The 141,894-nt window shown below is 45.0% G+C and overlaps 4 protein-coding genes and 2 non-coding genes across 19 annotated transcripts; 3 read left to right on the forward strand and 3 right to left on the reverse strand.

Moving 5' to 3' along the window:
• Positions 1-11,191: 11,191 nt before the first annotated feature.
• LOC106800682 (L-amino-acid oxidase-like) lies at positions 11,192-18,366 on the forward strand. 2 transcript variants are annotated; one of them, XM_014781771.2, is made up of 6 exons: positions 11,192-11,419; positions 11,644-11,756; positions 12,984-13,185; positions 13,625-13,693; positions 15,645-15,778; positions 17,012-18,366. In XM_014781771.2, the coding sequence occupies exons 1-6, from the start codon at positions 11,192-11,194 to the stop codon at positions 17,841-17,843; spliced, it is 1,578 nt and encodes a 525-aa protein (XP_014637257.1). In that variant the 3' UTR covers positions 17,844-18,366. The 2 variants fall into 2 exon arrangements, 1 of the variants encoding a protein (XP_014637257.1); XR_015555062.1 differs by lacking the exons at positions 11,192-11,419; positions 11,644-11,756; positions 12,984-13,185; positions 15,645-15,778 and having other exon boundaries at positions 13,334-13,693; positions 17,012-17,113.
• A 5,008-nt stretch (positions 18,367-23,374) lies between these two features.
• TRNAE-CUC (transfer RNA glutamic acid (anticodon CUC)) lies at positions 23,375-23,446 on the reverse strand. The gene has a single exon. It is a non-coding gene; the product is annotated as a tRNA-Glu (tRNA).
• A 270-nt stretch (positions 23,447-23,716) lies between these two features.
• TRNAL-CAA (transfer RNA leucine (anticodon CAA)) lies at positions 23,717-23,822 on the reverse strand. The gene is made up of 2 exons: positions 23,785-23,822; positions 23,717-23,762 (listed from the first exon to the last, which is right to left on the reverse strand). It is a non-coding gene; the product is annotated as a tRNA-Leu (tRNA).
• Positions 23,823-39,811: 15,989 nt separating this feature from the next.
• Positions 39,812-48,386, forward strand: ZNF692 (zinc finger protein 692). Of its 7 annotated transcripts, none has more exons than XM_087443396.1 (13): positions 39,812-39,906; positions 40,582-40,772; positions 41,057-41,088; positions 41,443-41,706; positions 41,856-41,888; positions 42,254-42,302; positions 42,395-42,520; positions 42,874-43,095; positions 43,183-43,260; positions 43,361-43,439; positions 44,882-44,996; positions 47,650-47,749; positions 47,893-48,386. In XM_087443396.1, the coding sequence occupies exons 2-13, from the start codon at positions 40,597-40,599 to the stop codon at positions 48,194-48,196; spliced, it is 1,578 nt and encodes a 525-aa protein (XP_087299522.1). In that variant the 5' UTR covers positions 39,812-39,906; positions 40,582-40,596; the 3' UTR covers positions 48,197-48,386. The 7 variants fall into 7 exon arrangements, with proteins under 7 accessions (XP_087299522.1, XP_014637170.1, XP_087299523.1 ...); XM_014781684.2 differs by having other exon boundaries at positions 39,821-39,906; positions 40,585-40,772; XM_087443397.1 differs by lacking the exon at positions 42,254-42,302 and having other exon boundaries at positions 39,821-39,906; positions 40,585-40,772; positions 42,433-42,520.
• A 515-nt stretch (positions 48,387-48,901) lies between these two features.
• On the reverse strand, positions 48,902-57,715 carry ZNF672 (zinc finger protein 672). Of its 4 annotated transcripts, none has more exons than XM_087443401.1 (4): positions 57,660-57,715; positions 53,602-53,746; positions 52,822-52,925; positions 48,902-51,354 (listed from the first exon to the last, which is right to left on the reverse strand). In XM_087443401.1, exon 4 carries the CDS (start codon positions 51,228-51,230, stop codon positions 49,842-49,844), a length of 1,389 nt encoding a protein of 462 aa, XP_087299527.1. In that variant the 5' UTR covers positions 51,231-51,354; positions 52,822-52,925; positions 53,602-53,746; positions 57,660-57,715; the 3' UTR covers positions 48,902-49,841. The 4 variants fall into 4 exon arrangements, with proteins under 4 accessions (XP_087299527.1, XP_087299526.1, XP_087299528.1 ...); XM_087443400.1 differs by lacking the exon at positions 57,660-57,715 and adding an exon at positions 57,446-57,643; XM_087443402.1 differs by lacking the exon at positions 57,660-57,715 and adding an exon at positions 57,032-57,412.
• A 10,912-nt stretch (positions 57,716-68,627) lies between these two features.
• SH3BP5L (SH3 binding domain protein 5 like) lies at positions 68,628-88,550 on the forward strand. 4 transcript variants are annotated; one of them, XM_087443404.1, is made up of 7 exons: positions 68,628-68,737; positions 69,211-69,820; positions 75,903-75,965; positions 76,132-76,260; positions 84,081-84,305; positions 85,871-86,044; positions 86,615-88,550. In XM_087443404.1, exons 2-7 carry the CDS (start codon positions 69,638-69,640, stop codon positions 87,083-87,085), a joined length of 1,245 nt encoding a protein of 414 aa, XP_087299530.1. In that variant the 5' UTR covers positions 68,628-68,737; positions 69,211-69,637; the 3' UTR covers positions 87,086-88,550. The 4 variants fall into 4 exon arrangements, with proteins under 4 accessions (XP_087299530.1, XP_087299532.1, XP_087299533.1 ...); XM_014781690.2 differs by having other exon boundaries at positions 68,629-68,737; positions 84,144-84,305; XM_087443406.1 differs by lacking the exon at positions 75,903-75,965.
• The last annotated feature ends 53,344 nt before the right edge of the window (positions 88,551-141,894 follow it).

A 141,894-nucleotide genomic window follows, 5' to 3' on the forward strand; every position in this document is an offset into this window, starting at 1 on the left:
TGCTACAACATGGATGAAACCTAAAGACATTATGCCAAGTAAAATAAGCAAGTCACAAAAAGACAAATACTGTATGATTTCCCTTACATGAGAAACCCAGAATAGTCAAATTCATAGAGACAGAAAGTCGAATGGTGGTTGCCAGGGGCTGGGGGAAGGAGGAGTAAGGAGTTAGCGTTTAATGAGTACAGAGTGTCAGATTGGGAAGATAACAAAGTTCTGGAGATGAAGGGTGGCAATGGTTGCACAACAAGGTGAAAGTACTTAATGCTACTGAACTATACACTTACAAATGATTAAAATGGTAAATTTTAAGTTATGAGTCGGAGGCCACACAAGGGGTTTTCACCAACACTTGCTCATCTCTCCCACCACTGGGTGAAGTGGGCAGTGTTGCTGTGAAAACTGATGCTCAAGCAGCTCAAGAGGCTTGACCAAGATCACAACACTGGTCAGAAGTCAAGCCAAAAACGACCTGTGGATTCAGGAATTTCAACCCCCCTTGAGGCCTGTGCTCTTCACCTCAGTCATGCAACACCTCACAGGTTCATCCTTCCAGCGGCTGCAGAAGGAGGAGAAAGGCAGGCTTTGAGCTCAGGAGTTGCCAGTTTGAACTGATACAAACTGAGAAGGACTCAGGGTAGGGATGTCTGGAAATCTGGAGAAGGTGAATAGGACTCCTGGCAACAGACGACCCAGGGTCAGGTTCCAACTCCTGCTCCTGAGTCTCCTGACTTCCCATTAGTGTCACCCGGAGAATGGAAGGTGCTTCTTGCCAGTCAGGGCACCTTTGGCTCTCAGGGAAATGAGAGACTAATCGGCCTTTCCCAGCCTACTCCACACTGCTGCCTTTCTGTGCACAGAGCACCTGGTAAGACAGAGGCATGGCCTGGCTTCTGAGTGCCTCAGGGTCAGGAGTGCCACTCTACATGGGAGAGATGGTATTTTAGGATCAATGGAGCCAAGATAAACCTCACCGAGCAAGTAGAAAACTTGTGCCAAATATATAAGCTGGTCTGTAGGCAATAACAGTTTGTTGTGGTTTTTAATAGAAGCTCAAAGTATGTGGGGACACGAATCTTCTCACATCAGGGCAAAGAGGGGTCCAGAAATGACAGGCTGGACGTGTGATGCGACTGCAACACACAGCAAGCCCAGAGAGAGCCAGGCTCAGGGCCAAGAAGGACAAGGAGCAGGTGCCCTGGACACGTCTGCCAACACCCCACATGCCATGGGGAGGATGACACTGGCCCCAGATGTGCAGGTGGGGTGAAAGAGTGGAAGGGACAGACCTCCAGGAGGAAGAAAGCAGCCTAGAGACACTTGGGCAAGGGTGGAGCAGGGTCTGGGCCACAGATACCACCCAACTGACAGACCGTCCACTATGCCCCCTCGTCCCCCTGGGAGGTACCTAAAAGCTACTGGTCAAGCCAGAACTTTCCATCTATGTGCAGCTCTTGGGAGAAAGAAGCCCAGGTTTCAAGGTAGAGAGATGAGTCATGCACGAAGCTGGCTCAGGTCACCCTGGCCCACCCTTGGCGGGATTTGCTGAGAGACAAACACAGGAGCTAGGTGGAGGGAGGTGGTGTGAGATAGAAACCGAGGGCCAGCCCCATCCACCCAGCCCCAGGGGGCCTGGTCCTGCTAGGCCACTGACTGGCATACTCTTGCACAAGCACCTATTGCATCAGGAAGAGGACTACTCCCTGGACATCTGATGAGGGAAGGAGAACAATCCTTAGCATTTGGTTTTGGCTAATAGCCCTGAAATTCCATCCTCTTCTTCCCGCACTCCAGCAGGGCCTGTCAGCCAAGACCTGGAAAGCAAAGGGAGGTGAGGCTAGGAAGCCCAAAGGCATGGGGACAAGAGCACAATGGACACGTCCTTGTCCGGGACTTTGAACTCCACCCACCCTCCCAGATGCTGAAGCCCTGGCCTTGTGTATATGCCCTACCCCTAGGCAGGCTGTCAGGTATATGGTCCCTCATCACAGCATAGCCTTTTAGGATGAACTTGGCAGACCCTGTAAGTGACCCCTCCTCTAACCAGCCTGCCATCCCCGAAGGGGGTTTATTTGCCTCCCCCTGGCCCAAGGACACTTCCCTGGCCACATCTTCCCTGAGGCTAGCCTCGTGGTGAGCAACCAGCCAGGGTGCCAGTGAGAGGGAACGGTATGAGGGCTGGGGGGATGTGGGGCAGACTCCCCCATCTGTGTGTCCAAAGGAGGGACCCCCCCTCCCTGCCTCCTGTCATTTCATCCTCTCATAAGGGTGAGATGGTCCTGGGGTGGCCCCAAGGGCAGCCTGTCTCCCCTTTTCCTAGGAGCTGATGCAGACAGAGAAGGACATGTCTGGGGAGGGGGCTCTGCGTGACCTGTGGGCCAGTCAGTCCCTGTGGGGATCTGAGATGGGTGGGTCTGGAGCTGTACAAAGTCAGGGTGTGTGCTGCATGTCTCCTACTCCTCCTGGGTCCCTATTCTCTCCCCCTCTCCCTACCTTGCATGCCCTCGCCCTCATGGGACCCCATGCAGTTTTTGAGGTTCTGCATTATGCTTGCTGGGGAGAGTGGGCAGAGGCAGAGGCAGTGGTGGTGTTCCTGGTGCCCCTGCCCTGTCCTCCACCCAGTGGGAGGTGGGAAGAGGCAGCAAGACGAACATAGCACACCTGCTGTGTTAGTTTGACTCTATTTGAAACTTGTGCCAAGAGGACAGTGCCAGGGCATGGCTCAGTGATCATCTGCTTCTGTGTGGGGTGCAGAGAGCATGAGTGGGCTGGGCTCTGGGCAGCTTTTACACCCCGAGGCATGGGTGTGGAGGAAGTGCAAAAAGAGGAGGGCTAGGGTACAGGTGAGGGCCAGTGATGGCCTCATAGGGCTGTAGGCAGGGCACCTAATCAGGGTGTCGCCCTCACTGGCTCAGTGTCTTGCACTTTCTATGTCCTAGATCCTCCCTTTCCTGCTCTCATCCCCTCCCAGCCTCCATCAGTTCCACCCTCAGTGAGCAGACTCAATTCCAGGGGGACTAGGAGACAACTCATCACCAACCCAAGCTTGCAGACTCTCTTTCCCCAGCTCTGCCACCTCCCAGCAGAGACCTACCCTGAGGAGAGACCCCCCCCACCCAGCACAGATTCCTCCAGCACAGACCAGCCAAGGACAGGCTCCCCCAGGATAGGCCCCCCTCAGGACAGGCCCCCCCAAGACAGACTCATCAGTAAAGGCTCCCCAGGACAGGCCACCTCAGGACAGGGCCCCCCAGGACAGGCCCCCCCAGGACAGACTCCCCAGGACAAGCTCCCCTAGCACAAGCTGGAGGTCTTTTTTTTTTTTAATAATTTTTTATTTATTTATTTTTCCCCAAAGCCCCAGTAGATACTTGTATGTCGTAGTTGCACAGCCTTCTAGTTGCTGTATGTGGGACACGGCCTCAGCATGGCCGGAGAAGCGGTGCGTCGGTGCGCGCCCGGAATCCGAACCCGGGCCGCCAGCAGTGGAGCGCGTGCACTTAACCACTAAGCCATGGGGCCGGCCCAATTTTTTTTTTTTTTTTTTGGAGGTCTTGCCAGACCTTCCCTTGGCCAATGTCTCCACATCCAGACAGCCTGAGTATTCCCCTCTCTCCTGGCTCTGAGTAGATTGGGCTACAGGTCTAGGCTGCTTGATCTGGCAGGGCCCCCAGCAGAGCTTGCCACCCATCAAGGCACAAGTGCCTGGAAGAGTGGCAGCCCCAGCCCACATAGTCAGGTCCTGGCACTCGGAACACGGGTCCCAAGACACACCTGGCAGGCCCAGTCCCCACGTTCCTGAAAGGGTGTCCAGTTCACAGGCTAGAGGTTCCTGGGGCAGTCCTGCTCTGGCAGCCCACCACCCACCATTGAGAGCTGATCTGCTCGCTGGGCCTCAGGTGCGTGCGTGTGTGTGGTGTTTGTGTGTACATTTGTGTAGCCAGTATAGCACCAGGGCTTGAGCCAGATGTTGGTCAAGTTTCTTCCAGTCTGTGGCCCTGCGGTAGTTCCCCCCAGGAGGCACTGCACAATGAGTCCTCAGAAGCCAGGCAGAGCGGGACTCACCCTCAACTCAGACATATGCATGCGAGGTAGTCAGGCCTTCTTAGCAAGTGTCGACTTCCTTGAGCCTTGGTTTCATCAAGAAATAGCGTAATAAGAAGACCTGCCAGTAGGCACGTGGCTGAGGAGTGAGTGAAGTAACATCAGAGCTGGACTAGCAGAAGTGATGTCAAACCCACACCCTGAGCCCTGGCAACACAGGGGCATGCCCCAAAAAAGGACAAGGGCTCCCCAACAATTCTGTATGGGATATTTTTTAAGCACAAACAAAAATCAGAACTTTGTTGAACTTTCTTCTATTGGAGTTTGGCAACGCTTTACTGAGAATTTTGCTTATCAGTGCTTAGGCTTCGAAGGCTGTATTTGAAGCCATGCAGACAGAAGCCACGCAGGTAGGGTGTAGGACAGGGAGGTTCTCAGCAGATGTCAGCCCCAATCCCTTTCAGCCTCACACCTGACTTTTCCTCTGAGCTTCAGCCCCTGTCCAGCTCTCCCCATGCCCTGTGCCCACTTCTCTTTCTCCAGAGTGCTTTTCATCACTTGACATACTGTATAGTTATCTTGTTGATTTGCTCTCTCCCCCACTATTATCTCCCTCTCTCCTTTTTTTTTTAACCAGGAAAAAAGCAATTTTAATTTTAGCACGTGGGTAGTTTTTTATGATTTAGAATTTATTTTTAAATTTTTACTAAGATATAATTTATATATAGTACAGTGCAGATATCTTAATTGATATAGTTTTAATTCAGTATTTATACACTCGAGTGACCACCACCTAGATGAAGATATAAAACATTTCCATCATCCCAGAATGTTGTCCTGTGCTCCTTTCCAGGCAATACCCTCAAGAGGTAATCCCTACTGTCACTTTAACCCCATTGGTTAGTTCTGCCTGTTCTTAAACATCATGTAAATGAAATGATACAGTACGTATCCTTTGGTTTCTTTTGCTCAACTTATGTCAGTGAGATTCATCCATGTTGTGGTATCCTATCAGTGGTTAGTTTTGTATTGTTTGTTTAACCGCTTTTTATCTTCTGCTGGGTAGTATTGTATGAACATACACTTCATATATATTGTTTGTTCATGTGGGTTCAAGTTTAGGGCCGTTATGAACCTCCTTGTCTATGTCTTTGGTGGACATATGTACTCAACTGTGGGTCTAAATCACTATATCAAGGAGTGGACTTTCCAGATCATAGCGTATATATACGTGTAGCATAAGTAGATTGTGACAATTTTCCAAAGTGATTGTACTAAGCTACACACCCGCCAACACTGAATGAGAGTTCCAATTGCTCCACGTGCTGGCCAGCACTTCCTACTGTCAGTCTTTTGATGTTAGCCATTCTCTAATGGCTAAGCATTGTGAAAAGGACTCTCATGGGGGTTTTAATCTGCATTTCCCTGATGACTAATGGTGATGCCCACCATTTGCAGAACTTCTCATGGAAATTCTGTGTATTTTGTTCCCTAAGGGACTCCAAGCACCTGGACTCCAAGTACCTGGTCCATATAGGGCGTTCAGTAAAGATGTGCTGAATGAATGAATGATAAAGGAATAAACAAATGAATAAGTTCCATCAGAATAAGACATGGCTGGGCTTACTCTCACCCCTTGATTGGGGGTCCATAGCTGGTGTATTAAATTTAAGAATATCCAGATTGTGACCTGCTGAATGAAGATGCACAAGCCACCAACACAGGCTTGGCAGGTAGCTCCCTCAACATCTGAGCTCCCACTTTGGGGAAGGGAAAACCCCAGGGTCATTTTGATTGAAGGCACAGTTTCAATACACTCCCACAAAGGAAATAGAGTCACAAGATTTACTACTCAAATCCTAGAAGCTGGGTGGGTGCAATGAGCCAGGGAAAGGGAAGTCTTCTGTCCCAGGTATGAGCCAGCAGCAGATAGAGAACAGGGTAGAAAGCACCTATTAATTATAATGTGGTTGGGGCAGAGGTCACTAACTTTTCACTGGCTCAACTGTAAGTGGTTATTTTAAAAGGTGCCCTGGGAAAAGCAAAGCAGGAACTTGCGCAGGAATCCAAAACTCAGATCCTTATATAAATGTCCAGACTCAGGGTATGAGCAGGGTTGTCATACTGTAAAATGCCTAAGCAGCAACTCAGAAAAACAAAAGTTATTTTTCTCATCACATCCCTAGCTGGCACTATGCCTATTTCCAAAGACCTCCAGCACTTTGAAGTTCTGTCTCCTCTGGTTACTGTGTATGTGGCTGGTGGTGGAGTTGGGGCACTTTGGCAGGTGATTAGAAAGATCTGAAACAGGATGCCGGCATCCCTCCTGAACAGCTTGGCTAGCACATTGCTGAATGCTGCCAAGCTTGAGGAAGCCCCTGATGGCTCTGGGTTGCAGAAAGTGAGGCTGTTGTGCCAGGAGCGGATGTGGACACATTTACACACTTACTCTCGCTCATCAACCTCTAGTTCCTCTCCAGGCCAGCCTGCACCTAGCCTCCATGCTCCCCCACCATGCCCCTAGAAACTCCAAACCCTTACCACCCAGCAAAGGGCGGGACAGAGGAGGGTGACATTTCCCAGAATCAGAGGGCTGTAGGGAGTAAAGCAGGCTTAAGTCCTGGAAGCAGGAGGTGTGCATGGAGAAGAAAAATGTTCTTGGAAGCTGGATGAGGAAGTGTGGGGCTCACATCCAGAATTAAACCCGGGGTGGAGAAATCTGTCCTGAACATCCTAAAGCACAGGAGAAGGGAGTGAGATGGGGATTCCCATGGGAGGAGCCAAGTCTCAGAAGAGGTGAAAGGAAGAGCAAGAACATTGCCTGAATTCAGAAAAGCAGGTGTGTCATCGTCCCCTGGCCTCACTGCTGGCTGAGATGGATGCACAGCCCCACATCTCATTCCTGCATTCATTGACAGAGTATTCTTTGAGCACCACTGCATGCCTGGCACTCCATTAGGCATCCTATTTAAGAAGCAAGTGCCCTGATATCATTCAGTTCACAGCCCCGCAGAGTATATGAAAGCATAATCATGCAAAAATAGAGATTTAGTAGAGAGGAGGGCAACGTACCCCAGGATCCAGGGGAGTTTAAATCAAGGGGCTGCCATATCCTGACTTTCATTTAGAACCATCACTCTGGTGGTAGCCAAGGGAGAGAAGGGGCTGACAGGGAAAGGCCAGAGGCAGTGACCTTTGTGGGGAGAGTGGAGAGAGCACCTAGGCCAGGTGAGGGAGGGAGTCTTAGTGCAGAAGGGGTGAGGGCTGGTGTGAGAGTGTAACTGAGCAAAAAGGGGCCCGTTCTGCCCACCTCAATCCAGTGCCAATAAATTGCAAATGAGTCAGTGGTTGAGAAAGGAAAATTTATACAATTAGCTAGCAGAATCAGAAGATGGTGGACTAGTGTCCTGAAGAACCATCTTAAAGTCATATAGACTCTTGAGGCAGTTATACAAGGGAAATGGGCATGGAAGGAGGGGGTTAGGGATATCGATCATCTGGTGTGACGAACTTCAAGGCATCTCATTATCTCTTTCTTCTGTCATTTGGGGCGGGTACCAACACAGAGTTTTTCTTTCTGGAGGTCAGCATGTTCCTGGGGAACTCAGAGAACAAAGTTATCCTTATCACAGCTGGGAGATACATGTGAGCAAGAGTCATAGAACTAGCAGATCACATATTTTGCAAAACTGAGAGGTGCTTTAACTATCTAGGCTACGTGCAGGCTAGAGTGCATTCTCAGAGACTAGTGAGTCAGGACCACAGTTACAATATTGCTTCCTTTCCCTGAGATGGCTTCCCTCATGCTAACCTAAGATCTAGCTGTTACAAGAGACCCTGGGGAGGCAGAGCTGAGGGGGCTAGAAACCCTGGATGCGGAGATTCAGGGAAGGAGGACTCAAATCTACTTCTGGGTTTCTAGCCAAGGAAACTAGCGAGGCAAGGATCCACTGGACCCAGGTAGGGGGAGGCAAGAAGGAGCAGGTCTGGAAGCAAGTGGAGAACGGGAGAGCACTGGATTCCACCTGCTAACCCACCACCACCAGCCTCCCCTCTCCAGGGCCTCCTCCCCACCAGACCTTCAGAGTTGGATATAATCAAAGGGGGAGCTGGGAAGTTCAGAGGTAGGAGAGAATACATCTCCTGACTCTGCCCACATCTCTCAGACAGACCTCAGATGCCAGCAGGACCAGCCTGTTAAAACAAGCTCTCTCCTTGAGGACCCAAGAACCATGTCTGTGAGTGGCCAGTGGCCATGACTCCAGGCTGGGACTCTCCCATACCCTACCCCTGGGCCTAGGGTGACCCTGCTTTCCAAACCAATAATGGAGACATATCATCTGACACGTGTGTTTTGGAGGGGAGAAAGGGACAGAATTTCTTGAAGATGAAGATTTAGGATGTGTGGTTTCCATATCCACTCCTCACTTATTTATTCATTTATTCATTCATCCAGCAAATAGTCACTAAGTGTCACTAATGGAGCCGCAGCTGTGCCAGGCGTGGGCAAAACCAGGGTGGACAAGGCAGACCCGGTCCTTGACTTGAGGGGCAGGCATCTGGGCTGCTCAGCAGTGCCACCTTCCACACACACGCACACCCAAGACAGGATGCAGTGATTCTTTAAGGCAGTGGTTCATTAGCTCAGGAATGTAAAGGGTGGTTGGAGGGGCAGAGGGCTGTGGGTCTGGTGTGGACTCTGCTCTGCAAGTAATGAATACCTGTGCATTACCAGGGCCAACTTAGGCTCCCTGGGTCTGATTTCTTCTCTGTGAAATCAAAGGCCATATTGGGTTGTTTTGACAGACCTTGGACTCAAAGGTGCTTTGTTCTTCTTTCCCCTTAGCTAAGGAAGAGCCCTCCACACTGATGAGCTAACTTTCCAGGGCTGGGCAGCAGATGGGAGGGTATGAGTAACTGGATGCAAATCTGTTCCACCCAAAGCACTTGTGTTTCCTGGAAGGCTCAGCCATGCATCTTCTGGTTTCTTTAAGGGTTGAGCAATATGCTGGAAATGCTCACAATTTCAAACACCATTTGCTAGCAATACACCTCTGTGGTTAAAATACAAACATCACAAAGGGGCGAGGAGAAAAAGGGACAAGGCTTATGACTTTAGGATGGGTCAGATACCACTTTCTTGCTTTGAGGAAGGAGAGAAGGGATAAGCCCCACTCCTGTTCCCTGAAAAAAGAAGAGGTAGATGAATTCAGAGGGTGGAGAAAGGCTGTATTCTGAAGTGTGTGTGCATGTGGTAAAAGGAATTAGAGAGCCAGATACAGGAGTTCTCAGAGGGAGGCTGGAGAAGCACGGGAAGCCCCCAGGAGAGCTGCCAGGGACAGGGCAAATGTAGACTACAGGACAGAGAGAAACAGTCTGGGCTGGGCACTGCCCCCAAGACTGGAATCTGTGATGAAATGCAGATACCAGAGGGGGGTATCACAGGAGGGCCCGAAGTGTCTGTCCATTCGTCCTTCCTTTCCTCTGTCCATCCATCTACTTATTTATTTGTCCACCCATCTTTTCATCCATCTACCTGTCCACCTGTCCATCCCTCCACCCCTACCTTCCACAAATGTTTTGAGTGACCACTATGAGCCAAGATCTGTGTAGAAGGGATTGATTTCTGGTCCAAAATGGAAAAGACAAGAGATTGAGCAACACTCTTACATCTTACTCTGTGTGGGAATTGAAGGGATTGCAGCAAACTGCTGACGGTGATGAGTGGAATGGGGTGGGAGAGTGAGGCAGGAGAGGTACAAATGATTTGTCCCTCTGTGTTTTCTTTTTCTGAATGCCACCATACTATCTCAGTCATAAACGAAGGGGAAAAGGTGGCCTGAATTAAACATAAATCCTGAGATTGGAATCAAGAGTACATCCACACACTGCCTGTGGGGATACACATAAAAAGTGAATACACATTTTTTAAAGGTGTGGGGGAAGTGAGTCTGACCTGAGAGCGCTGGACCAGAACCAGCCCCTCTCTTCTCCTCTGCTATGGGGAAAGATGCAGAGGGAAACACGGTGACAGACTGTATTAGTCTGCTCAGGCTGCCAAAACAAAATACCACAGACTGGGTGGCTTAACAAACACAAATTCATTTCTCACAGTTCTGGAGGCTGGAAGTCCAAGATCTAGCTGTCAGCAGAGTTGGTTCCTCCTGAGGCCTCTCTCCTTGCTTGTACATGGCTGCCTTCTCGCTGTGTCCTCACGTGGCCTTTCCTCTGTGCCCACATCCCTGGTGTCTCTCTGTGAGTCCAAATTTTCTCTTCTTATAAGGACACCAGTCAGATTGCATAGGGCCCACCCTAACAGCCTCATTTTAACTTAATCACCTCTTTAAAGGCCCTATCTCCAAACATAGTCACATTCTGAGGTAGTGGGGTTAGGATTTCAACACATGAATTTTGGGGAGATACAATTCAGCCCATAACACAATTAACAGCTTCAACAATAACAACAATAAGAAAATGACAATCACATAATGCATACTTTTCATCGGCTCCTAGAAGGAACCTATGACACTTCCCTCCCAGGGGCTGAGCCAGAATGGGTGCCAAGCTGCCCTGTGCTAGGCAGGTGTAGAAATGCAGGCTCACAGTCTGGCAAACTCTTTAACCTTGATGAACCTTGGTTATCTCTGGGAAATGACCTCAGAATGTCTCTCTGGAGCTTAGGAAGCTGCTGGCCTGCCATGCACATCTCAGAGACTGTTGGGACTATTAAACAATACCTTTATACTCTTTATCCTCACCCTATCCTTCCAGGGCCACGGTGAATCAGGTCCTCTCACTGCAACAAACATTCTATCAACCCCAAGGGGGGAATGGGGCACTCAATGTGGTGGGCAGGTCCACTCCACTCATCCCCCATTTGGCTGAGGGCAGTCCAGCTGGCCCAGCCTGCATCATTCCTTGAGTGGGAGCTGCGAGGGAGCAGCACTGACAAGTGGGGAGAAAGAGGGAAGCTTGACAGGCCCTGTGACTAACGCATCCTCTGACTGGGAAGGAAGTCGGGAGCTCGGGCGTGCTGGGATGTTGCATCACAGGTCTAGCAATATAAACACTCCTCAAAGCAAGTGTTAAGACCAGCAGGACTTCTTGATCCCTAGCCATTTGCCTGACTGCCATCTCCACAGCCATGTGCCCAGGCTGGCTGGCCCTCGCCTTCCTGTCCATGCTCGGCCCGAGTACCCAGGCCTTCAACAGCCAGCTTGTCAAGTGCTTTGAGGACCCCCAGTATGAAGAGCTGGTGCGGCTGGCCCAAGACGGGCTGGGGCAGACGGCAGAAAGGAAACAGGTAGTGGTGATTGGGGCAGGTGTGGCCGGGCTCACCGCTGCCAAGACCCTGCAGGATGCTGGCCACCAGGTACATGATAGGGGACTTGGGAGAGAGAGAAGTGGGCAGCCTCAGAGAGCTGGGGCAGGTGGCTGGGTCTAGGGCTCTAGGCAGGAGTAGAAATACAGGGAGAGATGGGTGATCTGATCCAATAACAGAGGGATACGTGGGGAAGAGGCAGGAGGGCCGTGAGAGCTGTGCCAGGAAAGGATGTGGCTGCCTTCATTGAGGCCAGGAAAGGGCTGTCTTTCTAGGTGACTGTCTTAGAGGCCTCAGGGCGTGTGGGTGGCAGAATAGAGACCTACAGACTACCCGGAGCACAGTGGTATGCAGAGCTGGGCGCCATGAGGATCCCTGCCAACCACAGGTAAGCTTAGGAGAAGTAGGGGGTGGGTGAGGAAGGCCAGGGTGTGGACAGCTGTCTCATTTGTACCCTTGGGATTTTAATTTATGGAGGTGATGAGTAGCCACAGAGAAGCTAATGCCAGTGAAAAAAGAATTTATTACTTACATTTCCAGAGAGAAGGGAACACTCCATGTTGAACAGGGCCCCTGGGATGCACTGGGATGGTCAGGAGGCAGAAGACAGGAGCGAGGGGAAGTCATAGAACACGGCCTTTATTGGGGTTTCCAAGGAAAAGGCAAGGCAGGGCAGAGTGAACAGCTTAGGTCTGGCTAGTTTGACTAACTATGGTGGGCTTCGGCCCATATGAGTGGTCTCTAGTTGCCTGGTGCCCGGCCCTCGATGATTTAGGGCAGGAGAAACATTGGTTTGGTATGGATGGGGTCATGGCCTTGGATCAGCCAGTCTGCATAGGAAAGGAGAGTTCTAGGCAAGCTGACCAGCAGGAGAGAGGTAAACACTTTGGTGATGGTTCGGCCCTGTAATTAATGGACGCCCAATAGGCAGAATCTAAGAACATACAGTTAGAACACACTGTTGGAACAGCAGTCAGCACCAGGGCCAAGAGGGACAGCCACGAGTGGGAGTCCTTTCCCGGAAGCCAGGGGTGCTGGATCTGCCCCAACTCATTCCAGTGGCTCCAGACCTATCCCAGAACCTCTCTGAGCTTCAATGTTTTAATCTACCCTAGCTCTGGGCATAACGGCTCCTGCCCTGCCTGCCTAAAAGGCCACGTGGAGGAGCCCAAAAGACAATTGAGATGGAAGAGCACCTTGAGAAATCAAAAGTTACCTGCTAGCTTTGCTAAGGATGGGAATAATCAGGGTCCTTCGAGGAAGGTGTGGTGTCTGGTGAGAGCCAGGGGATGGGGGATCGGGGATCAGGAACTAGCACCAGGCATCCTCATGGAGTGCCATCCTGAAGGGGGACTCTGCCCATGGAGCGAGCAGGGGTGCAGAGAACGCTGCCTGGAGGCTGGGGACGGATGAACATGGCCTCCAGGGAGGATGAACCCAGAAGACACTCCATGGCCCTGCCACCATTAGCACAGTGAGGGAGAGGCCTGGTGTCCTGTCTTTGGATAGAGGCCGGGGTGGCCCCTCTGAATCCGTGGGGAGCAGGGAATGAACCCCGGGAGCAGGGAGGGCTAGCAGCTTCCTTGTCCCTGCTGAGCCTTGCCTTACTCCACAGGCTCTCTCGTGAGCTCATCAGGAAGCTTGGGCTGAAGCTCAATCAGTTCTACGTCTCCAACAACCAGACCTGGGTGATGGTCAACGGGGTGCGGCGGCGCACGGGGGAGGTGGAGGCCGACCCCCGCCTGCTGGGCTATCGAGTCAGGGCTGACGAGGAGAGGAAGACGGCAGAACAGCTCTTCCACGAGTCACTGCGGAAGGTGAGCGGGGCGGAGCATATACATGCCCCGCCCTCGGACCGCGCCCAGCCTCACTCAGCAGCTCATTGGGTCCAGGTTCTCCGGCCACGCCCACGCCGTTGACAGTGGCCTCGGAGGCCTACAGAAACGTGCCCAACACCGGACAAGGGGGTGGACTTCCCACCTCCCGTACTTCCAGGCTGACCGCGGAGCCCTGGCCCCTACGTTTACACATCCAGTAGTCTGTCTAATAGGGGAGGTGAAGTTTCCGCCATCGGGACGCTCAGACTAGCTGCAGCACGCAGTCCTGGAATCCAGGACGCCTATAAAGCAAGGCTGGGAACCACACACAAGTGGAAGCAAGCGAGCCGCAGCATGGGGGCTGGACTGTGCTCAGGCGAAGGCCCGCGTGGGGCGGAGTTTGGTTCTCACCGAGCGCCCCTCCTTCCTCCGTGCCCAGGTGGTGGAGGAGCTGAAAACCAGTAGCTGCAGCCAGGTGCTGGAGAAGTACGACTCCTTCTCTACCAAGGTCAGTCCCGAGTCCCCCTTCTAGAGGCCCACACCCCACCCTGTCACGGCTCCGCGGAAGCCACGGCAGGACTACTTGCCCACTTCCCAGCTTGTAGCAGGAGAAGCCAAGTTAACCCTTGACCCACCGTCCCCAGCCGGCAGCCAGAGGGCGCTTGAGCAAGATCTTGTGGCTCAGGGCTGCCGGAGAGGAAAAAGGAGTCCTTCCTCGCCCCTCTACGGCGGCCTCTTACAATTTCTTACTCCGTCAAGCGCACACTCAGGGCCTTGACTGGCTGTTCCCTCTGCCTGGAACGCTCTTCCTGCATATGTCCACATAGCTTGCCTCTCACCTTCTTCAGGTCATAGCTCAAACGTCCTTTTTGAATTGCGGTCCCCCCCTTTCCAGCCTGGCACCCTCCTAACTTCCTTTCCCTTGCAGTATTTTCCACCACAACACTTATCACACTGTAATTTTACTTGTTTAATTTGTTTATGGTCTGTTTCACCTGCTAGAATGTAAGCTCCTGGGGGGCAAGAGAGGGTGGGGGTGGATGGAGCAGAAAAAGGGAAGGAAGGGAGGAAGGAAGGAGGGAGGGAGGACAGATGCAGGGCTTGATAATAAGGCAAACTAGAGAAGGTTGCCAGTGCCTCCCCCAATGCCCTACACAACCCACTCACAGAGGCAGAGAGCCCACCAACCTCTCTTGGTCCTGGTTGTCCACACTGTAGGTCTTATTTGTTTTTTCTTTGTGAGGAAGATCAGCCCTGAGCTAACATCCATGCCAATCCTCCTCTTTTTGCTGAGGAAGACTGGCCCTGAGCTAACATCTATTGCCAATCCTCCTTTTTTTCCCCCCTTTTTCTCCCTAAGGCCCCAGTAGGTAGTTGTATGTCATAGTTGCACATCCTTCTAGTTGCTGTATGTGGGACGCCACCTCAGCATGGCTGGACAAGCGGTGCGTCAGTGCGCGCCCGGGATCCGAACCCGGGCCACCAGTAACAGAGCTTGCGCACTTAACTGCTAAGCCACGGGCTGGCCCCCCACGCTGTAGGTCTTATAGTCCAATGTGTCTCCAAGAACTTTTTGGTGATGTTTTTCCTGGGATGGTGGGGCCCTGTAGTCTTGTCTCTGGTTTAAACTAGCACGTTTGATAGAGGCGTTTTGCCCAGGTTAACACTAGGCTGGCTGTGCTCTGCCATCCTGGCAGCTTGTAACAGGCTTGCTCCCCAAGTGCCCAGCCTCTAGGGCTGCCTGCACTGGTGACAAGTGGACCAACTCAGCCCTGGACACCCCTTAGACCTATGCAGATGGACAGTTGGCACCCTAACTGATGAATACCCCCTAGCCAGCTCTGTTGTGTCCACTCTGGCCTTGCCTGAGAGAAGGAAGCAGCAGTGAAGCATGGGGCACATTCTTGGCCAATGGGCACACCAGAAGCAGAACCTCAGGGTCATTTGCTGGTGGGCTGGTCTGGACTGCCACATGGTGGTTAGGGCAGAGTGAGAAAAAAATACTCAGTACCCAGATTTCTTCCCACTCATCATAAGGGCCTAGACCTTACAGGGCAGGTCAGCAAAGCCAGACTGGGATCAACACACTTGCAGGTAGACGTGAAGACTGGGCCTCGTTTCCCCATCTGTAAAACGGGAGTGATAAGCTACTTCTTAGCATTATATATGAGGACTATACAAGTGAAAGGCTCATAAGAAGGTGTGTACATGGGAAATGGCACTAAGTGTTAGCTGTTTTCCCGTTATTACGACCAGCGAGAGCAATTTGAGCACTGTCATAGCCCAGTGTGCCAGTCAGACCCTTGGCAGCCCCCAGGGGCCTGGCTGATTGTGCACCTACCATTCCACCATGTCCAATTCTGTTCCTCGCTGTCCCTGGGCAGGAATCAAGGGCTCTCACGTCTGTTCCCAGACATTCTGACCCCCCTACCTTCTCTCTCTGCACTCGGTCGGTGCAGGAATACCTGATCAAGGTGGGGAACCTGAGCCGTGGGGCTGTACAGATGATCGGGGACCTGCTGAACACAGATGCTGGCTACTACCAGGCCTTCATGGAGACCCTGCGTGGCATCATCCTCTTCCAGGAGCCCTGGTGGGAAGTGGGGCAGGGAGGTGGGAAAATGGGCATAGGTTAGCCAGTTACTAACCAGGTCAGCGATAGACAGAAAGACAGATTAGATAAATCAGGTGGAAAATTCCAAAAGAAATGGGGAAGAGGGTTTTCCAGACTCCAGTGAGCCTCAGAATCACCAGGGGGCTTATAAACACAGGTGACTGGGCCCCACTCTGAGTCCCTGATTTAGTAGATCTGGGCTGGAGCCTCAGAATGCTTGTTTCTGACATGTTCCCAAGGCCACTGCTGTTTTCTGTCTGGGAGCCCCACTTTGAGACCCTCTACTAAGAAGCAGTCACATCAGGAGGGTACAGGCCTGCTTTGCTGTGGGCCTCACCTCTCCTGTTACATAGACAGGTGCCCTTACAGTGGGCACTTGCTGTCTTTCAGCCCAGGAAGATATATCAGGGGTGTTAACTCCAGACCTCAGCCACCAAACCCCTGGCTGCTGTTCAAGTGGTCTGGGGGCTACAAAGATAAAGTCAACTAGGATTTACTCTCCCTTGGGGTTCTATTACCCGACTCCAAAAAAAGCAGGCTGCAGACATTTACAAGAGGGCAACAGACGCTGCGAGCCCTCAGTGGCTGAGGGGAGTGGCTTAATTATTTGAGCATCCAGGCTTCTTCTTTTCCCTGTAGGATCTTCTCCCTTCCTTCCAGAATTTTTATTCAGGGTAAATCCATTTAAATTCAAGGGAAAGACTGTCTTAAAGGGAAAATGGAAGGAATAGGGGGACCTTAAGGAAGGCCAAATGGAGGATCTTAATGCGTTGAGGGTCACTCTGTGTTGGGCTCTCTCCAAGGGCATTCTGGAAGGGGTTGAGAGGGTCTGTAAGAACCCTGGGTTCTTGTTGGCCCCATAGCCAAGAGTCCTGCATGGAGATGACCGCCCAAGGGGGCAGGAGGGGAGTGTCTGAGAGCCAGCATGATTCAGCTTCAAGACTGGAGTTCTGGCAAGGGGCTATACTCGCCCAGGAAGGATACGTTTTCTGATTTGTCATCCCAAAGTGGCGCCATTCTCTAGTTCCCTGGTGCTACGGGCCACCCTGCCTGGCATGGCTTCCTTCTGCCAATAACTTATCTCCCTCGCACACAGGGCCAGAGCAGGTCTGTTAGACGGCTCAGCCTCTGTCCAGTCTAAATGGCCCAACTTCTGTATGGCCTTGTCCATCAACCTACTTCCCTTTCCCTCCTTTGCCTGCTCCCTCTCAGGATCCATGAAATCACTGGGGGCTTTGACCAGCTCCCCCAGGCCCTGCATGCTGCCCTCTTGCCAGGGACAGTCTGGCTCCACTCACCAGTGGAAGAGGTAGAGACAAACGGAGACCGAGTCCACATCACCTACCGGACGCCAAACCCACTGCGGCCCAGGGCACGTCTGACCGGTGATTATGTGATCGTGGCCACCACGGCTAAGGCTGCTCGGCTCCTCCATTTTCAGCCACCTCTGTCCCAGGGCAAGGAGGATGCACTGCGATCAGTCCACTACAACAGCGCCACCAAAGTAATTCTGGCCTGCACGCAGCGTTTCTGGGAACATGAAGGCATCTTTGGCGGCAAGTCCAGCACCGACCGGCCTTCCCGCTTCGTCTACTATCCCAGCCACATCTTCCCCAATGGCACAGGGGTCATCCTGGCCTCCTATACCCTTGACGACGACTCCTCTTTCTTCAATGCCCTGGACCACGCCCAGGCAGTTGATGTCGTCCTGGACGACCTGGCCGCAGTCCATGACCGCCCCAAGGAGGAGCTGCGGACGCTGTGCCCCTACTCTGTGGTAAAGCGCTGGAGCCAGGACCCCTATGCCATGGGTGGCTTCGCCTTCTTCACTCCCTACCAATATGTGGACTATGCCCGGGAACTCTGTAAACCGGAAGGGCGGGTCCACTTCGCTGGGGAGCACACCAGCCTGCCCCATGGCTGGATTGACACTGCCATCAAATCAGGGCTCAGGGTGGCACGGAGCATCCAAGAGTCTGCAGACTTGGCTTTGACAAAGGGCCCCAGATACTCAAAGGAGCCCCACTCCAAAATTGAGCTATAGCCAACTTCATGGCACCCGGAAATTGGAGTGATTCGAGTCACCAAGAAAAGACTCAAAATCCACTATCTCACTTTATCTCCACCTTTTCCCAAAGAAGCCAGACCAAGAGGTGCCACATAAGGCCAAAGAATGTAGTCCCTCTAATATTTGGCCACCCATGACCTTGGATTTATTAGCATTGTCTCAATGACAACATGTGATGTAGTGATTAAAACAATAAAGCATTCATTGAGTATAAGGCTATCACTAAGCGTTGTATCTACATTCTGGGTAGCATCTGAATAATTATAGAATTGAGTGCTGAGGGCTAGGGAGGGCTTTGACTTCCAAGGATCTTATCTGGGGTCCTTGGCTCCTCTATTATTCCTGTGATTTGAGTCTAGCCCTAGCTCCCCTCCCCATCTCCACTCCTCCATCTCCCATGACTGTGAATTTTAAGAGAAGTTGGGAACTTAGGTTCTTAGATGGAGGCAGCTGTGTGGCCAGCAACATGCTCAATGCTTTTCCATGTTATTAAAGCAACCCCCAGTGTACATATTCTAATATTACTTCATTTTACAGATAAGAAAAACTGATTCTCCAAGAGGTTAAATAACTTGCCTGAGGTCACAAATGAGGTCCAGAGGAGTCAACACCTGTCATCTAACCCCAAATCCTCTTGCTTCTTCTATGCTCAGTGGCTCTGTCTTATTCTTTTTTGTGTTCCTGAAATAATTAGTGATTCACTTTGGAGACATTCAGCAATGAATATGTTGAACGTTTGAATAAATAGAAGTTCTCAGAATGCACAAGGTCAAGGCTACATGATCTGCCCCCCATCCCTTTCCTGTGCCCCTGGATCATCTTTGCCTGGCAGCCCTGAGGGGTGAGGAGATAGATAGATGGAGTCAATACTGAAGAGAACTTTCAGACAAACAGATGCATGAGATCTAAAGAGGCCCATCATTTGGCAGTGACTTGGCCTGAATTTTGTCCCTAAGGGACCTCTTGGGCATATGAGTAATCACCCAGAGAGCCACAGGATGGGGCCAGGTGGCTATGAGGTGAAAGGACAATTTATCACCAAAGGCAACAAGATGCCTTCAGAAAGACCTTCAGAACCAGCTGAGATAGTGCCATTCCCTTTAGAGTCTGAGGCTAGGACAGAACAATAGGCTGTCCAGGAACTTCACTTGGCCAGGGTCTGGGGATTGTACCATACTTGCAAGCTAACAAGTTAACCTGCCACAGTTTCATGGATGCTGGCAGAAGACATGAGACTTATGGGTCAGAGACAAAGGACTTTATTACTCATGGCACAGCAAGCAGCATGAGCACCCCAAGTCCCAAGAGGGCAAGGCAGAGGGGCCCAGGTGGACAGTGTGCGTGCAGTGGGTTTGCACTGCAGCTGACAAACACTGAGCTCAGAATTTACCAATTGTATAGCAAGTAGTAAGCAAGCCTGCTCTTTGTTTGGAGGGGAACACACTACCTCATCCCTCAATGTTGTTCGCTAAAACACAACTCTGAGGAATTTCCCAAATGAAGAGCAGTCAGGTCCTTGCATACTGGGCATACCCACCAGTAATGTGCAGGGACGCTCAGGCCTCAGGGCAGTTGCCTCATCTAACACTGACCCACAAAGACTCCAACTATCTCTCTGCAGAGTGTGGTTATCTGTATCCTTCCTCACTTGCAGTCGGGCCCCACAGAGGCCGTTGGCACCCTCAGTCTCAGTGAGTCTCCATTCTGTCTGACTGCGCACGTGAAGTTCACATGGACTGAAAAACCACTCTGATAGCAGGTCTGAAATCTGGTGAATCAGACCCAAGTCCTGCCCTCAGTGAACCTGGAGACAAGCTTAGGGACTGTCTTAGTCTGTCCAGGCTGCCATTAAAAAAATACCATAAACCGCGTGGCTTATAAACTACAGAAATTTATTTCTCACATTCCTGGAGGCTGGGAAGTCCAAGATCAAGGTGCCAGGAGATTTGGCAGATTTGGGCCCACTTCTTGGTTCATAAACTGCCGACCTCTTGCTGTGTCCTCAAATGGCAGCAGGGACAAGGGAGCTTTCTAGGGTCTCTTTTATAAAGCACTAATCTCATTTACAAGGGCTCCACCTTCATGACCTAATCACCTCCCAAAGGCCCCACCCCAAATACCATCATACTGGAGATTAGGTGTCAACATATGAATTTGGGGGGGGACACAAACATTCAATCTATAGCAAGGGCTATTGATACCGAGCAATGGGCTCACTCTGCTTGCAGCAATCTGAGCCAATTAATCACAGCTAGTTAGAGATGGAGAAACGAAGTTTAATTAGATTAGCTGGCAAATTGGAAGACAGGTGACTAATGTCTCAAAGACCCATCTTCAAAGATTACACAGAATCTTGAGGCAATTATATAGGGAAAATGGGTGGTAAGGACAGGGTCCAGGGATGTTGATCTCCAGGCATGATGGGCTTCAGGCATTACATTGTTCCATTCTTCTGTCAGCTGTGATGGATACCTTGTAGGTGTGTTCCCGCCTGTGGTCAGCCTGTTTCTGGAGAGAAACTCATAGAACAAAGTTTTTAATTTATCAGACTATTGGGGAGTACATGTGTAAGCAAAGGCCATAAATCAAGAGAGCATGTGAATTTTTTGGAGTACATGCAGAGCAGCGAGTAGTCACACGGAGGAGGGGCTGGGGCCATTTAGTATAACAAGATAGCCTTCACTTACACTATGACATATGTCCAAATAAGTGTAACAATTGATAGATGATGGTATGTGTCAGGAGGAAAACAGGAAAAACCTTAGGATGCCAGAGGTGGGCTTCTTCCTGGAGGTTAATGTCACTTACTATGTAGGGAGCAAGTAATTTTTAAAAAAATAATTATAGATTCACAGGAAGTTGCAAAGAGAGTATAGACAGGTCCCAGTATATCTTTCACCCAATTTCCACCAATGGTTACATCTCGCGTAATCATAATATAATAACAAAAGCAGAAATTTGACATTGGTACAATGTGTGTATGTAGTTCTATGTCATTTTATCACATGTGTAGATTCTCACAACCCCTACCACAGTCAAGATACAGAACTATTCCATCAACACAAAGACAGACCTCTTGCTACCCCTCTGTAGTCTATATAGTCACCCCCACCCTGCTCCCTACCACCCAACATCTCCAGCCCCTGACAACCACTAATCTGTTTCCATCACTATAATTTTGTCATTTCTAGAATGTTATATAAATGGAATCATATAGTATGTGACCTTTCAAGATTGACTTTTTCACTCTGAATAATTACCTGAGGTCTATCCAAATTGTTGCCTGTATCAATAGTTCATTTATTTTTATTGCTGAGTAGCATTCTGTGGTATGGTGGTACCACATTTTGTTTAACCATTCTCCTGTGAAGGGCATTTCAGTTGTTTCCTGTTTTGGGCTGTTACAAATAAAGATGCTATGAAAGCTTGTGTATAGTTTTTGTGTGAACATAACTTTCCATTTCTGTGGGATAAATGACTAAGAATGTAATTGTTGGGTAGTATGGTAAGTGCATATATAGTTTTGTAAAGAATTGCCAGATTCTTTCCAGCGTGGCTGTACCATTTTACTTCCCCACCAACAATGTATAAATGATCCAGTTTCTCTGCATCCTCACCAGCATTGTGGTATCATTTTTTATTTTAGCCATTCTAATAAGTGTGTGATGATATCTCATTGTGGTTTTAATTTGTACTTCACAATGTTGAACATCAACGTCTTTTTATGTCTTTGGCTCATTTTCTAATTGGATTGTTTGCTTTTTTTACCATTGAGTTTTGAGAGTTCTCTATATAACCTAGATATGAGTCCTTTGTCAGATATGTGGTTTGCGAATATTTTTTTTGGTCTGAAGCTTGTCTTTTCATCCTCTTAACAGGGTCTTTTGCAGAATAAGTTTTTAACATTGATGAGGTCTGATTTAATGATGCTTTCTTTTTTGGATTGTGCTTTTGTTGTTATTTCTAAGAACTCTTCACTAAGCTCTAGGTCCTGAAGGTTTTCTCCTGTTTTCTTCTAAAAGTTTTATAGTTTATGTGTTACATTTAAATCTATGATTCATTTTGAGTTGAGTTTTGTCTAAGATGTGAGCAGTTTTTCAAATAAAGTGTATTATTCTTCAGCTAATAAATTCTATATACCCATGGTAGAAAAATCAGCATATGCATGAAATTACAACAAAGAAAATTAAAAATTTTCATAATCATACCACTTATAGAAAATTGCAGTTACATTTAGATGTCTGTCCTTCCAGCGTGTTTTTTCCCCCTTTGTTCTTACGTATGTTTAGATTCCTTCCAATTCCTTTTGAAGACGAGGGAAGATTTCAAACTAAAACTTAAAGATTAGATAGAATTTTATTTGCTTTCTTCTTTATCCTTTGGTTGACGGGTTATAGGGATGAGAAAAGTAAGGCTTAGAGAAGGTAAACAACTTGCCTTTAACTAGAAGGGCACAGTCAGGACTTGAACTCAGCTCAACGTGACCGCTGACCTAGCCTTCGCTCACTGCGCTATTCTCCACACTAGGCTGGATTACAAAAAAGCCAACTGCTAGGGCACAGTAAAGCAGTGGCAAAATTCTTTGTCCAAGGCTTGGGGCCATCTGGAAAGCCAGCTTATAATACGGAGGTAGAGTTTATCCTAAGGCAGTCCTGGCCTGGAGGTCTAGAAAATGTGTCCAGGGAGAAATGAATACTTTGAAAAATAACAAATTAGGCATAAAGGCTCAGAATATTTTACAAATGTTAGGAAGATAGAACTTAAATGTGTAATTTAAGTATTTTATTATTAAAATATGTTTATTTTTCACAGGGCAATGAAAATTCCTAGAACAAAATTTTTTAAAAGCACCTATAAAAAATATTTGGGGAGCAGCTGGGGGAAATTTGAGTGTAGACTGGCATATGATGACATATTAATGTTGATTTTCTTCGGTGTGACATGCAGTAGTGTAATGATGTCTGCAACTGTCAAATGGGTGGGAGGCTGGGGAAGCTCTACGGAAAGAGAGAAAAAAATGTGGCGAAATAGTAACCAATGTGGTATCTAGGCAGAGAGAACACCGGTGTTCGTTGTGTCATTATTTTAATTTATTTTCAAAATAAAAAGGTAGATATTGGGGTGCGGGAGAATTACTTGACTTCTTTACATAGCGACAATTGCCTGAGCCATTGTGAGGAGCTAAGACCCTCCTGAGCCATCCCTTTAGGTGGCACGTGCCGTTCTAATGGCCTTTCGGACGCTTGGGGAGACTTTTTAAACCCAGGCATTAGAAGACCAGGCACTTATGGCATCCCCAGGGTTATCTTTTGGATCCTTTAGTGCTGCCTGTATCGTTCTTCCCTTCCTAATTAAGATATTGTAGGTACTACGCCTGACACACAACTGGCACTCATTAACTGCAATAACGCTCACCTCCTATAATTACTTTGCCGAAAGAGAATGTTATCAAATACATGACTATTTGAAATGAGAGAGGAAAAAGAAAAAGGAGAAAGCGAAACTGTTTCCCTGACCGGGAATCGAACCCGGGCCGCGGCGGTGAGAGCGCCGAATCCTAACCACTAGACCACCAGGGAGCTGGTAGCTGTTTGGGTTGTAACAAGCTATATTAAACGGGTTAGCCGTGACGCACAAATGTCCGCAAATGTGATTGGGTGAACTCCGGGTAAAGTACTTCCCTCTCTATTCAGGCAGCTGCTTGACCTTTGCAAATCCAGAAAAATGGGCAGTGAAAGACAGCCACAACAGGTAGAGTCTAAGTATGGCCGCCTTCTCGGAAAAGAGAAGAAAATGCCAGCGGTCACCGAGAAAGTTCTGAGTTCCCTTAGAGGAAAACAAAACAACCATGTCAGGAGTGGGATTCGAACCCACGCCTCCATTCGGAGACCAGAACGCCCGTAGGCAAGGTGAGCACCTTGAGTCTGGCGCCTTAGACCACTCGGCCATCCTGACACCCGAAAGCTATGCTGCCCTTGTAAAGCCTGCTTCCTGTGCCGGCTGGCTGCGCTGCCCTGCCGCACCACCAAGGCAGGCTGGCGTCCCAGCCGCCTGGCCAGGGCCGTTGCGCGCCTGGCTCTCGCTACGGAGCTCTAGAGGACGCCGGATCTACAATGCACCCGAGGCTGTTCATCCTCCCTCTCCCAGCCGGGAATCGAACCGGACTTCCAGAGGCAAGCGCAATCCCTCTAGAAAACCAGAGGAGTAAGTGACCACTGCGCAGGCGCCCGACCCTGTAAAGACAGAAAACTGTAGTAGCAAAAGCAAAGGAAAGCGCCAGGCAGCTACCGACTCCGGCGATCCGCCTCTGCCAGACCCGTGGCTCCCGCCGCATATACCCGCCCCTCTCTGGGGAAACTCCAGCTACTAAGTTAATTTAGTTAATACATGGAATTAACAATACACGGAAAGCACATGGAAATACACTTGCCACAGAGTTAAGTGGCAAGTGATTGCTGTTGTTGCTGGTGTTGTTTTCATTATTATTAGGGCTTCCTGCCTATTTGTCCCTGGCATGCCCATCCTTCAAGGTCCACGCCTCTTCCTCTGACAAGTCACACAGCCGTGGTTAGAGATGATGGGGACCAGTGTAAAATAAAAAAATTATTCCTTCATGACAGTTGTTAAAGCACTGTAAGGAAGACTTTATTCAAGGGGGGCTATCAGGATAGCTGTAGGGACCACTGCAATGGGATCTTGCAGTGAGGGGGAGAGAGATTTGACTCAACTCCGGATACAAGAAAAAGTGGAAATTTATAGCTAAGGAGCGGCGCGGCGGTCAGTGGATGGAAAATTAGTAAGAGAAAACATCATCGAGGCTAAGGGGGGAATTCCATCTAAACCGACCTGACAGGATTCTTGCTGAAGGCAGAATGAACCATCGCCTGGGTGGGGGGGTGGTGATGGAGCGTGAGGAACCCCGTTAGATATCCAGGGTGATCAGATATCAAGGATGGGAGATTCTGTCTAAACTTATTTAGCAGGATCTTTGCTAAAATTGGACAAGGCTGAGACAAACACGGAATTCCAAAAGTCAGGCCTAATGGAAAAAGAATTCAGGGGAGCAGTTAGCAAGAATGGAAAGACAGCAAGTGTGCTTTAAAAAATGCGAAGGCCCAACTCCTCTGCTCCAGACCACATACCACTCATTCATTCATTCTTTATTGAGGACCCACCGAAGATATAGCAGTGAACAAGCACAGAAACCCTTGCCCTGGCAAGCTGACTGCTAGTGAGGGAGACAATCAGCACAAATATACTGGCTGTGAGGATGAAACAAAAGCAGGGCAATGAAATGGTGGAGTTCTATTTTTAGGCTGGGGTGGTCAAGTAAGGCCTCATTGAGGTGAATTTTGCTAAAATTATTTTCAAAAAATAAAACACATGACTCTCACACAAACATATGATGCACATATATCAAGATTTTATTAAATTCATTAATGAAGGGCCCTGTACAATGTTATAACCAATTCAAAGGGGATTTTGAAGAGATTTTTTAAATAATCAGTCAGCCAAAGGAATGTTGAAAAGAGATTGCTAACAGATGGATAGTGGGTTAATATCCCAAGGGTAATAAACTGTGATGTTTAAGATTATGGTTCCTACTTTGAGGTTATTTTTTTCTACCCGAGAGAAATCAGGTGCATCTCTTGACAAATTTTATTTGTATTGCTATAAACAGGAATTTTTGGCCTTGCTCTCAGACAGAAACCATTTGCATTACTATCAGTTTTCTACAAGTTAACCTTTACCACTATAGAACTGTAAAATAGTCAAGTCAATAGAAGTCAGTCAAAGGTGCACACACGGAATCAGATAATCCCCAAAAGGTCTGCTAGACAATGCTAAGCACTCCACTCTAAGGACACATACTGTCCAAGAGAACCAGAACGAGACAGTAGTTAAAAGCAGTAAAAACAGATTTTATCCAGGAACTATTACAATAGGGGATAAGAGACCTCATATAGAACTGGGCTCAATTCCAAATACGGCAAAGACAAGTGAGGATTTATAGCCAAGGAGCAGAGTGGGGGTCAATGGATGGAAAATGACCAAGAGGAGACTTCAAGGGTAGAGAGATTTCTTGCTACACTGACCTAACAGGATTTCTACTGAAGGCAAGCCAGGGTCATCAGATATCACCTGGAGGACGGTGGAGGATGAGGAATTTGATTAGATATGGGGGGTGATCAGATATCAAGGGTCGGGAGATTCTTGCTAAACTGACCTGGTAGGATTCTTATTAAAATTAGACTCTGCAAGGATGGACATGGAAGTCCAAGGTTGAAAAGAGGGCCCTAGTTGAAAAGAGGGCTCAGATGAGCCTGACTAAGATTTGATCAAACAGAGAGTCTTTGTCACTAGTAATCTCTTTTCTGTTTCCAGGTTTTGGATAATCATTTCTTAGCACTGGAGCCCTGACTGAAGGGAGGACATGAGCATTGGCAGAAGGGGAGGTGTGTTTTCTATAACCTTCACAATAATATCCTAATTCCTCTGGGGGCCCTACTTGGCCTTCAGGACCTTCTGATAAGCCTTCCTTCACCTCCAGTCTCCCATGTGCCTCAATGAGCTAGCTGCCTTTTGCTCAACATGCTTGGTTTGCCTTTATTCCCTCTAGCTTGCCCAGAAAATGCCCTGGCTTTACCTGAGACCCTGGAGGACAAGGACTGGGGATACGGCAGAGAAGAAAACAAAATATCTGTGCTCAAGAAGCTCACATTCCAGCATAGAAAGATCTGGAATAAACAAAATAATTATATGTTGGGAGTGATAAGGACTATGAAGAAAAATAAAGCAGAGAAAGGAGGGTAGAGGGAGATGCAGGTGGTTCAGAAGGCCTCTCTGGATGTGCCTTTTGAGCAAAAATTTGGAGAGAGTCAAGGGGCAACCACATAAAATATCTGAGGGGAGACGGAAGAGCAGATGCAAAGGCCAGCAAGGAATGCAAAACAGACAATATGACTGGAACTGAGTGAGAGGGCCTAGTGTCAGCCTGTAGATTGACATTGAGTGAAGAGAAGAGTTTTGAGCTGAGGTGTGGTAAGATATGGCCTGCTTTCCAAGGATCTTCTACCTGCCATATGGAGAGTAGACTGTAGAGCGCAAGAGTAAAGCAGGGAGAGCAATTGAGAGGCTACTGCAAGCCCCTTTGGACTGGACTGGGTGGCAGCAAGCCAGGTGGTGAGAGAGATTCGAATTCTGGACATATTCTGAAGGTGGAGCCAACAGGATTTGTTGATGTGAAGAAGTAAAGAAATAGCATGTAACTCCTGGATTTGGGGCCTGAACATTTGGCCAATAGGGAAGGCTGGCAGGAGGCAGATTGTGGAGGAGGGCGATTATGGTTTTTGATCTTCAAGTTTAAGATGCCTGTTAGAAGAGTCAAGTAAACAGATACAAGCATCTGGAGTACAGGGGAGAGGTCCAGTGGGAGATGTAAAGTAGAAGGTTCTTGGCCAATAGATTGTATTTAAAGCCATGAAACAGGATGAGCTCACTGGGAAGTGGGGATAGAGGCCAAGGACTGAGCCCTGGGACATTCCAATAAGTTAAGAAAGAAGAGGAAGCAGCATAGAAGGCTGAGAAAGAATGGCCGGTAGGGAAGAGAGGAAAAGTAGAGAGTCTGGTATTGTGAAAGGCATGTGGAGAAAGTGTAGAGGAGAAGGGAGGGATCAAACATCCAATGCTGCAGAAGGGAGTAAGATGAGGACCCAGTGGAGCAGGGTTCTGGTGAGGATGGAGGGCAGATTGGAGGTGGTAACAGCACATATTGACCTCCTTTGAGAAGCATTCTGCTATAAAGGGGATCAGCAAAATGGAATGCTAGCTACAGGAGACCACATGATCAAAAAAGGATTTGGGTTTGTTTGAAAACAGGTATTATGTGGTGTGCCATACTGATGGGAATGATCCGGTGTTGCTGGGCTTCTCAATGTTCTTTGAACCCCTCTGGCCATGTGATGAAGCCCACAGAAAATTTCTTGTGTTTTTTGTTTGTTTGTTTTAAAAACGTTAAGGTGAAATTGACATAAGATAAAATTAACCATTCAAAGCAGCATTTAGCACATTCACAATGTTGTATAACCACTATCTCTATTTAATTTCCAAAATAGTTTCATTATCCCAAAAGGACACCTCATACCTGTTGAGCAGTTAATCTCTGTCTTAGTCAGCTTGGGCTGCCATAACAAAATACCACAGACTGGGTGGCTTAATTAACAAAAGTTTATTTTCTCACAATTCTGAGGGCCCTACCTTCATGACCGCATATAAACCTAATTAGCTCCTGAAGGCCTCAACTTAAAATACCATCACAGCAACTATGACATACAACTATCTACTGGGGCTTTGGGGGAAAAAAATAAATAAATAAAAAACTGTTTAAAATACCATCACATTGGGGGTTAGGGCTTCAACATGTAAATTTGGAAGATCACAATTCAGTCTATTGCATTCCCCATTTTCCCCTTCCTCTAACCCCTGGCAACCACCAATCTGCTATCCATGTTTATGAATGTATCTATTCTGGATATTTCATATAAATGGAGTCATACAATATGTGACCTTTTGTGTGTGGCTCCTTTTACTTAGCACACACAGTAAGTGTGCATCCATATTGTAGCATGTTTTAGTATTTCATTCCTTTTTATGGCTGAATAATATTCCATTGTATGGATATACCACAATTTGTCCATTGATGGACATTTGGGCAACTTTAGCTATTGTGAATAATTCTTCTATGAACATGTGTGTACATATGCTTAAGTACCTGTTGTCAACTTAAAAAAATAAATTCACCAGTTATTTTACTCTCAAGACAAGTTTATTTGGGACTAGCCAAAAGAATTGCAACTCAGGATGTGCATACTACCGCGAAGCACAAGCAAATCCAGAGAACAAAGGAGGGGAGCTTGCTTTCATAGATCAAAAGGACGAGTAGGAAGGGGATGTTCTAAGTGAAAGCCCATTGTGGGGAAATAACAGTTCAGGGCAGAAATGGCTTTTCACAGGTTGAGCTGTGGTGTTTCTCATTGGATGAGCTGTTGCTGGGTGGGGAGAGAAATCTTCCTTCAGTAGTAAAGTAGTGGTACTTTCTGTCTGGGAAGCAAGCCTAGGTCTTTTCCTGTTTGGAATAATTGAAGATGTATGATATGGCTTGAGAGCTCCCCCTACAGGCCTTCCCAACTCCAATTTAGCTGAGGTTTCTCTTACTCATTTCTCACTGTTTTCAATTCTTTGGGGTATATACCTAAGAATAAAATTGCTAGGTCACTGGTAATTCTATGTTTAACTTTTTGAGAAACCTGCAATCTGTTTTCCACAGCAGCTGAACTACTTTACATTTCTACCAGCAATGTATGAGCCTTCCAATTTCTCCTATTTTCCTTTTTTTTTAATTATAGCCACCCAGTGGGTATGCAGTGGTGCGTCACTGTGGTTTTGATTTGTATTTCCCTAAAAACTAACATCTTTTCTTGTGCTTCTTGGCCATTTGTATATCTTCTTTGGAGAAATGTCTATTCCTTTGTTCATTTTTTAAATTGGGTTGATTTTCTTCTTGTTATTGAGTTGTAAGAGTTCTTTATATAGTGTGGATACTAGACCTTTAATAGCTAGAAGCCTTGCAAATATTTTCTCCCATTCTGTAGGTTGTCTTTTCACTTTCTTCATAAGATCCTTGATGCATAAAAGTTTTTAATTTTGATTAATTATAATTTATCTATTTTTATTTTGTTGCTCATGCTTTTGGTATCATATCTAAGAATCCATTGCCAAATCCAAGGTCATGAAGATTTACCCCTCTTTTTCACTAATAGTTTTATGATTTTAGCTCTTATATTTAGGTCATTGATCCATTTGGGGTTAATTTCTGTATGTGGTATGAGATAGATGTCAAATTCCATTCTTTGCATATGGATATCCAATTGTTCTAACACCATTTGTTGAAGAGACTATTCTTTCCCCATTGTTCAAAATCAATTGACCATAGATATTGGGCTTATTTCTGGACTCTCAGTTCTATTCCAGTGGTCTATATGTCTATCTTTATGCCAGTACCACACTGTTTTGATGACTTTTGTTGTAGCTTGGTAGTAAGTTTTGAAATCAGGAAGTGTGAGTCCTCCAACTTTGTTCTTTTTGTTCAAGATTATTTTGGCTATTTGAGGGCCTTTGCAATTCCAGATGCATTTGAAGATTGGCTTTTCCATTTCCACAAAAGAAAAAAAAAGACCATTGGGATTTTGTTAAAGATTGCATGAATCTGTACATCACTTTGGTTAGTATTGACTCAACAATATTAAGTGTTCTACTCCATGAACATGGGATATTTTTCCATTTATTTAGGTGTTTATTTCAGGAGTGTTTTATAGTTTTCAATGTATAAGTCTTTCATGTTCTTGGTTAAATTTATGTGTAGGTATTTTATTCCGTGGGGCTATTGTAAATGGAATTGTTTTATGTTGTAAATGGAATTGCTGGTGTATAGAAATACAACAGAATTTTGTATTTTGATCTTGTACCCTGCAACTTTGCTAAACTTGTTTATTAGCTCTAGTAGTTTTTTTTGTGGATTCTTTGGTAATTCTTTTATATATAGTATGATCATGTCATCTGCAACTAAAGAAAGTTTTACTTCTTCCTTTCCAATTTGGGTGGCTTCTATTTTCCTAATTGCCTAATTGCTTTGGATAGATTCTTACCACAATATTGAATAACAGTGGTGAAAGTAGACATCTTTGTCTTGTTTGTGATCTTAGAGGGAAAGCTTTCAGTCTTTCCCCTTTAACTATAATGTTAGCTGTGGGTTTTTCATACATGCCCTTTATCATGTTGAGGAAGTTCCCTCATAATGTTTTTAAATGCATAAGACAAAATAAATAGGATTACAAAGGAAACTAATTATGTCGAAATTCTGTTATCAAAATGCTAAAATTAATTTGTGATATAGTAATATGTATGCTTATTTATCAATACATTAAATAACAAGATATAGTAGCATTTTTAATTAGTGATAAGTATAAATGACATTCTGAAATATCTGCAACAACTGTAATGTGATATAAAAATATCTATGATTTTTATTCATGACAATATGTCCTGCTAATACTACTGTGGTTTACTGTCTCCATTGTTAATGGAAGGAGATACTCAATTTCAGCTAGAGGTTAGTGAAGATAATGACATAAATTGTTTCCCATCCAAATTCATGGGCCCCTGAATTCTATGCACTGGAATCCCAGGCTAAGAACCCCTGAAGTGAAGAGAAAATTAGCGATAGAAAAGATGGAGATGGCTGGGGTGGAGGTGTGGGGCACGGGGAAGCCATTGTGTCTAGGAAAGAGTTGGCCTCAGATTGCCACCTGAGTGTGATAGGGACAGTAGCAAAGGCTTCTTGCCAAGTGATTAAGACTCAGGGACAGGGGGCCAGAACATAAGAGTGTGTGCCAGGGGAGTGACTACAATGGTAGAACCTGGTCTGGAAGCTGGGCAAGGAGAGAAGGGAGGACAGAGGTGGAGTGGGTCAGTGACAGGGTGACAGGCTGGAGTCCCAGTGGGGTCAGGAGTAGACCAGAAGGAGTAAACTAGAAAGATAGATGGTGTTAGAAAGCAAGATGCTTGAAATATCTAGAAGAATCTGAAAGAGGTGCTGAAATGTTGCCAGGTAGCAAAAAGATACAGCTTTTAGGACTGCCTGGGCAGGACCAGGGAAAGCTTTAAAGAAGATGACATTTGACTGATATAATGTTTTATGTTCTAGATTCATTCATTGTAAATTTTTCAATTTTAAAAAGTGTTCAAATTCAGTAAAATTTTTCATGCATAAACTAAAATTTGTACTTACCAAATATATTACACTTCACAGTTCACACTTTGTTTCACTGTTTTAGCTTCCAAGCAAGCGGCTATGTAGAATGACAGAATTGTTGAACTCAAGTTGATTCTCCATATTTATAACCACTGTGCTATGGTTTATTTCTAATCCACTGTTTAAACACAGGTATATGTGGTACCTTAGGCCATGGAGAGGTTGTCTGTGCCCAAAGTGAGCTTAAGTGGTTCCAAACCAACTGTTAGGAACTTACTTTGGAAGTGAGCCTGTGTAGCTGAATGGGCCTGTGTCCAGAGCTGACTCAGTAATGGAAATTCTCCAAATTAACATCTATGTAGAATACAATGTTTACTAAAGGATAAATAATAAGGATGTGCTAAGTGAAGCATTAGGATCTCGAGATAGACAAATTAACTCAACCTACAATTGTAAGTCTACAATGGTTTAGAACTTACACCACCAGAAGATTTTACCTAGAAGTATTTTATCACTGACATTGTTTATGATTGACAGAGTATGGTGGTAATAAAAATCACACTGACTTATTTGGTTTTACTTTTTTAATTTAAATTCCTTACAGGCAATGCCCCTGGCTCTGCCCCTGGCTCTGGGTCTAGGTCTGCTGGGCTGCCTTCTTGCTCTGTTTCACCTCCTGGAAGTAGTTGCACATGTCGCTCATGTACGAGATAACAATGCCTGTGGACTTGTGTTAAGGGGTCTTCTTACTTTGTTGTAGGGAGTTGGGTTAAGGCGAGAGGATGAGCAGGGCAAGAAGTCTGGGCAAGCTGAGGAGGAGGTGGTGCCAGGCTAGCACAGGGTAGGAGTTGTAGGGTGGAGGATGGAACAATAATGAAGAGGAGGAGCTTGGACAGGATCATCTGATTTAGATTTAGAGGGAATCCTTTCTTCTTGCTCTTGGACCTTTTGCCCCACGTCCTCTTAGTGCCTCCAGTCTTTCCCTCAAGCTTTAAGTTGTTTCTCTGTTTTCCTTTGACCTTTCTCCTTCCCCTCCCCCATCCTGCCCTCTTCCAAGAAGAGAATCCTCCAAGATAAACTTTGAACTTTGATAGGTCAGCAAGGCCCAGGTTCCCAACTCGTGGTGGTCTTGGGGAGTCTGAAGAACTCACACAGAATCACCACTGCCATCTCCTAGGCTCCACTATATGGTGGTGGTGGTTGGGGGAAGGGATCTCAGGAGGTCTAGATGCTCTGGTTATAGAAAGAGGCTCTTATAGTAGCTTCTAAAAAGCCTCCCACAGTGCTCTGTCACCCCTCTTCCTCTCTCCGTGTTGGATTGCAGTGGTGCACATGGCAGGGGAGATGGTGTTTCCTCCAAGCCATTCCCCACAGCCACCTCCATTTCATTGTTCATTCTGTTATCTTAAAGCCTTCCAAGGAAAAACAGCCTTATTTAGATGTCAGCGGAGATGTGAACCACCTCACTTCTCTCCAACAATTTTCTTGTATGCCCCTTGAACACCATCCACTTCTTGCTTGCTACCAAGCAACTTTCAGGTCGCATCTCCTTTTCCCAGTGTCCACCCAGATCTCAGTTCTGTTTTCTAGTCTGAAATTACTGCCTTCAGAATATCAAGACTTGAGTTAATAAATTTGAAATACTGGGTGGTGGTGTAGTCATCTCAACAGATGTAGTAGCCAGATTTAGGTGCCTGGTGGAGAAGGCTGAGGGGCAGGGATTTATGTGTTGGGCATCATGCTGGGTGTCTTCATAGCTCAGGGAGAGGGTTGGCATAACCAGAGGCAAACCTTACAACAAAAGTTCTTCCCAACGCATGTCCTCAACCCACAACTTTTCTCACTTTATTTTACTGCTAGAGCTGTTAGCAGTCTACCTCCTTTTCACCTTTCCCAGGCCTTCTAAATAGGGCAACGGGAGGGACACTGATGGGGACCATTTTTACACACAGCTATAGCAAGCTTTGGAGATTCTTAGAGATGCTTTGTGATCAAGTCCTGTCCATTTAGCTTTTAAGGTAGAGCATGTTTCATTAGGGTTTTGGCTTAGGAGAAAAGGGATGCTGTGGTTAGCCTCTTCATGAGTTTAGGAGAAAGCCTAAAGGGTGTCAAGGATGATGCAGCATGAAGCCCAACACTCTAATCCAGTAGACTACACTCTCTGCTCAGCGCTCCAGATGGAAAGTTTAGCCACAAGCTGTTGTGGTGCTCCTGCAGAGAGTAAACTGAAGACTGACAATGAGGGAATTACAACCATGTTTCCCAGTTCTCACTGGTGGAAGGGGCTTCAGTTCTCACCAGTTGAATGGGCAGTCTGAGGATGGCAAGATTCACCAGGTCCTGGTAGGTGGAAGCAAGGAGAGATGGTTCATTTTGAGAACCACCCAAATATGATGGTGAGCAGACCAGGAGGGGAATGCAACAAGAACAGAATTAGGAGAAAGGATTTCAAAGTGATGGTATCTTACACATTCTTCTGTATTAGAAGTCTGATGCTAGCAGATGGCAGAAGAGGATTGGTTGGATCCATTTTGGGCCCAGATGTAAAACTTTCTAGGTACAGAGAAAGATGAAATGAGGAAAGAAAAAGGGGAGAAGACAAAAGGAAAGAAAAAGAGGGGAATATGCAATAAAGGCCAGAAAGGAGGAAAAAGGGTAGTTAGAAGTAAAACAAGAGAAGAAACGTCAGTAAATGGAGAGAATAAAACAGGAATGAGAGAAAACAGAGATGAGAGGAAAAGGATAAACACAGGAAGCAGAGCCGAATGAGAGGAAAGCAGCGGGGAATTCCAGAATTGAGTTCTAGCTCACCAGGACGTGGCAGGAGAAAAATACAGGGCGCATGTATGGTGGTGGGAGGGCTCTTTACCTTTTAGCCCTCATCTCAGGCTCCTCTTCCCCTAGTAAGCCTGGCTTAGGTGACTAGCATTTTGTCAGCACCCTTTACTTGCCCTTCTGGCCTCACTTCTTATCTCATTTGAATGCACACGGGCCCAGCAGTGCAAACGCCTGGTACAGGGGATGAAGACGACTAAAAGGAGAAATATTGAACTGGGGAAGCAGTCGGGGGCGGGGAGGAAGGGCAGGAGACAGAGCACTTCATCTATCGGAGGAACCCCATCTTGGGGGCTCTCCTTACCCAGCACACCCACCCAGTGAAGACTTCCACCCAACAAAGCAGTATACAAGCCAGGTTCTACTCAGAGCGAATCAGATTTTCCTTTATTTCTGACTTCGCCAGGGGGTGAGGCAGCAGGAGTTCCCGGGTGCCTGGATTCCAACCTCCCACGTCTGCTTGGACCTTTTCCTGCACCCATGACTTCCCTGACTTGCAAATGTTTTCTCCTTCCCTGGGCATTACTCTGGAAACACCTTCATTTCTTCTGCAACACACCCAAGGCCCAGGTGCACGCATCTCTGCTACATCCTGAATGATAACCGAGCTATATCTGTAAATCTCCGATTTTCCGCAATTATTCGGCAGGGCTGCCTGTCTCGGGGTGGGGGGTTTGGGGGGTGGGGGTGGGGCGCACACGCAAGGCCCACCCCTCCGAACTAGAGCGTCTAGCGCGCCAGACACCCGCCGGCCACGTGCCGGGAAGGGAGACGCGCGGACACAAAGCGCAGCTCGAGGGCAGGAGCGACCGGAGCGCGGCGCGGGTCTCGGCAGGACCCACGGCCCGGCGCTCACCGCGCTCATCAGCGCCCTCCCACCTGAGCCAGGTCGCCTCGCGTACGATCTGGTCAAAGAGGTCCCGCTCCACCACGTGTAGCACGACCACGGCGTCGCTGGGCAGCTGTTGCTTCAGCACCTGGAACACAATGTCGCCCCGCAACCAGCGTCGCGCGCTCCGCCGCGCCCCCCGCCGCAGCGGCGGCAAGCAACCCTACTGCTGCAACATTCCCGTTGGCGAGTGTCCCGGCTGCCGGTTTCCTTCTCCTTCACGTCCGCTGCCCCTCAGAGACGAGCGGAGGAGCCCAAACGCAGCGCGCATAGTTCCCTAACCACCGGCAGAGCACAGCCCAGGGTCTCTTATATACTGTCCCGCCCCGCCATACTGGCCGTCACAGAGGGCACTGGTAGGCCACGCTTGGGTGTGACTGGCTGCAGCGCGCGGCACCGCCCACAGATTGTCAGGGGGCGAGGACTAACGGAATTAGATTGCTCCCGGCGATGCCGACTGGCTGGAGAGAAGAGACGCCAGACGACGACTGGATGAGGGCGGAGACACAGGGCCTCGTACGGGGCCTGAGCAACGCTGAGGGTGTCTGTCGGTTTCCTGAAAATTAGGGCTTAAATTGCCTGCGGAGTGCTACTTCTCCACTCCAAATGAGTCTTCTCAGGATTTCAGAGCAGCGGGTTGATTCCAACGCTGTAGCAATTTGTCTCTTCCCTTCCTGGACCAGCGGAGTGGAAAGTGTTTTTTCTGTTTGGAGAGAAGATATTGAGAACTCAGACGGTACAGCAACAGTAATATTAGACTTGGCTTTTCCCAAGGCAAGACATAAGAAGGGGGCTACGGTACCATCTAGAGTCCAGGAAAAATAAATGTCATGAGGACAAATATAATGTCCTCCACATGGACCCCTAAATCTAGTTACACGAGTTCATCATGGGGAGATTTAGGAACTTCACATGTGAAAAAGAATTGGCAGTTTCAGCAGGCTGAAAATTCTGTGTAACTCAAAGAGATAAAGCTAAGAAAAAGTCAAATTTAGCCTTTGTAAGAGGATGATAAAATGGAACTCTTTAATCTCATATTGGGCTGAGGTAGCTCTAAAGGCAGAGAACAAATATTGAGAATTCCCCTTCCCCTCCATGCCAAAGAACTTAATGCTGCTCTTCAGGATTTACAAAGAAGGTGACTATTTTAAGAGACTTGACTCATCCTTTACTTCAATGATGTAAAAAATTGAAGAGTGGGGCTGGCCTGGTGGCATAGTGGTTAAGTTCACACACTCAGCTTCAGTGGCCTGGGGTTCCCGGGTTCGGATCTTGGGTGCGCACATACACACCACTCATCAAGCAATGCTGTGGCAGTGTCCCATATACAAAATGGAGAAAAATGGGCACAGATGTTAGCTCAGAGCTAATCTTCCTCAGCAAAAAGACGAGGATTGGCAATGGATGTTAGCTCAGAGCCAGTCTTCTCACACACACAAAAAAAAAATTGAAGAGAGGCTGAGAGGAAAAAAGAGGATTTCTTTGGAGAATATTATTGGAGGGTTAAGTATCAAACCCAGAGAACTTCTTGGTTCTCAAAGTGAATAAAGGACATTTATTATCTAAGAGTAACCAAGATTATGGAACTGCTTGTGATTTCATCCACAGGACAGAGGAGCTAGGATTTTGCAGATGTCTATTAAAGGAACATGAGGGGAAAGAATAAATTGTTTTCCTATTTGTCCCCTATGGAGTCCTGCTCTTTTGATGTAAGTGTTACACCTTCATTAATGAGTAAATTATCTGGAACAAGGTGGGAAATCTTCCTTCCTACCTCATACTAGGCAGACAAGTATGTTGAGTCATTGGTACCTCAAGTCAAGAAGACAGCATGAACAGGGCATACTGGGCTTATCCTAAGGGTGGCTCATGATTGGACACCATGTCATTTAGGCTGTTTAAGGTACAGACGAGAAGCCTGCGATAGTCAACAATCATATACCAACAACAAACATACAAGTAAGTAAGTCCCTAAAATGATTTCAGAGAATGGTGAGTGCTATGAAGGAGACAGAATAGGGCACAGTGGGGCAGAGCATGACAAAAAGGATCTTTCTGAGTGGGTGATCTTGGAGCTGAGATTTACATAAGAAGAAACAACCACACAAAAAGCTGGGGGGTGAGCACTCCAGAGAGAAGGAATTCTCTCCAGCAAACTTGGCACACTTGAGAAATAGCAAGAAGGTGGGCATAGCTAAGACAGAGTGGACAAAGTAAGGAAAGGTAGGGAAGGAGGCCAGAGAAGCAGCCAAGGGCCAGATCACAAAGGGCCTTGAGGCCACGGTAAGGGTTTTGGGTTGCACTAGAGACCAGTGAAAGGTTTTAAGGAGATTTGCTCTTTGAGGTTACTTTCCCTGCTTTGTGAGGGTAAGAGTGCAAGCAGTAGGCAGACCAATTAGGAGGAGCTGGCCATTGACCAGAAGAAAGCTGATGGTGGTCTGGTAGGCTGAAAAAGGATATCTATGTCATTATCTCTGGAGACTGTGAATATTACCTTATCTGGCAAACACTTTGCAGATGTGATTGTTTTAAGATATTGAGATGGGGACATTATTTGGATTATCCAAGTGGGTCCTAAATGCCATCATGTGTCCTTATAAGAGAGAAGCTGAGGGAGATTTGATACAGACAAAAGAGGAGCAAGCAATATGACCAGGGAGACAGAGATTAGAGCCATGTGGCCACAAGTCAGGGAATGCTGGCCACCACTAGAAGCTACAAGAAGCAAGGAAAGGGTTCTCCCCTAGATCCCTTATAGGCAGTATGGCCCTGCCAACACCTTGATACTAAGACTTCTGGCCTCCAGAACTGTGAGAGAATAAATTTCTGCTGTTTTCAGCCACCAAGTTTGTGGTGATGTGTTACAGCAACCACAGAAAAATAATACAGGTGGCTTGGAGTAGGGTTTTAACAGTGGAGAGGACCAGAAGTGATTGGATTCAAGATGTATTTTTGGAGATACCATCAACAGGTCTAGTTGATGTATATAGTGTTGGTATTTCAGAAGGAGAAGAGTCAAGGTTGATTCCAGGTTTTTGTCCTGGGTAGATGATGGCAACATTTACTAATATAGGAGAGGGGGCAGGGATTATTAAGTGTTATAAGTTGGCCATGGTCATATTCGAGAAAAACATCAACTAGCATGTGTCACTGCTTTCTATGTGCCAGGCACTATTCTAAGTTCTTAAGTCAGTTATCCCTGGAGAGTCAAGTGGGCAGTTAGATATATGAGTCTGGAGCTGAAATGAGGCTAGGCTGGAAATATAAACCTGGGAGTCATCAGTGTACGTAAAGCCATGGGGCCAATTAGATCACTCAAGAAGAAAGAAGAGAGAAGACTTGGTCCAGAAGAGAGAAGGCTTGGTATAGAGCCCAAGCCAGGGGACACTCTGTGTTTTGGTGGGACAGTGGAGGGGGGCCCAACAAAAGACAGAAGGAGCCAACAAGGAAGGAGGAAATCCAGGAGAATGTGAAGACAGGAAAGCCAACCTGGGGGCAGGGAAGTGTGGAGCAAAAGATCTAGATTGTCAGATGTTGCTCTAAGGGTGGAAAGGCGGAGAACTAACCATAGCATTTAGCACCGTGGCCACTGCAAGTGGCCTTGAGAAGCATCATTCCAGTGGCTTAGCAGAGAGGAAAGCTCCACTGAAGTCAACAGAAGAGAGAATGGAAAGTGAGGAAGAGTCCATAGTGAACCTAGGCAACTTTTTGGAGGGTTTTTTTTTTTTAGTTAATTTTTTTTTTAAAAAAGATGGCCCTGAGCTAACATCTGTTGCCAATCTTCCTCCTTTTTTCTACCCAAAGCCCCAGTAGACAGCTGTATGTCATAGTTGTACATCCTTCTAGTTACTCTGTGTGGGACGCTGCCTCAGCGTGGCTTGATGAGCAGTGTGTAGGTCCGTGCCCAGGATCCCAAACGGCGGACCCTGGTGCCGCCAAAGCCAAGCGTGCAAACCTAACTGCTGTGCCCCGGGCCGGCCCCTTCAGAGGACTGTTGATGCAAACAAAAGGAATGGGCTATAGTTGGCGGGGACCTTCTTGGGGTCTTGAGAAGGCTCTAAGTGGCTTTTAAGGTGGCTTACTCTGCAGCACGTGTTTGCCTGTTGGTGGCATCTGAGAGAGGAAAATTGAAGGTAAAGGAGAAAGTAGGAACAATTCCGGAGGCGACATTCTTGGGCAGGCTGGAAGGGCTGGGGTCCGCGCTGATGAGTTAGGTTTGGCCCTATCTATTCCATTTCCACAAGAATTTGGTCATCAAGCGCAGACACTCACCACAAAAACTACGGGTCCGCAACGGCAACGCAGCTCAGCGACGCGCGGAGACAATTCGTGCGGGAACCACGGCTCCCGGCAGGCGTTGCGCAGAGCGACCAGTGCGCAGGCGTGCGTCGCCCCAGCCTCCTACTCTCCCCCCAACCCGGCCCCGGCCCTAGTTCCGGGCTGGAGCCGCCGACGCGGAGGGGACGGGTTCCTCTTAAAAGAGAAACGGCGGCGGCGCGCGCGAGGTGGGCCCCTGTCCTCCTGCCGTTCTCCGGGCCCGCGCACGAGGCGGGGGAAGGCGCAGGCGCAGTCGGGTTGAGGGCGGGTGGGGGCACGCAGGTAAGGCTGCGGTGGGGGTGGGCCGCGGCGGGCTCTGTTGGCGACCTGGAAGCTGCCTTTGGGATTGGCACGTACCACGTATTGTGAGCGTTAAGTGGGGCGGCCCGAGACGGCGGGGGGGCCCTCCCGACCCCCGACACCTGGCCTCACCCACATCGAGCGCCCCAATGCACGCAACCTCTCCTTCCCCCATCAACCAGTAAAGGCTCATGCCGTTTTCAAGATTAAACTGTTACCTAGCCCCAGCCCAGCCCCAGCTGAAATTTCCCCGTGAAAGTCTCACACCCCTTCCCCATAGGTCCTGTTTCAACACTCCAGTGAGCGCGGGGTCAGGCCGTTTTTCTGACTTTGACCCTGTCCCCCTAACTCCCACCCCACGACACCCACCCCAAAGCGTTGGTTAGTTCACGCGCCCTGTAATATAAGCAGGGATGGTTTGGACCCAGTGGCAGCAAATGCTATTGAAATGGTTTAGTCCTGCCTCAATTCACTGATGAGGAAACTGAGGCCCGAGCGGCGGGTGAAGCCCAGGCCGCGGGCCCTGGATCAGGCTGGCCCACACGCGTGTCTCCTGCACCCAGCAGGCCCTGGTGCCCATGGCTGCCTCCCCGGCGGACGCATCTCGCACGCGGCGGGAGAAGCGGCGGCAGCTGGACGCGCGGCGCAGCAAGTGCCGCATCCGCCTGGGCGGCCACATGGAGCAGTGGTGCCTCCTCAAAGAGCAGCTGGGCTTCTCCCTGCATTCCCAGCTCGCCAAGTTCCTGCTGGACCGGTTAGAAGCCAGGGCCAAGGCTCTAGGGGAGGGCACCCACGCAGAAACACCTAGCCCCATTCCCAGGGCCAAGTGCTGGCCCGCTGCTCCTTCCCACGGGCAGATTTCTCACTGCAGCAGGATGGCCTGTATGATTTATGGCTTCCCAGCGTCCTGCGCCCCTCCTCTTGCTCCCCGGGAAATAGGGGACCCTTAGGGCTGGCCCTTAAGTGTGTGAATGGCCAGAGCTGAGGGCAGTTGGCCGACTGGGCCCCCACCTGACCTGCCTCTTGTCCCCTTGGCAGGTACACTTCTTCAGTCTGTGTGCTCTGTGCAGGTAGGTAGGGAATGGCTGGAGGTGGGGGCTTAGGAGCCAGAGAGGGAAGAGGGGCAACAACAAGGAGTGATGTGACCCGGGAACACTTCCCTAAGGGGATTCGATTAGAGGGAACTGAGTGAGTTTGAGAAGAGGTGGGGGAGTTGGGGAGCCCAAGGTAGTTTAATGGGGGCAGCCTGTGGGAAGGGAGCAATGTCTCAGGACCTTGGGGGTTCTGGGCTATGAAGAGTGGTAAACTGGACTAGGAACCTGGTTGCCCAGTGGGTTTGCGGACAGGGCTGTCTGGGTATGGCTTTCCAGGGTGAGAGTAGGGGGCCTCGCAGCTTGCCCTGACTGTCATCTTCACCCCTCCAGGTCCCGAGCCTTTGCCCCCAAAGGGTTTGCAGTATCTGGTGCTCCTGTCTCATGCCCACAGCCGAGAGTGCAGCCTGGTGCCTGGACTGCGCGGGCCTGGGGGCCGAGATGGGGGGCTTGTGTGGGAGTGCTCAGCAGGCCACACCTTCTCCTGGGGCCCCTCTTCAGGCCCCACACATCCAGAGGAGCCCAAGCCGGTCCTCCTTCCAAGTACTGCCCCAAGAAGCTGGTGCCCCGAGGCCAGGGGCAGGCAGGAGCCTGCAGGTAGGCTGGGAGAAAGAAGAGTTGTGGAGAAAAGGGAGGGAAAAGCATTCGCATGTCTGTAGTTCAGAACCCCATTCTCTAAAAATGCTACTTTCTCAATGGAAAAACTCTATACTGATAAGGAAATATATCCTCAAATATATTTTTAGGTATGAAAAGCAAAATACAGAATAAGATGTATGGTAAGTTATCCTTGTTGGAAAAATAAGGGGAGAAAGAATATATATTTGTGTGTACTTATGAATGTATAAAATATCTCTGGAAGGGCATTGTAGGAAACCAGGTTGCCTGTGGGAAGAGCTAGGTGACTGGGGAACAGTATTGGAAAGGAGATTTTTTCACAGTGTACCTTTTTATACTTTTATTTTTTTGAACCATGTGACTGTATCATCTCTAAAATAAAATACCCCTCCCACTCTAGTAGCCTCTGTCCTCTCCTCTTCCTTCTTCCTAAGACTGCTCCTACCACTTCAGACCTTAGAACTCCACCTGTCCTCATCTCTCCAGCCCAGAATTCCTTCCCCTTTGACCCTACCTGTGCCAACAGGTCTGGAATCTGAACATGATGAGAGGACTCAGGAGGCCAGGTTGCCCCGGTGAGGCTGGGGGTGGGAGGGACAGGATAGACCTGGGTGGATAGTGTGGGTGAGCATGTAGGACCTCAAGCTTGCCTTCCTTGGACCTGCAGGGGGGTGGGACCCCCACCAGAGACCTTCCTGCCCCCAGGAGAAGAAGAGGGAAAGGAGGAAGATGAAGATGAAGAGGAGATGCTCAGCGATGCCAGCCCATGGACCTACAGCTCCTCCCCAGATGAGCAAGTTGGGGCTGAAGGAGGATGCTGAGCGGAGCAGGAGGAGGGAGGGGGCAGATGGCCAGGGAACCCAGAGCTTTGCAGACTCTAGGGAAGAGCTTGTTGGTGGGGAGGACAGGATGGACTTTGAAGAAGGTAGAAAGACCTGGAGGCTTTGAATTTGGGTGGAAAAGGGTGAAGTTAGGCTCTGGGGCAGAATGAAGGCTGAAAGCAGGTGTGAACAGAGATCCTGGGGTAAGAGTAGGAGTTGAGTTGTTCCGAATTTGGGATCTTTGTGATTTAGGGGCTGGGGTTGGGCTGGGGCTGGCTGAAGGCCCAGGAAGATAATGCCCTCATTCTCTTCATTCTCCTTTCAGCAGTGAGCCAGATGCCCCCAGACCACCCCCTTCCCTTGTCACCCATGAACTTAAGGAGGGGGAAACATCCCCGGCCCCTGCAGCTCCCCCAGTTCCTTTTGTTGCACCATCCTCGTCAGCATCCTCATTGGGTTATGGAGCTCCTCTGCCTGCAGAAGTCGGGGTACAGCTGGAGCTCAGCAGGACCCCTCAAGCGGCCCAGCAGACTCAGCCCCTGGCCAGGTAACCTGATGGCTGAGACAGAGGGCAGGGGCGTCCTGGGACATGGCTCTCCCTCGAGGCCCTCTGCTCCCTCTTTGCTGCCCATAGCCCTGGGAGTCAGGCCCAGTCTGCTCTGGCCTCCACCTGGGATGAGGACACTGTACAGATCGGCCCCAAGAGAATTAGGTAGGACTGGGGTAGGGGCATCAGGGGAGGGGGGTGAGAGGAGGGAGGTGGAGGAGAGCCTGCTGTTGTCCTCATGCTCTTCCCTATTCTCTTCCCCCAGGAAAGCTGCCAAAAGAGAGCTGCTGCCATGTGACTTCCCTGGCTGTGGAAGGATCTTCTCCAATCGGCAGTATTTGAATGTGAGGGGCACAGGTTGGGTTCTGTGTGGCCGCTGGGGTTGGGGAGAAGGCTGAAGGAGAAGCTGAGGCGAAGGAGCCTGGGGTGTGGGGAGATTCGAAGCCAGGAAGAGAGGGATTGGGGTACAAGCAGAGCTTGCCTACAGTTAATAATCAGCCAGATGACTGGTAGATAAGGCAAAAAACCAGGCCTCAGGTGCACAGCCGCTGCCCACTATTGCTTGTTGCACGGGCCCTCTGTGGACCACACATAGATGATGGTGGCATTCTTTAGGCTCTTGGGGTGCTATTGACTGTTCTAAGCAGTTGATGTGTGTCAAGTCTTTTGATCTTTGCTGCATCCTTATGGAGTAGGTGCTGATACTGTTCCTGCTTTGCAGATGAGGAAACCAAGGCACACAGAAAGGTTAAGCGTTGCCCAAGGCTCCTCGGCTAGTGTGTGATAGTGCTGGGGTTCCGGAGTCCACACTCTGCCCACCTTGCCCTGCTGGCTTGAGTGGGTGGTCCTGGCGCCAGGAGAACTGGGAGATGATCATGTCCCAGCCTCACTGCAGGAGAGGTTTGAGGCACAGAGAGGGAAGGGCCTCAGCTCCACACTCAGCTGGAGCCCTCACAGGGCAGGTGCAGAGGCTGAGAGAAGGCCCAGACCAGAGGGATGGAGAGGCATGGGTGGACGGGAGTTGGGAGAAAAAAGGCAGGGGGAAAGTCCCCAGGTGGCCTGGAAGCTCTGGACTGAGGAGAACATTCAGCAGTGCTGGTCAAACGTACCTGAGCCTGTTGATGGAGGAGACTGAAGTAGCCCCCAGCAGCAGTTTAACTACCAGAAAATGGGATTATGGAGCAGGGGAAAGCCAATGCAATTTAGTGAGCCAGGATGTGAAATTAGGTCAGATTAAAAGAGAAATATTTCCCAGAAATAGCTGGAGAGTTGAGGTTGAGAATGTTTGTGTTTCCTTTAAACACTGCCTTTAAAAGTGTTCCAGGTTGAGAGTGTTTGTGTTTCCAAAGCAAATTTAGGAGAAAATCATATAATATATACCTGTGGTGAGCTGTTAATAAAAAGTAGGCAATCTGGGTGATATATTGTTGTACATTAATATTGACATCAAAGAGGATAATCATACCCACCAAAATGTATTCCCGTCCCTGGCAGATAGTGAATCCATGGTTAGGGAACCAGGACTGTCACCAGAGTGGAACTTTGTACAGGGAACTGGGCATTGGAAGGTGAAGGTATGGCAAGGAGGTGAAATAATAGAAGTCGAGGGCAGAGTTTGGGGTCAGGATGGCATGGGATCAGGGTGAGGACTAGTCAGGATGACGTGAGCTGGCAGTGACAGGGAGAACTGCTGGGGGATGGGGAGGAGGCAGAGGAGGCAGAGGAGCTTGCCTGCTGGGTCAGCTCTGACGGTCTCCTTGAGGAGACCACCTGCTTCCTTCCGTAGCACCACAAGAAGTACCAGCACATCCACCAAAAGTCCTTCTCCTGCCCAGAGCCAGCTTGTGGGAAGTCCTTCAACTTTAAGAAACACCTGAAGGAGCACGTGAAGCTGCACAGTGGTGAGCGGTGGAAATGCCTCCTCACCTCTTCCCTGTGGGTCCCTTCACTTTCCCCTGTGAGTCCCTTCACCTCCCTCCCTGTGGGTCCCTTCACTTTACCCTGTCGGCCCCATCACTTCCTATCTGTAGGTCCTGTCACACCCATCTGTGGGATGACTGACTCTCACTCAGTCACTCATTCTGCATTCTCTTTTTCTTGAGCACCTGCCTGCTTGAGACTGTGCTAGGTGCTGGGATACAGCAGTGAACAAAGCTGGCAGTCCTAACCTCTTAAGATGTCCGTTCTAGTGATACAAGGCTATGAAGAGATGTGAAAGGAAGAGAGGAGAGTGTGAGAGAGGAGTTGCTCTTGTAGAAAGGGAAGGTGCTTTGAGCAAAGACTTAAGTGAAGGGAGGAATGGAGACCTGTCCACCTTTATGGGCGGCGCGTGGGAAGTCCCTGAACTGGCATCTGCATGGCACGTTCCAGGAATGGAGAGGCGACAAGGAGGTTAGAAAGGAAGGAAGAGAGATCAGATAGGTGGTAGAGACCTCCATGACCACCATCAGGATGGCCTGGCTCCTGCCTGAATGAGATGGGCTCCATCTCAGGGTCTTGAGCAGTGGAGGGACACAACTGACTTTAAAAGGAGCACTGTGGCTACTGTGTAGAGAATAGGGAGGCTGCAGGAATGTGCAGTGCACAGTGATGGTAGCCTGGATGCACTGGTGCAGTCAAGTTAGTGGGAAGTGGCTGGAGGCTGACCTGAGTGTGACGGTGGAGCCAGAAAGGCTGTTGTGGGAAGGACAGATTGGCCTCTGGTGGGATGGGCAGCGGGGAGTCAGGGGTGACTTAGGAGATTCCAGCCGGAGCAACTGGGCAGAAGGTGATGCAATTTCCTGAAAACAAGGGAGAGCAGGCTTTGGGAAAGGGACATTTTATTTGGGACATGCTTATTACCCATCCCAGAAGATGTGAATCTGGAGTTCGGGAAGATGGTGGGGGAAAAAATGTGTTCATAGGTGGTATGTGGAGCCATTAAGAGAGTGTACCTACACAGAGGGAGTGAGCATAGGTAGAGAAGAAGTCTGAGCAGAGCAGGTGAGAAGGCAGCTGCAGAGGGGCTGGTGAGGCAGGTGAAGAGAGGTATCTGAGGAGCCAAGTGGAGACAGTGCTCCAGGGAAGAGGCAGGGGTGAGTTGTGCCAGTGTTGCAGGGCCAGGTAAGATGAGGACGAGGACAGGCCACTGGACTGGCAGTGGGAAGCCATCCTTGACCAAGTGACAAGATGGCATGTGACAAGGGAGGTGACAGAATGGAGTGGGTTTGAGGCAGAGAGGAGCTGACGAAGTGGAGACAGTGAGTATGGGCAACTCTTTGGAGTTTTGCTGTGAAGACAAGCAGAAAAATGCAGTCTTAACTGAAGGGCTATGAGATCAGGGCACAGAGATGGGAATGATCCCACAGGGAGGAAAGGCTTGCTGATGCAGGGGCCATGGTGGGCAACCTCAATTCAGTGAGGAGGGGTGTGTCTCGGGCAGTTGGAGGGTGGCCACAGGGGAGCAGGGAGTATTCATGTATAAGGTCACAGAAGCAAGTTGCCTGGTGGATCACGTGGGGGAGGATCTGGGCATTCTCTTCTGGCTTCTCTTTTCTTGATGACTTAAACGAGATCACTGCTGAATGAGGCTCGTGGAGAGAGAAGGTGGTGTGGAAAATGGCCTTCTGGACTCTAGAGGGTGGGAGAGTAAACTGACCAGGGAAATGCAGAGGCATAGGGGGACCCTTGAGACTTGTGGTTGTAGATGAAAGGAGAGGCTGGGGGGGGTTGTGTGTTGTGTTGCCCCCCCTCAGCACACATGCTCAGGCCTGAAGCAGGCCAAGGATTGTGTTTATCCTAAGTTGGGTTTTAACCAAGCAGGTACAGCAGAGGGAGAGGGGGACAGGTTAATTGGTAGTGTGAATGAAGAAGGGCTACAAAGACCCCCTATGGGAAGGTGGCAGGCTGCTGGACTGGCAGCCTGGAGTCATGGGATTATTGTAGCAGGAAAAGGTAGGAGGCCATGGCTGGAGTTGGGTTGCTTGAAATTGTGATTTCAAGGTGGTGCAGTGATAGGGTGTGACCTGGGAGTGGTGGCTGAGAATGGTGGGGCACCAGGTCAGTGAAGGTCAGGGAACAGAGAAGTCGAGTGCTGGACACGTATAAAACAAAACGAGAGCAGGAGTGGTGGCCAAGGAGAGGGCTTGGAGCCAGATTGTGTGGAGCACAGGGGAGTGAAGGGGATGAAGGCTGCAGGTGGGTGTTTGTGGTCTGATGGCAGGACATACAGTGCATTGGTGGGACAGAGGTCTAAAGGACACCATGAGAAGCAAGGATATCTCCTTCACTGCAGGCCCTGAGGCTAGAAGGTGTAGGAGAAAAACCACAGCAGGCCTGTGAGAGCTGCTGCAGATGGGCAATGGGCAGGTGCTGGCAGGGAGGGCAGGGTCAGGGAAAAAGAGAGGAGAGGAGAGGAGATTGGCTGCTGACAGCCACAGGACACTTGGGGGCCGGAAAGGGTGGGATATGCAGGCTGAACAGGGACAGTACTCCTGTGGGGGATGGTGGGTAGTGTGGGCCGAGGACAGGCCACAGCCTGGGGATGGATGCTGGGGTGTCCCCGTGCACCCGCAGATACTCGGGACTACATCTGTGAGTTCTGCGCCCGATCTTTCCGCACCAGCAGCAACCTCATCATCCACCGGCGCATCCACACTGGAGAGAAACCCCTGCAGTGAGTGTGGAGGAGGGAATCTGTGGGGGAGGGAGGGTTGGCAGGGGGGCTGGCAGGACAGGGACAGCTGGGATCAGGAGGAACCCCTGGGGAAGTCAAGATGGGCTGAGGCCCCTTCCTTCCTTTTGCTGTCCCTGGCTCAGGTGTGAGATCTGCGGGTTCACCTGCCGCCAGAAGGCCTCCCTGAACTGGCACCGGCGCAAGCATGCAGAGACAGCAGCTACTCTGCGCTTCCCCTGTGAGTTCTGTGGCAAGTGCTTTGAGAAGCCAGACAGTGTCGCAGCTCACTGCAGCAAAAGCCACCCGGCCCTGCACCCCGCCCCACAAGAGTCACCTGGCCTACTGGAGCCCTGTCCTAGCATCTCTGCCCCTGCACCCCTGGGGTCTGGTGATGGGTCCAGGCTCTCTCCGGTTCCTCAGGCTCCAACCCTGCTCCCTCAGCAGTGAGCATTCTCTAGGCTTTGGGAGCCAGACCTCAGGGACTGAAAAGGAGCAAGGAGAGAAAGAGCCAGATGCCTGGTCCCTAGAAACTAGTGTTATGGAGAGTGCAGGGTGGGAGCAAGACTGGGCTCTAGGGCAGCCAGGCTACTTTAGTCTAGGATTCCTAAAGGACAGAATAAACCCAGTATTTTACACAGACACGTGTGGGCAGAGTGAGTGTTTTGGCGCCTGATTTCTTTGGAAGCAGGCTCTGCTAGAATGTGTCTGAGTGCACCATAGGTGTGGGCCCTGTTCCTCTCTCTGTAGGCCCCCATCTACCCCCACCCTGAGGACCCAGCTTTCTTTACCAATTTGTGTTGGCACTTTGCAACCCTTTCCTGTGGAGTATCACACCCACCCTTGCAGTCAAGCAGGGCAGGCTGTGACAGTATGGAAAATGCTGGGTCATTCTAGAGATATGGGCTGGAGCAGGAAAAGAGGTATGTGATTCTGGGCCACATCTGTACTCTCCATTAACCAAGAGAACCAAATGTATAGGCCCCTGAATAGTCGTGCCTTCCAGTGCAAAATCGAGGGAGCTATACATGCAAGATGGCTGAGCTACCTTGGGAAGCGATGAGACCTTGGAACTTTGAAAGGGCCTGGGTCTTGGATCACTCCTGAAGTCTGCAAAGACAGCAGCCTCAGGTTTGACAAAGGGGGCTCTTGGCATCCAGAACCCAAACAAACAACTCTTTATTTCACCAGCCATAAGCAAAAAATCTCTAGCCAATTCCAGGGAATTTTCCACCCTGCACTGTCGCCTCTGTGGAGCTCAGTTTCCCCATGGCTCCAAGCTTGATTCAGAAATAACATTCTGATGCTCAAATTGGCAGTGCCTGGTTTTGTGGACCCATGTAGTCTTGGCCCAAGTCCCAGAGCTAATGTCCCCCATCTGGCTGGAGAACACTGTCCTGAGAGGCACCTTGATCTGGACACCATCAGGTCTGGCCCATGGGAAAGTGGGCGGCCATGCTGAGTGCTCCCGCCCACGTTCACGTAGGCAGGCCATCTCTGCCAAGCAGTAGGCTAGGTCCTTCTGGTGTGTAAACGTCCTTCACTGAAGTGAGCTCTCCCACCATCTCAGAAGCCCAGGAGGAAAGCAGCAGAGAGACTAACAGTTAAGTAGAACCAAGAGGCAAGAAGACCACAGGGCAGGTGGGATGTGAATGTGGCCACATCTGTGATCATTACCTGAAAAGGCACAGCAGCAAAAGTCCCCAGGAAGGAGAGGTAGAGGAGACTCAAGACTGGAAAAAGGAGAGGGGACAGGAGAAGACAACACACAGATGGGAAACGAGGATACACCTGAGAGCACAACAGCAGTGGTGGAACACACCAATACCTGGGCTCTCTTCTATGCTGTGGGGTCTTGGAGGTTTTCCGGCCCCCGCACCTACACCCCAGAGGGGGAGAAGGACTGAGGCCAGGAAAAGAGCTGACAAGGGAAGTAGATATAGGGGCATGGCAGGAGGCCAGGTGAAGGGCTACCAACAGAGATAGGGAAAGGTGACAGGCTGTGCTACCTTTCCACAGACCTCCATCTGGGAGCTGCCCCACCTTCCCTGTGGCAGTATATTGGTGCTTGCCTAGCCCACTCCAGAGAAGCCTCTCAGCAAGTCTCCCTCAACTGGGACACAAAAAGTTCCGGCTTTTCCTGTCCTGCCTGCCCAGCAAAGATGAGGGCAGCTCCTGCGGGGACCTGGGTGGCAGCGGCGGCGCGAGCACGTGTGTGGGCCCGCTGGTGCTGCGACAGCGAGCGGCTGTGGCTGAAGCATTTGCCACACTCAGCACATTCTGCTGGCCGGTCGCCCAGGTGTGTCTTGCGGTGCAGCGCCAGCTTGGAGGCCACGCTGAAGGCCTTGCCACACTCGGGGCACTTGTGGGGCTTGTGGCCAGCGTGGTTGCGCCGGTGCACATTGAGGTTGGACACACACGTGAAGAGCTTCCCACACAATTCGCAGCGGTAGGGCTTCTCGCCCGTGTGCGTGCGCCGGTGCTTGGTGAGGTCTGAGCGGTCGCTGAAGCGGCGACCGCACTCGGGACACGGGAAAGGCCTCTCGCCAGTGTGGATGCGCTGGTGCACCACCAGGTCGGAGCGCTGCCCAAAGCCCTTGCCACAGGTGGTGCATGCGTGCGGCCGCTGGCCCTGGTGGCTGCGCCTGTGGCGCAGCAGTGTGGAGCTCTCGCTGAAGCAGCGCCCGCAGTCGCCGCAAGCGTAGGGCTTCTCGCCCGTGTGTGTGCGCTGATGGCGCACCAGCGTGGCGCTCTCCAAGAAGCCCTTGCCGCACTCCGGGCATTTGAAAGGCTTCTCGCCTGAGTGCGTCTGCAGGTGTCGTGTTAGTGTGGCGCTCTTGCAGAAGATCTTGCCGCACACACCGCACTGGTGTGTGTCTGGAGCACGTGGCTGCTGGGATGTGGAGCTGCCAGGGCTCTGGGCTGCATGGACGCGCTCATGGCACCGCAGGGCGGTGCTGCTGCGGAACGCCCGTGGGCACTGTGCGCAGCGGTGGAGCCGGTCGGCGGGCGGGACAGGTGTCCCCCACGGGTGCGCCCTCGCCTGGTGGTAGGACAGTGCACTCTGGCGGAAGGTGCGGGAGCACAGCGGGCAGCGGCTGGGCCGCTCAGGTGGGTGCCAGCGGCGCCGGTGCAGCAGCAGAGCTGGGAGGTGTGGGAAGCGGCGGCCGCAGGCGCGGCAGGGGCAGGAGCGGCTGTGCTGTCTGTGCGCACTCTGGTGCTGGTCGAGGCGGCTGCTGTGGCGGAAGCTCCGGCCGCACTCGCTACAGATGTAGAGCGTCTGGCCGGCATGGGTGCGTCGGTGTGCTCGGAGGTCGGCAGCCCGTGCGCAGCGCTCGCCGCAGTCTAGGCAACGGAAGCAGCTGTCTCCGCCGTGGGCGCGCTGGTGCCGCAGCAGCACCGTACTATAGCGGAAGCTCTTGCCGCACTCACTGCACGCGTAAGGCCTGCCCGCGGCCGCCGCCGCCTCTGATGCAGCGAACATGGTGAGGGCCCAGCCGGGGCGCCCTGGGGGAGCAGACTAGGGGCGAGGCCAGCAGGGAAGCGTGCCGCTCACGCTCCGTCGTCTACCTCCTTGAGCTGCGGGTTATTTTCAGTTTTCTTAAATCCTGGAAAAAACAATAGCATAGGGAAGAGGAAAAGGCGTGGAAAACTGTTCTGTGGATTCCACGGGTCCTTCTCTCACAGGCAGGTACTACGGCTGTTCAGGGGTGGGCTGTAGCCAAGTTCGCCCTGCACCGTGAGCTCCGTAGGGAGAAGGTCACTGTGAGCCCCAGCAGCAGCTGCAACAGCTACACCTTGCGGAATAGACGGGCGAGTACTGACTTTCCATTTCCTGTAACTTCCTCAGCTAGGCCATCTCCTGGATTTGGTTGTCCAAGAGGATGCAAAGCCCACGGGAGTCTTAGAAATATGGGGAAGGGGGTTCTTGTGCCACCAAGAAGGGCAGGAGGGACTCAGAGGGAAGCTTGCCTCCAGCACACTGCTCAGGAGTGGAGGAGGCCCAGCCTTTTTTCTGGCCTTAGACCGGGATCTTGGCCTGGAGATGCACTAGGAAACGACCAAGAAGGGATGGGCAATGAGAAGTCCCCTGGACCTAGACTATACCAACACTTTTTCTGACACCCGGGTTTTCTAAATCACCAAAGTGAACCCAGCCAGGCCTGGGCTGGAAGGACAAGGACCGCAATGAGATGAAGCATAAACTCATCCAGCAGCGGCAGCCTGGTCAAAAGGCACAGAAAGGGCTGAGGCCTGGGGCAAAGGAAGGTATCTGAGAAACCCCAAAGTATTGCTCCAGAAATATCCAAAGTATTCGGATAGTACCTGATAAACAACCACTCCATACCAGTACACAGCCCTGAAGTTCCCTCCCCTAGCCTTGAGAAAGCAACTCAAGATCCAGGAAAGGGCTGAAAAGGGAGCATGGATAATTCACAAAGAATATTATCAAAAGTTAATGGTATTATCCAAGAAGTCCTTTTCACATTTTCAGGGAAGGCTGGTGAGAAGGAAGGGGAATCCTTTCTAATTCTCAGAGCATCCAAGTTGTTTGGAAACATTCTGCAGACTTTCTTCACTGCCCTAGCTCCAGGGGTCTGAGAACCTGGAGTAGCAGAGAAGCCCTATTATGGGGACAGAGTCTGCTCTGCTATCCCCTTTATCTCAAATGGTATCCCTGAGTCCTTCTGACAAGTTGGTCTAGGCAGTGTCTGGGAGCAGGGTCAGCCTTTGTGCACAGAACCTCCTGTGCCCTCTAGTTAGAGCACAAATGGGGCTGTCCTCCTCACCTGGCTGGCCTCATCACTGACTGCTTCCCTCAAAGCCCATGGATCTGTCCCCAGCTCAATTCAGTGGGATACTGGAGATTAGCTATAGTTGCTATCAGTTATAGGCCGTGTTACCCAAAAGATCAGGGAGAGGAAGCAAACAAAATGGTCAGCAGTCATTTTCTTATTAGCAGATGAAAACTCATCATAAATATTGAGAGCTCTGGTTGAAACATTCCATAGATGGAGTCCTCATCTTTTGGATGCAAATGGGGTCAACTGAAAAAAGCCTTGAAAGCCACCAACCTGCAGGGGTGGGCTCTGGAATTTCTGCTCCCCTCTGCATTGGGCAGGAGTAGACCGTGTAGGGTCTTCTCTTCTGGTGTCTCTGGAGCAGGATGTGCTGTGCCCTGCAAGGGAGAAGTAAGAGGGATGACGTGAATTTAAACTGAGCAGAAGGGACAGAAGCAGGGAGAGAAAGAAGGAAATATTTCCTCAACGAGGGCATTTTTAATGGACATTTTCAAATATAAAAAACTAACAAGAAGAGTATCATGAATCACTTTGCTATCTGTTTCATCTATGACACTTCTCCCACCCCACACACTATTTTTTTTTTTTTTTTTGGTCAGGAGTATTTTAAATCCCAGACATCTTATTCAAAGAAGATGAGTTTTAAGCAAAATCTGTAAGCAGGGGTAGGAGCCCCTCTGCAGATCTGAGAGCAGACTTTAGAGGTAGTCTCTCAGTTCTTCCAGAGGGAACTTTCAGCCCAGACACTTGGGCTGCTGATTCTAGCTGGTTATCAATTCAAAGGCATGTTTGCCCTCATGTGAATAAAACCTTCCCTCAAGACTCAGTGGTTGATCCCAAATGCCAAAGAGATGCTCATACATCAAATGCTCATGCTTCGGTGACTGTTCCATCTTACCTGGGGGTCTCTGGGGACCGTGGCACCTCTCAGGCCCAGTTTCTGGGAACCCACCCTCTGCCAGGCCACTGCCTCCCAGGGCACATGCCCAAGGAAGGTAAGACAAACACACAAGCACAAACATGCACACATAAATGGCATATACACAAAGATACCATTTCCCCCCATTACAGATGTGGAGTAAGAGAGACCCTGGTCTAGGATGCAGGTTTGGTGCTTGAGTGCCAGGGTGCACCCTTCAAGTCTCTCTTCTGCTGGAGCTTGCTCTGGAAGCAAAGGGGTCTATGCCTGCAAGGAAATCTGAAAGAAAAAATAAAATATTACTGTGCCAAATAAAGAATGATTTCCAGACTGTCCTAACTACCACTTTCCTGATTGACAGTTTTGAAGTAGTATACTACCAAGTTTCTTTTACTTTGGGAAAAAAAAAGTACAAGGAAGGCTTGGAAAGAGGGAAGGGGTAATTATGTGTGAACTGGCGAAAAGTCCTAATTGATACTTTAAAGTATTTTAGTACCTTTCAAGTGTTTAATACAAATATTTACAAATACTGTACATATAACTAATAAAAAACAGGTACTGAGAAGGTAAGCTAATGGAAAAAATCAACAATCACAATAGATTAAAGATAAACTTATGAGTTTTGTATATTACTTTATTTTTCTTAATAGATATCACAGGCATTTCACACCATATCTAACTGATCACCTGTTACAAATCAAGAGTGTTGGAATTAATCAGGATTTAGTACATTTACTAACAATCTACTGTGAGAGCAGTTTAGTTCTTTTTTTTTCCTGAATTTTTTCCTTCAGTCAGTATAAAAATTTTCTTCCCTCGTTATCTATTCTGCTGGAACAGTATTTCTGGGGTGCCATGAAGAGGCAAGTATCATCTCACAATTCCTCCATCTTGAAGCCAGAGTTGGGTAAAACTGGTTTGGGCTGCAGGAATGGGGCTAAAGGCTGTCCCAGCTGTGCTGTCCTCTATAGTAGCCACATGTGGCAACTGGACATTTGAAATGTGGCTGTTCCAAATTGAGATGGCCTGTAAGGGTCAAACACACTCTAATTTCAAAGACTTAGTATGAAAAAAGAATGCAAAATCTCATTAATAATGTTTAATGTTGATTATATGTTGAAACTATAATACTTTGGATATATTGGGTTAAATGGAATATATTATTAAAATTAATTTCACCTGTTTTTAAGAAAAGTGAAGATTACAAATGTGGGCTCACATTTTATTTCTATTGGATAGTGCTCACCCAAATGCCTTTCTAAATCCTGCACAATATACAAAGAGAGGCTGGAGCCCCTCACAGTTCCTGGAGGGGTTTGCCTGGGAAGAGGTCACTGACTGCCCTGGCCCTTAGAGCCTCAGGAACCAGAGAAGAGGACCATTCCTCTCATCTCCCAAAACCCCAGGCCCTCACCATCCCCTCCAGAGGGGTCCACCTGCTCTTCTGGAAAGTGGACATCTGTACTGCATGTAGGAGACCTGGTTGGGAGTTGAGGTTGTGACTCATGCAATGCCTCTCCCTGCTACTCTTCCAGTTATTACTAGCATCAACATATAACCACTCTCATGTGTTTGTCCCCCTTCCCAGTAATCCTCTGAGGTGGGTACTACTAGTTACCCCCATGTGACCCGAGGTTCTCGCATGAGCTTGTCCAGCACCACCCAGCACAAGTGCTGCAGACAGGTCTGGGGACAGGAGGGGTGCAGCAGGCCAGATGGCCTGTCTCTAGTTCTCTCAAGCAGCCCCCAACCCTTCCCGGACCTAGCCCACCAGCAGCAGCTCAGCAGGAAGCCCCACCGTGCAAGGACCAGGGCTAGGTCTATGGGTGCCGCGTTGATCCCTTGAGGCCTTGGCAGAGGAAAGGAAAATGCCCACCTTAGAAGTGGGTCGGGGAGTGGTAGCTGCATTCAGGAGAGGTGATTCTTCTGCTGGCCTCTCTCTGTATCCTTAACTGCCACCCCTGCCCCAGCCCTAAAGACACTGTTGTCTACAGGGCTCAGAGACACCCCTGGAAGATGCTGAAATCTACATCCAGATAGAAGCAAATTGTCCACTTCTCAATCTGTGGGGGTGGGGGAAGAACTGGCTGGATAGAAACAAGTTCACCGGGCCCTCTGGAGCCTGCTTTGGGACCTTTCCATTTGTAGTTCCTTTCACCTGGAAAGCCCTTTCCCACTTCACTCAGAGCTCCGCTCAAATAACCCCACCTCAGAGGAGCCCCGCTAAGCACCCTCACACCCCTCCCCCATCCCCTTACTTGGCTTTATTCTGAATAATCAGTGAAGGCAACAGAAAACAGTGATTCCCACACACTCTGGAAAGGTTTCAGCCCCTTTTCTAGCTAAGGATGGGGTGTGAAATCCAGAGCACCAGAATGGCCACTCCTCACTTCCTTCTCCCACATAACAGAAACAAGGCCCAGTACTTCAAAAGAAGCAGCCCCTTCCAGCTTCAGATCCAGTCTGATATGTTTAAGGAGCTGGTGGAAATAGGAACGACAGCTCCCTCCCACCCCAAGTGCCAAAGCCTGATCATGATCCAAATACATTCTTTTGGAAGTTTTGCCTTCACAAAGATATTCCTATAAAATCTGGGAAGTGTGGAGAAGGTATGTATGGGAGAGAACATACACAGCAGGATAGTTTATTCTGTGTCTCTGACAGTTGGGCAAGACTGCAGCCCAGAGGGGCCAGAGCATCCCAGAACTGGGATGAGGGAAGGGACTATATGGTGTTTTGCACCCTCCCTGGGCCTAGCAAGAGGTTGGGCACAGAAGGCATTCAACGCTTTTTTAAAATGATGCATTAATCTGGATTAATCTCCAACGTTAGTAGGTTCCTGGAAAAGAGAGCCTCTCTCTCTAGTCATCTTATCCTCCATAGCCCTACCCACTGCATATACTGCAAATACTCTGCTTTGGTTTACTGAGTCAGAATTGCAACCTATGTAGGGGAACCAGAGAGGCAGTGTCCAAATCCTGGTTCTTCCATTACTAGCTAGCTGTGTGACCTTGTACAGGGGACTTCGGGTGTTTGACACTCCTGCCTTGGAAAACTCAGTAAAAGAAACTACTATAGTATTTCATATGAAAAGAGGGAAGGTCAAAATATGTGTAAATCTGAGAACTGCAGTTGCTGAGTTTTTAGGATTTATTCTCCTCAGGAAAGTTCCATTGAAGAAGGACACTGAAGGGGTCTGACTCCTACTTCTACCTCCTAAGCATCCTACACGTTCTGCAAGAACTTTTAAGTCCTTCCCCGGACCCCTACAGAACCCTTCTTCACACGTTTAGAGCAGCGTAGCCATCTGTTGAGCCTTAGAGCCTTCCGTAAGGCCGAGAGCTTTGAGTAAGCAGGCAAGCTGGTTACTCATTTTAAGACTTGGTGCCTAGTACTTAACGGGAGGTGAGCACGACTATTCGAGGAATGAGGAACGCCACACTTGAGCAAGTCGCCTTTCAGGCTCTCCCGCAGCGGAGCCAATCCCGGACCCCTCAGTCAGCTTTCGTCAGGAGTTGCTGGGTAGATTCTCCTTGGGCAAAACTCTTCCCACCCCGGACTCACCCCAGCTCCACGCCCTTGGCGCCAGCCCACCCGGAGGGCAAGACAGGGCACCAAAAAGGTGGTAGGGAGCGGGGGACGTTTAACGCCGAAGGAGCCCAGTGCTGCTGCTGCCCTTTTAATCTGGCTCAGCGTGGCGACGTCTGCGTTGTGGGGACACCGGCCCCGAAGGTCACCGGGGGAGGCCGAGCGAGGACAGGCGGAGGACAAGGCCTGGGAGGAGCAGGTTGCGCGGCGGCCGCAGGCGTGCGCCGGCCTATCGCTCACTCCGCCGCGACCCCGCGTCACTCGTTGCCGGGGCGGCGCTCCCGACGGTGGCAGCCGCGAGCCGCCCGGGGCGGAGGGAAGAAGACGGGCGACAGTTGGGGACCGCTGCCCCGCGCCAACCCTTGCCCTCCCGTCCCTCGGTCCCCTCACCGGTCGCCGACTGGCTCCTCGGACACCGCACGGCTCCCACTTAGCGGACTCGCCGACCCCCGCCTCCCGGACTGCGGGGCTGGGGCGGGGGAGGAAAGGGGCCGGCGGAGCGCGCGGCCGCCGAGTTGGGGGAGCAGGGAGGTGCGTCGGGATAGGGGGATCACGATGCAGTCCCCGCTCTCCCGGGTTGGCCAGTGGTGGGCCGCACACGTACCGCGTCACGGGTTGCTGGGAAGACTAGAAGGCGGAAGAACGCTCCACTGACCGCTCAGCCTCGCGGGCCCAGGGCACAATCCCAGTGAGGGGGCGGAGCTAATAGGGGCCTAAACAGACTCCGGTCCCGCCTCCCTCCCGTGCCAAGGCCCCGCCTTCTTCCCTGGCTGAACCAATCCTTGCCTGCTCTTTTGTCCTCCTCCAGGCTCCAGCTTGTGAAGGAGGAGAGGAAAGGGGACCGAGCGGCGCGCACCGCCTCACCGGTGGCGGGGTCCCGGGTGCACTCTCTAGTCTTCCCGCGGATAGCGCGCGTCCGCAGGGCTGCGGACAGATGTCCCTGCGGTGCTGCCGCTGGGGTGGCGGGTGCCCGGCGGAGAACGGCCACAGGAGCCACTCGCCCAAACCGTCCCAGTAGTAAACTAGTGCTTTCTTACAGTGAGGCCGGACTTGATACCTATTATCTCGCTTAATCTTCGCCACAGCCCAGCCAAGGAGGCTCCCGCAAGTTAATGACTCGCCCAAGGTGTCACTGCCGGGGTTGGGGGTACTCCTGCTTGCCAGCTGCCTCTCCAAGAGCTTGCTGCCTGAGCTGCCTCTCCAAGTGTTGAGACTCTAATGTCTTCTTCCACTAAGAAGTGCTGCTTGTGTTTTCTGGAAATGCATTGGGAACGTGACTGTCCCCTTTTCAGGGCTGCCTATCATCAGAACAGACTCCAAAGAATGGCCCTCAGTACCCTGCTTTACCTGCTCTAATCTTCCTTTTGAGATCACCTATCCTGAAACACATCTAGAGCTTCTACCCTTCTGCTCTGCTTAGGGGTCCCTTAAAACAATGTACACTTAGATCCCTCATGCCTTTCCCCGTGATTCAGCCTGGAATGCTTTTCTGCTCTGCTTTTAATTCCATCCATTCTTAAAAGTTTAGTCAAATGACACCTCTGTAAACTTATGCCAGAATGCCCCTCTCCATCCTCAGTCCTGGATATGCATTTGTTGGGGAAGAGGGAGAATCCCCCCTCTGCCCTTTCCCTTAAGGTTCTTATGGCTGGCCAAATAATTAAAAGACAGGTTAGCAGGAGAAAATAATACCAAGTTTAATAACATGTATACATGGGAGAAACCAGGGAAATTGAGTTTCTCAACAAAATGGCAGAGATTCTCATCTTAAATACTATCTTCAGCTAAAGACAAAGGAGGATGTTGGGAGTGGGGGGAGTCAGTTATGGGACATTACCAGAAAAGCAGAGTAAACAAGAGTAAGGTTATTATGCAGATTTAAGGCCTCACCTTCTACACTGATAAGTTTCTAGAGATAAGGTCATCTCCCCTCTTCCCAGTACAGAGAGAGAGATACCTTTACAAATGGAGATTTCTCTTATAAATGTAAATGTTTGTCTGGCAATGCTTTGCAGGGCCACCTGGAGAATGTGGCCTGGGAGAGACAGAATCTTTGATAAGATGGGCTTGGTGGTGCCTTTCCTATGTAACATCTATTTTACATTATATTACAGCCATCATATGGTAGTGACTCCCTCCTGAAAGAGGTCTTCTATGTTAAATTCTTTAGGCAGTTTGGGGGAGGTCAAATGGGTGTTAGAGAAAATAATAAAGGTAAAGAGACGTATTTTAGGGTGGCCAATTTTGATCTCCCACACATTCATACTGAAATGCAACCTTCTACATGTTATAGTCTGATGAGGGCTGTGGCCCCCATAGTTTAAGAGACAGGCCTTGTCCTACTCATAAACAATGCCCTGAAGCATGAGCACAGTGCTTGCACATCACAGATGCATAATGAGTGTTTGCTGTCCCTCATATGACAGCATGGTGTTAGGATTACAGGTCTGGCAGCAGCAGGGAAGAAAGCAGAAAACGGAGACACAGGATGCAGGCCTGGAGTGATGAGGGCCTGAACCAGGAAGGGCTGGAAGTGGGAGACGTAGAAAAGGAAAATGTGCTTTTAGTAAAGTACCATACATAGATAAGGTAGTTTTATGTAGAGGATGACTAGTTGAGGATAATTCCAAAGACTTTCAAGCCAGAGAAGTGGACTAATTAGGACATTTCTGGACTCATTGTTCAGTATTAATGTTATATGTTTGAGGGACACATATACTTGGCCAATTCCAAAGGAGTGACTAGGATGGTGATAAATACATCACATAATTGAAGGGCCACTGGGATATCTAACCTGGAAAAGAGAAACCTGTACGTGATGACTGTACACAAAATTTGACAAACTGTCATGTGCAAGAGGGCTGGATTAGACAATTTTCTTTTTTGTAGCTATGGAGGGAAGAACTTGAACAACAGAGAAAAAATACAAGAAGGTGAATTTTTGTTTCTTATGTTATGGTAGTCATTATAGGAGGGGATGATAATTGGAACAGGAATACCAAGTGTAGTGAGAGAAAGTTAGAAGGTCAAAGATGAAGTTATATGCATATTTGTCAAATTGAAAATAGCAGATCCAAATGGTTGTCTTTCCTTACAAATCTACATCGGTAAATGACAACTCCCAATGTGGTCCTGTAAACATTCAAGATACTTATGGATGGTCTACTACATGCCAGGTAGTGTTCTAGGCATTGGGGGATACAGCTGTGAACTCCCAGATGAATCTCCCTAATGTAAGCTCTGGATGTGTCATACTCCTGTTCAAAAACTGTCAAAGGTATGTATTAACCACCAAATGAAGTTTACTCTCCTGACGTGACATCAAGGCCCTCTTCCACTTGTGCCAACCTTCTTTCCAGTCTGTTCTCTACAACTCTCCACTAAACTAGGTCACTACTCACGCACCTTCTAAATTTCTCTCAGCCTGGAATACACTCCTACTCCTCCACCTCTCCTTATCTGTCAAAGTTCTGCTTATACTTCACGATTGTGTTCAAATGTCAACCCACCTCAAAGTGAAAACCATATTTCCTTTCTGACTACTGGAATTGTTCATCCAGCAATTCTGTATTTATTGAAAATTTGTTGTCCTTGCAGGCCACAAGAGGCATAAGACACTGTCTCTGTATTTACCATCCTTTACCATATACTTAAGAATCATGTGCATATCTTATCTCCCCTACTAAATTGTAAGCTTGAGGGCAGAGTCTTACTGAGTACACATTTCTGAATGCCTGTTTACGTGCAAGGAAGTGAGCTGAGTATTGAAGACAAAACAGAGACTGAGTCCTTTGAGGACATGCTATGGGAGGACAGACCTCTACAGACTCTGCCATCCCATGATGTGCCAAGTATAAATGGTAGAAAGGTAGAATGGGAACAGGATAATTCTGCTATAGGTCATCAGCAAATTTCATAGATTCAATGTGTAGCCAAGATTTTGTATCAGGGTCTGGGGATGATGTGACAATGATTTCCATCCCTGGGAGCTTTCTGCCAGTGTAGGTGCTGGGATTGGGTTGGGGCAGAGGGATTGGATAAACAGGAAAGGAATGGGCATGCTCTTCCTCTAGATTGAGGACAAAGTGTGAGTAGATGAGGGTTAGAATCCTGTGGAGGATGCTGAGTGGGGCAGGGCAGGAATTCTAGAAAGTGGAGGGGGTGGAGGTGTTGGAAGAGGAAACACAAAGAAATTTGGCTAGTTAGAGGAATCCCTTCTTTCTGCAAGCCTTTATCAAGGGCCCTCTGAGTCTGCACTTGCCTGGGTAATGGGACTATAGAGATGAATAAAACATCATGTGCCCGTCATGTGCCCTTACAGTATAGTTAAAACCTAAGCCACACTCAAGAGTTTGGGCTTCTCTCAGTGGGCAGGGCAAGAGCCACAGTGCATCGGGATTTGTAGACTAGGAAGTTAGAGGTGAAAAAGTCAAGCTATGAGAGTGGATGACATTTCCCAGAGAAGCTGTAGGTGGATAAGAAGGGGGCTGAGGGTAGAACCTTAGAGCACCAGTTTCCAAAATGAGGCAGTTACAGAATGGTTAACCAGCAAAGGCTTTGAGGTGGAGGAGGGTCAGGACAAGGTTTTGGATCACATGTGAGGAAGTGGTTGTCAGAGCCCAATGCTGGAGTAAGTTGAATAACATCATGGCAGCATCAGTCTGTTGGGTTTGACCAAATCGCACTGTCAGTGGTTTAAGAAGAGAGAGCGACAGAAGGGAGGGGATAAAAGTAAAATATTTATTGGTCATGGGCATGTGGAGCAAGCACATAGTACATGCTTTACATTGCATTTGAGAGGCAACTGAAAGGCAAGTAAGTAGAGCTAAGGAGACAGACCACTATTTCAAATCCCTTGTTTGAAATGTGAGCCCAATGGATATTCAAAATGTCTAAAATCAGATTTGGAAGACTTGCTGTGTTACTTGTGATATAAAGACTGAGAATACTGTTTCAATTTCATTTTGTTCCTATATTACTAAATACAACGTTTCCATTCTTCAAGTTTTCCAATTTCAGTCCTATATACAAGAAAAACATAGGCCTCTAGAACATGGTAGCTTCTAGTGCTTCCCCAAATAATTCCATAGATCTCAACTGATAGTTTTCCAATAGTGGAAAAAACCAAGTATAGAAAAGTGAAATCTAACAGTCTAGAATAATGAGAACAGGAAAGAATGGATCAACCTAATGAAATTCTGAATTGCAGATTTTTTTTTTTTTAAGCAATGAGGATTTTTATTAATTTCAAGTTGCAAACATATTGTAAAGCCACATCAAAATGGATTTCAGGAAATGAAAGCGGAAAACAAGGGAAAAGTTACCAATTGCATCAATAACACACATGTTAATTTTAATGATGTAATACAGAGGATTAAATGTCTTTTAAATTAATTTAAACAGCATTCATTAGAAAATGATTGGAGGTTGTGCTGCTTACAGTGTGTGGCCAACTTCAAGGTCTTGGGCACTGATTCCATCAGAGAGACTACTTCTTATTTTTACATTTATGCAGGTACACTAATCGTCAAGAGCTATAGTAAAGTAGATATAAGTAAACTAGATAAAATTGGTATAGCACAAAAATAGAATATTTGTTGAGAGGATATTTAAAGATTAACTTTCTTTAAAATACAAGTTTTCCCTAATCTTTAATGATGTCCTAGTCCTTAATGATAAAATTTCTTAGTTCCTAATGATAACATTTTTTAAAAAAAGTTATGTTAGATAAAAAATATATTCAAAATTCACATCTAGGAATCAGTATAAAAATGAGTTTAAAATTATGAAGCATGGGGCCAGCCCAGTGGCATAGTGGTTAAGTTCAGGGGCTCCACTTTAGTGGCCCGGGGTTTGCGGGTTTGGATCCCAGGCGTGGACCTACAAACCACTCATCAAGCTATGCTGTGGCAGCATCCTATATACAAAGTAGAGGAAGATTGGCAACAGATGTTAGCTCAGGGCCAATCTTCCTCACCACAAAAAATACAGAATTAAAATAAAATAAAATAAAATTATGAAGCAGAACTTTCAGGGGAAAATCAGCTTCAAAGTAAACTACAAGGTAAGGATAAAATCAGTTTTTATGATTGAAACCACTTTAAAGGCTAAGTAAGAGCAGTAGTACAAATAATACTAGTATCACATGCAAACTTGTAGCATCTTTAGAAACTATTTTGATTTTGGTTATTTTCAGATTGGGGCATTTAAAATTTAAGTAGATTTAAACTTAACATATGATGTGTTGTTAAAAAGATTTTAAATAATATTAAATACTTTTCCTCATAAAGCTTAATTGAGGCAGTATATTATTGTACCTAAGGGCCTGGATTGTCTGAGTTCAAAGACTGGTGTCACCACTTACCAGCAGTATGACATTAGGCAAGTTATTTAACCTCTAGTCCCTCAATTTCCTCAATTGTAAAAGGGAGGTACAATATACCTCAGTTGGTTGTTATGAGGCTCAAATGAATAGGTATAAACTACTCAGAACAGTGCCTGGCACAAGGTAAACACTGCGTAAGTGTTTGCTGTTTTTGTCTTTAAACGGGTTGAGCAACTCAGGGAAAAATAATTTCCGTCTGGAAAACCCAGCAGATTTAACAAGTGTAGAAATAATTTAGAGATTTTAGTCATATAGGCTGTCCCTTTTATTAGCATTAGTACATTTTACATTATATATTTCTGGGAGCAAGTTTTTCAACCAGATTTTTTAAAAACAGCATTATTCAGGTATAATTGACGTATAAAATCTCACATATCACAATGTACAATTTGAAAAGTTCTGACATATGTATACACAAATCAAATCCTCACTACAATCAAGATAGAGAATACATCCACTACCCACAAGTTTCTGTATGCCACTTTATAATCTCTCCCACATCTCCCCTAGGCAACCACTGATCTGCTGTCACTATACATTAGTCAACTAACATGTTTAATTAGCAATATCAATTGCTGGTGGTATTTATTAAATATTTGACTGATAGTAGGAAAAAATCAAAGAACATAAAAAGATAGTTTTTATTGGTAGCAAAAAAACAAACTTAAAAAAAAGGTAGTTTTTAAAGATGAAGATAATTTAGAATATCTGTGTGAAGAAATTAAACATAGAAGTTACCAGTAAACATTTATGAGAAAATTTTATTTCACTGAGAAAGAGCTGACTTGTGATACTACCTACTAATTGATGGTGTTACTAACATCTTTATATGGCTTTCATATTTTGATATTGATACCGGCTCAAGACAAGGTTGACGTGAGAGAAGCCATATTGTAGAAAAGAAGCCCTATTGTAACTTTGAATGACCTCTGACAAACTAACCCAGCTGGGTATGCACCCTCTAGGAGATCTAACTGCTCTGTAGATTTTACGACCTCTGCTTGTGCACGTACCTCCCAGCTGCGAAGAGATGACTCGGTTCTTTTGAGTTCCTTAGGAATGTGATAACCCCCAAACAGAGTCTATGCTGATAGCCATCATCAATGAAAACAGAAAGATCTGGTGTGGCGACTCCCAGTCTGTAACACCTGAGGGTCATCGTTCCTAACCCCCTCTCCTATAATCCAATGGCCTATATAACTACTGTAAGATTTTGTGCCCCCTTAAGATGGGTCTTTTGGACATGAATCTGCCATCTTCCCTCTTGCTAGCAAGCTCTAATAAAAAGTCCTTTTTCTCCTACCACCTTGCCTCTTGACTACTGGCATGTCTTGCAGCGAGCAGAAGGTCCCATGTTCGGTGGTAACAATATTTCATTCATTAGGTTAGTCAACAGGGGTTGATTCATTGTTTATTTGTGTCAGGGACTGGAAGCGGGTACGCTTGTGGTGGGGAGATCATGTAGACCTGCGCTAATACATTAGTCACTAGCCACCTATGGCTATTTAAACTTAAATTAAAAATTTAGTTCCTCAGTTGCAATAGCCACATTTTAAGTTCTCAAGAGTCCCACACGACTAGTGTCTAGTATATTGGATAGTGCAGATACAGAAATTTCCACCATCACTGAAAGTTCTATTGGACAGAGCTGATTTAGAAGACTCTTGAGGTATATTATCTACAGTGGAGTTGAGGAGGGTCTGAGCTGAAGCAATGGCAATGAAATGGAGTGGAGGGATCTCTCTGAGACACTTAATGTGATGCAGAGTGAAGACAGAAAGATTCATTTATTTATTTATTTATTTTTTAAAGATTTTATTTATTTTATTTTTTCCCCCCAAAGCCCCAGTAGATAGTTGTATGTCATAGCTGCACATCCTTCTAGTTGCTGTATGTGGGACTCGGCCTCAGGATGGACGGAGAAGTGGTGCCTCAATGCGCACCCGGGATCCGAACCCCGGCCACCAGCATTGCAGCGCACACACTTAACCACCAAGCCACAGGGCCGGCCCAGAAAGATTCATTTAGAATGTCTTCTAGGCTTCTCCCTAGGATAAATGGGTGGACGGTAGAACCATTCACCAAGGAAGTAAATATAGAAGCAGGATTTAGAAAATGTGGATGAAGTCAGATTTGTACTCAGTGAGTGAGAGGCAACCCTTGGACAGGCCAGTGGTCTGAGAAGCTGCTAGATTTCAGAAGGTGATCTGTGGGAGTCTGGGTGGAGATGGAGTTCCAAGGAAGGAGCAGCAGCCATGGGTAGGGGCTGGAGCCATGCACTTGGGCAAGGGCTCTCAGAAAGAGTAGGCTGCATGAGATGGTCAGAGGCTAGCATCAGGGTCTGGCATTTAGGGCAGGGTTTGTATTTTTTTTAGTGTTTTTTTTATGTGAGGAAGATCAGCCCTGAGCTAACATCCAACGCCAATCCTCCTCTTTTTTTTGCTGAGAAAGATTGGCCCTGAGCTAACATCCATGCCCATCTTCCTCTACTTTATATGGGACGCCGCCACAACATGGCTTGACAAGCGGTGCATCGGCGCGCACCCAGGATCCGAACCTGCGACCCCTAGGGCACCGCAGCAGAGGGCGTGCACTTAACCACTTGCACCACCGGGCCAGTAGGGCAGGGTTTTTAAACTGTGAGTGGGTCATTAAATTAACAAAATAGGTCTCCACCAGCATTAAAAATATAGTATAGAAAATATTAATATGCTTTGCATATAATTTGAGTAAAGATCTTTTCCTGGAACTTTTGTTAGGACTATATTTACACACACACACACACACACATATATATATACTGCGTTGCAAGGTAAAATGTATTTCTGGGTTGTGGTCCAATTAGTTTGAATGTCACCTCTTTATAAAATGGGCACCACAGACTATAAGCTACATGTGAACTGGAACAGGGTCCTTTTTCTCATCACCCCAAATCCTGGCACACAGTACACACTCAGTAAAGACATACTGCATGAGAAAATGAATCAACAAGCCAGAGAAGTAAGAGGAAACCCAAGACAAGGGTGACTCAGAAGCTAAAGAAGAATGAGAGAGAAGAAACAACCCCATGTCAGATGTCAGTGATCTGGCAATATTCAGAGCACTGATGACCTTCTCTCTGCAATTTCTGTGGTTTGGCAGGAGCAGATGCCAGACTGCAGAACTAAATGGGAGGTGAGGAAGTGGAGACTGAGAAATATTTGTTTTGTATTGAAGACGTGAAAGTTCAATATGTGCCGAGAAGAGATTATGTAGAAAAGGCATGATCTAGAATTTTGCTGTCCAATAATGGAATCATTAACCACGTGTGGCTATTTAAATTAGAATTAATTAAATTAAAAATGCAGTTCCTTAATAATACTAGCTCCATTTTAAGTGCTCAATGGCTACATGTGGCTAGTGGCTACTGTACTGCACGGAGCTGTATAGAACATTCCCATCACTGCAGGAAAAAACAAGCCAGCACACAGCACTCCCCAACCTCCTCCTACCTGATACGTTATCTAAACCCAGTAGAAAAACTGCTGGGGACTATATTACAATCTATACATAATGAGATCACATTTGGTCTCAGTGAGTGAGAGGTAACTATGGGAGAGACCAGTGGAGACATCAGGGAGGCTACTGAACCTCAGGATGTGATCTAGGGGCAGTCTGGGAATTACATGTATTCATGTTTTCCCACCAAATGCAACAAAGATATGTGACAACTAGAAGCAGCTCATTATTGCTAAGGACTGAATGCACAGAGAAAAGGAGCTGCAGGACAAGGTATAAGGATGATAGATATCGGAGTAGTGCTGAATAGGAAACGTTGGGAGAATTCAGGCTAGGATAGAGAGAAGATGGTGGGTAAAACGGAGTCCAGTGAAACTCCAGTTTTACAAAATTAAAGGGACTGGTAGAGAACAAATCAATAAATTGTTTCTGATTTCTATATGTAATTTCATGGTTTTTGTATGGCAAAACCATGTTATTGTTCCTTAATAACAAAAAGGACCGTGATTGAAGGCTGAGGCATTACTATCCATCAAATTTGTCCACTTAAGACACTTATTCGGGGTCCCGCTGACTCACTGGAGTGAGAAAAGTCACTTCAGGAATTTTAAAAATAAAATTTCCAATTTTGTGGAAAAATCTCTCTCTTTTGAATCACTTTTAAAGGAATATATGTCTCTTTCTTAAAAAAAATTTTTTTTTGATGTAGTTATTCACGGGGTGAAGGGGGTTCAAAGGGAAGAAGGAAAATTCAGTTCCTTTGCCTTCTCCACATCAGGGCAAACCTTGAGCTGGCTCTGAGGAAGTCAGGCCTTTTGCAAAAATAAAACGTCCATCCTGAAGTCCACCCTTAAGCCTCGTCTGGGGACACCTAGAAGTGGTCGCTCCAGTGAGGTGCTTTCATTGATACACAAGGCCATGTAGCAAACTCCTCGCGGCTTTTGAGCACTGAGTGCACAAAAGCAGTGAGCTCACGTTAACTAAATTTCTAATTAGCGCTCACGGGGTAATCACTGACTCCACCGACACGACGTTCAGGGGTAGACGGCCTGGCTCGGGGAGGGGCCGGCCTGGGGCAGCGCAGGGGTTGTGGTGATGCCGCCGGCCAGAGGCCTCAAGGAGAGAGATTTACCCATCAGAGCTGTCCGTTTAGACACCGTTACTACGGGTACCGCTGATTTCCCTGCAGTGAGGACAGTCACTTCTGAGAAAACGACCTTGCGTCTCAACACCAGGTTCCGCTTGTCCCCGGACCCGTGTAGCCAGACCGCCGCGGCCGGAAGCCCACAAGCTCACTTCCGGCGCCACTTCTGTCTTCCTGGGCGAGGCAAGAAGTGGCTTTCCGGCAGCCAGAGTCTCAGAGTCGTAAGACAAGATGGCAGCGCTCTTTTTGAGGCGAGTGTCCAATCTCCGTTTTATTTCGTACCACCGAGGACTCTCGACTTCCATCGAGAAGTCGAGAAAAACCCTAGTTTTTCTCAGCATAACACGCTCATGTTTCAATTTCATTCAGCTGTGGTGGAGGATGGGCTGGAGGCAACGTAGAGCGGAGCCTGAATGCCGTGGGGCACCATTTTGTACGGAAACCGAAGGGCCGGCCGCGGAGAGCGTTGAGGAATCCATATGTAGCAAGAGAGCGTGGCGGGGAGGGGCGAGAAGGCAGGAGGGCGTTGTTACTGGATGATGTAGTTCCGCTTCCTCTCAGCCCGTTCGTGTTTGGTTGGACCGGCTTGTTGCGGGAAGGGAGGGGGAAGATTGTTTGCGGTGGAGGAGCTACGCGCACGGGAAGGTAAACTGAGGTAAGGCTGTGAAGGGGGGGCCTTTGCGCAGGACTGTGTGGGAGGTCTGGGGGCAGGGTCCTTGGGGTTGAGGAATAGTGTGGGGTTGGACACGGGAGGCTCGGATTGTCCGCAGAGTTGGAGAGACAAGAGAAGGTGGGGCGGGGCTGGGGGTTACAAGGTGAATTGCAAAGCCGGGCGAGGGTGGAGTGGGGAGGGCGGAAGAGAAGAGGGTGTGGAGGGGAGGGTGAGAGCACGGAGGCAAGTCTAGAAGGTGCTAGTGGGGGAGGGGCTGGGGCGAGAGGAGCTGGGACGCGGGAAGAGTAAGAGCTCGAGTCCTTGAGGGCTGAGGAAAGAAGTTGGATGGGGGCTCGTCGGAATATGGCGGTGTGGGAGGACGAGAGTGGAGTCCCTGGGATGCTGAGGCGTTGGAAGGGGCAGGTGGCCGACGTTCTGATGCTGACCATGTACTTGGCCTTTGTTTCCCCCCGCAGCTCCCCAGAGACTCCTATCCCGCAGCCCCTGTTTGGGCCCAGCCTTTTCTCTCTAGCTGCCACCACAGCCTGGAGGCACCTGCCTCCGCCCTCCCGAATGGTGCTCCTCCTCGCAGGCCTCGGCCCAGGATCCAGACCCCCTCTGCCCCCTGCCTCGGAGCTGTTGCTCCAGGTGTTTCCTGGTGGACTCCCCGGGACGGGGAGGGAAGAACTTTTGCACAGTCAAGGCTATAGCTCTAGGAACCCCACAGACGACTTGAATATCTGTCTCTAACCAAGTGTGAGGTTCTTCCTGTGCCCCTTTTTGCATTATTTGAGAAGAGAATCCCTTCTTGACTCCCAGAGCCCAGGAAGCCCTAAGGTGGGGCTCTGGTTCCAGCATGTCAGTCCTATCTTGTGCATAGGGCTGTGCCCTTTTCCTGTCAGCATGGCTGAACTCAGGCAGGTTCCAGGGGGGCGAGAAACCCCACAGGGGGAGCTTCGACCTGAGGTTGTAGAGGATGAAGTCCCTCGGAGCTCAGTCACAGAGGAGCCCGGAGGAGAGGGAAGCAACAGCAGTGAGGCCAAATTGTCCCCAAGAGAAGAGGAAGAACTGGATCCTAGAATACAGGTGAGAAGATTGAATAGGGGGAGAGACAGGGAGCCCAGATTCCAGCTTTCCTGAAAAGCTGCCAGATAAATGAAGGATTAGATTTATTCTCTCCCCGGTGCAGTGGGGCAGGAAAGGAAAACAAATCACCAACTCGTTGCAATATAGTGTGACAAGTGCTAAAAGAGTTGTGTGTGATGGGAGTGCAGAGAAGGGCTGGGCCTGACTGCCTGAGGAGTGTGGCTGAAGGCTTCACTGAAGAAGTGAAGTGACAAATAGGCAGCAGATGCAAGAGGCTCACTTTAGGTCAGTGGAGCGTAGGACTGTTGTTCTTCTTTCCAAATAAGCAAAGAGGTTGTTGGCTCAGAGATACGGAGTGAGTGGGATGTGAGAGGAGGTGACTTTGAGATTGAGGGGCAGTTTTGAATCTTTACCCCTCTCTCACCTTCTCATCAGTGCCTCCCAGGGACATTCACATCTGTAAAGGGTGAGACCTTTCATGTCTTATAAAGGTGGCATCAGGTTTAGGCTTATAAGGAAATCGGATGTGTTCAGGGGGTTTTATCAGTCATGGTCAATCCTTAATAATACACATTCCCAGCTTTGAGGATGCTGGGTCTGTCGAATGGAAGAGATGATTTATCATCTGGGAGCATTTACAGGCTGGTTGGTAGGAGGGCAGATCTTTGTGAGGGAGACCTCAGAGCAGTGGGTGAGGAGGACAGGCACCATGCGGAGGAGATGCATGGCCAGCTGAGGCTGGATTTCGGTGATTCCGGGCAGTGGCAGAGAAGGGCTCCCTGGGGAAGCTGCTTGGGCAGGTGAGGGCCAGGATGCTCCCGTGTGTTTGGGGCCTGAGTCTGCAATTTGGTCTGGTAGCATCTCCAAGGTTCTGATGTAGAGGTGACTCACACTTCTGTAGGTGAGCAAGAGCATCATGGGGCTTGCATCCCTGGGCTTCTCTGTCAACAAACCTTTATTAGATACTTCAGTGAGGCAAGAAAAAATCAAAGCTGGTGCTAGCATCGTTCCTGCCCTCTTGGTGGGGGTTCCCAGGATGTGTGTGGGGGAACTGTGTCCATGCTTATAGTGGAGCAGTGGTGAGCCATTCATTTACTGGCATGAGTCAGTAATTTATTTCTGCTGTGTATCATGGGTTTTGCATTGAAAACAGCTCAGTTTCTCCTGTTAATTCTAGAAATTTGTCCTCCAAGGAAACAAGTTGTAGTGAGAAGAGTTTTGGGCTGAGATTCAAGCAACCTCTAGCCTGATGATTTGTGATTTTCATGCAAGTTATGTAATCTCTCCGAGCCTCAGTTTCTTCATCTGTAAAATGAGGGGTTGGTCTAGCTGATTTGCACAACTCCTTCCTGCTCGGCTCTGACGTAGTGCTACTATTCTTTTCTTTCACAAACTCTTTTGCTCGTCTCTTGGTGCAAGTTTGTAGGTAGTGCTTTGGGAATGAGACCCCTGTCTGTTCCTCGGGGAGGAGAGCTATGTGATGCTCTTCATATACTTCCCTGTAACATTCTTTGTCCTGCTCCAGAGGAGAATCCTCTGTGGTTTCTTTGCTTAGTTTCTCCTGCTCCTGTGTATTTTTCCAGTACCCACACAGATGAAGGCAGTAGTATGAAGAGTCACTCTCATGCTCTGCTGTACAATAAAGTAGCCACTAGCTGCATGTGGCTACTTAAATAAAATCAATTAAAATTAAATAAAAATTAAAGATGCACTTCCCCAGGTGCTCTTGGCAGTGCAGAAATAGAACATTTCTATCATTGCAGACAGTTCTATCAGATGAGCTCTGTGAGAATTGGAGAATACTGAGCAGGCATAAGATTCACCTTGCCTCCAGTGGGCTTGCAGTGTTACTGGAGTGAGAGGGGCAGGTAGGCCCTGATCTCTCTTGCCAAACTGTGAGGCATATTGTGGAACATTGTGGGTCATGTAGGGAAGAAAGGTCTTGTAGAGGCCTCCCTCATTGATGATGCACTCATGGCTGGACCAGTGCTCCAGCCTTGGCAGGGATTCATTGTCTTGTTGCCATGTGGGAGAGGCAGCCTGGTGTGAGGGGAACCCTTCGTGGAGGAGGCCAGCAGCACTCAGCCCTTCTGGGTTTGGGCTCTTCTGGATGAGAAGAAGATTGGGGCTTGTGTCTTTTGAGGTCCCTTTTAGTGTTGGCAGTGCACAAAACCATGTTGTCCTGATAATACATTTCAGAGCTTTAAATGGGTGTTTATTTTTCTGGATTCTCAGTGCATTCAGTGGGTCTCCACCCACAGATCCATCAGTACCCACCAGGGAGCTTTAAAAATACCTGTTCCTGAGCCATTCCCAGACATCTGAATTCTGGTCTGGGTGGGGCGAGAAGTGATTCCAACATACAGCCTGGATGAGTCCACTGGGCTAGGGATATCCCAAAGGCAGGGACCTTGTTCAGGTATTTTCTGGAACTCCCAGAAATGATTGCCCTTAGGGCGAGGCTCTTTCTGACATGGGGAATGGGGTTTCTTGGCAGGCATGCAGCTCGTGTCCCCATTTTCTGGTGGGATCCCTTTAGAACTTGGAGGAAAGCTAGCTGGAGGCTAGCTCCAGGCCTGCCTGGAGTGTGCTGTTCCCCAGAGAAGGCCACTGGCTCTGTCTTCATGTCTTGACCTCAGCATAGTTCTCTGAGTTCTCCAGGCTGGTCCTGAGCTTTCTGAGAGAAGAAGAGTCCCAGTGGAGGGATCAAGTGAAGGAGGGTGGGGCTACGATGGGCCTGGGTGTCTTTCCCTGTGACTTTCTCAGTCCCTCCTTGAGGTGGGCACATTCTTTCCTCAGGTAAATGGATACATTCACTCACCTGCTCCTCCTCAAGACTCTTTAGGGTGACTTTGCAATGTCTGCATCCTCATCTGAAGTGTCGGTTTAGCTCTCACAGGACAGTTGTATTTCCTGTATTTCTGAGTTTTTGGGCTGTGCATCACCCTGGCCCCACCAACTGACCATGGGCCTGAGTGTTTTAATGGTTTGCACAAGGTGGGCAGGAGCATCTGTAGCCTGAGGACCCATGCCTTTGACTCAGTGGCCTCGCATCCTGGAAATGAGCCCAGTGTGGTTCACCCTCTCTGCTAGCCGCGGGCTCACTGATGGATGATGTGCGCTGACTCAGACTTCATTCTCTTCGAATTCCATTTCATCCAGGTGCCAGGAGCAGGCCAAATGGAGTGTGTTGCCAGCTGCCCAAAACAGCTCTGGATGCTTGTTGGCTTCCCCACAGCCTTGGCCTGGGTCTGCCCCAGCCTGTCTGTCCCCTCAACCCTCTTGCCTACCTTGCCCTCCAGCCTGCTCTGCTCCCCAGTCTTCTTGTCCTGTTGGAAAGAGCTTTGTGACTCTGAGAGGCAGATCTCATCAACAGAAGGCTTTTTAACTACTGGAGGTGCTGTGCAGGTGCGAGTGGATTCCCACCTAGAAAGACATGTCCATTCCCACCCTTTGCCAATAACAAGTTCTTCATGTCTTTTTTCCAGTAGGGATGACTTATGTAGAGCCATTCACTTCTCTAATGATCTTATCAGGGTCTGGGAGCATTGTAGGCCGTGGAACCGAGTGGAATCCAGTCTTGGACCTTGGTTTGCCCACAGGAATGTTGCAGGGTGGCCATTACCCACCTCCTCTTCTCTTCCAGAATCAATGTTTATTGCCCTCCTGATTCCTGTTCTTTTCCTACCAGGCTGTGGTTTTTCTAGATTATGGTACTCCTGTCTTCTCTGTGACATCCATCCAGGGACATCCTTAGTCCTAGGAGGATCGTCACAGTAGCAGGAAAGCCAGATCAAAGGTCAAGTCCTGGATCCAGTCCCAGCTCTGTCCCTGATTCCCCGCCTCATTGTTTCTTGTTTATCAAATGCAAATTAGCTGAGCAAGAAATATTCCTGTAGGAACTGCTGAAAGGACTAGTCACCTCCTCTTCTAGTCTGAAACTCCCTGTGGTCCAAGTTGAGCCACAGGAAGCTGGGCCCACAGGGGGAGAGGTTGCCTCTAATCCTGACAGGAATTGCCTTTTCTGAGGATCCTTTGGGGCGATCCCATCACCTGAAGATGATGTCCTTGTTAGGAAGGCACTGTGAAACTTGGAGCTCTGTGTTGTCAGGTGGGGTCTTCTGAGCCCTGTCAGCTGCCTGTGGTTCCAGAGTGGCTTGTCATTATCTTATGGACATTGGGTTGTGTGACTAATCAGGTTGCCTGTGTGCACCAACTTCTAGACCTGCACTGTCCAGTACAGGAGCCACATGCCACTGGCCATTTGGGCTATATTGGGTTAAATGAAATGTATTGTTACAATTTCACCTGTTTGGTTTTGCGTTTTTTTAAATGTGGCTGCTAGAAAACTAAAAATTGCATATGAGGCTGACATTATATTTCTGTTGGACAGCTCTGTTCTGGAAAGTTTAGAGCCAAATTTGTGGCCCTCTTTAAGGCAAGGTCTGCATTGTTGTAGATGTGCATTTTTTCATATCCTTGTGCCCAGTTCTATGTTTCTTCTTTTGTGTTTTTCCTTTTACTGTAATTAGGGCTTGGTTTCCTGGATTCTTACTTGCTGACTCAGATCTTTTAGGGCTTGAGAAGGGGTATAGAAATAAAAAGACTAAAAGGGAGTCATACACTGGATTGTTAGAAGGGCCAAATGAGGTGCTCAGGACAGTGATGGCAATATCGCTCACTGCCAAGTGCAGGTTGTTTCTGGGCCATGCCCAGCAGGCTGGGTCCCGCTGGCCTGTCCAGGGGCTACAGGGCTCCTGGAGGAGGATCCCGTAGCCAAGTACCAGGCATTTCTGCGGGCGTTGCTCCTCCTCAGGAGTCTCCTTGGCTCACTGGGCTCTGGGAACTTGACCGAGAAAGGGTAGGAGAGAATACTCGAGGGCAGCACCCCTCCCTGCTCTCTGCCATGTCAGTGAAAGGCCTGGGTGATTCTGTTGCTTCTTTCTCCAGCCCTGGGACCAATGAGGTGCTCAAGCCAGCTTGTTTGGTGACTTCTCCCTGAGGCTCTCCCTTCCTCCCTCCCACAGGATCTGCTGTGTGGGTTCCTGGGGTCACTTTCACCCCACTGCCCCAGCAGACCTAGAGTCCTCTTGAACCACGTGCTCTTCCCTAATCTTTACCTTAATTGTCCACAAACCCCTCGTGATTCTGCATCCTGCATTTCCCTGGGATCTGCCCTCTCCTCTCCCACCTAGAATACTGCAGACAGCCTCCACTTTTGTCTCGCTCGCCCCTCTAAGCTTTCCCTGTATTGCTTAGATCAGCCTTCCTAAACTATAAACCAGTTGGTGCCAGGCTCTGAGGGGCTCCCCCTGCCATTGGGACAAGTTTTGGTATCCCCTCCCCTGTTCCTTAGCCTTGCTGGCTTCTCACCTGACAATTTGTCTGCCCCAGGCACCTGTTCTCCTTTTGATTCCCATCTCCCTCCCCATCACTGATGCTTTTCTGTACGTCCATCAAAGCCCTGCTTGGGAGCAAGTGCCCTGGCGTCCTGCCCTGGCCTTCCACTGCCAAGGTGGGTGACCCTGCCATCTCCACCACAACCACCCATCACACGGCTCCTCACACTACTGAGGGTCTGTTGCTTACTTAGTAGGCCATGACGTGCCACCTCTCTGTGTTCTGAATTCTCAGGTCTCATGATGCTGAGCTGTGATAAGTATGCAGTAAGTATGTGCTGAGTGACTGGTCTAGGAGATCATTCTCTCTCTGGGACAGAGACTGTTAGCTCCAAGGAGACTCCTCCTGGCTGGAGGGCAAAGAGGAGGTGGTATGGTCTGATGCAGAGAGCTCAGGCTTGCTGCTACTTTGCTGTGTGCATACGTGTTCCATTCTCTGAGCCTCGATTTCCTCATCCTTAAAATAGGGGTTTTACTACCTGCTACAGAGATGAGGTTTTGAGAATTACAGGAGACTATGTATTAGATCTCTGACAAGGAGACATTCGATAATGCCCTTTTCCTCTATTTCTTCCCTTCCCTGGTCTGGTGGGCTTTCCCTCTGTGCACTGTGCTCGCACCCCGCCTGGTTCATATGAGGCTGCTTCATTCCACTTCTCTAACTCTGCCCATCTCTATGGTAGGAGGAGCTGGAGCATCTGAACCAGGCTAGCGAGGAGATCAACCAGGTGGAGCTGCAGCTAGATGTGAGTTGCTCCTTTTCCTCACAACCTTGGGCTAGTCCTGTAGGTGTCTCTGTCTGTTTCCCTCCCCATTCAGTACAGTGGCAGAGGAAGGGGCGTGTGTGAGAAACAAGAGAGGCTGGGACCCACACATACCTTCCCTCTACCCATGTCTCTATTCCTTTGCCAGGAGGCCAGGACCACCTATCGGAGGATCCTGCAGGAGTCGGCGAGGAAGCTGAATACGCAGGGCTCCCACTTGGGGAGCTGCATTGAGAAGGCCCGGCCCTACTATGAGGCTCGGCGGCTGGCTAAGGAGGTACGGCCAGCTGACCCACATTCTGGGAGGGCTGCATGCAGAGCCAGGCTGTGGATTCTTCTATCTCTGTACAGAGTGTGAGGTGGAACACCTTTTCTCATTGCTTTTCTGTCTTTCTTCTCTTACCTTTGGTTCATGTCTCTCTTTTCTTTGCTTACCCCTCCACTCTTTTACCCTTCTTCCTTCCTTTTTTTTTCTTTACACAAATAATGTGGGTTCACTATTGGAAGACTAATTGTAACTGTAACTGTAAATCAAGATAAGAGAAGAAAACCAGAATCGCCCCCAATCCTACCATGCTCATGTTGCATGATTTTTGTACCTGAGATTTGTTTTAGTCAAGTATGGTAAGATGACAGACACAGAGACAACTACCTTGAAAGAAGAGTGTATTACTTACAGTTCCCAAGAGGAAGGGGCATGCCACGCCATGCAGGAACACATGGGGAAGAATCTGGGTTGGTCAAGAGGCGGAAGGCCTGAGGGGAAAGCTTGGCCCAGAGCCTTTATTGTGGTTTTCGTGAGAAGGAATGGGTAAGGCAGCGTAGGCAACTTTGAGCAAGCTTCAGATTGGCTAGTTTGAATAATTGTGGTGGGCTCTGGGCTACAGGGGTGGTCTCTAGTTTTCTGGTACCTGGCTCTGGTGTGATATAGGGCCAGAGGAAGTATTGGCTTGGTGTGTGAGAGTTACATAAAGGAGGTGATGGGCCTTGGACATGTTGGTTTGCATATGAAAGGTGTGCTCACAGAGTTTGCTATCTAGGAATTAGCTAGCTCTGAGAGGACCAGCAAGGCCCCCAAGATGTCAAAAGCATCATAAGATATAGAAGATAAAAAATGTGATTAATACAGCATAGATAACCCTTTTCTAAAAAAAAAAAAATTGGTATATATCCTGCCTAAATGAGATTACACCATGTGCTATTGTTTTTTATTGAGCTAACATTGGTTTATAACATTATATGTTTCATGTGTACAACATTATAATTTGACTTCTGTATACACCACACTGTGCTCACCACCAAAATCTAGTTTCCATCCGTCACCATATAATTGACTTCCTTTACCCATTTCGCCCTCCTCCCACCCTCCTTCCCCTCTGGTAACCAACAGTATGTTCTCTGTATCTATGTGTTTGTTTTCGTTTTGTTTTGTTTGTTCGTTTATTTTGCTTTTTTTAATATTCTACCTATGAGTGAAATCATATAGTGTTTTGTCTTTCTCTGTCTAATTTATTTCACTTAGCGTAATAACCTCAAGGTCCATCTGTGTTGTCGCGAATGGCAAGATTTCATCTTTTTTATGGCGGAGTAGTATCCATGCTGTATTATGTATACTACATCTTCTTAATCCATTCATCCATTGACGGGCACTTAGGTTTTTTTTGTATCTTGGCTATTGTAAATAGTGCTGCAATGAACATAGCGGTACGTATATCTATTTAAATCAGTCTTTTTATGTTTTTTGGATAAGCACTCAGAAGTGGAATAGCTGGATCATATAGTAGTTATATTCTTAATTTTTAAAGGAATTTTCATACTGTTTTCCATAGTGGCTGCACCAATTTACATTCCCACCAAGAGTGTATGAGGGTTCCCTTTTTTTCATATCCTCTGTAAAACTTGTTATTTCTTGTTTTATTGATAATAGCCATTCTAATGGGCGTGAGGTGAAATATCTCATTGTAGTTTTGATTTGCATTTCCCTAATAATTAGTGATGTTGAACATCTTTTCATGTGCCTGTTGGCCATCTGTGTGTCTTCTTTGGAAAATGTTCAGATCCTCTGCCTATTTTTTAATTGAGTTGTTTTTTTGTTGTTGAGTTGTATGAGTTCTTTATGTATTTTGGATATTAACCCCTTATCAGATATATGATTTGCAAATATCTTCTCCCATTTGGTAAGTTGTCTTTTCATTCTGCTGATAGTTTCCTTTGCTGCTCAGAAGCTTTTTAGTTTGATGTAGTAGTCCCGTTTGTTTATTTTTTCTTTTGTTTTCCTTGCCTGAGGAGACATATCCAAAAAGATATGGTTAAGACTGATATCAAAGAGTGCAGTGCCTATGTTTATTTCTGGGAATTTTATGGTTTCAGGTCTTACATTCAAGTCTTTAATCCATTTTGAGTTAATTTTTGTGTATGGTGTAAGGTGATGGTCGAGTTTCATTTTCTTTGCATGTGGCTGTCCAGTTTTCCCAGCACCATTTATTGAAGACACTTTCATTTCTCCATTGTATGTTCTTGGCTCCTTTGTCATAAATTAGTTGTCAATATATGTATGGGTTTATTTCTGAGCTCTTAACTCTATACCATTGATCTGTGTGTCTGTTTTTCTGCCAATGCTATGCTGTTTTGTTTACTATAGCTTTGTACTGTAATTTGAAATCAGGGAGTGTGATTCCTCTAGCTTTGTTGGTTTTTCTCAGGATTGCTTTGGCTATTTGGGATCCTTTGTGGTTCCATTCAAATTATAGGATTTTTTTTTCTATTCTGTGAGAAATGTCATTGGGATTCTGATGGGGATTGCATTGACTTTTTCATTGCTTTAGGTAGTATGGACTTCTTCCAATCCATGAGCATGGACTATCTTTACATTTTTTTGTGTCACCTTCAATTTCTTTCAATACTATCTTATAGTTTTCAGTGTACAGGTCTTTCAACTCTGGTTAAATTTATTCCTAGGTATTTTTTTCTTTTTGTTACAATTGTAAATAGGATTGTTTCCTTAATTTCTCTTTTTGCGGGTTCGTTGTTAGTGTATAGAAATGCAACAGATTTTTTGTATATTGATTTTTATACCCTGCAACTTTACTGTGTTTATTATTTCTAATAGCTTTTTGGTTGAGTCTTTAGGGTTTTCTATATATAAAATCATGTCATCTGCAAATAGTGAGTTTTACTTCTTCCTTTCCAATTTGGATCCCTTTTATTTCATTTTCTTTCATAATTGCTCTGGCTAGGACTTCCAATACTATGATGACTGAGTGGTGAGAGTGGGCATCCTTGTCTTGTTCCTGATCTTAGAGGGCTAGCTTTCACTTTTTCACTATTGGGTAAGATATTAGCTGTGGGTTTGTCATATGTGGACTTTATTACATTGAGGTAGTTTCTTTCTATACCCATTTTATTGAGTTTTTGTCATAAATGGATGTTGAATCTTGTCAAATGTTTTTTCTGCATTTATTGAGATAATTATATGATTTTAAGTCTTCATTTTGTTGATGTAGTGTATCACATTGATTGATTTGTGGATGTTGAACCATTCTTGCATCCCTGGAGTAAATCCCTCTTGATCATGTTGTATGATCTTTTTAATATATTGTTGTATTTGGTTTGCTAGTACTTTGTTGAGGCTTACTGCATCTATGTTCATGAGTGATAGTGGCCTGTAATTTTCCTTTTTTGTGTTGTCCTTGTCTGGTTTTGGTATCAGGATAATGTTGGCCTCATAAAATGAATTAGGAAGCATTCCCTCCTCTTCAGTTTTTTTGGAAGAGTTTCAAAAGGATAGGTATTAAATCTTCTTTGAATGTTTGGTAGAATTCACCAGTGAAGCTGTCTGGTCCTGGACTTTTGTTTTTTGGGAGGTTTTTGAAACAGTAATCGTTGTTTCAGTCTCCTTACTAGTGATCTGTCTATTCATATTTTATATATCCTCATGATTTAGCTTTGGAAGCTTGTATAATTCTAAGAAATTTTCTTTCTTCTAGGTTGTCTAGTTTGTTGGCCTATTGCTGTTTGTAGTAGTCTCTTATAATCCTTTGTATTTCTGTGGTATCTGTTGTAACTTCTCTTTAAAGATTTCTATTTTATTTATTTGAGCCTTCTCTCTTTTTTTCTTAGTGAGTTTAGCTAAAGGTTTGTTAGTTTTTTTAATCTTTTCCAAGAACCAGCTCTTAGTTTCATTAATTTTTTCTGTTGTCTTTTTAGTCTTTATTTCATTTATTTCTGCTCTGATTTTTATCATTTCCTTCCTTTTACTGACTCTAGGCTTTGTTCTTCTTTTTCTAGTTCCTTTAGGTATAAGATTAGCTTGTTTATTTGAGATTTTTCTTGTTTCTTGAGGTAGACCTGCATTACTATAAACTTCTCACTTAGTACTGCTTTTGATGCATCTTATAAGAGTTGGTATGTTGTATTTTCATTTTCATGTGCCCTCAGGTAGTTTTTGATTTCTCCTTGAGCCAATAGTTGTTCAGGAGCATGTTGTTTAGTCTCCACATGTTTGTGATTTTTCCAGCTTTCTTCTTGTAGTTAACTTCTAGTTTCATACTGTGTGGTCAGAAAAGTTACTTGATATGATTTTGGCCTTCTTAAATTTATTGAGACTTGTTTTTTGTCCTAGCATGTGGTCTGTTATTGAAAATGTTCCGTGTGTACTTGAGAAGAATGTGTGTTCTGCTGCTTTTTGATGGAATGTTCTGTATATATCTATTAAGTCCATCTGGTCTAGTGTTTCATTTAAGGCTGATGTTTCCTTGTTGACTTTCTGTCTGAGTGATGTGTCCATTGATGTTAGTGGGGTATTAAAGTCCTCTACTATTATTATGTTGCTGTCAGTTTCTCCCTTTAGACCTGTAAATAGTTGCTTTATATATTTTGGTGCTCCTGTGTTAGGTGTGTATATATTAATGTTATGTCTTCTTGATGGGTTATTCTCTTTATCATTATATAATGTCCATCTTTGTCTCTTGTTACCTTTGCTGGCTTGAAGTCTATTTTGTCTAATATGAGTATGCCTATACCCACTTTCCTTTGGCTGCCATTTGCTTTGAATACCATCTTCCATCCCTTCACTCTGAGCCTATATTTCTCTTTAGGGCTGAGTCTCCTGGAGGCAGCACATAGTTGGGTATTGTTTTTTAACCCATCTAGCCACTCTGTGTCTTTTGATTGGTGAATTCAATCCATTTACGTTTAGGGTGATTATTGATACATGAGGGCTTAATACTGCCATTTTGTCTTTTGTTTTCTGCTTGCTTTATATCTCTATTGTTTCTTTTCCTTGGGTTTCTGTCTGCCCTTTTAGTTTGGTGGTTTTGTATGATGTGTTTCTGTTTCCTCTTTTTTTATGTTTAATATCTCTGCTCTGGATTTTTGTTTTGTGGTTACTGTGAGGTTTGTATAAAATGTCTCAAGATAACATTTTTCTCTGCTGATAGCTTCTTTTCTTCATTTGCCTGTAGAGGTTCTGTCCTTTTCCTCTGCCCTTTTTGTTTTTATTGTCACAAATTATACCTTCCTATTTCTTGAGTATTACCAGATTGAAGTAGCTATAGTTATTGTGAATAGTTTTTCCCCCCTTTAACCTTTATGCTATAATTAAGTGCTTAACCACCTATTCTGATATAGGATTGATATATAGAGTTTTCTGATTCTGTCTGTCTATTTATCACCTTACTTGAAGTTTTGTGTACTTTTACCTTTTCATTTCAGCTAGAGAGCTCCTTTGAACATTTCTTGTAAGGCAGGTCTAGTGATGAACTCCCTCAGCTTTTGTTTGTCCAGAAAGCCTTTATTTCTCTTGCATATCTGAAGGATAATTTTGCTGGATAAAGTATTCTTGGCTGCCAGTTTTTATCTTTCAGTATTTTGAGTATGTCGTTCTACTCTGTCTTGGCCTGTAGAGTTTCTGCTGAGAAATCTGCTGATAGCCTAATGGGGTTACTGGTTTTTTTCCCCCGACTGCCTTTAAAATCCTCTCTATTGTTGATTTTTAACAATTTTAATATAACGTGTCTTGGAGAAGATCTTTTTGTGTTGAGATAATTAGGTGTTCTGTTAGCTTCGTGGACTTGTATATCTAGTTCCTTCCTCAGGTTTGGGAAGTTCTCATCTGTTATTTCTTTAAATAACCTCTTTACTCTCTTCTTCTGGGATACCTGTTATCCTTCTGTTGCCTTTTCTAATGGAATCAGATAGTTCTTGTAGAGTTTCTGCATTTTTAAAAAATCTTTGTTCTCTCTTTTCTTCTACCTGCATTTCTAGGTTTCTATCTTTGAGCTCACTAATCCTGTCTTCCATATGGTCTGCTCTATTTCCAGTGCTTTCTAATGCATTCTTCATCTCACTTATTGAGTTCTTCAGCTCGAGAATTTCTCTTTGGTTCTTTTTTAGAGTTTCAGTCTCTTTGGTAAAGTATTCCTTCCGTTGATTAATTTTATTCCTGACCTCATTGAACTGCCCTTCTGAGTTTTCTTGTAGCTCACTGAGTTTCTTCGTGACACCTATTTTGAATTCTCTATCAGATCACAATCTTCTGTGACTTTCAGTTTGGTTTATAGAGAATTGTCATTTTCCTTTTGTGATACTGTGTTACTGTGGTTTCTCATGGTGCTTGCTGAGTTGTTCCTCTGGCAGCGTATTTGAAGTAATAAACACCTTTCTTATTTAGGTAAAGCTTTGTTTACTTTGATTTTAACACTTCAACAGGTTTTTAATTAGAGGCTTTTCTTTTGTGTTTCAGTAGATGGCGCTATGGCCTAAGCTTTTGGGTTTTCTTACCTGAGCTGCCTTTGGCTATATTGGCACTTTCCATCCTCCACTTCCTCTTCCAGAGGTGTCACTGATGCCTTCCTCGTCACTGCTTGTGCTTCTAGAGTTGCTGGTGCCTTGCTGCTGCCATTATCACTGTAATTGCTGGTTTCGCTGCTGGGGGCACTGGCATGACAAGCGTTTCCACCACATCTGGGGTTGCCTGGGTTGCGGGGACTGCTGCCATGGCAGGGGCAGTTGGAGAGTTGCGGGGGAACTGGGGTCACAGCCCCTTCTGCTGTGTCCGGGGTTGTCAGGTAAGCAGTCTCAACTGCTGCGAGGAAGAGGGGCAGGGCTGGATTCTCAGGCACTTCCTTGGCTGGAGGGGCCAGGATTATAGGCCCCACTCCTGCTCCTGCCTGGTTTCCTGTGGCTGTGGGCGCCACTGTGGCTAGGAGTCTGGAATCTTGTGCAGCACCTCTGCTGCTGCTACTGGCTTCCCTGGGGCTGTGGGGTTAGCCACCGTGGCTGGGGGATCCAGGATTATGGGCACCTTCTCTGCTGCTCCTCCAGTTCCGTTGACTCTGTGTGTTCCAATCTATCCACCTTGAGATCATCCTAGTCTGTTAGGCAGAGGAACCTTCATTGAGTTATGGGTGTTTTACTCGTTGTAGGTTGAAGGAGAGAGACAAAGGGAGCATCTCACACTGTCCCCCCATGTTGCTGACATCATTCTCCCATGTATGCTATTTTTATTTTTTTATTTTATTTATATTATGACATGGTTCCTTGTTAATAAATATACATTCATGCTATCGCTTTTAAGGGCTGCATAATATTTCCTTTATTCATTTAACCAGTTCCCTGTAACTGAAAACTTAGGTTTGTTTCCAGTTTTTTGTTTGATAAGCATGGCTGTGATAAACCTCTCTAAGCAGTTGTTTGATTATTTCCTTCAGCTTACCCGCTGTACTGGAGTTGATGGTCTCAGGGGTGTGCTTTCTGTAAGACTTAGTTCATGTCACTGTCCACCTTTCAACTAAAGTGGTGAGAATTTTTCTTTGTTCTCTCTAGGGCAAAAGGCCAGTGGCCTTCGAGAGTGCTGCATTTCACGCACTCACCTTCCACTGGCAGTGTTATTCTTTTCACTCTTTATTTCTACGTTTATTTTTTTCTCTTAGGCCATATCCTTAAAAAATATTCTTTATAGAGAATTCTATAAAGATTTTATTCTTTCTAGAATTTCTAAAAATATTCTATTCTTCCTTGGCATTTTATCCATAGCTTAGTTTGGGAAGTGAAGCTGACATTGCAATGGGCCTTCTCCCTTCTCTTGTCCTTGCCCAGGACGGGTCTCTATGGGTGGCCAGGTGTACCTTGGGGCTCCCTTTCCTGATGGTCTCCCCCCAGGCACAGCAGGAGACTCAGAAGGCAGCACTGCGATACGAGCGGGCCGTCAGCATGCACAATGCCGCCCGGGAGATGGTGTTTGTAGCTGAGCAGGGTGTCATGGCTGACAAGAACCGGCTGGACCCTACGTGGCAGGAGATGCTCAACCACGCCACGTGCAAGGTGAGCCCAGCAGTATCAGCAGGTCACCTTCGCTGGTTCCGGTATTTCCTTTCCTATCCCTTCGTCTCATCACCCTCCTCATTCCTCTCTCTCTGTCCCTGTCTCTCCCCCTCTCTCCCCCTCTCCCTCCCTCTCCCTTTCTTTCTTCTCTCTCTCTCTCTTTCTCACTCCAGTCTTCCCTCAGCTGTGATTATGTTTCAGGCAAAAGCTGTTCCTTGATCTCTACCCTGTTTGGCCTCCAGCACTTCCCATATACATTTCCTTCGGACTTAGAATGTCTTTCTGGGCTTTGCCTCCAGATGTGGGACTAACCGAACAGTTCATCCCTGCTGGGTGCTCTGGATTCAACAATCAACATTTTGTTATGTTTAGCTGTGACTCACTTCTGTTCCAAATGTTTTCCCTTCCTTGTTTTTGAGCTCTGCCAGTGTACCTTGATTTTTGAAGTATAATTTGTGCATCATTTCCAAGCTACTCAAAGGGGACTGGGGAGCAGGAGAATCCTTGGCATCAGCTCCAGTCTGCCACCTTCACCTTATAAGGGCAAGTGTCTTAGTCCACTCGGGCTGCTATATCAAAATAACATAGACTGGGTGGCTTAAACAGCAACGTTTATTTCTCGCAGTTCTGGAGGCTACGAAGTCCAAGATCAAGGCACAGGCAGATTTGATGTCTGATGAAGGCCCACTTCTTGGTTCCTAGATGGCCGGCTGTTTTCTGCACTGTGTTTTCACAAGAGAGAAGTAGCAAGGAAACTCTCCAGGGTCTCTTTTATAAGGGCACTAATCCCATTCATGAGAGCTCCCTGCTTATGACCTAATCACCTCTCAGAGGCCCACATCCAATGCCATCACCTTAGGGGTTAGGATTTCAACATATGAATTTTGAGGGGACACAAACATTTAGTCTATAGCAGCAAGTGTCAGCTCCTGAGGGGTGGTCATGTCTCGAGGTTTTTTGTGTGCTCCTTAGTCCAGGCCCATGGCCTTGCACAGAGCAGGAGCTTCACTTTCGTTCTGGAGCTCACACAAAGGAGAGCACAGCACTGGGGGCCAGGTTGTTGAAGCCGTGTGTGGCAGGGCTCTAGTGTGTATCTGCCCAGGGTGCGGCAAGGTTGGCCCCCTAGTCCTGGTGGACAAGGTGGATGGAGCCCTTGCTTGCTCTCTGCTCAGGCGTGGAAACCAAGAGAACCCAGTACAGAGCTATGGCTCCCCATACTGGGGCTCTTCCCATACCCCCAGCCCTGGCACTGAGGGCTTTCTGAGGCACTGTGCTTCCTGGCAGATGTTTTCACACACAGACGTTGCCTACATGCTCGTGAGTGGTCCAGAGGGCCTCAGCACCCTCTCCTGGCAGCAAAGCTGAGTGGCAAGTGGTGCAGGTAACAATAGGCAGGTTCAAGGACCCACTGTTCTCCTTTGTGTCTCGGGGACTCGATGCCCTTTCCAGGCTCTGCAGACAGTGGGGAGGTCCCCCCAAGGTAACATTTGGAGTGGCAGCATGGGGCATATGACAGGGGCAGGTCCCAGGTCAGTGATGTGTGTTCTCCACCCCACCTGGGCCAGGTGAACGAGGCAGAGGAGGAGCGGCTTCGTGGCGAGCGGGAACACCAGCGGGTGACGCGGCTGTGCCAGCAGGCTGAGGCTCGGGTCCAGGCCCTGCAGAAGACCCTCCGGCGGGCCATTGGCAAGAGCCGCCCATACTTTGAGCTCAAGGCCCAATTCAGCCAGATCCTGGAGGTAGCTGAGTGGGAGAGGGGGAGGATCAGTGAACAGGCAGGAAGCAGGCAGGCATGGAAAGTGAGGGCAGGTAGAGGGGACACTAGTCTGCCTCTCTGGGCCATCCGCCAGGCCAGCAAGGTGGGACAGGTGGTGGTGCATGTGCTCAGAGTGATCCTTCAGGGGTGGGAGGTGGGATTCGGGGGTGGGTGCTGGCAGAGAACTGAGTTGAAGGGAGGTAAACAAGAGAAAAAGTGAGAATTGGGGGAGACCAGGGAGAATGGGAAGAGAAACCAGACAGATAGGGAAAGGGGACAGTGAGGAGAGGAGGAGTGGGTGGGAATGAAGGCCTGGGAGGAAGGCCCTGGACATTTGGGCCCAGGTCAGGAGGAGAGCAGGATTCCTGGGGAAGGAAGACCCTAGGAAGAGGATGAGAAGAACCGCAGGTTTGTGGTGGGTGGTGAATAGGGCCAAGGGCCTGGGAGAGGAGGCCCCAGCACAGAGTGCTGAATGGGGCCAATGGGACTCACTCAGCAGCTCCAGGCCTGTGGAGAGTTGCCCAGTGGTTCACCTCACTCTGCCCCTCCGCAGGAGCACAAGGCCAAGGTGACAGAGCTGGAGCAGCAGGTGGCCCAGGCAAAGACGCGCTACTCAGTCGCCTTGCGCAACCTGGAGCAGATCAGCGAGCAGATTCATGCACGGCGCCGGGGCCTGCCACCTCATCCCCCGGGCCAGCGGCGCTCCTCCCCTGTGGGGGCTGAGGCTGGGCCTGATGGTGGCGAGGACGGGGACAGTGGGATCATTGAGGGGGCCGAGGGTGGAGGGCTGGAGGAGGGCGGCAGCCTGGGACCTGGCCCGGCCCCTGACACGGACACACTGAGCCTGCTGAGCCTGCGCACCGTGGCCTCGGACCTGCAGAAGTGTGACTCTGTGGAGCACCTGCGGGGCCTCTCGGACCATGCCAGTCTGGATGGCCAGGAGCTGGGTCCGCGCAGTGGGGGGCACTGGGGCACTGACAGCAGGGGCCGTGGGGGCCGCCACCAGCGCAGCATTAGCCTGTAGCCCCATGTTTGGGATGGCTGGTTCATCTGTTACCACCACTGGCCTGCACAAGGCCAGGGAGGCTCTGACCTCCCTCTCCTCGGGTCCTTGATTCCCTCGTCAGTTGTGTCTGAGGCATCCTGCCTGTCGTGGCTCTTTCACCATTGTCCTCCCCCGCCCGTGCAGGTGGCAGCTGTCTTTGCCTTACTCCTTCAGAAGGCTTGTCTCTGGCTCTCACATTTTACCTCTTCTTGCTGGCTCCTCACAGTCTGTCTGATAACCTTTGCTGTCCTCTTTCTGGTTTCTCTCCTTCCATCTGTTTGGCATTTCCCATCAGGGAACTTGGCTTAGAAGGCACAGGAGGGCCCATCAGAGAAGGTGGGTGCTGGACTTAAGTCCTGGCATCTTGGTCCCCCAACTTGAGTGAATGGACAGGTACCTCTCCTACCTCCCCATCTCCCAGGGGGGCCCTAGGGATGCTGTAGATCCCTCCTGGCAGCCCTGTGCCCTAGTCCTCTGTCGCAGCCTGCCTGTGTATAACCTGTAAGATGCACTGTGGGACTGTGTGCCTCCAGGAAGACACTACCCATCCCTTCAGTGCTGCTTCCTCATGACCTAAGCCACTTTGTTATGTGTGCCCCAAAGCAGGACTTGAAGGGTGCCGGTATTAGGGAAGGTGAAGCCCAACCTTAGTGTCAACATAGGGGACACTACCAACTTCAGACAGACTCTCATTTGCATGGCGTTTTCCCAACTGGGCTCAGCCCTTAACATTGCCAAGGTGCTAGTGGGTCTCTAACAGGGTCCATGTTTGGGGGTGGAGACGTAGTGAGATCCTGATGGCTGAGGCCCTTGCCATTCCTGCTACAGAGTTAGGTTTACTTATTCTGGGTAGAGGATGCTGAGACGAATTTCAGCACCCTCCTGCAGGGTGGAGTTAGGAAATTTGGTGCTCAATTGCTTTCCCTCACTCTTCCCCAAAGCAAACAATACCTACTCCAGGATCCCTTGGGGAATGCTCAAGGTTAGCTGCTGAGCCTCCCCTGATGTGGGGAGGGGTTGGCCTGGGGTGAGGGGACCCGCTCTCCATAGGAAGCGGCTCTGGGTGTCTGGGGGTGCTCCCAGACTGTGTGGTGGGGAAAGGTGGGGAAGCCACATGAATCTGGGTGCTTTGGGAGAACCAGTCCTTCCTCTTATCCCACCCCAGGAAGGCTGAGAGCTGGACACTGGGCAGGAGAGCTCATGCCTAGGCCTGTGTGCTGCTACCTTCGACTCGGGGAGGAGTGGGCCTTAGCATGGAGAGTGTCTCCCTGTCCTAGGGTTGAGGTAGGATGGTCACAATGAGAACCGCTGGGTTTGAGGTGGCCATGGGTGGAGGGAAGAAGGAGAGGGAGGACATAGGTGTGTGTGCGTGCATGTACTGGTGTTTGTGTGTGGGAAGAGGATCTGCCCTTGATTTTATTTAAATAAAATACTTTATGTAACAGTAACGTTTACTGTCCGTGTCAGGGGAGGGAGAAGGAGAAGGGGGCGAGGGTGGGGAGGGGGAAAAGAGCAAGGTGAAGTGGGGCCCTTTCCAATGGGGTAGTCAAGGAATGCCTTTCAGGAGGTGAAGGATGAAATGGATCGAACCAGGCCACAGAAGGAGAGAAAGCTTATGGCCACAGGGACAGGGTGAACAAGCACTAGGCGAGTGTGGATGTGATCTGGGAGTTGCACCCCCTTCCTGCTGGGCGAGCAGTGGTCTGCAGGGTGGAGTGTATGTTGTGAGCCACTGTGGTGGTCCAGATGAGATGAGGGTGCCAATCCTGGACGTGTCTGGACATGAGCATGAAGGAAGGGGAGGGACAAAAGTAGGGTGGGATTTAGCAAGTAAATATACAGGATGCCCAGTTAGACTTGAATTTCAGATAGACAATGAATGTTTTGCCCCCTGCAATGTTTAGGACATACTTATACTAAGTTATTTGTTGTCTATCCTAAAATTTAGCATAGACAAGAGGTGATTCCCAAGTCAAGGCTTGACCTGTTGTGGGGCAGGAGGGGTTTAAGTGCATGTGGACCTGCAGCCTGTGAAACATTTGGTGGATTCAGGTGGGGAAGGGATGAGAACTTGAGGAGCCACGGAGGTGGAGAACAAAGGCTTTGAACTGAGCTCCACCAGAGGTGTGCCTGCATTTAGAGCCAGGCAAGGGAGTCAGCCAAGGGATGGAGGAGGCACTGCCAGGTAGGAAGGCAGGAGACCCACTGGAAACCTGGCGAAAATGAATGTCCTGAGGACCCTTAAGGGGCAGGATGAAGGCCAGGAATTGGAGGAACAGGATGGCAGAGCAGTGACCTTGGTGACCTCAGATGGCAGATGGGAGATCGGCCGTCAGGAGCCACTGTGTACTGAGCATGCACTGCATGCCCTTTGACGGGTTCTGAGCAGGTGTGAGACTGCCTTTCCTGACCTGGGCTCTTATTGTAATTGAGAAGTAGAGTATGATAGGGGGGATGGGTGCTAAAATATTTCCCTTATCACTAGAAAAGCTGCTATGAGAGTGCATAGCTTATGTCCTTGGGCAAGTGGACTTTCTGAGATGACACTCTAGGGTCATATGTCCCTATCCAGAGCCTGGCAGTGTGGGACCTGTAAGCATTCTGGTGTGAAGGAGCCCTAGGAAAGAAGGACTGGATGTGCCTACCCAGTTTCTCTTTGTAAAACTTACCTACCAGATAAGGCAAGGGTAGAGAGAGACCAGCAAGGTTAGAGCTAATGGCGCATCCTTCACGTGGAAGTAAACAGCCATGGCAGTTGTGCCCCCCCAGCCCTGTCCTAACAATAGTGGCTTGCACTCACCCAGTGCATCTCATGTGCATTTACCCTCTTGATCCCCACAACAATGTTATGGGATAGGTAGCAGCATGATTGCCTTTTCACAGATGAGAATTCAGGCATGGCAGGGGCGGGGTGCCCAGTCTGCTCCTAGCCTTGCAGAAAGTAATGTAGGCAGTTGAACTCTAGAGTCCAAACCCTTGGGCCCTTGAGTGAAGGATCTCACAGGAACTAGAGGTGGAAAAGAGGGAATGGGGGTAGTCACCTCTTAGGAAGTTTTATTGGGAAGATGAGCTGAGAAATAGGAGGGTCAAGGAATTTTGTTTTAAGGTAAGCAAGAGATGGTCAAGTTGGGGATGTAGAGTCTCATCTCCCCATTCCAGTACCATGTCATGTTACATGTCACACTGGTAATAAATTCTTCTGAACTATGTCCTCCCCAAGTGAGCTGCTGGGCCTCGGTCTCCCTGGCACCCAGCACATGCCTGGCACCTCATAGATGCTCAGTAAATGTGCTTTTGCCTCCCTCTTTGCCCCACAATCTGAATCTATACCAGGTTACTTTGTTAGTGCTGCAGTTAGGAGGTAGGGATCTGTATTCACAGTCCTAGGATCATATCTTTACGCCTCCCAGGGGGCTGTTTTTGAATTTCTCTGTGCTTCAATTTTATCACCTGTATAATGAGAAAATCCAGCCATGTTTTAGCACGATGCCAGGTCAATGGATGTTAGCCACAATGTTCCATGTTAGCAGTTCTCTGCAGCTTCAGGAGTAGTGAACTTCACATAAGGAGGCCTCGTCCCACCTTGTGCTAGACAAAGAGGCTCTTTATAAAGATCTTGCTGAAGGTTGGGTTTCTCTCTTTCCCTGGATGTGATTTTGGTAGTTGCCCTTAGTGCTGCCTCTCGTGGAGGGGAGATGGGCTTCTTGAGCTGTCATGGTCTTGCTGTGTCAGCAGGGGGCAGCAGCCACCTGAAAGTGTAGAGTGCGATCTGGGTCCACCCCCTGTAGTGTTAGACCTGCAGGCTGCTAGGTTCACCTTCTCAACACTTGGCAGGGGTTCCTGGGAAAGTGGTGCGGTGGGAGATGAGATGTATACACCAGAATCGATCTCCATCTGTTTCCACACGGGCATCTTTCATCTTTACATGTTCTTGGAATCGACCGCTATGTGAAAGCTGGGCCAGGTCTGCAGGGGCGGCTAGTCATTTGAGACCGGATGTTCAGTACCTGTTGATGCACCCTGTTCTCCTCAGAGCTCACCTACTTCCTTGTCCTTCCTAGTGTACTGTCCCTATCCCTTCCTCAGCCTCCTTCCTGTTCCACTCTTGGGAAATCCCTTTGGCTTCTCCCTGCCACCATTTCCGAGCCTTTGGCTTCCTGTTTGTCCACCATTCCTGAGCCCCAGACTGCCACACTCTACCGTACTCTGAACTGAGGGAACCAGGAGCCCATTTCACCGGCTGGCATACGGATGTGTGTAGTTTATTAAGAAATATTTACCAGGGTCTTTCATAGTGCAAAACACTGTGGTAGGGCTTGTTAGGAACACCAGAAAATATAATACCGTGGGTGGGGCGTCCAGTTAAGGAACACACATGCAAACAGGTAACAGGTGATGCAGGGAAGTAAAAAATAGATGACTAAAGAGGGCTGCAGTCAAGGAGGGCTCTGGGAGGTTAGGAGTGAGAACAGGGGTCTTCGGGCAGGGGACTACTCTGAAGCTATGAACTAGCCCCTGGCCTCATGCAGGAGGGGTGGTGGCAGGAACTCCCCCAAATCTTCCTGCCCACATGCCTCACTCTTCTGAAATCTGTCCTGAGCTCCTCAGACCAGAGTCTGTGTCTCACCCATCTTGGTGTTCTCAGGGCCTGGCACACGGCACTCTCCAACAAACACCTGCCCACTGACTTGATTATACTTGTGCTACTCTTGGCACAAGTTTCCCCCCTGCTTAACCTGTTAGACTTCTGCCTGTGGTTTGAGGCCTGGCTCATGTGGGCTTTTGACCAAAGGCCTTTCTGGTTCTCCAGCTCTCCAGTCAGGTCTGAATTAACTACCCCCATCCAAGTTCCCCAAGACTCTTTTGACTTATTGCAGGACTGGCCCAGGGTCACCCTGGTGTCATCCCTGACTCCATCTTGCTCAACACTTAACATGGAACAATAGACATATGTAGAATGACCGTATGTCATGTATGGTTTAAACTGGGACACTTGAGTTTGAAGGGAGGCAGATGTAGCCCAGGATTGAAAAGCACACTGTCCAGAGAGGGCTGTCGGTGGCTAGCCTCTGCCACGAGGGGCTGTATGCACGTGGATGAGTCACTCAGCTCCTCTGGGTTTTGATGTTCCAGTCTGCAAGAAGTGGGGCTGGATTGGGGGACTGGGTAGATTACCTCTCAGGTTATCTAAAGCACTAAAATGATAAGGCTAACGGAGGTTGGCGCCTGTAAGAGGCGTTCTAGTGGAGGATGTGAGATGGTGGATGTGTTTGTGAAGAGGGTTTGGAGTCAGGGCATGACAACTCTGAGGCCAGCATTGGTTAGGGCCCAGCCTGGAGGCAGTGGAGCACTGCTGGACATTTCTACTTTGGATGTGAGGTGATGACTGTCCACTGCGGTCAAGGAACTTGGAATGCTACGTGATGGTTTCTCCTTCCACAGGGCAGGCAGATAACATTGTTCACCGCACAGTGGGGATAAACCAGCTGACTTATTCATCAACATAGTTGGGAGGAAGGGGTGTCAAAATGAGTTTCTTCCCCATTTAGGACAGAGGAACATTTTGATCTAGGATGGAATGGAGATCAAGGCCATGGAGTTTGGCAAGAGAAGACAAACTCCTCCTTCCTCAGCTGTGGCTTCATCTCACGTGCTCTTCTAGGCCACCCTGTCCCTTTTCCTCTCTCCTTATGATTTCTGTGATAACACGCAGAAGGGCAGGGTCCTCTCCACACCCAACAGAAGGGATTTTCAATCATGCCAGAAGCTGCCCTTCTCCAGAGGTGAGGCAGGAATTCTTGCAGGGGTTGGGAGGCTGGGGGAAGAGTGGAGGGAAGAGTGGAAGCTGCTGGCATGGGGGGCTTCCTAGCAGGAGGCTCCTGGAGCTATACAGGTTCTCAGGCTGCTCTGTTTAGGGGAGAAGGAGAGGCTCTTGCTTAACGTCACCTCTCCCTCCTAACCTCAGTGTTGCTGCTGCTGTTTTAGCCTCCCGCTATCCTTGGAGAGACAGGCCAGGAACCCACCTATCCCTGTACCCCAGGCTGGGAGTGTGTAGTCCCTGTTCTCCCATCTGGCCTTCCTCCAGCTGATCTTTACCCAACCCCTGCTGCCACTTTGGACAGGATTTCCAAAGCCTCAAATCACAAACTCTTCCTTCTCCCTTAAAACAGTTGCATTTAGCAGAAGGGACTGTGGCTACCCAGTTGGAAGGGACTTGTCAATAACAAGAAAGGGCATGAGGCCTTAGGATGGTTTCCTTTAGAGAGAGGGAAGCTATGTCTTCATGGCACCAACAAAAACAAACTCAAGGTTTAAAAAAAAAATGCAACCAGGTATTTGGTTCACCTGCCATCTCAGATATCCTCTTTATTTTTTTTTGAATTGAATTAGTTTTCTAAAAATATATTTTAGAGACATATCCGGAGAGAATGTGACAGACAAAAAGGCAGAATCTGAAAGGCAAATTGATCTGGAAGCATAAATGGAGGGGGATGAGAGAAAACAATCTGCAGCTAGAGAAACCATAAGAATTGGAGAAAGTGAAAGAAGTGGAGCAGAAGAGAAGAAGATAGACATGAAGATATGTGCACTCAGCTAGAGGGAGAGACCTCAGACATAAAAAGAGGAAAACACTCCCAGGTGGCTAAGCTAGTAGCAGAAATGGTATTCAGTGGTGCCTAGACAGGCAGGCATCTGAGCACAGTTCAGATTTACAGCCTTCCCTTATTTTGACCTGTCTCGAGGTTTTTAGATGTGGGGCTATTCGTGGAGATGCCTGCATTCTGCAGCTGTCTGCTCGCCAGAGAAACATGGTTCTGATGTCAGGGAAATCACTGATAAGTCTTATTTCAGACATGTTCCACCCTCCGTTGGCTCCAACAGTGTTTTATATCCAATAATAGGAAACCAGATCCTGTGAGTGAACTCAAGACATAGGCAGGGCCCATGGAGGGCACAGGGGAAAGGGGTTGCCGTCCTACGAAATCCTTGAATTTCTTCTTGGAAGTAGCCATCCTATTACCAGGTAGAAGAGGACCAAGGGGGATGTGCCTGAGAGCCTCTTGGCAGCTCTGCACCATTAATTCCATGATGATTTGTGTGCCTGGGACCCAGCGGAAGCTGAACAAGCCACTCTCTAGTTGAAATACTGTTGTTTTCGTGAGGACTTGTGGTTCTGAGAATTTTATACTTCTTTGTGGGACATGCTCGTTCAGTTATGAGTATGAAAATCTGACAGTGGTATGAGGAGAGGAGAAATGTTTGGTTCCCACCCATCCTTCATCTTGAACACAGCTCAATAGGGAGGTATCATTCAGAGACCCTGCCCAGAGAGGATTCTTCTAGAACCCTGGTTCCTAAAGTGTGTCCTCTAGACCAGCAACATAAATATCACCTGGAACTTGTTAGAAATGCACATTCTCAGGCCCCCCTCGCCCCAGAAGTACTGGATCAGAAACTTGGGGATGGCACCCAGCATCTGTTTAACAAGCCTTCCAGGTGATTCTGGTGCTTACTGGAGTTTGAGAACAGGCAGGGATAGGGGATGTAACAAACGCATTTGGGCTCCTAAGAATTGTCACTTTACTCACCTTTTATTGGCCAAAGCAGGTCACCTGGCTTAACAACTTTAAAGGAGTGGAAAGTGCAACCTTGCCATGTGCCCTGGAGGAGGGAGTCTGGGGTACTGTATTTTAGGCCACAGACAGGAAAAACAGTGGCCATGAACATTATCAGGGGAGGTGGCAGAAGCTAGGGTTTGCTTCTTTTATTTTCAGAATGCATGTCTGAAAAATAGGGCCTTTGAAACATAAGCATAGTGCTGTTATATTTGGCCAAAATAACATTTCCACAATTGCCTCATAAATGTCCCTTTACAGTGGTGGCTGGTCTTCAGGTCCCCAAATAAGCCCTATAGATTGCATCCAGTGTGTTAGGTGGCTTCATTACAAGCCCTATACATTGCATCCAAGGTGTTAGGTGGCTTCATTCCGGTCTGTGCTCCTAGGGTTGTTGTTTCCATGAATCATGTGGGGGCCATAATTAACACACAGATTCTGATGTAGTGGGTCTGGGCCTGGGCCTGAGTCCCTAAGCATGCCACACTTGGAGGAGTGAGCCGTTAAGTCTTCTCCAGAGCCCCACTGCAGTCCATGCAACAAAGCCCCTGCTAGCAAGGAGCTTCCATCTAACTGTGCACCACACTGTTTGGTTTGTGTTATTAAAAAGACCCAGGCCTGGGGAATAAATTGGTTTTGGCTTTTGTGATATTGTGATTTATAATAAGATATATGTATTTGTTCTTTCTCCAATTCCTGGCACAGAGCTCCTAAAACCCTTGGAATTGCCTAAGAAGAGCCATACAGGTGTCTTTTGTTAGGTTAATGAGGCAATTTTTGGAAAGCCCCTAGATAACCTAAGGCTGGAGGTTGGTTGGCAGGGGAACCAACCATGTGATTAGAGGGTTGGAACTTTCAGTTCCATTCCACCCCCACCCCCAACCTCCTGTAAAGAAGAGAGGGACTGGAGATTGAGTTTCATTGCCAATGGCCAATGATTTCATCCATCATGCCCATGTAATGAAGCCTCCAGAAAAACCCAAAAGGATGAGTTCAGCAAGCTTCCGGGTTGGTGAACACATGGAAATTCAGGGCGAGTGGTGCACCCAGAAAGCATGGAAGCTTCTTGCTCCTTCCCACATAACTTCCCCTCTGCATCTCTTCCATCTGGCTGTTCCTTAGTTATATAATTTTATAATAAACTGATAATCTAGTTAAGTAAAATGTTTCTCTGAGTTCTGTGAGCCACCCTAGCAAATTAATTGAATCCAAGGAGGGGTCATGGAAACTGATCTATAGCTGGTAGGTCAAAGGCACAGGTGACAACCTGGACTTGCAATTGGCATCTGAAGAGGGGGGAAGTTTTGTAGGACTAAGCCCTTTTTTTTTTTTTTTGTGAGGAGATCAGCCCTGTGCTAACATCTGCCAATCCTCCTCTTTTTTTGCTGAGGAAGACTGGCCCTGGGCTAACATCTGTGCCCATCTTCCTCTACTTTATATGGGACGCTGCCACAGCATGGCTCGCAAAGCGGTGCGTCGGTGCGCGCCCAGGATCCGAACTGGCGCACCCTGGGCCGCTGCAGTGGAGCACGCACACTTAACCACTTGTGCCACCGGGCTGGCCCCAGGACTAAGCCCTTAACCTGTGGGATCTGCTCTTGTCTCCAGGTAGATAATGTCAGAATTGAGTTAATTGCTAGGTGGTATTGGAAAAAATACACATTGAGATTTGTTCCTCCAAAAGTTGTATTTTGATTTAGAAGAAGCCTAAAATTTTGCAAAATAAATTGCTATATTAATAGAATTCTTAGAACCATATTGATTCATTAAATAAGTAAACAAAAAATCAATTCCTCAAATTTATAGCAATGTACTGTTATTAAGATCTCCATCCTAGGAGACTTCCAATTTCAACTCGGACATGTAAAGAGCTTATAAGTTCTTAAACTCCTATCCCTACACCAAGAAAAAGCTGGACAAACTGAAAATCAATGACTTTTTTAAGACTTATCAGAGAACTGGTTTAAGAGCAAACTGCCACCCCTAATTCTGAAGGGACAGACAAATCAGTGAGACAGAGCAAGACCTGCTAACCTGGAAGGCACTGGAACCATAACCTGGTAGGAACACTTAAGGGGTAATTTTGAAAAATTGCTGGTGTTTGAATGTGGACCACTGTGAGTTTGAGGGACTCCTGGGGCCATAGTCTTAGGGGACACTTCACACTTGTGGGCTTCACCTCCAGGAACCCCAAGACGTTCTTTATGGTGAAGAGCCAAGAAAGATCTCCTCATGGCTCTGGCAGCAGGAGGGGAAGAGTCAACACTGAAATATGCCCAGGGAATTTTCCCTAACAGCCTACTCTCCAGGGAAAAGACATTGCCAGTGATCATCCCCCCCTGGAAGAACGGCATTTCTCCCACTCCAGCCCCCTCTAGCCTTCCTATCTCAGTTAAGGAGGGAGGGTTTTGAAGCTATAAAAGAAGAAACATTTGTGAAGGTCACAGGCCTTCTAAAGGACTGAAATTTAATTGGAATATTATAGAATTCTCCTCCTCTCCACACTTTGCCACCACACAACATGGCTCCAGTAGTTTACAGTTGAAAGAGCTGCAAGACACAGACTCGTTCTGAGGAGGAATACGTAGGGAAGCCCAAAGTAGTAGAGGTCACAAAAACAAGGTAACTAGTGAAATTTGAAGTCTCTGGTACCTGTAAATTTAGAATGCATTAAACAAAGCCCAACTCCAATGCCCAAATCCTAGCTAGGACAAATTAGTGCAAATCCTCATACTAGGGGATTTACTTCAGTTCATACTACTGAATAAAACATTTTCAGCTTTCTACAAAATATTACAAATCATGCCAGAAAGCAAGAAAATAAAAATAGTCTAAAGGGACAAAATGGGCATCAGAACCAGACTCATATGTTGGAGTTATCAGACAGAACTTAAAACAATTATGATTAATATGTTAAGGGCTCTAGTGCAAAAAGTAGATAACATACAAGAACAGATGGATAATGCAGCAGAAAGAGGGAAACTTAAGAAAGAATAAAAAGGAAATGCTAGAAATCAAAATCAATGTAACAGAAATGAAGAATGGCTCATTAGTAGTCTTCACATGGATGAGGAAATGTGATCTTGAAGATAGGTCAATAGGAACTTCTCAAATTGAAATGCAGCAAGGAAAAGGAATTGAAAAACATCCAGAACATCCAAGAACCGTGAGAAAAATTCAAGAGAAGTAATATAAGCATAATTGGAATACTAGAAAGAGAAGAGAGACTGGAGGAAAATAAGTATTTGAAATAATAATGGCCAAGAACTTTCCAAAATTAATGACAGACACTAAATCACAAATCCAAGAATCTTAGAGGACACCAAGCAGAATAAATACTGAACATAAGTACACTTAGGCATCATATTCAAATTGCAGAAAACCAAAGAGGAGAAAATCTTGAACAAAGTCAGGAAAAATCCTACCTTGCCTATAGAGGAACAAGGTAAAGAATTACAGCAGACTTCTCATCAGAAACCACACAAGCAAGAAGAGAGTGGAGCAAAATATTTAAAGTGTTGAAAGAGAAAAAAAATACCTAGAATTCTATATCAAGAAAATTATTCATCAAAAGTGAAGCATAGGTGAAACCTTTATCAGACAACCAAAGACTGAAAGGCTTCATCACCAGCAGATCTGCCCTGCAAGAAATGTTAAAAATATATCCTTGAGGTAAAGGGAAAATGGTAAAAGACAATGAAGAATAATGAAACTTGGACCTACATAAAGAAAGCAAGAGGGCCAGCCCTGTGGCTTAGCGGTTAAGGGCGCGCGCTCTGCTGCTGGCGGCCCGGGTTCGGATTCTGGGGGCGCACCAACGCACTGCTTCTCCAGGCATGCTGAGGCCGCGTCCCACATGCAGCAACTAGAAGGATGTGCAGCTATGACATACAACTATCTACTGGGGCTTTGGGGGAAAAATGAATAAATAAAATTATTAAAAACAGAAAGCAAGAGCACTCCAGGAGAAATATATTAAATTAAAAGAAAATATTTTGTTTTTGTAATTTATATAAAAGATAACCATTTGTTTAAAGTAATAATAGTAACAATGTATTGGATAATTAAGCATATGGATAACTCTGTTATCCATGTTCTTGCATTATGAATAAAGTGGAATAGTGCCATTTGAAGGTGGACTTAAATTAGTTAAAAATGTATATTGTAAGCTCTAAAGCAAAAACTAATTTTTTAAGGGAGTACAAATCATATGCTAAGAGAGGAAATAAAATGGAATCCATTCAAATGCTCAATTTAAACCAGAGAAGGCAGAAAAAGAAGCCTTGGAGAGAAGTCAAGATGGCAGCATAGGCAGACTCTGAACTCACCTCCTCCCACAGACACAGCCAATTTACAACTACTCTTGGAAAAATTGCCCCAGAGAGAGAACTGAAAACTGGATAAGAGGAACCCCTGCAACAAACGACAATCCTAATTGTGGTGGAAGAGGCAGAGATTCCCTCTGGAGAGAAAAAACACCACCTTCACCAGCTGCAGCACTTCACGGCCACCCAGGAGCAACCCAAAGGTGTGCAGCCTTCCCTGGAGGAGTGGGGACCTGAGCCGGGGAGCATGCCTGCTTTGGTATTTTTTGGACCCAGCACAACTGAAACGAGTGGCATAATATCCAATTTTGCTTGCTACTAACAACATTGGGGAATACCCCCAGAAAAGTAGGTTCATAAAGAAATTAAAGCTGGCTCTTAAAGGGCCCAGGCACAAATTCACCCATTTTGGAACGCAACCTAAAATCACCAGAAAGAAAGGTGAACAGTGTCTTGGTGAAAAGAGAATCACCTGATAGGCTCTGAATGCATCTTAGTGAAAGGTGAGATGTCTCCAGGAACTGGGACATTGGTGGCAGCCATTGTTGGAGCCTGGTGTGGGCATGCTGACACAGACACTGGCAGACACCATTGGAGTTCTCCCTGGGGCCTGCTAGCCCAGGGTCTGCCCCACCCACTAGAGCACGGATTTAATCCAGCTCAGCCAGGGCAAGCAGCCCATCCTAGGGACTGGCCCCACCCTAGGGACTGGTGCCACCCAACAACAAGCCTTCAGGCAACTTGTGGGCCTGAATAGATTGCTGACTGGATTCTCTGCATCCTGGCAAGTGGGTCCACCTCTGTGGGGCAGGGCGTGCACAAGGAGCAGGTGGAGAGTGTGGGGCATTAGTGGAGTGTGTGGAGCTCCTGCCTTGGAGAGACTGGCTCCACTTCAGGGGATTAGGGTGCACGCACGGGGCAGGACTGTGTTGACTATATGTGTGGACCTGTGGTCGGTGGGGTGTGTCAGCTGCAGAAGACTTGTACTTCTCAAAGAGCCACATAGGGGATTGGCCCCACCTGCCAAAGCCTGAAACAATTAGGTGCTCCTGTGCCTGAGGCCAGCCCCACCCAGCTGCAATCCTCAGACAGCTGACAAGAGCCTTATAGGCCAGAGGCTTATAGCAATTTGTAAGCCCCTGAGCCTAACAACTAGCCACACTGGGGACCTACTCACTTAATAGAAAAACTGCAACAGGAATGTGCTATTAGACCTTGCATCCACTATGCTGGGGCTCCCCACACCTGATAAAGAGACTGAAGGACCCACAACTACACACAGCTGAGCATTACAACCAGCCAGCCAGGGGGACAGCTCAGCCTACCTGGGAAGCTACAGGAAGAGCAACCCAGTCACAACAGAAGGACACATGTAGCCAACACAGGGGTCACTCCTGGAACATTTGGAACTGGTGACGAGAGGGAAGCACACTGCCAGGCATCATAAGGCAACACTTACATAAGGTAAACTCTTCAAGATCAGGAGACGTAGATGACCTACCTAATGCTTAGACACAGCCCATGGAGAGAGGAAAAATGAGGAGGCAAAAGAATATGTTCCAAGTAAGGGAAAAGGACAAAATCCCAGAAAAGGAACTAAATGACACAGAAATGAGAACCTACCCAACAGAGAGTTCAAACAAAGAGTGTTAAGAATGCTCACTGATCTTGGGAGAAGAATGGATGAACTCAGTGAGAAGATCAACAAAGAAATCGAAGATAGAAAAAAGAACCAAGAAGAAATGAAGAAGAAAATACTGGAAATGAAAAATTCACTAGCAGGACTCAAAAGCACAGTAGAAGATACAGAAGAACGGATCAGCAAGCTAGACGAAAGACTACAAGAAATGACCCAAGCTAAACAGGTAAAAGAAAAAAGAATTAAAAAGAGTGAGGACAGTCTAAGGGACCTCTGGGACAACATCAAGTGCACTAACATCCATGTTATAGGTGTCCCAGAAGGAGTAGAGTGAGACAAAGGAGCAGAGAATCTGTTTGAAGAAATAATGGCTGAAAAATTCCCTAACCCAAGGAAGGAAACAGACAGTCAGGTGCAGGAAGCACAGAGAGCACCAAACAAGATAAACCCAAGGAGGCCCACAACAAGACACATCATAATTAAAATGTCCAGAATTAAAGATAAAGAGAGAATCCTAAAAGCCACATGAGAAAGACAAGTTACATACAAAGGAAACCCCATAAGGCTAACAGCTGACTTCCCAGCAGAAGCCTTACAGGCTAGAAGAGAGTGGCACGATATATTTAAAGTGCTAAAAGGAAAAAATCTACAGCCAAGAATACTCTACCCAGCAAGGTTATCACTCAGAATGGAAGGAGAGATAAAAAGTTTCCCAGAAAAGCAAAAATTAGAGGAGTTGTCACCAAGATACCAATTATACAAGAAATGCTAAAGGGATTTATTTAAGGGGAAAAGAGAAGACCACAAATAGGAAAAATTATCTATTTACATGATGAGAGGGTAATGGATACAATTGCACAAAAAAGAGGTTAGATATATGAAAAACATAAAAGGAGGGAGGAGGGGAGGTAAAGAGTAGAGCTTTCAGACAGAGGTCAAACTAAAGAGACCATCAACTTAATATAGATTGCTATATACATAGGTTACTGTATATGAGCCCCCTGGTAACCACAAACCAGAAATCTATAAAAAATACACAAAAAACTAAGAGAAAGGAGCCCAAATGTAATACTCAAGAAAGCCATCAAACCGTAAGGGAAGTGAGCAAGAGAAGAAGAAAGGAACAGAGAGGAACTACTAAAACACTGAGGAAAAAAAGTTTAAAAATGGCAGTAAGTACACACTTATCAATAGCTACTTTAAATGTCAATGGACTAAATGCTCCAATTAAAAGGTATAAGGTGACTGATTGGATAAAAAAACAAGACCCATCTATATGCTACATATAAGAGACACACTTCAGACCTAAAGACACTCACAAACTGAAAGTGAAGGGATGGAAAAAGATACTCCATATGAATGGCAATGAAAAGAAAGCTGGGGTAGCAATACTTATATCAGACAAAATAGACATTAAAACAAAAACTGTAGCAAGAGACAAAGAAGGGCACTGCATAATGATCAAGGGAACAATCCAACATGAGGATATAACACTTGTGAATATCTATGAACCCAACGTAGGAGCACCTAAATATATAAAGCAATTATTAACAGACATAAAAGGACAAATAGACAGTAACACAATAATAGCAGAGGACTTTAACACTCCACTTACACCAATGGATAGATCATCCAAACAAAAGATCAATAAGGAAACATTGGCCTTAAATGACACACTAGACCAGATGGACTTAGTAGATATATACAGAGCCTTCCGTCCAAAAACCGAAGAATACACATTCTTTTCAAATGCACATGGAACATTCTCCAGGATGGATCACATATTAGGCCACAAAACAAGTCTCTATCAATTTAAGAAGATTGAAATAATACCAAGCATCTTTTCTGACCACCTTGGTCAGAAACTAGAAATCAACTATAGGAATAAAATCAGAAAAGCCACAAATATGTGGAGATTAAATGAAATGCTACTGAACTACAATTGGGTCAATGAAGAAATCGAAGGAGAAATCCAAAAATACCTGGAGACAAATGAAAATGAAAATACAACATGCCAGAATTTATGGGATACAGCAAAAATGGTTATAAGAGGGAAGTTAGAGCAATTCAGGCCTATCTAAACAAACAAGAAAAGTCTCAAATAAGTAATCTAGCATTGCACCTAAAGGAATGGAAAAGAAGGAAACACAAAGCCTGAAATCAGTAGAAGGGAAATAGTAGAACTCAGAGTGGAAACAAATGAAATAGAGACTAAAAAAACAATAGAAAAAATTAATAAAACCAAGAGCTGGTTCTTTGAAAATGAAATAAATGAAATTGATAAACCTTTAGCTAGACTCAAGTAAAAAAGAGAGAAGGCTCAAATAAGTAAAATCAGAAATGAAAGAGGAGAAATTACAATGGACACCTCAGAAATACAAAAGATTATAAGAGGATACTATGAAAAGCTATATGCCAACAAATTGGATGATCTAGACGAAATGGATAAATTCTTAGATTATACACCCTTCCAAAACTGAATCAAGAAGAAATAGAGAATTTGAATAGACCAACCACCAGTAAGGAGATCGAAACAGTAATCAAAAACCTCCCCCAAAATAACAGTCCAGGACCAGATGGCTTTTCTGGTGAATTCTACCAAACATTCAAAGAAGACTTAGCACCTATCCTTCTTAAACTCTTCTAAAAAATTGAAGAGGAGGTGAAGCTCCCTAACTCGTTCTACAAAGCCAACATTACCCTGATACTAAAACCACACAAGGACAACACAAAAAAAGAAAATTACAGGCCAATATCACTGATGAACATCGATACAAAAATCCTCAACAAAATACTAGCAAATCACGTACAACAATACATTAAAAAGATTATACACCATGATCAGGTGGGATTTATTCCAGGGATGCAGGGATGGTTCAACATCCGCACATCAATCAATGTGATACACCACATTAATAAAATGAAGAATAAAAATCACATGATCATCTCAACAATGCAGAGAAAGCATTTGACAAGATACAGCATCCATGTATGATAAAAACTCTGAATAAAATGGGTATAGAAGGAAAGTACCTCAATATAATAAAGGTCATATATCACAAACCCAAAGGTAATATCATCCTCAATAGTGACAAAATGAAAGTTATCCCTTTAAGAACAGGATCCAGAAAAGGATACCCACTCTCACCACTCCTGTTTAACACAGTATTGGAAGTCCTATCCAGAGCAACCAGGCAAGAAAAAGAAATAAAAGGCATCAAAATTGGAAAGGAAGAGGTGAAACTGTCACTATTTCCAGATGACATGATTTTATATATAGAAAACCCTAAAGAATCCACCAAAAAAACTTTTAGAATTAATAAATGGATATGGTCAAATTGCAGGATACAAAATCAACCCACAAAAGTCAGTTGCATTTCTATACACCAACACGGAAGCAGATGAAAGAGAAATTAAGAAAACAATCCCATTTACAATTGCAACAAAAAGAATAAAATACCTAGGCATAAACTTAACCAAAGAGGTGAAAGATCTGTACACTGAAAATTATAAAACATTGCTGAAAGAAATTGAAGAAGACACAAAGAAATGGAAAGATATTCTGTGCTCTTGGAATGGAAGAATTCACATAGTTAAGATGTCCATGCTTCCTAAAGCATTCTATCGATTCAATGCAATCCCTATCAAAGTTTCAACAACATTTTTCACAGAAGTAGAACAAATAATCCTAAAATTTATATGGAACAAAAAAAGACCCCGAATTGCCTAAGGAATCCTGAGAAATAAGAACAAAGTGGGAGGTATCACATTCCCTGACTTCAAAATATACTACAAAGCTATAGTAATCAAAAACAGAATGGTACTGGTGCAAAAACAGACACACAGATCAATGGAACAGAATTGAGAGCCCAGAAATAAAGCCACACATCTATGCACAGCTAATTTTTGATAAAGGAACCAAGAACATACAATGGAGAAAGGAAAGTCTCTTCAATAAATTGTATTGGGAAAACTGGACAGCCACATGCAAAAAAATGAAAGTAGACCATTATCTTACACCATACACAAAAATTAACTCAAAATGAATTAAAGACTTGAATGTAAGACCTGAAACCATGAAACTTCTGGAAGAAAACTTAGGAAGTACACTCTTCAGCATCGGTCTTGGCAATATATTTTCAACACCATGTCTGACCTGGCAAGAGAAACAATAGAAAAATAAATGGGTCTGACTACATCAAACTAAAATCTTCTGCACAGGAAAGGAAACCATCAACAAAATGAAAAGACAACTTAACAATTGGGAGAAGATATTCGCAAATAATAGATCTGATAAGGGGTTGATCTCCAAAATATATAAAGAACACACACATCTCAACAACAAAAAAACTAACAACCCAATTTAAAAATGAGCAAAAGACCTGAACAGACATTTATCCAAAGAATATATACAGATGGCCAACAAGCACATGAAAAAATGTCCAACATCATTAACTATCAGGGAAATGCAAATCAAAACTACAGTGAGGTATCACCTCACACCCATCAGAGTGGCTACAATTAACAAGACAGGAAACAACAAGTGTTGGAGAGGATGTGGAGGGAAGGGAACTCTCATACACTGCTGGTGGGAGTGCAAACTGGTGCAGCCACTATGGAAAACAGTATGGAGATTCCTCAAAAAATTAAGGATAGAACTATCATATGATCCAACTATTCCACTGCTGGATATTTATCCAAATAACACAAAAACACCAATGCATAAAGATGCATGCACCCCTGTGTTCATTGCAGAATTATTCACAATAGCAAAGACTTGGAAGCCACCTAAATGCCCATCAAGGGACGAATGGATAAAGAAGATGTGGTGTATACACACAATGGAATACTACTCAGCCATAAGAAACGATGAAATCCAGCCATTTGTGACAACATGGATGGACATTGAAGGTGTTATGCTAAGTGAAATAATTCAGAGGGAGAAGGTAAAATACCATATTATCTCACTCATAAGTAGAAGATAAAAACAACAACAAACAAACACATAGAGACAGAGATTGGATTGGTTACCAGAGGGGAAGGGGGAGAGAGGAGGGTGAAAGGGATGATTAGGCACATGTATGTTGTGATGGATTGTAATTAGTATTTGGGTGGCGAATTTGATGTAATCTATGCAGAAATAGAAGTCTAATGATGTACACCTGAAATTTATACAATGTTATAAACCAGTGTTACTGCAATAAAAAAAATAAATTAAAAAAAAAGAAAAAGAAGCCTCTGCCGATGAATAGAAAAAAGTTAAAAACATGGTTGATATTAATTCAAATATATCAATAATCACCTTAAATGTGAATAATTTTACTATACCAATTAAAAGACAAAATTGTCTTTTGGATAAAGAAACAAAACCTATATATGTATCTACAAGAAACCCCTTTATATGTAAAGACTCTGACAAGTTAAAAGTAAAGGGATGGATATAGAATGCTAACACTAATCAAATGAAAGTTGGGGTAGTTATATTAATGTTAGACAAAGGAGAATTCAGAACGATGAAGATGATCAAGAACAAAAAGCAGTACTACATAATGAAAATGGAGTCAGTTCTCTAAGACAGCAGTCTTAAACATGTATGTAACAAAAGAAAGTCAAAATATGTGAAACAAAAACTGATAGAACTAGAAGAAATAGACAAATACATTATTATAGTTGAGATTCCAACACCTGTCAGTAAGTGATATATCAAGCAGAGAGAAAATCAATAAAGATATAGTTGACCTGAATAGCATTGTGAATCAACTAGATCTAATTGGCATTTATGGAATACTCCATCCAACAACATCTCAAACTTGTGTGGAATATTCACTGAAATAGACCACATTCTGGGTCATGAAAAGTACCTTTCCAGCAATTTCACTACTGGGTATATAGCCAAAGGAATTGAAAGCAGGATCTTGAAGAGTTATTTGCACACCCATGTTCAAAGCAGCAGTCTTCACATTGGCCAAGAGGCAGAAGCAACCCAAATGACATTGACAGATGAATGGATAAACAAAATGTGGTATATACATACAATGGAATATTATTCAACCTCAAAAAAGAATGAAATTCTGACACATGCTGCAATATGGATTAACCTTGAGGACATTATGCTAAGTGAAATAAGCCAGTCATGAAAAGACAAAAACTGTATTATTTCACTTATATGAGGTATCTAGAGTAGTTAAATTAAGAAAACCAGTAAGTAGAAGGGTGGTTTCCAGGAGATGGAGGGAAAAAAAATAAGGAGTTTTTATTGAATAGGTATAGATGTTCAGTTTTGCAAGATGAAAAAGTTCTGGAGATTGTTTGCACAACAATGTGAATATGCTTAACAAAGCTGGACTGTACACTTGGAAATGGTTAAGATGGTACTTTGAAGTTATGCACTTTTTATCACTATAGAAAAATATCTTAAATTTGAAAGAATAGAAATCATACAAAGTATGGTCTCAGACCACAATGGGAATAAATTAGTAATCAAAACACAAAGCTGGAAACTCCTTATATATTTGAAAATGAAATGAAAGACTTTTAAATAACCATTGTATCAAAAGGTCTGAAGAGAAAGAATTTTTTTAAATAAATGAAAATAAAAATGCAATTTATTAAAATTTGTGATATGTAGTGAAAGTAGTTCTTAGAGGGAAATTTATGGTACTAAATGCCTATATTAGAAAAGAAAAAAATCTAAAATCAATAATTTAAGATTCTTCCTTAGGGAACTAGAGAAAGAAGCAATGTAAGCCTAAAGTAAGAAGAAGAAAAGGAATAATAAAAATTACAGCAGAAATTCATAAAATTAAAAATGAGAAACAATTGGTCAAAATCAATGAAACCAAAAACTGGTTCTTTGAAAAGATAAGTCAAATTGATAAACCAGGCTAACCAAGAAAAAAAGAGAGGAGACACAAATTGCTAATATCAAATGTGAAAGCTGTTCATTGCTAATAATACCACGGATGTTGTAAGGAGAATAAAGAGGTACTCTGAACAACCACATGCTCACAAGTTACATGATTTTGATGAAAATCACCAATTCCTTGAAAGATACAAATTGGAGAAACTCACCAAAGAAAAATAGATAATCTGAATAGTCCTATATCTATTAAAGAAATGGAATCAATAATTATTAAACTTCCCAAAAAAGGGCCCAGATGGTTTCATTGGTGAACTCTACCAAACATTTAAGGAAGAGCAGATACCAATTCTCCACAATCACTTCCAGAAAATAGAAGCAGTAGGAACACTTTCTAATACATTCTCTGAAGCCAGCATTATCCAACATCAAATAAAGACATCACAAGAAAGGAAAACAATGGACATAGATGCAAAAAATTCTCAATAAAATATTAGCAAATCAAATCCAACAATATGTAAAATGAATTTTACACCATGACCATGTGGGGCTTATTCCAGGTATGCAATGCTGATTTAACATTCTAAAATTAATTAATGTAATTCGTCATATCAACAGGCTAAAGAAGAAAAGTCACATGATCATGTTAATTAATGCAGAAAAACAGATTAAATTCCACACTTATTCCTGATAAAAATTCTCAGTAAATTAAAAATAGAATAGAACTTCCTCAATTTGACAAAGAATATACAGAAAACTTACAGCTAATATCATAGTGGTGAAACCTGGATGCTCTCCTCCTGCACTCCTATTCAACACTGTACTAGAAATCCTAGCTACTGCAATAACACAAGAAAAAGAAACAAAGGGTTAAAAATTAGAAAGGAAGAATAAAACTCTCAGAAGATACAATCGTCTGTGTACAAAATCCCAAGTAATTGACAAAAACAAAACAAAACAATTCATGGAACTAAGTGAGTATTGCAAGATAACAGCATACAAAGTAATACACAAAAGTCAATTATGAACCTTGGGGACATTATGCTAAGTGAAATGTCAATCATAACATGACAAATGTATGATTCCACTTATATGGGGTGCCTCAAGTAGTCAGATTCATAGAGACAGCAAGTAGAATGGTGGTTACCAGGGACTTGGGAGAGGGGGAATTGGGAATGTATGGTTTAATGAGTATAGAGTTTCAGTTTTGCAAGATAAAAAAGTCCTGGATATTGGTTGCACAATATTGAGATTATATCTAACACTTGAAAATGGTTTAGATGGTAAATTTTATGTTATGTGTATTTTACCACAATTAAAAATAATAAAAAATAAAGAGTATTAAAAAATGTAAATTGCTGTCTTTTTTTTTCTTTTTTATCCTTTCCTTTTTTTTTAAATTTTATTGAGGTCATAATAGTTTATAACATTATGAAATTTCAGTTGTACATTATTATTTGCCAGTCACCATATATACGTGCCCCTTTACTCCTTATGCCCATCCCCCAACCCCCTTCCCCTCTTGTAACCACTGATCTATTCTCTTTGTCCATGTATTTGCTCATCGTCCATGTAAGAGTGAAATCATATGGTGTTTGTCTTTCTCTGTCTGGCTCATGTTGCTTAGCATAATACCCTCAAGTTCCATCCATGTTGTTGCAAATGGGACGATTTTGTCTTTTTTATGGCTGAGTAGTATTCTGTTGTATAATATACCACATCTTTATCCATTCTTCAGTTGATGGGCACTTGGGTTGCTTCCATGTCTCGGCTGTTGTGAATAATGCTGTGATGAACATAGGTGTGCATAAATCTCTTTGAATTGTTGATTTCATGTTCTTTGGATAAATATCCAGTAGTGGAATATCTGGACCATATGGTATTTCTATTTTTAATTTTTTTGAGAAATCTCCATACTGTTTTCCATAGTGGCTGCACCAGTTTGCACTCCCACCAGCAGTGTGTGAGGGTTCCCTTTTCTCCACATCTTCCCCAACACTTGTTATTTCTTGTCTTGTTAATTATAGCCATTCTGACAGGTATGAGATGGTATCTCATTGTAGTTTTGATTTGCATTTCCCTAATAACTAGTGATGTTGAACATCTTTTCATGTGCCTGTTGGCCCCTTGTATATCTTCTGTGGAAAATGTCTGTTCATATCTTCTGCCCATTTTATGATTGGATTGTTCATTTTGTTGTTGTTGAATTGTATGAGCTCTTTATGTATTTTGGAAATTAACTCCCTGTTGGATATGTGATTTGCAAGTATTTTCTCCCACTTGCTGGGTTGTCTTTTCATTTTGTTCATAGTTTCCTTTGCCTTGCAGAAGCTTTTTAGTCTGATGCAGTTCCATTTGTTTATTTTTTCTTTGTTTTCCTTGCCTGAGTAGACATGCTATTTGAAAAGATGCTGCTAAGACTGATGTCAAAGAATGTACTGCCTATATTTTCTTCTAGGAGTTTTATGGTTTCTGGTCTTACATTCAAGTCTTTAATCCACTTTGAGTTAACTTTTGTGTATGGTGTAAGGTAATGGTCTACCTTAATTCTTTTGCACATGGCTGTCCAGTTTTCCCAACACTATTAGTTGAAGAGACTTTCCTTTCCCCATTGTATGTTCTTGTCTCCTTTATCAAAAATGAGCTGTCTGTAGATGTGTGGTTCTATTTCTGGGCTTTAAATTTAATTGATCTGTGTGTCTGTTCTTCTGCCAGTACCATGCTGTTTTGATTACTATAGCCTTGTAGTATATTTTGAAGTCAGTGAGTATGATACCCCCAGCTTTGTTCTTTTTTCTCAGCATTGCTTTGGCTATTCAGGGTCTTTTGTTGTTTCATATAAATTTTAGGACTTGTTCTATTTCCCTGATGAATGTCATTGAGATTCTGATTGGGATTGCATTGAATCTGTGGATTGCTTTAGCTAATATGGAAATTTTAGCTATGTTTGTTCTTTCAATCCATGAGCATGGAATATCTTTCTATTTCTTTATGTTTTCTTCAATTTCTTTCAATAATGTCTTATGGTTTTTGGTGTATAGGTCTTTCAATTCCTTGGTTAAATTTATTCCTAGATATTTTATTCTTTCTGTGGCAATTGTAAATGGGATTGTGTTCTTGAGTTCTCTTTCTGCTAGTTCATTATTAGTGTATAGAGATGCAACTGATTTTTGTAAGTTGATTTTCTACCCTGCAACTTTGCTGTACTTGTTGATTATTTCTAACAGTTTTCTGGTGGATTCTTTAGGGTTTTATATATATAGATTCATGTCATCCACAAACAGTGAGAGTTTTACTTCTTCCTTTCCAATTCAGATCTCTTTTATTTCCTTTTCTTGCCTAATTGCTCTGACCAAAATCTCCAGTACTATGTTGAATAGGAGTGGTGAGAGTGGGCACCTTTGTCTTGTTCCTGTTCTCAGAGGGATGGCTTTCAACTTTTCACCATTAAGTATGATGTTGGCTGTGGATTTGTCAAATATGGCCTTTATTATGTTGAGGTACTTTCCTTTTATACACATTTTACTGAGAATTTTTACCATAAATGAATGTTGGATCTTGTCAAATGCTTTTTCTGCATCTATTGAAATGATCATGTGATTTTTAATCTTCATTTTGTTAAGGTGATGTATTACATTGATAGATTTGTGGATCTTGAACCATTCCTGCATCCCTGGAATAAATCCCACTTGATTGTGGTGTATAATTCTTTTAATGTATTATCACATTCAATTTTCTAATATTTTCTTAAGGACTTTTGTATGTATATGCATCAGTGATATTGGCCTGTGATTTTCCTTTTTTGTGTTGTCCTTTTCTGGATTTAGTATCAGGGTAATGTTGGCCTCACAAAATGATTTAGGAAGTGTCTTGTCATCTTCAGTTTTTCAGAAGAGTTTGTGATGGATAAGTATTAAACCTTCTTCGAATGTTTGGTAGAATTCACCAGAGAGACTACTTGGTCCTGAATTTGTTTTCTGGGAGGTTTTAGATTATAGTTTCAATTTCTTTACTTGTGATTGGTCTATTCAGATTCTCTATTTCTTCTTGATTCAGTTTTGGGAAGTTTTATGAATCCAAGAATTTATCCGTTTCTTCCAGGTTATCCAATTTGTTGGTGTATAGCTTTTCATAGTATTCTCTTATAATCTTTTGTATTTCTCTGATGTCCATTGTAATTTCTCCTTTTTCATATCTGCTTTTATTTATTTGAGTCTTCTTTCTTTTTTTCTTGGTGAGTCTTGCTAAGGGTTTGTCAATTTTGTTTATCTTCTCAAAGAACCAGCTCTTAGTTTCATTGATCCTATCTACTGTTTTTTAGTCTCTTTTTCTTTCGTTTCTGCTCTGATTTTTATTATTTTCTTCCTTCTACAGCTTTTGGGCTTTGTTTTTTCTTTTTCTAGTTCCTTTAGGTGTAGGATTAGATTGATTGTTTGAGATTTTTCTTGTTTTTTAAGGTATGTCTGTATTGCCATAAACTTCTCTCTTAGTACTGCTTTTGCTGCAACCCATAGTTTTGGTATGTTGTTTTTATTTTCACTTGTCTCCAGGTATTTTTTTATTTCTCCCTTGATTTCTTTGTTGTTCCAATAGTTATTCAGTAGCATGTTGTTTAGTCTCCACATATTTGTGACTTTTCCAGCTTTTTTCTTTTAGTTGATTTCTAGTTTCATAGTATCGTTGGAAAAGGTGCTTGATATGATTTCAATCTTCTCAAATTTATTGAGGCTTGCTTTGTTTCCCAACACGTGTTCTATCTTTGAGAATATTCCAAGTGTACTTGAGAAGAATGTGTATTCTGCTGTTTTTGGATGGAATGTTCTGTATATCTCTATTAAGTCCATCTGTTCTAGTATTTCATTTAAGGCTACTATTTCCTCATTGACTTTCTGTCTGGATGATCTATCCACTGATGTAATTGGAGTGTTGAGGTCCCTGATTGTCTTATTGTTGCTGTCAATTTCTCCCTTTAGGTGTTTTATTTTTATAATTTTATTTATTTATTTTCCCCCCCAAACCCCAGTAGATAGTTGTACGTCATAGCTGCACATCCTTCTAGTTGCTGTATGTGGGACGCGGCCTCGGCATCGCCGGAGAAGCGGTGTGTTGGTGCGCGCCTGGGATCCGAACCTGGGCCGCCAGCAGCGGAGCATGTGCATTTAACCGCTAAGCCACAGGGCCGGCCCCCTTTAGGTGTTAATAATTGCTTTATATACTCTGTTGCTCCTGTGTTAGGTGCATTTATATTAATGTGTCATGTCCTCTTGGTGGAATGTTCCTTTTATCATTATATAATGCCCATCTTTGTCTCTTGTTATTTTTTTTCTTGAAGTCTGTTTTGTCTGATTTGTTTATGGCTACACCTGCTTTCTTTTGCTTGCCATTTGCTTGGAGTATCATCTTCCATCCCTTCACTCTGAGCCTTTAGAGGCTTTTTGTCTTTAAAGCTGAGATGTGTTTCCTGGAGGCAGCATACTGTTGGGTCTTGTTTTTTAATCCCTCTGGCCACCCTGTGTCTCTTGATTGGTGAATTCAATCCATTTACATTTAGGGTGATTATTGATATATGAGGGCTTAATATTGCCATTTCATCTTTTGTTTTCTGGATGCTCTATACTTCCATTGTTTCTTTTTTCTTGTGCTTCTGTCTGCCATTTCAGTTTGATGGTTTTCTCTGACGTATTTCTAAGTTTTCTCTTTATTTATTATTTGTGGCTCTGCTCAGATGTTTTGTTTTGTTGTTACCATGAATTTTCTATAATAGATCTTATAGATGAGCTAGTCCTTTTTCCGGTAGCCTCTTACCTCCATTAGCCTTTGCAGGTTCTATCCTTTTCCTCTTCCCCTTCTATATTATTATTGTCACAAATTATTCTTTTTTCTGTTGGGAGTTTGGGACCAAATTAAAGTGTTTATAGTTATTTTTTATGCTTTCTTTCCCTTTTTCCTTTGTGTTATAATATAGTGTTCACTAACCTATTCCAATATAGAGCTGCAATTTTCTAATTCTCCCTGTCTGTTTATGTCCTTCCTCAAAGCTTTGTAAACCTTTGCCTTTTTGTTTCAGGTAGGAGGGCTTTTTTCAACGTTTCTTGTAAAGCAGGTCTGGTGGCAATGAACTCCCTCCACTTTTGTTTGTCTGAGAAAGCTTTTATTTCTCCATCATATCTGAAGAATTGTTTCACTGGATAGAGTATTCTTGGCTTATATTTTTTTTCTTTCAGTATTTTGACTATGTCATTCCGTTCTCTCCTGGCCTTAAGGGTTTCTGGTGAGAAATCAGCTGAAAGCCTGATGGGGGTTCCTTTGTAGGTTTTCTTTTCTCTGGCTGCTGTTAATATTCTTTCTTTGTCATTGACTTTTGACAGTTTTTATCTTATATGCCTTGGAGAAGGTCTTTTTGCATTGATGTAATTAGGATTTCTATTAGCTTCATGTACTTGCATGTCCAGTTCCTTTGCCAGGTTTGGAATGTTCTCTGCTATTATTTCTTTGAATAACCTCTCTGCTCCTTTATCCCTCTCTTCTCCTTGTGGGAAACCTATAATCCTTATGTTATTTTTCCCAACTGAATTGGATATTTATTGAATAATTTCTTCATTTTTAAAAAATCTTAGTTCTCTCTCATCCTCCACCTGAATCATTTCTAGGTTTCTATCTTTGAGCTCACTAATTCTCATCTCCATATGGTCTGCTCTATTATTTTTAATGCTTTCTACATTATTTTTCATCTCATTAATTGTGTTCTTCATCTCCAGAATTTTTGTTTCTTTTTTTTTAAAGTTTCCATCTCTTTGGTGAATTACTCCTTCTGTTCATTAACTTTATTCCTGAGTATTTGGGAACCTGTACTTTCCACCCTCCACTGCCTCTGCCAGAGGCATTATCAGTGCCCTCCTTTACCTGCCTTGTGCCTCTGAGGTTGCTGGTGCCTTGCTGCTTATGATGTCACTGCCGTCTCAGGTGTCACCACTTGGGTCAGAAGGCCCTGAGCACTTCTGATGCTTCCAGGGTCCCCTGGGTCTCATGTTGCTCCACGGGCTCTCCATGGGCTAAGATGCTGCTGCCCCATCCACCACCTGTGCTTGCTGCTCCTGGGTTGTCTGGGGGTGCTGGTTCCACTGCTGCCAGGGGTGCTGGGTTCACAGGTGTCTGTTTTGCTGTTGTGAACCTGGGGATTTGGGGACTTGTATGTGACCCCCACTGCTGGTGGAGCTGGTGTCAGGGTTGCTGCCACTGGAAGCTGGGTCATCAGTTCTGCTGTGGTTCATGAAGCTTCTGGTTTCTCACTCCATCTGCCACTGCTGTCGGGTACAGTGTCTGGTTTTTCTGTTCCCACCATGGATGCTCACAGTTGCATGGACCAGGCCACCACTTCTTCCACTCATAGTCACAGGAGCCACTCCAGATATATAGACATGTGGATCTCCCTTTTTTTTTTTTGGTGAGGAAGATTGGCTCTGAGCTAACATCTGTTGCCAGTCTTCCTTTTTTTGCTTGAGGAAGATAGTCCCTGAGCTAACATCTGTGCCAATATTCTTCTATTTAGTATATGGGACACCATCACAGCATGGCTTGATGAGCAGTGTGTAGGTCCGAGCCCGGGATCTGAACCCACAAACCCTCAGCTGCTGAAGTGAAGTACATGAACTTAACCACTGTGCCACTGGGCGAGCCCCCAAGACATGTGGATCTCTTACGCATCCTGTTGTACTGTGTAGGGAATCCTCTGTTGGGTGGACAATGGATGTCCGATTGGTTGTAACTTAGAGGGGAGAGAAAAAGGGAACAATTAACTTTGCCATGATCCTGACATTACCCTAAAACAGATTTTTTTTTTTTTGGTGAGGAAGATTCACCCTGAGCTAACATCTGTTGCCAATGTTCCTCTTTTTGTTTGAGGAAGATTTGCCCTGAGCTAACATCTGTGCCAATCTTCCTCTATTTTGTATGTGGGTCTCCACCACAGCATGGCCTCTGATGAGTGATGTAGGTCTGTGCCACTGAAGTGGAGCGTGCCAAGCTTAACCACCAGGCCCTGGAGCCAGCCCCTAAAGCAGATTTTTGATAAAGTATTTGTATCCAAAATGTACAAAGAATTCTTAAAACTCAACAAGAAAATAAACAACTCAACTTAAAAATGGGCAAAATACCTAAACAGACAACTCACTGAAAAAGATATACAAATGGCAAATAAGCATATGAAAAGGTGCTCAACATCGTATGTCCTTAGGGAATTGCAAATTAAAACAACAATGAGATACTACTACAGACTTAGAATGGCTGAAATGTAAATAACTGATTATACCACCTGATGGAAAGGATGCAGAGCAAAAGGAACTTTCATTGGTGATGGGAAGGCAAAATGGTACAGCCTCTTTGAAAGGCAATTTGTCACCTTTTTACAGAACTAAACATAATCTTATCATATAACCCAGAAGTCGTGCTTCTAGGATATTTAACCAACATATTTGACAATTTTTGTCCACACAAAAACCTGCGTGTGAATGTTTTTAGCAGATTTATTTATAATCACCAAAAGCTGGAAGCAAGCAAGATGACCTTTAATATGTGAACAGATAAACAAATAGTGGTACATCCATACAATGGAATATTATTCAGTGATAAAAAGAAATGAACTATCAAGCCATGAAAGTAAATGTACGAATCTCAAATGCATATTGCTAAGTGAAAAACTCCAGTCAAAAAAAGCTAAATGACATATGTTTCCAATTATAAGACATTCTGGGAAAGGCAAAACTTTAGAGACTTTTAGAGGTTTCTAGGGGGTCACAGGAGGAAGAAAGGATTGAATAGGTAAAGCATAAGGAAATTTTTAGGTTGGTGCAACTTTTGTGCGGTGCTGTAATGACGAAGAAAAAACATTAAGTATTTTTCAAAACCCATAAAACTTTATAGCACAAAGAGTAAACCTTAATGTATGAAAATTTAAAAAATGACTTAGGAGGTGTGGATAATCCCTAAAATAAATGAATATTGTTACAAAATAATGTAAATTTATTATAAGTGTATGAGGCAACATCACTGAAGGGGGTGGGTGAATAAGGTGCTAACCAAGATAAATAACTTTGGAAATAAGTGGAGTCTGTAAGTCTAAGGGAAAAGGAACTGTTCATAAGCACAGTACTCTAGTTGATAAATTTGTTTCTCAAAGGGATAACAATTCTACACTGCTCTACATGTATACTAGAACTGAACACTTAAGTAAAAGATGGCCAAAGGCAGAAGTCTTGCTGTTAGACTGGGAGGTTACAGATAAGTAAGGAGAAGAGGCTAGAATGATCCACATATTAATGGGATAGAATTGAAGACATCAGTATGAACTCATGTTTAGTTTAATAGAGATACAGTTGGTTACATATAGAAATATTTATAGATATATGTATATACACATGTTAGGGAATGTCTCCTCTAGACAGTGTATACACACATATACCTACTTGCTCTGTAAGCTGAGAGAGTCTAGAAGCAATGACACTCTAGTATTAGCTAAAGCAGACCCACTCACCAGTGAGACTCCAGACCTTGACATGCCCCTTCTGATACATCAGCTATGCTGGGATTATAAGGTGTAAAGCACAACACATTCAACCACACAGGGCCCCTGGCTACATACACTTTTCTTCTTCTGTTTCCCCAGCAAGTTCTCTGTCCTCAAAGCAAAGTGAACACCTGTAATGTATACCTCACTCTGATCCCCATTGCTGTACAAAAGAAACTGCTGCCTAGATATCCTGGCATCAGCTTACAGAGGGGTTCTGGGAAAAAGTAGTGAGAAAATCTCTCTCACCAACACACATTACACCAACTCGGGCAGGAAAAGGGAAGTACTCAATGAGAGTTTCTTTCCACATTTTAGATGAAGCATCCACTCTAGCATCTGTCACAGAACAAAGAACTTAGAAGTCTTAGATCTGCTAATGCAGAAAACTTCTCATAGCTTTTAAGCGAATCTTTGAACTTCTGCCAATTAAGGATAAAGAAAATCTGAGGGTCGAGTTTCTGCATAGCACCCTATCATAAACATTCTGCAAGGAGGCTCCAAGATGTTGATTTTTTTTATTGGTATTATTTTCCACCTAGGCAGTGCTCTAAGTAGTTAGAAAGAGATATAATGACTCCAACTGTCACTGTGGAAGACATCCAGGAAAACATGGGGAAAATTAGAATTTGTGAGGACAATGGGGAAAGCATTGTGTTGGCGGCATCCCAATATTTGGTATGTTGTGTGTTCATTTTTGTTCATCTCATAATATTTTCTAATTTTTCTTTTGATTCTTCTTTGACCCAATGATTATTTAGGATTGTGTTATTTAATTTTCATGTATTTGTGAGTGTCTCAAATTTCTTCCTGTTATTGATTTCTAATTTCATTTCATTGTGATCAGAGAACACACCTTCTATTATTTCTAGCCTTTTAAATTTACTGAGGCTTGTTTTATGGCCTGGTATATGGTCTATCCTGGAGAATGTTCCACATGCATTTTAGCAGAATATATATTTTGATGTTGTTGAGTGGTGTGTTCTATAAATGTCTATTAGGTCTAGTTGGTTTAGAGTGTTAAGTATTCTATTTCCTTGTTGATCTTCTGTCTAGTTTTTCTATCCATTATTAAAATTGGGATATTGACGTCTCCAACTATTACTGTTGAATTATCTATTTTTCATTCATTTCTGCCATGTTTTTGGTACTCTGTTGTTAGGTCCATATACGTTAATGATTTTAAATATTTCTGATGGATTGACCTTTTATCATTATAAAATGTCCCTCTGTATCTCTAGTCATATGTTTTGTTTTAAAACCTACTTTATCTGTTATTAGCATAACCACTCCAGCTTTCTTTCTTTTCTGTGTCCACTATATATTATTTTCCATTCTTTTACTTTCAGTCTCTTGTATTTTTGAAGTTAAAGTATGTCTACTCTAGACAGAAAATTGTTGGATCTGTTTTTTTTAATCCATGCTGATGATCTCTGCCTTTGATTGTATTATTTAATCCATTCACATTTAATGTTATTATTGATATTGTTGAATTTATATCTGTCATTTTACTTTTTGCTTTCTACATGTCTCATATCTTTTTTTGTTCTTCCATTCCTACCTTATTACTTTCTTTTTCATTAAGTGAATATTTTCTAAGGTAGTGTTTTAATTTCTTTAATGAGTTTTTCACTACATGTTTTTCTGAATTATTTCCTCAGTGGTTATTCTAAGGCTTCCTATGTACATCTTAAGTTTTAAGAATCAGCTTTAGATTTGTAATAACTAAATTCCAATGAATATAAAAACATTACTCCTATAAAGCTCTATTCCCTTTTCCACTCATTTTGTGGTAGTATTGTTATACATATCACATCTATAAATCTTACAAACCTAACAAAACGTTGATATAATTTTTACTTTATATAACTGCATATTTTTTAAAGAAGCTAAGAGAAGAAATAAGAACAATTACATATTTATATCTTATCATTTTTGTGTGTGTGTGAGGAAGATCAGCCCTGAGCTAACATCCATGCCAATCCTCCTCTTTTTTGCTGAGGAAGACTGGCCGTGGGCTAACATCTGTGCCCATCTTCCTCCACTTTATATGGGATGCCACCACAGCACGGATTGACAAGCCGTGCATTGGTGCACACCCAGGATCTGAACCCGGGCTGCCAGCAGCAGAGCGCACGCAATTAACCACTATGCCATAGGGCTGCCCCATATAACTTATCATTTCTTTTTCTCTTGATTTGTTTCTGTGGATTTGAAGAATCATCTCAACCCAGTACAGCTTTGCTCCCATCCACCTTCTTTGTGCTCTTTTTGGAAAATATATGACATTTATATATATTATAGGCACAACAGTACATTATATACATATTGTTTTAGACCACCGTTTTTTAAGTTAGTTAAGAGAACAAAGGAGAATAAATATGCACTTACACTTTTACAATTACATAATTACATTTACCAGTGTCCTTTGTTTTTTTTTTTTTTTTGTATGGATTCAAATTACTGTCTGGCATCACTTGCTTTCATCCTGAATACCTTTTAATATTTCTTGTAAGGCTGGTCTGCTAGCAACAAATTCCTTTTGTTTTTGCTTATCTGGGAATATCTTTATTTTACCTTCATTTTTGAAACAGCTTTACTGAATATAAAATTCTTGGTCGACAGTTTTTTTCTTTGAGCACTTGAATATGTTATCTCATTCCTTCAGGCCTCTGTTGTTTCTGATGAGAAGTCAGCTGTTAATCTTATTGGGGTTCATTTGTAAGTGACAAGTAGCTTTTCTCTTGCTGCTTTCAAGATTTTCTGTTTGTCATTGTCTTTTATCTTTTTTATTGTTATGTTTCTGTTTATGGATTTCTTTCTGTTTATCCTACTTAGAGTTACTGATATTTCTGTATGTGTAGATTAATGTTTTTAAAATAAATTCAGGATGTTTTCAGCCATTATTTCTTTGAATATTTTTTATGCTCTTTCTTCTCTTTTCTCTTCTGGTACTCCCATTATGTGTATGTCTGTGTGCTTAACAGTGACCCATATTTCTCTGCTACTCAGTTCATTTTTCTTCATTTTTAAAATTCTCTCTGCTCTTCAGATTGCATAATTTCTGTTGATCTATCTTCCAGTCAGTTAACTTTTTCTTCTGCTGGTTCAAGTATACTGTTTAACACCTCTCATAAATTTTTCATTTTAGTTATTGTACTTTTCAACTCCAGAATTTTCATTTGGTTCTTTTTTATAATTTTTATCTGCTGATATTCTCTATTCGATGTGATATTGTCATTATACCTTCTTTTACTTCTTTATTCACGGCTTCCTTTAGTTCTTTGAGCATATTTATAATGGTTACATCGAATTTTTGTTAAATCTGACATCTGGTCACTTGTGATGGTTCATATTATGTGTCAACTTGCTTAGGTTACAATACCCAGATATTTGGTCAAACATTCTTTCTAGATGTTTCTGTGAAGTAATTTTTTTAGATGAGATTAACATTTAAATCAGCAGACTTTGATTAAAGCAGATTATCCTCCATAATGTGGGTGGGTCTCATGCAACCAGTTGCAGATCTTAATAGAAAAAGACTGCCCTAGAAGAAAAGAGAATTCTGCCAGCAGACTGCCTTTGGACTCGAACTATACCTTTTTGCTGAGTTTCAACCCTACCAGCTTTCAGATTTTGGACTTGCCAATCCTCCACAATCACATGAGCCAATTCCTAAAAATAAATCTCTGTCTACATCCTGTTTATTCTGTTTCTCTGGAGAACACTACAGATTTTGGTACCAAGAGTGGTTCTAGAGGAATGGAATCTTAAGGATGAGTTTTCTGAGTTGGTTCTGGGCTTCCTGGAACTTGATTCTCTAGTATGATTAATTTAAAGATACTAATGACTCTATTTCCAGTAGCAAAAAGAGTACTGATAGTCCATGGTGTGATGTGGCATAGGGATATGCAAAATATCATCATTGAATGTACCTAATCAAGCACTTACAACTGGAAAAGTGTCTGGGTGACCATGTATGTGATACCTTTGAACATTTTTGTCAAATTAACAAGTATAGTAAGATTGGCTGTTTGCTCCTAATGTTGCTGGACAAAGTGGGGGGATAAAAGATGAGTTCATTGATTTGAATTGCCAGCTCAAGTGCCACATAAATGACCTAAAAACTTCTATGTCTGCCCTTAAAAGAGACCCTTCTTTCCTGTATCCACAGAGTTGAGATTGCTGAAAACCAAACCCAGAATCTCATCCTGTCAGTGACTGAATTACAATGAAAATTGAATTTCTAGCCTCCCATAGTGTCTACTGTTAAAGTGAGGGCATGGATTGGGAAGGAATAGGATCCTGGAAATTGGAATGGAGGCATATGGGAAGGCCCTGATGAAGCTGAGGACATTGAACCCCTAAATTCTGGTGAGTCTTCTTTGCCAGTGGAAACAGCCTCTCCAATCCCATCTAAGATCAATCCTGAAATACCTGAGGAAACTGTAATGGGCTCCCCTGAGACAGTTGCCTTGCAAGACGCTGCTGATTCTCCTTGATACCCGTCCCCCTTACCACTTTTTGCTTCTAAATGTGTAACTAGACTCAAGTCATGGCAAATCCTTAAAGGTGAGGTACAAAGTGTGATTCATGATGGAGTCTGCTACACTCTAAAAAAAACTACTTAATTTTTCTAATTTATAGAGGCAGAATTCTGGAGAATACATGTAGGAATGAATGTAAAGAATATGGGATAATGGTGGAAGGAACAGAATGTTGGATGAGGTGAAATTTATTAATATGGGCCCACTAGGCAGAAATTATGGATTAATGTTGCAGCTTGGGGAGTTAGAAGTTTGTTTGTTTGGTTGACTGAAACACCAAAAGGTGGCCCACAGTGAATGAACTTGAAATGCTAGACCTGCCTTGGTATACTGTAGAGAGAGTGATTCAAAGGCTTAGGGAGCTTGAAATGTTGGAGTGGATTTCTCGCTTAAGACCTACCCAGTTACCTGGGAGGGTCAAGAGGACACATCTTTCACCATGACTGTGAGAAGCAAGTTTGTGAGGGTAGCCCCAATATCCTTGAAGAGCTCTGTTACCACTCTTCTCTGTAGGATGGAACTTATAGTGAAAACTGCTGCCGCTGAATTGGGAAAATTAAATGTACTGGGAATAATTGGTTCAGGAGGTGGCAGGGGCCAAGTGGCAGCACTCAATAACAAAAGGCAATGTAAGTGTGGTTACCATAATGGTTAGCAAAGTCAAAGCAGCAATCAGAATAGCCTGATTCTCAGAGACCTATGGTATTGGTATCATTGTGTTCCTAGAAGTGAAATAGATGGGAAGACTACTAAATTTTTACTTGATCTGTATAAGAAGATTTCTAGGTCAAGTAAACAAAAGTCTAACTTGAATCATAAAAACAGAGAGTCTTTGACCCCGCAATCAATTCCCAGACTGGAGCCAGACCCCTTGAATGAAGGGAAGGCCAGCTCTCTTTAAGGAAGGACTCTGATACACTGCCAAAAATTAATACTGTTAATCTTTCTCCCAGCCTTCCCCAAAGGGACATACAGCCTTTTACCAGGATGACTGTGTATTGGGGAAAAGGAAATAATCAGACCTTTTGGGGATTATCAGACACTGGCTCTGAACTGACACTGATTCCAGAAGATCCAAAATGTCACTGTGGTCTACCACATAAGAGTAGGGGCTTCTGGAGGTCAAGTAATCAAAGGAATTTTAGCTCAAGTCCATCTCACAGTGGCCCAGAGTGTTCCTGACCCCATCCTGTGGTCATTTCCCCAGTTCTGGAATGCATAATTGTATTAGACATACTCAGCAAATGGCAGGATCCCCAAGTTGTTTCCCTGATCTCTGGAGTGAGGGCTATTATGGTGAGAAAGATCAAAGAGAAATCACTAGAACTGCCTCTACCTAAAAAATAGTAAACCAAAAGCAATGTCACATCCTTGAAGGGATTTCAGAGAATGGTGCCACCATCAAGAACTTAAAAGTTGCAGAGGTGGTGATTTCCACCACATCCCCGTTCAACTCACCTATTCTGTGAAGAAGACAGATGGATCTTGGAGAATGACAGTGGATTATTGTAAGCTTAACCGGTTGGAGACTGTAATTGCAGCCGTTGTACAAGATATAGTTTTATTGCTTGGGCAAAGTAACCCATCCCCTGCTACCTGGCATGCAGCTATTGATCTGGCAAATTATTTTTTCTTCCGCTCTATTAGTCAAGACTGTCAGAAGCAGTTTGCTTTCAGCTGGCAAGGTCAGCAATACACCTTCAATTGTTTTACCTCAGGGTTATATCAGCTCTTCAGCCATATGTTATAATTTAGTTTGCAGGGATCTTGATTGCCTTTCCTTCTATAACACATCATATTGCTTCATTATACTGATGACATTACGATGATTAGACCTAGGAGCAAGAAGTAGCAACTACTCTAGACTTATTGGTAATACATTTGTGTGTCAGAGGGTGAGAAATACACCCAACAAAAATTCAGGGACCTTCTACCTCAGTGAAATTTCTAGAGGTCCAGTGGTGTGGGACATGCCAAGATATCCCTTCTACAGTGAAGGATGAGTTGTTGCATCTGGCCTCTCCTACTACCAAGAAAGAGGCACAACCCCTAGTGAGCTTCTTTGGATTTTAGAGGCAACATATTCCTCATCTGGGTGTGTTACTCTGGCCTTTTTACCAAGTGACCCCAATGCTCCTAGTTTTGAGAGGAGCCCAGAACAACAGAAGGTTCTGCAACAAGTCCAGGCTGCCATGCAAGCTGCTCTGCCACTTGGGTCATGTGATCTAGCAGATCAAATGGTACTTGTGTCATTGGCAGATACAGATGCAGTTTGGGTGCTTTGGCAAGCACCTATATATGGGTCAGAGCATAGGCCCCTAGGACTCTGGAGCAAAGCCCTGCCATTCTCTGCGGATAACTACTCTCCTTATGAGAAGCTTTTGGCCTTCTACTGGGCCTTAGTAGACTGAATGCTTAACCACGGACCACCACATTACCATGTGACCTGAGTTTCCCATCATGAACTAGGTGTTATCTGACCTCCTAAGCCATAAAGTTCGGTGTGCACAACAGCACTCCATCATCAAGTAGAAGTGATATATGTGTGATTAGACCTGGGCAGGCCTTGAAGACAAAAGAAAGTTACATGAAGAAGTAGCCCAAATGCCCATGGTCCTGACTCCTTGTACACTGCCTTTTTTTTTATTTTTATTGTGATAACATTGGTTTATAACGTTATATAAATTTCAGGTGTACATCATTATATTTCGATTTCTATGTAGATTATACCATGTTCACAACCCAAAGACTAATTACAATCCATCACCACACACATGTGCCTAATTACCCTTTTCGCCCTCCTCCCTCCTCCCTTCCCCTCTGGTAACCATCAATCCAATCTTTGTCTCTATGTTATTTTTATCTTCTACTTATGAGTGACATCATATGACATTTGACTTTCTCCCTCTGACTTATTTCTCTTAGCATAATACCCTCAAGGTCCATCTATGTTGTCACAAATGACCGGATTTCATCATTTCTTATGGCTGAGTAGTATTCCATTGTGTATGTATACCACATCTTCTTTATCCATTCATCCTTTGATGGTCACCTAGGTTGCTTCCAAGTCTTGGTTATTGTGAGTAATGCTGCAATGAACCTAGGGGTGCATATATCTTTACGCATTTGTGTTTTCTTGTTTAGATAAATACCTAGCCATGGAATAACTGGATCATATGGTAGTTCTATCCTTAATTTTTTGAAGAATCTCCGTACTGTTTTCCATGGTTGCTGGGGTTGTCTTTTCATTTTGTTGGTGGTTTCCTTTGCTGTGCAGAAGCTTTTTAGTTTGACGTAGTCACACTTGTTTATTTTTTCTATTGGTTCACTTGCCTGATCAGACACGGTAATTGAAAATATGTTGCTAAGACTCATGTCCAAGAGTGTACTTCCTATGTTTTCTTCTAGAAGTTTCATGGTTTCAGGGCTTACATTCAAGTCTTTAATCCATTTGGAGTTAATTTTTGTGTATGGTGTAAGATAATGGTCTACTTTCATTTTTTTGCATGTGGTTGTCCAATTTTCCCAATACCATTTATTGAAGAGACTTTGCTTTCTCCGTTGTATGTTCTTGTCTCCTTTATCAAAAATTATCTGTCCATAGATGTGTGGGTTTATTTCTGGGCTTTTGATTCTATTCCATTGACCTGTGAGTCTGTTTTTGTGCCAATGCCATGCTGTTTTGATTACTATAGCTTTGTAGTATATTTTGAAATCAGGGAGTGTGATACCTCCAGCTTTGTTCTTTTTTCTCAGGATTCCTTTGGCTATTCAGGGTCTTTTGTTGTTCCTTATAAATTTTAGGATTCTTTGTTCTATTTCTATGAAAAATGTTGTTGTAACTTTGATAGGGATTGCATTGAATCTATAGATTGCTTTAGGAAGTATGGACATCTTAACTATGTTAATTCTTCCAATCCAAGAGCACAGAAGATCTTTCCATTTCTTTGTGTCTTCTTCAATTTCTTTCAGCAATGTTTTATAGTTTTCAGTGTACAGATCTTTCACCTCTTTGGTTAAGTTTATTCCTAGGTATTTTATTCTTTTTGTTGCAATTGTAAATGGATTGTATTCTTAATTTCTCTTTCTGCCTGTTCATTGTTAGTGTATAGAAATATAACTGATTTTTTGGTTGATTTTGTATCCTGCAACTTCACCATATTCATTTATTATTGCTAAAGGCTTTTTTTGGATTCTTTAGGGTTTTGTATATATAAAATCTGTCACTACAAATAGTGACAGTTTCACTTCCTCCATTCCAAATTGGATCCCTTTTATTTGTTTTTCTTGCCTAATTGCTCTGGCTAGGACTTCCAATACTATGTTAAATAGAAGTAGTGATCAAGGGAACAATCCAACAAGAGGATATAATAGTTGTAAATATCTATGCACCCAACATAGGAGCACCAATATATATGAAGCAATTATTAACAGACATAAAAGGAGAAATCGACAGTAACAAAGTAATAGTAGGTGACTTGAACACTCCACTTACACCAATGGGTAGATCATTCAACAGAAGATCAATAAAGAAACATTGGCCTTAAATGACACACTAGACCAGATGGACTTAGTAGATATGTACAGAACATTTCATCCAAAAACTGAAGAATACACATTCCTTTCAAATGCACATGGAACATTCTCCAGGATTGATCACATATTAGGCCACAAAACAAGTCTCCATAAATTTAAGAAGATTGAAATAATACCAGGCATCTTTTCTGACCACAATGGTATGAAACTAGACATCAACTACAGGAAGAAAATCAGAAAAGCCACGAATATGTGGAGATTAAACAAAATGCTACAGAACAGCGATTGGGTCAATGAAGAAATCAAAGGAGAAATCCAAAAATACCTGGAGACAAATGAAAATGAAAATACGACATGCCAGAATTTATGGAATACAGCAAAAACAGTTCTAAGGGGGAAGTTTATAGCAATACAGGCCTATCTCAACGAAAAAGAAAAATCTCAAATAAACAATCTAAAAGTGCACCTAAAGGAACTGCAAAAAGAAGAACAAACAAAGCCCAAAATCAGTACAAGGAGGGAAATGATAAAAATCAGAGCAGAAATAAATGAAATAGAGACTAAAGAAACCATCGAAAATATTAATAAAACCAAGAGCTGGTTCTTTGAAAAGATAAACAAAATTGACAAACCTTTAGCTAGACTCACCAAGAAAAAAAGAGAGAAGGCTCCAATAAGTAAAATCAGAAATGAAAAAGGAGAAATTACAATGGACACCTCAGAAATATAAAAGTTTAGAAGAGAATACTGTGAAGAGCTATATGCCAACAAATTGGATAATCTAGAAGAAATGGGTAAATTCGTAGAATCATACAACCTTCCAAAACTGAATCAAGAAGAAATAGAGTAGTGAAAGCAGGCATCTTTGTCTGGTTCCTATTCTTAGACGGATAGCTTTCAGTTTTTCACCATTGGGGATGATATTAGCTGTGGGTTTCTCATGTGTGGCCTTTATTATGTTGAGGTGTTTTCCTTCTATACCCATTTTATTCAGAGATTTTATCATAAATGGATGCTGTATCTTGTCAAATGCTTTCTCTGCATCTATTGAGATGATCATGTGATTTTTATTCTTCATTTGTTAATGTGGTGTATCACATTGATTGATTTGCGGATGCTGAAGCATCCCCACGTCCCTGGAATAAATCCCACTTGATCATGGTGTATGATCTTTTTAATGTATTATTGTATGCGATCTGCTAGTATTTTGTTGAGGATTTTTGCATCGAAATTCATCAGTGATATTGGCCTGTAATTTTCTCTTTTTTTGTTGTCCGTGTGTGGTTTTAGTATCAGAGTGATGTTGGCTTCGTAGGATGAGTTAGGGAGCTTCCCCCCCCTTCAATATTTGGAAGAGTTTGAGAAGGATAGATATTAAGCCTTCTTTGAATGTTTGGTAGAATTCACCAGGGAAGCCGTCTGGTCCAGGATTTTTATTTTGGGGGAGGTTTTTGATTACTGTTTTGATCTCCTTACTGGTGATTGGTCTATTCAAATTCTCTATTTCTTCTTGATTCAGTTTTGGAAGGTTGTATGATTCTACGAATTTACCCATTTCTTCTAGACTATCCAATTTGTTGGCATATAGCTCTTCACAGTATTCTCTTCTAATCTTTTGTATTTCTGAGGTGTCCATTGTAATTTCTCCTTTTTCATTTCTGATTTTACTTATTGGAGCCTTCTCTCTTTTTTTCTTGGTGAGTCTAGCTAAAGGTTTGTCAATTTTGTTTATCTTTTCAAAGAACCAGCTCTTGGTTTTATTAATTTTTTCTATGGTTTCTTTAGTCTCTATTTCATTTATTTCTGCTCTGATTTTTATCATTTCCCTCCTTGTACTGATTTTGGGCTTTGTTTGTTCTTCTTTTTGCAGTTCCTTTAGGTGCACTTTTAGATTGTTTATTTGAGATTTTTCTTTTTCGTTGAGATAGGCCTGTATTGCTATAAACTTCCCCCTTAGAACTGTTTTTGCTGTATTCCATAAATTCTGGCATGTCGTATTTTCATTTTCATTTGTCTCCAGGTATTTTTGGATTTCTCCTTTGATTTCTTCATTGACCCAATCGCTGTTCTGTAGCATTTTGTTTAATCTCCACATATTCGTGGCTTTTCTGATTTTCTTCCTGTAGTTGATGTCTAGTTTCATACCATTGTGGTCAGAAAAGATGCCTGGTATTATTTCAATCTTCTTAAATTTAGGGAGACTTGTTTTTTGTTTTTTAATTTTATTTATTTATTTATTTTTCCCCCAAAGCCCCAGTAGATAGTTGTATGTCATAGCTGCACATCCCTCTAGTTGCTGTATGTGGGACGCGGCCCCAGCATAGCAGGAGAAGCGGTGCATGGGTGTGCGCCTGGGATCCGAACCCGGGCCGCCAGCAGCGGAGCGCACGCACTTAACCACCAAGCCATGGGGCCGGCCCACATGGAGACTTGTTTTGTGGCCTAATATGTGATCAATCCTGGAGAATGTTCCATGTGCATTTAAAAGGAATGTGTATTCTTCAGTTTTTGGATGAAATGTTCTGTACATATCTACTAAGTCCATCTGGTCTAGTGTGTCATTTAAGGCCAATGTTTCTTTATTGATCTTCTGTTGAATGATCTACCCATTAGTGTAAGTGGAGTGCTCAAGTCACCTACTATTATTTTGTTACTGTCAATTTCTCCTTTTATGTCTGTTAATAATTGATTTATATGTTTAACTGCTCCTATTGGGTGCATAGATATTTACAAGTGATGTCCTCTTGTTGGGTTATTCCCTTTATTGTTATGTAGTGCCTTTCTTTGTGTTGTTATCATTTTTATTTTAAGATCTAATTTGTTTGATATAAGTATTGCTACCCCCGCTTTCTTTTCATTGCCATTTGCATGGAGTATCTTTTTCCATCCCTTCACTTTCAGTTTGTGAGTGTCTTTAAGTCTGAAGTATGCCTCTTGTATGCAGCATATATATGGGTCTTGTTTTTTATCCAATCAGCCACCCTATGCCTTTTGATTGACATTGATGCCATTGACATTTAAAGTTGCTGTTGATCAATATGTACTTATTGCCATTTTGTTCCTTTTCTTCTGGGTGTTTTAGTAGTTCTTCTCTATTCCTTTCTATTTCTCTTGCTCTCCTCCCTTGTGGTTTGATGGCTTTCTTTAGTATCATGTTTGGGTTCCTTTCTCTTAATATTTTGTTTATTTATTATAGGTTTCTGTTTTGTGATTAACATGAGGTTCCTATATAATAACCTATGTATATAGAAATCTATATTAAGTTGATAGTCCCTTTAGTTTGACCTCTTTCTAAAGGCTCTACTCTTTCACTCCCCTCCTCCAACACTTTATGTTTTTGATATTGTATTTTACCTCTTTGTGTGTGTGTGTGTATCCATTACCCTCTTATCATGGAAATAGGAAATTTTAGTACTTTTGTCTTTTGATCTTCATATTATCTTCATAGGTGGTTGATCTGCTACCTTACTGTGTTTTTGCCTTTACCAGTGATTTTATTGTTTTTGGGGGGCTATAATTTTCTTATTCCTATTTGTGTTCTTCTCTTCCCCCATTAAATAAGTCCCTTTAGCATTTCTTGTAAGACTGGTTGTTGGTGATAGACTCCTTTAATTCATACCTGTCTGGGAATCTCTTTATCTCTCCTTCCATTTGAATGATAGCCTTGCCGGGTAGAGTTCTTGGCTGTAGGTTCCTCCCTTTCAGCACTTTAAATATATCATTCCACTCGCTTCTAGTCTGTAAGGTTTCTACTGAGAAGTCAGCTGATGGCCTTATGGGGTTTCCTTTGTATGTAACTTGTTGCCTTTCTCTTATGGCTTTTAGGATTCTCTCTTTATCTTTAATTCTTAACATTTCAATTATAATGTGTTTTGGTGTGTGCTTCTTTGGGTTTATCTTGTTTGGTACTTTCTGTGTTTCCTGTACCTGGATGTCTGTTTCCCTCCTCAGGTTAGGAAAGTTTTCAGCTATTATTTCTTCAAATAGAATCTGTTCCCCTTTGTCTCTCTTTTCTCCTTCTGGGACACCTATAATATGAATGTTAATGCACTTGATGTTGTCCCAGAGGTCCCTTCGACTGTTCTCATTTTTTAAATTCTTTTTTCTTTTACCTGTTCAGCTTGAGTGATTTCCTCTAGTCTTCCATCCAGCTTGCTGATCTGTTCTTCTGTATCATTTACTCTGCTATTGAGTTCCTCTGGTGATTTTTTTATTTCCAGCATTGGATTCTTCATTTATGATTGGTTCTTTTTTATATTTTCCTGTTCTTTGTTGATGTTCTCACTGAGTTCATCCATTCTTCTCCCAAGATTGGTGAGCATTCTTATGACTTTTTGTTTGAACTCTTTCTCAGGTAGATTGTTTATTTCTGTTTCATTTAGTTCTTTTCCTGAAGTTTTGTCATGTTCCCTTATTTGGAATGTATTCCTTTGCCTCCTCATTTTCCCTCTTTTTCTGTGCTTATGTCTATGTATTAGGTAAGTCAGATACATTTCCTGATCTTGGAGATGTGGCCTTATGTAAGTGATGCCTTATGAGGCCCAGCAGTGTGCTTCTCTCTTGTCACCAGTTCCAAATGTTCCAAGAATTACCCCTGTGTGGGCTACATGTGTCCTTCTGTTGTGGCAGGGTTGTTCTTGCTGCAGGTTCCCAGGGAGGCTAGGCTGTCCCCCTGTCCAGTTGGTTATAATGCTCAGCTGCATGTGGCTGCTATTGAACCTTCTGTCATGTTATCAGGAAGGGGGAGCCCCAGCATGGTTGGCTGCAAGGTCTAATAGCACATTTCTGTTGTAGTTTTTCTGTTAAGTTAGTAGGCCCCCAGCATGAGTGGTTGCTAGGCTCAGGGGCTTACAATTGTTGTTGGCCTCCAGCTGTAAGGCTCTTGTCAGCCCTCTCAGGATTGCAGCTGAGCAGGGCTGGCCCCAGGCACAGAAGCATCCAATTGTTTCAGGCTTTGGAAGGTGGGGCCGATCCCCTATGTGGCTGTTTGAGAAGCCCAAGTCTGCAGCTGACAAGCCCCACCGCCCTCAGGACCACAGAGACCATCAACACAGTCCTGCCCCATGCGTGCACCCTAATCCCCAGAAGCAGACCCAGTTGCCCCACTGCAGAGGCCCCATACCTTCCACCAACACCCCACACACCCCACCCACTCCTCATGCACACCCTCACTCACAGAGGTGGACCCACTTACTTGGCTGCAGAGGATCCAGGCACCCAGCATATTCAGGCCCATAAGTTGCCCAAAGGCTTGCTGTTGGGTGGGACCACTTCCTAGGGCGGGCTGCCTGCCCTGGCTGAGCTGGATTAAATCAGTGCTCTAGTGGGTGGGGCAGACCCTAGGCTAACAGGCCAGAGGAAGAACTCTAATGGTGTCTTCCAGCGTCTGTCATCACACGTGTACTAGGTCACAATAATGGCTGCTGCCAATGTTTCAGTCCATGGAGAGCTCTCACCTCTCACCGAGATGCACCAAGAGCTTATCAGGTGAATCTCTTTTTACCAAAGGACTGTGCACCTTTCTGGTGATTTTAGGTTGCTTTCCAAAAAGGGGGAATTTGTGCATGGGCCGTTTAAGGGCTGGTTTTTTTCACCTCACGTCCAATAGCTTTTCTGAGGATATTCCCCATTAAAGTTAATAGCCAGAAAAGTCAGATCTCTGTTATGCTGAGTCCAAATGATGCTTATAGCAGTAATGCTCCCCTGCTCAGGTCCCCCACTCCTCCAGGGAAGGCTATATACCTTAGGATTGCTCCTGGCTGGCCATGAGACACTGTGGCTTGTGAAGGTGGCTTTTTTTCTCTCCAGAAAGGAATTTCTGCCTCGTCCACCTCAGTCAGGACTGTCCTTTGCTGTGGGGGTTCCTTTTATCCAGTTTTCAGTTCTTTCTTGGGGGAGTTGTTCCAAGAGTAGTGGTAAATTTGTTGTGTCCATGGGAGGATGTGATTTCTCAGTCTGTCCATGCCACCATCTTGACACCCTCCAGTCTACACTGCCTTTTCTCTCCCCACTTGCACTTATGGCCTCATGGGGAGTTCCCTATGATCAATTGATGAAAAGGAGACTTGAGCCTGGTTTACAGATTGTTCTGCACAATATTGTGCAGTGATGCACCATATGCACCACTCAGAAGTGGACAACTACAACACTATATCGTCTTTCTGGGACATCCCTGAAGGACAGTGGTGAAGAGAAATCCTTTTTGTAGGCAGAACTTTGGGCAGTGCACCTTGTTGTTCACTTTGCTTTGAAGGAAAAATTGCCAGACATGTGATTATATGCTGATTCATGGGCTTCAGCCAATGGTTTGGTTGAATGGTCAGGGACTTGGAAGGAACATGACTAGAAAATTGGTGACAAGGAAGTCTGGGGAAGAGATATGTGGATAGACCTCTGAATGGACAAAAAACATGAAGATATTTGTGTCCCACATGAATGCTCACCAAAGGGTGCTCTCAGCAGTGGAGGATTTTAATAATCAAGTGGATAGGATAACCAGTTATATAGATATCAGTTAGCCTTGTTCCCTAGCCACTTCTGTCATTGCCCAGTGGACTCAGCAACAAGGACTTCCACTCACCACCGGTGACATGGCTATAGCCACTGCTGAGTGCCCAATCTGCCAGCAGCAGAGACCAACACCGAGCCCCGGATATGGCATCATTCCCCGGAGTGATCAGCCAGCTACTTGATGGCAAGTTGATTACATTGGACCACTTCCAACATGGAAGGGGCAGTGTTTTGTTCTTACTGGAATACGTGCTTACTCTGGATACAAACTTGCCTTCCCTGAATACAATGCTTTTGCCAAAACTACCACCCATTGGCTTACAGAATGTCTTAGCCACCATCAAGGTATTCCACACAGCATTCCTTCTCATCGAGGAACTCACTTCACAGCAAAAGAAGTGCTGCAAGGAGCCCATGCTCATTAAATTCACTGGTCTTACCATGTTCCCCATTATCCTGCAGCAGCTGGTTTGATGGAACAATGGAATCACTGTTTGAAGACTCAGAGCCAGTGCCAGCTATGTGGCAATACCTTGTAGGGCTGGGCAAGGTTCTCCAGAAGACTGTATATGCTCTGAATCAGCATCCAATATATTGTGCTGTTTATCCCATAGCCAAGATTTACAGGTCCAGGAATCAAGTTGTGAAATGGGAGTGGCATCACTATTACCCCTAGTGACCCATTAGGAAAATTTTTGCTTACTCTCCTGGTGACCTTATGCTCTGCTGGCCTACAGGCCTTAGTTCCAGAGAGAGGAATGATTTGACCAGGAGATATAACAATGATTCCATTGAACTGAATGTTAAGACTGCCACCCTGCCTCTTTGGGTTCCTCATGCCTTTGAACCAATAGGCAAAGAAGGGAGTTACTGTGCTGGTTGAGGTATTTGATCCTAACTACCAAGGGGAAATTGGGTTACTATTCCATAATGGAGGTAAGAAAGTATCTTAGTTCAGGCTGCTATACCAGGATACTGTAGACTGGATCCTTTAAACAACAAACATTTATTTCTCTCAGTTCTGGAGCCCATAAATCTGAGATCAGGGTGCCAACATGGTTGGGTTCTTGGTGAGGACCCTCTTCCTAGTTATATCATCACATGGCCGTCCTTGGTGCATGCATGCAGAGAGAGAGCTCAAGTCTCTTCCCCTTTTTATAAAGAGGGGCCATCATGATGGCCCCACCCTCATGACCTAATCTAATCTTAATTACTTCCCAAAGGCCCCACCTCCAAATACCATTACACTAGGGATTAGAGTTTTAACCTATGCATTTTGGAGGGACACAAACATTCAATCCATAGGGAAGACTATGTCTGGAGTACAGGAGAATGCTTAGGATGTCTCTTAGTATTAACATTCCCTGTGATTAAGGTCAGAGGAAAATACAACAACCCAAATGAGGCAGGACTACTAATGGCCCAGGACCTTCAGGAATGAAAGTTTGGGTGACTCCAGTAGGTAGAATCACAATCAGCTGAGGTGCCTGCTGAAAGCAAAGGGAACACTGAATGGGTAGTAGAAGAAAGTAGTTATAAATACCAGCTATGGCCATGTGACCAGTTACAGAACTAAGGACTGTAATTGGCATCAGTATTTCTTCCTTATTTTGTTGTAAATATGTTTTTATGTGTGTGTATGTATATGTATCTATATAAAACAAATATCTTTGTTTTCTTCCCTATCTTTATTATCCCTTACCATGTAGAATAAGATGTATTGAGTTTATACCATAGTATTTAAGTATTGTTAACATTACATCATAGTATTTAAGTTATGGGATATCAAGGAGAAGAGTAAACATCACCTAAGGACTTTGCTTCCTCTTCTGGGGAAAGGCTTAGTGTGTTTTTGGTTGTATGTAGGATAGTTGTATCATGTCAGGTGGAAGTATGACCTTGCTATTGTCTTTATTTGGAGATTTAATATGGTTTAAGGAGATACGTATGGGTGCCAACTTGACAAGGGTGGAAATGTGATGGTTTATTGTATATGTCAAGTTGGCTAGGCCATGGTACCCAGATATTTAGTCAAACATTCTAGGCATTTCTGTGAAGGTATTTTTTAGATAAGATAAACATTTCAATCAGTAGACTGAATAAAGCAGATTACCTTCCATAATGTGGGTGGGTCTCACACAGTCAGTTGAAGGCCTTAATAGAAAAAGACAAACCTCCCAGGAAGATAGAGAGTTCTGCCAGCAGAATGCCTTTGGACTTGAACTGCAACTCTTTCCTGGATCTACAGCTGGTGGCTTGCTCTGAAGATTTTGGACTTGCTGAGCCTCCACAATCACAAGAGCCAATTCTTTAAAATAAATATGTCTCTCTATACATGCAACTTGTTGGTTATGCTTCTCTGGAGAATGTTGACTAATGATCACTCATACAGGCAATCTCTGGTGCCTGATTTTTCTTCAGTGTTTGGGTGATACCCTCTTGTTTCTTTGCATGTCTCATGATTTTTTTGGCAACAGCACATTGTTGGATAATATATGGGAGCAACTCTGGGTACTCCCTTCGACCCTAGGGGCTTGTTATTTGTTATTTGCATGCTTACTTGTGCAGTGACTTGCTGGATTATTTTCATGATGTCTATTCTCTCCCCTATCCTTCCCCACTCCTGCAGGGGAAAGCCTCTAATAATGGTCCCCAGAGGACATTATGTACTTGCCCCTTGTGTATGCCCACAGTCCCCCTGGGATGACAGTGGTTTTGGCAGGTCTTTATTTGACTATCTCTTTTCCTGACTATACCCAGCTGTAACACTACACCAATTGCAGGCTGATTACTCTATTGTTTTCAATAATGCCCTAGGCATAAATTGCCTCATAGACTCATCTGACAAAATTTAGGCCCCTTTTGTGAGAGAACAGAGAGGAGAGGTGGAGAGAGGAGTGAAGATGCTAATACTTTTTTTTTATTTAAATTTTTTGTTTATTGCAGTAACATTGGTTTATAACATTGTATAAATTTCAGGTGTACATAATTATACTATTATTTCTGCATAGATTACATCATGTTCACCACCAAAATGCTAATTACAACCCATCACCACACACATGTGCCGAATTATCCCTTTCGCCCTCCCCCTACCCACTTCCCCTCTGGTAACCACCAATCCAATCTCTGTCTCTATGTGTTTGTTTATTGCTGTTATTATCTACTACTTAATGAAGGAAATCATATGGTATTTGACCTTCTCCCTCTGACTTATTTCGCTTTGCATAATACCCCAAATGTCCATCCGTGTTGTCACAAATGGCTGGATTTCATCGTTTCTTATGGCTGAGTAGTATTCCATTGTGTATATATACCACATCTTCTTTATCCATTCGTCCCTTGATGGGCACTTAAGTTGCTTCCAAGTCTTGGTTATTGTGAATAAGACTGCAATGAACACAGGGGTGCATGTATCTTTATGCAATGGTGTTTTCAAGTTCTTTGGATAAATACCCAGCAGTGGAATAGTCAGATCATATCGTAGTTCTATCTTTGATTTTTTGAGGAATCTCCATACTGTTTTCCATAGTGGCTGCACCACTTTGCACTCCCAGCAGCAGTGTATGAGTGTTCCCTTCTCTCCACATCCTCTCCAACACTTGTTGTTTCCTGTCTTGTTAATTATAGCCATTCTGACGGGCGTGAGGTGATATCTCATTGTAGTTTTGATTTGCAGTTCCCTGATAGTTAATGATTTGAACATCTTTTCTTGTGTCTGTTAGCCATCTGTATATCTTCTTTGGAGAAATGTCTGCTCAGGTCTTTTGCCTGTTTTTTAATTGGGTTGTTAGTTTTTTTGTTGTTGAGATGCATGTGTTCTTTATATATTTTGGAGATTAAGCCCTTATCAGATGTATGGTTTGCAGATATCTTCTCCCAATTGTTAGATTGTCTTTTCGTTTTGTTGATGGTTTCCTTTGCTGTGCAGAAGCTTTTTAGTTTGAGGTAGTCCCATTTGTTTATTTTTTCTATTGTTTCTCTTGCCCGGTCAGATGTGGTGTTTGAAAAGATGTTGCTAAGACCAATGTCGAAGAGCGTACTGCCTATGTTTTCTTCTAGAAGTTTCATAGTTTCAGGTCTTACATTCAAGTCTTTAATCCATTTGGAGTTAATTTTTGTGTATGGTGTAAGGTAAGGGTCTACTTTCATTTTTTTGCATGTGGGTGTCCAGTTTTCCCAGCACCATTTGTTGAAGAGACTTTCTTTTCTCCATTGTATGTTCTTGGCTCCTTTGTCAAAGATTAGCTGTCCATAGATGTGTGGGTTTATTTCTGGGCTTTTGATTCTATTCCATTGATCTGTGTGTCTTTTTTTGTGCCAGTACCATGCTGTTTTGATTACTATAGCTTTGTAGTATATTTTGAAGTCAGGGAGTGTGATACCTACAGCTTTGTTCTTTTTTCTCAGGATTCCTTTAGCTATTCGGGGTCTTTTGTTGTTCCATATAAATTTTAGGATTCTTTGTTCTATTTCTGTGAAAAATGTTGTTGGAACTTTGATAGGGATTGCATTGAATCTATAGATTGCTGTAGGAAGTATGGACATCTTAACTATGTTAATTCTTCCAATCCAAGAGCATGGAATATCTTTCCATTTCTTTGTGTCTTCTTCAAATTGTTTCAGCAATGTTTTATAGTTTTCGGTGTACAGATCTTTCACCTCTTTGGTTAAGTTTATTCCTAGGTATTTTATTCTTTTTGTTGCAATTGTAAATGGGATGGTATTCTTCATTTCTCTTCCTGTTACTTCATTGTTAGTGTATAGAAATGCAACTGATTTTTGTATGTTGATTTTGTATCCTGCAACTTTACCATATTCGTTTATTACTTCTAAAAGTTTTCTGGTGGATTCTTTAGGGTTTTCTATATATAAAATCATGTCATCTGCAAATGTGACAGTTTCACTTCTTCCTTTCCAATTTGGATCCCTTTTATTTCTTTCTCTTGCCTGATTGCTCTGGCTAGGACTTCCAGTACTATGTTAAATAGGAGTGGTGAGAGTGGGCATCCTTGTCTGGTTCCTGTTCTTAGAGGGATAGCTTTCAGTTTTTCACCATCGAGGATGATATTAGCTGTGGGTTTGGCATATATAGTCTTTATTATGTTGAGGTACTTTCCTTCTATATCCATTTTATTCAGAGTTTTTATCATAAATGGATGCTGTATCTTGTCAAATGCTTTCTCTGCATTATTGAGACGATCATGTGATTTTTATTCTTCATTTTATTAACGTGGTGTATCACATTGATTGATTTGCGAATGTTAAACCATCCCTGCATCCCTGGAATAAATCCCACTTGATCATGGTGTATAATCTTTTTAATGTATTGTTGTATGCGATTTGCTAGTATTTTGTTGAGGATTTTTGCATCAATGTTCATCAGTGATATTGGCCTGTAGTTTTCTTTTTTTGTGTTGTCCTTGTCTGGTTTTGGTATCAGGGTAATGTTGGCTTCGTAGAATGAGTTAGGAAGCTTCCCCCCCTCCTCAATTTTTTGGAAGAGTTTGAGAAGGATAGGTATTAAGTCTTCTTTGTTTAGTAGAATTCACCGGGGAAGCCGTCTGGTCCTGGATTTTATTTTTGGGGAGATTTGTGATTAGTGTTTCGATCTCCTTACTGGTGATTGGTCTATTCAAATTCTCTACTTCTTCTTGATCCATTTTTGGAAGGTTGTATGATTCTAAGAATTTATCCATTTCTTCCAGATTGTCGAATTTGTTGGCATATAGCTTTTCATAGTATTCTCTTATAATCTTTTGTATTTCTGAGGTGTCTGTTGTAATTTCTCCTCTTTCATTTCTGATTTTACTTATTTGTGCCTTCTCTCTTTTTTTCTTGGTGAGTCTAGCTAAAGGTTTGTCAATTTTGTTGATCTTTTCAAAGAACCAGCTCTTGGTTCTATTAATTTTTTCTATTGTTTTTTGGTCTCTATTTCATTTATTTCCACTCTGATTTTTATGATTTCCCTTCTTCTACTGATTTTGGGCTTTGTTTGTTCTTCTTTTTCCAGTTCCTTTAGGTGCATTGTTAGATTGTTTATTTGAGATTTTTCTTGTTTATTGAGATAGGCCTGTATTGCTATAAACTTCCCTCTTAGAACTGCTTTTGCTGTATCCCATAAATTCTGACATGTCGTATTTTCATTTTCATTTGTCTGCAGGTATTTTTTGATTTCTTCTTTGATTTCTTTGTCGACCCATTCATTGTTCAGTAGCATTTTGTTTAATCTCCATGTATTTGTGGCTTTTCTGATTTTCTTCCTATAGTTGATTTCTAGTTTCATAACGTTGTGGTCAGAAAAGATACTTGATATTATTTCAATTTTCTTAAATTTATAGAGACTTGTTTTGTGGCATAACATGTGATCAATCCTGGAGAATGTTCCATGTGCATTTGAAAAGAACGTGTATCCTTCAGTTTTTGGATGGAATACTCTGTATATATCTCCTAGGTCCATCTGTTCTAGTGTGTCATTTAAGGCCAATGTTTCCTTATTAATCTTCTGTTTGGATGATCTATCCATTGGTGTAAGTGGAGTGTTAAAGTCCTCTGCTATTATTGTGTTACTGTCTATTTCTGTTTTTATGTCTGTCAATAATTTCTTTATATATTTAGGTGCACCTACATTGAGTGAGTAGATATTTACAAGTGTTATATCCTCTTGTAGGATTGTTCCCTTGATCATTATGTAATGCCCTTCTTTGTCTCTTTTTACAGTTTTTGTTTTAAAGTCTATTTTGTCTGATATGAGTACTGTTACCCCAGCTTTCTTTTCATTGCCATTTGCAGGGAGTATCTTTTTCCATCCCTTCACTTTCAGTTTGTGAGTGTCTTTAGGTCTGAAGTGTGTCTCTTGTATGCAGCATCTATATGGGTCGTGTTTTTTTATCCATTCAGCCACCCTATGCCTTTTAATTGGAGCATTTAGTCCATTGACATTTAAAGTAGCTATTGATAAGTATGTACTTACTACCATTTTTTAACTTTTTTTTCCTCAGTGTTTTAGTAGTCCTTCTCTGTTCCTTACTTCTTCTATACAGAATTGATGGTCTCTTTAGTTTGACCTCTGTCTGAAAGCTCTACTCTTTTACTCCCCTCCTTCCTTCTTTTATGTTTTTGATATCATCTTTTTTGTGCATTAGTATCCATTATGTTCTTATCATGGAAATAGATAACTTTTCCTATTTGTGGTTTTCTCTTTTTGCCTTAAATCAGTCCCTTTAAGGTTTCTTGTATCACTGGTTTCTTGGTGATAAACTCTAATTTTTGCTTGTCTGGGAAATTTTTCATCTCTCCTTCCATTTTGAATGATAACCTTTCTGGGTAGACTATTCTTGGCTATAAGTTTTTTCCTTTTAGCACTTTAAATATATCGTGCCACTCTCTTCTAGCCTGTAAGGTTTCTGCTGAGAAGTCAGCTGATAGCCTTATGGGGTTTCCTTTGTATGTAACTTGACTTTCTCTTGCAGCTTTTAGGATTCTCTCTTTATCTTTAATTCTGGATATTTTGATTATGATGTGTCTTCGTCTGGGCCTCTTTGGGTTTATCTTGTTTGGGGCTCTCTGTGCTTCCTGTACCTGGATGTCTGTTTCCTTCCTTAGGTTAGGGAAGTTTTCATCTATTATTTCTTGAAATACATTCTCTGCCCCCTTTTCTCGCTCTTCTCCTTCCAGGACACCTATAACTTGGATGTTACTGCACTTGATGTTGTCCCAGAGGTCCCTTATACTGTCCTCACTCTTTTTAATTCTTTTCTCTTTTACCTGTTCAGCTTGGGTAATTTCTTCTAGTCTTTCGTCCAGCTCGCAGATCCGTTCTTCTGTATCCTCTACTCTGCTTTTGAGTCCCTCTAGTGAATTTTTCATTTCCAGTATTGTATTCTTCATTTCTGATTGGTTCTTTTTTATATCTTCCATTTCTTTGTTGACATTCTCACTGAGTTCATCTATTCCTCTCCCCAGATCAGTGAGCACCCTTAACACTCTTTGTTTGAATTATCTGTCAGGTAGTTTGCTCATTTCTGTTTCACTTAGTTCCTTTTTCGAGTTTTTGTCCTGTTCCCTTACTTGGAATGTATTCTTTTGCCTCCTCATTTTGCCTCTTTCCCTGTGCTTGTGTCTACGTATTAGGTAGGTCAGCTATGTCTCCTGCCCTTGGATAGGTGACCTTATGTAAGTGATGGCTTAGGAGGCCTGCAGTGTGCTTCCCTCAGTTCTCAATGTTCCAGGGGTGACCCCTATGTTGGCTACATGTGTCCTTCTATTGTGGCCTATTTGCTCTCCCTGTAGGTGCCCAGGGAGGCCGAGTTATGCTCCTGGCCAGCTGTTGTAATGCTCAGCTTCTTGTAGTTGTTGTGGGCCCTTCAGTCTCTTTATCATGTATAGGGAGCCCCAGCACAGTTGGCTGCAAGTTCTAATACTACATTTGTGTTGCAGTATTTCTTTTAAGTGAGTAGGCCCCCAGCGTGGCAGGTTGTTAGGCTCAGGGCCTTACAATTGCTATAAGCCTCCAGCCTTTAGGTCTCTTGTCAGCTCTCTGAGGATTGCAGCTGGTTAGGGCTGGCCTCAGGCACAGGAGCACCCAATTGTTTCAGGCTTTGGAAGGTGGAGCAAACCCCCTATGTGGGTGTTTGAGAAGCACACGTCTTCTGCAGCTGACAAACCCTGCTGCCCAGAGGTCCACACACACAGTAAACACAGTCCTGCCCCGTGTGCATGCCCCAACCTCCCGAAGTGGACCCAATCTCTCCACAGTGGGAGCCCCACACACTCCACCACCGCCCCACACTCTCCACCCGCTCCTTATGCACATCCTGCCCTGCTGAAGTCGGCTCAGTTGCCAGGCAGCAGAGAATCCAGTCACCAATCTATGCAGGCCCACATGTTGCCTGAGGGCTTGTTGTTGGGTGGGGCCAGTCTCTAGGGTGTGCTGCCTGCCCTGGCTGAGCTGGATTAAATCGGTGCTCTAGCGGGTGGGGCAGACCCTGGGCTAGCAGGCCTCAGGGAGAACTCCAATGGCATCTGTGTCAGCACGCCCACACCAGGCCACAACAATGGCTGCCGCCAGTGTCCCAGTCCCTGGAGAGGTCTCACCCCTCACCGAGATGCACTCAGGGCCTATTAGGTGAGTCTCTTTTCACCACAGCACGTGCACCTTTCTTTCTGGTGATTTTAGGTTGCTTTCTGAAACA

Source organism: Ceratotherium simum, chromosome 18 (assembly GCF_057802395.1).
Source record: "Ceratotherium simum simum isolate JZ-2026a chromosome 18, ASM5780239v1, whole genome shotgun sequence".
NCBI lineage: Eukaryota > Metazoa > Chordata > Mammalia > Perissodactyla > Rhinocerotidae > Ceratotherium > Ceratotherium simum.

Bases quoted from the DNA above. Each gene is read 5' to 3' on its own strand.
- LOC106800682 (XM_014781771.2), top strand. From the start codon at position 11,192: ATGTGCCCAGGCTGGCTGGCCCTCGCCTTCCTGTCCATGCTCGGCCCG. The intron at 11,757-12,983 runs GTAAGCTTAGGA...CTTACTCCACAG, and splicing joins AGGATCCCTGCCAACCACAG to GCTCTCTCGTGAGCTCATCA. The intron at 13,186-13,624 runs GTGAGCGGGGCG...CTCCGTGCCCAG, and splicing joins TCCACGAGTCACTGCGGAAG to GTGGTGGAGGAGCTGAAAAC.
- ZNF692 (XM_087443396.1), top strand. From the start codon at position 40,597: ATGGCTGCCTCCCCGGCGGACGCATCTCGCACGCGGCGGGAGAAGCGG. The intron at 41,089-41,442 runs GTAGGTAGGGAA...TCACCCCTCCAG, and splicing joins AGTCTGTGTGCTCTGTGCAG to GTCCCGAGCCTTTGCCCCCA. The intron at 42,521-42,873 runs GCAAGTTGGGGC...TTCTCCTTTCAG, and splicing joins TACAGCTCCTCCCCAGATGA to CAGTGAGCCAGATGCCCCCA.
- ZNF672 (XM_087443401.1), bottom strand. From the start codon at position 51,230: ATGTTCGCTGCATCAGAGGCGGCGGCGGCCGCGGGCAGGCCTTACGCG.
- SH3BP5L (XM_087443404.1), top strand. From the start codon at position 69,638: ATGGCTGAACTCAGGCAGGTTCCAGGGGGGCGAGAAACCCCACAGGGG. The intron at 75,966-76,131 runs GTGAGTTGCTCC...TTCCTTTGCCAG, and splicing joins AGGTGGAGCTGCAGCTAGAT to GAGGCCAGGACCACCTATCG. The intron at 84,306-85,870 runs GTGAGCCCAGCA...CACCTGGGCCAG, and splicing joins TCAACCACGCCACGTGCAAG to GTGAACGAGGCAGAGGAGGA.